The following is a 144,179-nucleotide window of genomic DNA, read 5'->3' on the forward strand; positions in this document are numbered from 1 at the left end:
ATCGGGAACCCTTCATTGATTTGGAATGTTTCATTAAGTGAAGGACTGACACAATGTTGCTCCATTAACATGTGAGAGTCCTGCTTGGCACAGACTGAAACGCCCAATGCCTTCCACTTTCTCATTATACTCAAAGAGTAATTTATTTAAAAAGAAAAATGTACAAAACAGAGCTTTGAAAGCAGGATCAAGAAATATATACATACATCAATGATGCATCAGAGTGGAGAATAGCCAGACTGCTGCTGCCTTGGTGGTCTGGCCAATGCGTTTCTAATGGAAAAACAAAGGAATTAAAATCAAATGCAGAACGTGTTTTTGCAACAACAACAATGAAAAGGCAGTTAGTGCTCTGTGGAGTTGTGGCCACAATACTGTGCATAACTGTATGCAGTTATTTGGACACTGAACTTCTGATATGGCAGTAATTTCTCTCCAGAAAATCCATAGGAATTCCCTTTTCCTTATGGCAGTCTCTGGCAGTTATCACCTTTCAGACGTTGCCAGCACTATGCAAACAGTGTTGTTAAACCTAAGTGCTTCTGTGATTGGCTTTATGCTAACAATTCAGTCATTTCTTCACACGTTGCACTGAATTCATTCTGTTTTTATTACGTGTGGTTAAAGGCATGTAACTTAATCTATGAAGAAAGGAACAACTTTTTCCTGTCTGAAATAATATATTCCAAGGGAGGATCTTTCAGAGGAATGATGGAGCAGAAGACGTGTTCTACTTAAAGTCATTTTGGTGTTTGGTGTGGGTTTCCTTTCTTTTCTCTCCCACCCCTGGTATGGGATTTTATAGTTGTCTATACTGCAGCAGCATGTATTTTTCCTGAAAGAATCACAAAGATAATGTTCCAGTTGTGGGTAAAGTAGGTCAGACTTGCTCCCTCTGGAGCAAAAGAAAACCCAGTTGTGCGTCTGTCTTCTACTACTGCATTCAGATAAGTGGGCTGAGAGATCCATCTTATCCACAGTGAGAAGAGACGGGCTGCTTTCCCTCTTTGCCAAGTGTGTGGACGAGAGAAGACTAAACACTGGCAAAGAGGTTTAGAACGGAATGGTGGTGGAGACTTTTCTTCTGCCAGGTACTCTCGTAGCAATCCCAGACCTCGAATGTTTGTTCTGAACTCCAGCAACGCATTCCTCAGGAAATATGCAGAGCAGTGCTGACTTGCAGTGTTTTTCTTGATGCAGCTATCACTTCCAGCCATGCTGTGGCTGTGTGTGTTTTAGTGGTGAATAGTTTTCCCAACTTACTGAGTTAGTCGGGTGGAGAGGCAGCCTGACACTTGGCACTGCCGTCCTGGAGTGACTGCCAGAGGGGAAAATTCCAGTTACAGTGGTGTATCACAGAACTTGTCTCACTGCCTTAGGCAAAAGGTTTACTAACATCAACAATGACAGCAGACTGCACGCCGTGTACCGGACCTATCTTGTGTTGTTCTCAACCAGCAACTGAGAATTCCTGTAAAGAACTGATGTGTCACAGCCCTGCAGATCCCTGGGTCAGATTCCTTACACTTCATAGCTCTCCAGCATAGTGTTCTCAAACATAAGCCAATTCACATTAATAGAACACTTTCATGTGATCCAGGGAGAAAGGGGATCCATACACCGGCTAGGAGAGAAGGAGTGCAGAAGGTTATAAAAATCAGTGGTAAACTGAATGGTGTATTTTCATTTTTAGTCTAGAGGAAAACTGGTAAGTAATATTTTATTAGTTCTTTAAAGTTAAAAATGTCTAGACTCAAAGCAGTTTGCTAATTATGCTTTAGACATTACTAAAAGGTGAAAGGAGTGTCTTATGAGTAAAAGAAACATTTCTGCTTACCAGAAAAAACACAGTAGTTCCTTTGAGGTTCTATAGTTTCATGATCTCTCGTATAACTTGTTTTACAATCCACATAACCTATAATGTAGACGACAGGATGATGACTATTTAATAGTATCTTTCTAAGACCAACAGACTGATATTAGCATGCATGTCCTAAAACAGCTATTTTAAAAACATGCTGCAACATTACAGACTGTAATAGCTATTTGCAAATGCTGGAGTTTTTTTAATATGGCACTCTTCCACGGTTCCTTTTTTTTTTCAGAAATAGTTCTAAGGATTTGTTTCAGAAAGGATTGCTTGTTGATTTTACGTTGCCATGTAACGACAAGAATGTGTTTCATATGCAGAATTTCAGAGATAAAATTAGCTGGCTATTCTCTAGAAAGATTATGCAGATGTTTAACCATGTTCCTAAGTGAGAGCTGACCATCATCCACACCTACAGGTGGAAAATTACCTCTGGTGACCCAGACCTCCTTCTTATAGATCTTCAGGTATCTAAAGACACATCTAGCCTTTCCTGCTAATAGGACTAAGATTAAAATAGTACTTCATTAGTTTGAGACTAACAAGGATTTTATCACTGTGTTATTATATTGAAATATGTTGCTAACACATGAGGGCAGAGGGACTTCAATTAATTCTGTATTTTTCTAATAAACAGGGTTTATATTGCCATTCTGTTTTGGTAGAAGGGCTGGTAGTTGGCCAGAGGGTTCAGATGGGCTCATGGACAGAAAAGCTAAGCCTTGTTGTCTTAGTTTCCCTTACCCTGCCTTCCACATCTGCATCTCAATCTATATCTACATCTACATGCATGCATTTTTCCATCTTTGAAACAGAGATCTATGACGACAGGTTTGGGCGCACAGCTCTTTGGACCAGTAGTCAGTTTGCACGTGCTCCCAAATCAGCTAGTTAGCATTTTTCATCAAGCAAACATTTAGACAGTCCCAAAGCAGACTGTGGCAAGAAATTTAAGTCAACCTCATTCAGGAAAAAGGCCTTAGCTGGTCCATGTTATCTGATAGCTTGGTCATTTACCAGTAAAGCAAGTTGTCAGTGACTGGCTGAACTTGAATTGTCACCTAGGCACTGGTTTGTGGGACAGGTTAAGAGCACACCTGTCCAAAGGCAGCTTGTCAGCCTACAAAAAGAAAAGAAAAGAAAAAAAGTGACACAACTGTCTCCAGATCCAGCAGTGTACTTCACACTTACAGAATGTGCCTGCAGACCATCTCTCCCTTATAAAAAAATCAACTTATTTTATAAATTGATGGTTAGTTTGTATTGCATGATGTAGAGTGAGCGGAACAGGAATAGAAAGAGAAGCAATCGTTTGGAGATCTTACAGATGATGGGGATGGCAGAGGGAGCAAGAGACATCTCTGTGGAAGTTCAGACCGTAGAACAACCTCCAGATCGAGGTGGGCTCCCTACATTCATTTCCAGCTTCCATTCATCTGGAGGGTAGGAAGGAGGATGGCATTTGTGAAGAATATCAACGATATTCCTTTTGTCACTTGAGGCTTTCTTTAAAATCCTCTTACACCTCTCATCTTCTGTGGCAGTATTAGAGAATGACTGCCCTGTAGTTCTGGGCAGCTTTTAATCAGTGTTGTGCTGCTGCTTCTCATGAGGAAGGTGAAAGCAAGCTTTCCTACTGACAGCTGACCATTCTCAGGAGAGGTGGGGAGGTGGAGTCACCTCAGAAAACTGTCAGATCAGCTTTTATGTTTTGTAATGCCAGTGGAATAAACATATAGAAGCCCCTCGACTCCAGAACTGAAGAGAGTGAACTTTTGTCCCGTGTCTCTTATCTAAGCTTAAACCCAACTAAAGAGCTTAAATTCAATTGATTCTACATTCAACCACCACAATTAATGACAGAAGAGTTGCACTGCTGACAGCCAGTGTCAGAGTAAAGACTTCACAGATTGTAGTTTTTCTTGACACAATCCTTTTTAACTATGGGCTTCTAAAGATCACAGGGTGAAATAAAAGTTAGACTTAATTTGTGTTGTTTTCTATTAGACACTCTTGCACATGGGATGCTGTGAAAATACGTCAGCCATCAAGACAGATACAGAATGCATAAGGCTCAGCAAGTCTGACACAATACTGCACTATACATTCTTGCCAAAATAAATTTGTCATAAAATGCTAGTTAGGACTTGACAGACTCATTTAGTTCTCTGGTTTCACAGTAAGCATATGATCCAGCTAGCACCCGTGGTGCTTGGGCAAACCAAGGCTCAGCCAGCTCTGAGTCCTTGCAAATGGATCAGGCTGTGTTTGTTTGCTTCATATTCAGAGCAGCAGTGTGCTGGGGGGAATTGTACAGAACTCCTAGCAGTAAAGTCTGTCTGCATGGGTGAAAGGTAAGAATGATTTAATTTATCTAATTGAAATCTGCTTTTCTGAATGTAAGTAATCAGAGAAGATTCTCTTGATTCATGCAGACTGGGTGTATAGCATAAAAACTTTTTCTAGCTATCCAACCACAATGAGATAGGTGTCATGCTAATAATTCTTTTGGCTGTGAGCAATTGCTGTATTTGCAACAGAAGAGTTTTAGAAGGAAACAAAACCAGTATAAATGTGATTAAGAAAGCAAGATGATCTCGTTAGTGATAATGAAGGAAAACAGGAATCTTTAGGAAGGAGGCAATGCAATAGCAGTGTGTGCAGAATAGATCTGACTGAAGTGCTCAAATTAGACCAAGTGGCAAGGATTTGCTAAGTAGATCTTCAGGAAAAATAGCTTAAGGACATTTTCTTCCATTCCCAAAATATGTTTCCTCTATAAAACCTGGAAGAAAAAAAAAAAACAACCAACAACTGCGGGGAGATATACACATCCTTAGCCCTATTTTCTGTGACTCTGTTGAGCTGTCAGTCAAATAGCACCACTTCATGCTCTTAAGGTTCAATGTCAGCTTTTCTCTCACCCTCTCAAAGAGGCAGAGATATGTGTAGGTCTCCTGCAGCAGTGATCTTTAGTACAATCAAACTCTTGCATTATGAGCACCTTCTTGCAGCAGCCAGAAGCAGACTGCTGCAGAAGGAGAAGAAAAGTACAAAGCAGCAGCTCCCAAGTATCAAAATCCTAATTGTTAAAGCACAGCTTAATAAATCTGCAGTTCTAGACCTTGCACGCCTAGATTTTAATGAGCTCCATTTTGGTTTTGCTTGGTACAGATCATGAATTCTCTAACACTATATGTGATGTATTATACATAGCTGTCTTTCACTTTTGTTATTATTATCCTAGGATAGTGTGAGCTGTTGTCCTATTTTTCATCCTCATAGAAAAAGCTTTTGATTAGACTATCATGATTTGAGGCTTTTTTTTATATTTCTTTGTGTGTACTACATATGCAGCATATTGAACTGAAACTACATTAATTGCTACTAGCTGTTGGAGTAAGCTCCATGCCTACTTGTTGCATTGTCTATTACTCACAGTTTCCATGCCACTTCCAACTGTAAACTGAAAATTACACTTAACCACTTTCTTTATGAGAAAAAGCTGCTTTTAGCCACAGATTTGGAGCACTGCACAATTTTATGGAACACATATGAAAATCTCTGCACGATGCAGTGAGATGGGGGGCGTATAAATTCATGAGCTACCTCAAGTCTTTTTTCAGTTTCTGTGATGGCTTTCTCATTCAGTGCTCTCATCAGAGGTGATGTGCATCAAGAGCACAGAGCATTGGCATATTTTTACTCAAGATGACATTCTTGCACTGTAATAAACAAGCCTTAACATTTCTTTGTTGTTATGCACATTATATTTAGGCCCAGCATTATTTCAGTGTTTCAGGAGTTTTGGAAATGGTGCTTATGCCTTTTGCTTTAATGAATTCTACAGTCTCATAATAACTTTCCATGGCAAGTTCTGTTCTTATGTAGCTGAAGGTTGAAGAGGTTTGGGTCAATCTACACGCTCTTGCACTTATCAGAAATAATGCTATTCCTTCACCATACTGGGTGAATTCCAGTATATGTATGTTTGATCACACCAGAAAAGAATAATCACATCTGGATACAAGAAGAGACAATCTCAGTTCAGTTTATCCCAGTAGCTACAGAGGGTGCATATCCTCCAACCTTATATGACCTTTAAACTGGACAAACAGCTGTGAGCCTTATTTTGTGCTCACTACATTAACTTAAAATACGGTTACTATCCACTCTTTGGGTACAAGAGATGATCATGGTTTCATGCTAGGACTAGAGTTGTTATTTTTTCATTTAGTGGTATCCCCACGTGCTTTGTGATTCATTAAAAACAGCTGTTGTGAATGGGAGAATTATCATTTTCACTTTGGAGTCCACATCCAAATATGACTCCAGTCACTGGACTGAAGTGACAGAGCTGGTTACATACATCGTTGTTGCAGTTGGAAGAAAGCTGGACCAATGTTACTTATTTCCATTCTCTTTATTACCTTTTTTAATTTTCCCAGAGCTGAAAGAACAGCTCAATGACAAATAGATAAATAGCAGATAAATAGAAACCAACTGTGGAATCAAGTTTCATCTGTTCATCTGTCAAGTTCCATCTGTCATAATGACCAAAACCAAAATAACTACAGCTGATGTTCGAAATGCGTAATTAGATTTTGGTGTTAAAATCTTACTGAGATTAAATGGGGAATTGACATCTTGAACTAGACTGTTTCCAGACTCAGGAAGCCAATATTGCAGATGATTTCTGAAGATTTTCTTCCCAATTTTACATTCAGTATTACAATCTTTGCTTAAAAATGTAAAATGTAAATTCAGCACCTAGTTATACGTAATAACAGTTACATTTTGAGCCTGGTCTCCAGGAAACCCCCCCCAAATCAAAAGCAAGACTGAGGTAAAATCCCGCAAAGCCTGGGCCCTGAGTATTTGCTAACGATGGGGAGACACTGATGCAGAAAATACAGCTGTAAATGAAGGGCGGAATTCTGAAACTGGATATTGTTTGTATTATTGGAAAATGATAACACGAGTATAAATAGTGTAAGCCCAGCTGGACAAGGCAATATGTTATATGAGTTTAAATCTGTCGTTAGGAGAAGCTGATTAGGTTTATGTCTGTCAAAAGGATGAAGAGTTGTGCCATCTGTAACAACAGCGAGCGGCTTAGTTAACTTTATCTCCACCAACACCCCAGGATTGCTAGGACAGCTTCCCACCATTAGATCATCTCTTAAAAAAGACACAACCACAGGAGCAAACATCAAGAGCTCCAGTTTAGAGTAAATGCGTCTTTGGCACCCATCACTGTCACCAGATCATCATCATCATCACAGAGAATTTGGACACTGTCTCTAACTGACCTCATTGTCTTGTTTTGCATGCCTGCTTAGTTGAGTCAACAGAGTCAAGGGGAAAAATGGGTATATAATTGACATTCACCTTAAGCATTCATTCATTACATTCATTTTAAAAACGTTATAAAGATGATGGAAGAGTTGTAATGCCAACAGGGAAGCACTCATTATTATGCTGTTATTATCTTTAGCATGTCAAATGGATTTCAGCTTTACTGCTTTATATGTTTATTTGTTTGTGATGTCTTTAATGATACCTCTGTGACACTGCTGTGCAGAAAAACGTTCTTGGCTGGCACTTACAAATGAGCCTACAGGAAGTATTTAGGTCCTGTAGCCTTGAAATGCAATGGGGTCTTTCAGTGCAAGGTTAAATCAATGTAGCATCATTGAGAAAAGTCCCTTAAGCAGTCCATGCACATTGCTTTGAGTGCTGAACACTAGCCCTGGTTTCAAGCCTAGTACAGGATTACACAACATATTGATGCCTTGATTACTCAACCCCTCTGTGCCTCAGTTTCCCCTTTGGAAAGTGTTGTCATTGTCACCCTGCTTTATAAATCAGTAAAGGACTTCCATCACCAATCCTACCTACCTGCAAGCATTGTGCCTATGTAACATAACAGTTTTCATAGAACAGAAGGTTGGTGTTACTCCACAAGTTTCATTACAAAGTAAATATATTTTTTTTTCAGTTGCCTTCAGCCTATTTGTAAACAATGACACATGGCTTTCCCAACACTATCTTGAGTGCAAGATTGTTTCAGAGGCCAATGACTCAGTTCCCAGCATTAGCCCTGCTGTGACCTGGTGCACTTGCTTGGACGAGAGTCTGAAACCAAGCCCAGGACGTGCTATTAACAAATTATCTTGACATACCAGTCTCCCAAGAGACTTGTTTTCATAGCTTGTTCTCATGACTGATAAACCACAGCACATCTTGAATGAGAATAATGTGGATTTTTGTCTCTGAGCTGTGTACCACCACTCCAGCTCTGTGCTTGGGCCCTGCAGCAGGACAACCATCTGTCAGTGCTTCCAAATATGCGCCCTTCGCTCCAGAGGTGCCAACACTCCTTCCAGAACTCACCCCCAGTCAGAGGAATGTTTCTCTGCCTCATCTTTGAGCTTTAGGAGCACGCATCCTTCCCTTTGAGTCAACGACTGTGCATTAGAGTGCAAAAAACAAACGTGCGCTCTGCCAAGTTGGCTATGGACCTGGGTTATACAGTCATGAGTGTCTTGTGATTAAATATAGGTGAGGTATTTGTCATCAATCATAATTGGCTGTTTACAAAAGGCAGGCAGTAATAACAAGGAAATCACATGCAGCCCTGTGTGATGATAGGCACAGACCAGCAGGTGAAATGTGAGGAAGCCTTGTTCACTGCCTTGTGGCATTGTGGCATTGGGAACCTACCTGAGAAGTCCTTGTCCTCATCTCTGTGCCCAGAACTGGCTGTGGACAGTTGGAAAGTCAGTGCTACAGTGCAGGGCTGCATTTCCCCAACTCCAACAGCCTTCCCACTGCCTTCAGTTCTGTGCATGGAACCTGGTAAAAAACAAAACTGCTGCTGTAAGTGTGGTTTGGAGAGAGAAGTGCTCCAATATTCAGACTAAATTTTTTTGGACTCTCAAATTGCGCCAAATACTTTTAGTTAAGAGCTGAAATGAAAGGCTTATTTTCAGCATGAAAGAAATATTCTTGGGTAGAACGTAAATAAAATTAATGATCATCTCCATGCTGCTTAGGGAGGGGTGCTATGCCTAATGACAGCTTCCCAGTGACACTTTATAAAACTGTCACTGCCAACTTAACACTGCTTCACAGCCCTGAGCATGAATTAAACTTTTCGATACCTTGAATCCCATCAGAAACATTTTGGATCACAATATCTTTTGAAGCTTTCACACCATAACAAAATCCTTTCCCTCCCTCTCTGCAGCCTGACCGCTGCTTGTGCCCAGGCAGATCCCTGCTGCACTGAACCCATGGCGTGGGAATGTCCTGAAGTACTTCTAATTAGAAATAATTCTGCTTAAAAGTACTGCTAATCTGGACAGCCTGATGGGAAGCCATGGTGGAGTGCCATAGATCAGATTTATTCCATGCCAGGTTCTTACACTGCTGGCAATTAGCTAGAAATAGGAAGAATAGTTTTGAACTTCCTTAATTTGTTTATAAAACAATAAAATCATAGCAGGTGCTCAGAGTCCCCCCTGTTCCTCCTCCTGCACTCCTGCATACCACGCACTGCCCGGCAGCCCAGGCTGCACTGCAGAGCTGGACCCACAGAGTCACCTTCTACCTGAGCATGCAGGCCAGTGAGTGAGTTCTGATTCTTTTTGGGAGGTGAGCAGCAAAACACCGTTTCACAAGTCTCACGAAAGGCCAGCTCAGCTTTTTTTTGTTGTTGCCAAGCAGCAGCACGATTTTACAGTGGATCCAGCTGCTGATGTTGCTAAGCAGAGCCAAGTTGTGCACTTTTCAATCATTACGTGTTCACCAGCTGTCATGATCGGATTATGATTTCCCTCCCACATCTTGATGGTTGCACTTCTAGAATTGGGCAGAAGGGCGTCAGTCAGTCTCAGAAGTCTCTACAGTTTTATTCTGATACGCAGAAAATACAAATTATTTTATAGCAGTGATATCAAGATCGGAGAAGAGTAAAATACTGAGCACTCCCCTTTTCTTTCCTCCTACCTGCAAGAACAGCTGGTGCATGACTTCATGCTCAGTGCTCCAGCAGTCTTTTATTGCTTGGTGTGTCACGTCTGTCATGTACAAATGAGAAACATTAAAATGTTCTGTGTTGTTTGGTAGCACTTCTGCCATCAAGCAAACTGAACTCATACTGAATTGTCCCATATAAATACTTTAGGTAGCATTTACTCTATGTATAAAACTGAGGTATCTGAGTAGTGTGTGGTTGGTAATTATGCCAAATATTGTATGTAGTAGGATTAAATAGAATAATGCATGCCAAGCTATTTGGATCTTAATGAAGTGCTTAATTCATTAACCAGATACATACCTCACCTTTCAGAATGAGCTGTGCTTTCCCCTACTCGGAGTCCTCCAATCCTCCTGGGTTAGATCCTCTTTTGACCAAGAAAGATTTGGAGTTCCCTACAGGAAGAAGTGTGGATGAGGGATCACAGGAAAGCAGCCCAGTGTGAGTACTTCTTCATCTTCATCTGTCGTGGAATCAAAAAGAATAAACTGAGACATCAGAGAATGAAGAATGCTCTCACAAGTCATGTTTTATGCAAACTGATTTGACTTCTCTTACCGGTACAGAGCAGATGAGCAGCATCTGCATAGGTTGGAACTACTAGCAGTGAGTAGAGGCTGCTTGGCATAGTTGGGACAGGGCCTGAGACACCAGAGTGGGTCAGAAAACCGACGAAGCTCTGTCAAAGGCCAAAATGTAATGTCAGTGTTGTCTGACAGAGCTGTTCTGGGCCCGGAGCTCGGAGCAGTTGCTGCTCATAGTGCGTCTGTCGCTCCCTCGTGACTCATTGCTGGCAGCAGAGCAGCTGTCTGCGTGGCTCTGCAAACTTATACAAGGTTCACCCATCAGAGAGAGGGCTACTCCCTTGCACACATGTTGATCAAAAAGACAAATATATAACCAGAAATCATGAGTGTCTACCAAAAGGTTGGCTTCCCCGACATGTTGCCAGATGGTTGTTTTGCAGGGCAGCTGCCTCGCTCTCACCTCGTGGCATTCTCTCGCCTTAGCTTTGGAAATGGAATAGCACCAAATATGAGCTCAGTTTCTGCATGAGGAAATAATCCAACTAGCAGAAGTGAGGATATATTGCCAGGCTTGTGCTTCCCTGAGCTCCCACAGGATCCTTGTTCTTAAATTCATGGCAGAGAGCCTAAACAAAAACATTTCATTATGTATTGTCTATAAGCAATGAATATCACCGTGGCTCTATTTTGTTTTCTAAGGCAGCACGTACTAAAACCTTAATTTGATGAACTTCAATTTTCTGGGTCATGAAAAAGGATGGGGAGAACAGAACAAAGGTGATCTGACAGCTGCTTTCATGTATTTTAGTTCCAGAGCTTCACTATAGACTGTGACTTTTTCATTTTGAGCTCTCTGAGATGTAGCACAGATTTATGTGACACTTTGTCTTAGCCCCATGCCACTAAACCTCCCCACATGTATACCTTAGCATGAAACCTGAAAAAGCTCAGGAAATACAAATAATTTGTTTCTGACCTGCAGAATTCTGACCAGTAGCTGTGGATTAAGGTGCTATCATGGTGCTGCGGGCTTCACTGACTTCATTAAGAAACACAAGCTTGTAAAAGCACAGCACTCTGGCAGCTGTTCATTCCAGCCCTTCACATACCTCATGCTCTCAGCCCAGATGTTTGTACACCAAGGCAGAGAATGACCACAGGAACGCCAGACCCAGCACATAGATGCCACATGAAATTCCTGCCTCTTATTCATGTCAGGTAGGAACTGAGTGTGCTGGACTCAGTAATGCTGCTGTGCAGCTCTTCCAGGTACAGGAACCCAACAGTTTGCTATTCCTTTGCTGTGTGTACTATCAAATACCACTGGTGAGGGCAGAAACACGTTAATCCCTTGGAGTTACCACTGATGAAACACTGCTGCACTGCCTTCTCTTATCAGCTGTCTTTCTGAGAACCCCTCAATGAAGCTGTGCTTGAACAGACAATGCACATCAACAACAGCAATTAGCTTGTCCATGAACCAGTACTTCTTGCAACATCACATTTCAAAGGGTTTCTGTCACATCTCCTCCCTTCCGGACAATTGTATTGGAAATGATTTCAGCATAACTTGAAAAGGAGCACCTATTAACAGGTATTTCAAAGCATCACAGAATCATTTCAGTTGGAAGGGACATTTAAAAGTCCAACCAATGCCCTGCAATGAGCAGGGAAGCCCACAGCTCCATCAGATGCTCAGATCCCTATCCCCTGACCTTGGGTGTCTGCAGGGAAGGGGCATCACTGTCTTTTTGGGCAGCCTGTGCCACTGCTCCATGGCCCTTATCATAAAAGACTTCTTCCTTATATCCAATCTAAATCTCCCCTGTTCTAATTTGAAACCAATTTCCCTTGTCCTGTCAAGAAGAGCTTTCAACAGTAGTGAGATAAAATGAAGGGCAGTGTGAAATAGACAAACAAAATGCAGAGCAGATATTCCCCCCAGTACTAATTTTCCCTTGGCAACACGTGCATAACTGCAGTGCAAGAAGCACCTCTCCTACCATAGACCAAGGGACACCAGCGGTGAAATATGCTTTGACCAAAGGCTGCTTTCTCCAGGCTGACATATTTGAAAACCATTAGCAGAGGATTTATGGAAGGCAGAGCCACAGCGGCCCGGTGGAGCAGGGGGAGGCCGGGCGGAGGAGGAATAACTCGTTTGCTTTTTGCCTGGGGTGGAGGCAGGCTGGTTGTAGAGCAGGTTATGAAGGTGGGTCCCTGAAAGAAAGCCTACATTTGGTGTTGGGCCGAGGAGAGGCAGGAGGAAAATAAGGCGAAAACGCACGAGGTAAAGATGGGAGAAAGGGTTTGAAGACATGCTCTGAAAGCGTCACTGCACCCAGCACTGCCCGGTTGTGCCAGAACGTAAGTGCAAAGCTAAATGGTCTCCCTCTCATTTTCTGGGAAGCGGTTTTTCTGCTGTATAGATACAGAAGTCCCTGTAGGCTAATGTCCAAGTTGGTACCAGTGAGCCATTTTTGAGATACGTGGTGCTGACAGAATTTTAATAATGACATGTAAATTGCAAAAGATAGAGCAGGAAGATGAGAAAGATTATCTTTCGGTGAACCCATGTTTATTTTATGAATGGATTTTTAGCATGTTTATAACGTTGATTTGAAATTACATACATATGATAAAGCTCACGTATTTTACAATGAAAGCAATGCCTGTGCATTGAGAAATGATTTTAAAAACAATGTATGTAAAAAAGATTGTAATTTGAAGAAATATCTTTGTTACTGTGCAGTTCTCTCACTTATCATTCTCACATCTCATTGAGGGTTGGACTGGAAGATCCTGGAGGTCTTTTCCAACCTTAATGATTCTATGATTCTGTGATTAGTGGAGAATATATGCATTATTCCTTATTGATCACTTTTTTCTTTATTATTGAGAGAATCTTAATGTGCAGTTATATGACCGTTCTGAAACTTCATACTCTAAGCAGAGAAAAAAGTAGGTAAACACAACGTGATACATTGGTGGAAATTTTCAACAGCTAAACTTCGAGCCACGTTTTTTGTAATTTTATATTCAGTGCCTGAACATTTTAATAAAAAACAATAAATAAAGTATTTTTGCTTTCAAGTGAGAATGACAAATTCAACTTCTATTTGTTGTTGCTGTTATTAACAGTCAATATCGTGGCATTGGTGCAGAAGCCTTGAAATCATATTATGCACTGGGGTGAATTTAAAATAAATAGAGCAACACTATATCATATGCTGCCTAATCCACTGAAGAACTTGACAAATGCTGAAAAACTGTAGAATTTGCATTTTCCATCAGTGTATATGATCCTATTGCACACTGAGGTACACATGAGGACTTGGAGAGCTGCGTTCTTTCCCCAGCTTCTGTTCTCGCTGTGAGTGCTCATAGGAGGAATGCTGTGAGAGCTTTTGGTTTCCACACGATGTCTGTGGGAGCAGGAAAGGATCAGGGAAAAGAAAAGCTGGTGGGTCAGTGGGTGGAAATGCCAGTCTGTTCTCTCCTAGGGAAGCGTGTGGCTGCTGGGGGAAGCTCGTTGTAGCTCGTTGTTTCCCTCCTGTGCATTGTAACCTCAGTTAACTGCTCAGTGGATGAGAATGCTGTCATAACAACACACATTTAAAATATTATAATCTTAACCTGTTGTCCTGGAGCGTTTTGCTGAGCTGCACCTGAAAAGCTTTGCACATTCACGCTCTGTGATGGAGCACTGTGTGCTTGGAGAACAGCGACGGGGAAAATATCGCCTATGGTCTTCCGTGTACTTCCAGGACTACTTTAAAACAGCAGAGGATTTGGCAGTAGTCATAGCAGATAAAAGCTAGGGCTGCTAATTAATCACTAAAAGTGCAATCCTGGTCCCAGGGATTTCAACAGGAGCAAGTTCAAGCACCGGTATATCCCCTGCAGACACTCAAGTTTAAACAGAGCATAGCTTATAAGCACAGCGCTCAACTCCTCTCCCTCCAAGCCTCCTGTGAAGAAGAATAATCTTTCAAGTTTAAAAAAAGTGTGCTGCAGTAATAAGTAATAACATTCCTTAAAAACTTGTATGGTTTTCTTGGCTAACAATGTGCAATCTTTCTCTGTCAGCCTGGCTTTAATGGAGGTTTTCTTGACATGTGCCACGGACCAATCTCACGTTCTTTAGAAAAATAAAAATAAAAATTGAAGAGAGAATGTGTGTAATATTCACCTGATGATACAATTACAGCAAATTTAAATGCCTGAGCTCCAAAATGAAATGTCTACAACAAGAAGTAAATGTCTGCAGCTCTGTTGTGCGCACTCTTTCTGAGCAGCCTTTAAAATGCAGCGAAAGCATGGAGCCTGGGGAGGCACTGCCTGCAGAGCTGCTGCTGACTGTTCTGGAAATTAGGTAATTAGAGTTGAACCAGTGTAAAACCAATAGTAATTAAAGCGAGCAGATCCTGTCAAGTGTAAAGAAAATGCGTTTTAGGTCATAAAACTGTGAGTAGAATATTACCTTGGAAAAGCATGGTACGACTTCAGCAATAAGGATTAAAAAAAATACATTTTTTCTTTTTTAAAATTGAGGGCATGCGTGGGAAATTGTTTCTGTTACAGGAACAGCCAGGTATAATGTTGTGGTTCTAGGCAGAGTGAGCCTGAGGCTCAGTCCAGAGTCTCCAGGATAGAAAAGTGGTTTGAATACAGTTAACATAATAAAGTTTTCATATGGGCTGTCCATCCAAAGAAGGTTTGGCAAGGAAAATGCCTTTCTGCTCAAATGACATGGGATAATCCAGAAGCAGAGCAACAAAGCTGAGTTTCAGGGAGTGTCCGTCAGCATAAGCAGAGCCAGTGTGGGAAAGGCAGCAGGGAGAGATTGCAAAAGAGCTCTCGTCCCTAATCTGTGATTTAAAATCATTGTAAAACTGAAGGTCAGGAGGGGCAGCAGACAAGGTGACTGAGATGATGCTCCTCCAAAATGTATAGCTTTTAGCTTTTTTGTTTTGTTTGTTTAACAGAAGACTAAGAGCTTTTTCTTTTCTTCCAGTGGTCTCTTTAATTGCTCTGTGATACTGGACGTCAGCATCAGAATGGGCAATGAGAACAGTAGTGCAGAAAATCAGGTGAGTGTGGCAGCATGATTGCCTTTCCTTCCCTACTGCCAGAGAGCAAACCTTGCAGAAATCTGTTTCACCAACCATTTGCCTCGTGCTTATCTCCTGCTCCCAGTTACACTCGTATTTAATTGCAGTCAGTGATAATCGAGGGCAACTTTTTGTTTGTTTGCTTTTCAATTTGCTGATGATAATGCTCCATCACATCTCAGCACTGTGCAGGTGGCTGCTGCCTGCAGGTCAGGAGCTGTTGGGATCCCATGGAGCGCTCAGGGCTGTCCTCAGCGCCAGGAGCAGGGCAGCGGGGACAGCCCCAGGCATGGGCCCTTCCAGGGGATGGGGATGGGCCAAGATGGGTGCTGGCTGTCAGCCCATGGCTGCGCAGGTTTGATGTGGAGCAGCTGTGCTGGCCCGGAGCAGGCCCTGGGGCCATGGGCAGGGTGAGGGGAGGCTCTAGGGGCCAGCAGTGCCTCCAAGTGCCCCCAGGGCTCTGACACACAGTAGTTCTTGTCAACAAGTGACCTTGGTGTGCTGATTCAGGAGTTCATATCTACATGAGAAGAAGGGCGCTTTGTTAATGTGTGTTGCTGTTTGGTCATCTCTCCTTGAATTGCTGGGCTGAAGGGAAGCCATGTGCTGTGGTTGGCCGTGTATGATTGTATCAGAAGATATTATGTTGCTGTGCGTTTGAATAAAAGTTGTGATTTGTTAATTTCAGCAGTTAAGATACCAGAACGTTTCATCCTCTCTTTGTCCAGATCTTACGGTAGATGGCAAAATGCATTTGGGTTCATTGTGCTTCCTCTTGAGGTCTGAGTAAAGCCACTGTACCTTGTGCATGGCAAAGTGAGTCCTCTTCAACAATCTGTGTTAAAAGTTAGCCAAATTTTGTCATAAAGAGGCATTTGAAATAGAGTTCTGCTGTAGCTGTTGGCTGTTCTGGCCAAGTGGTATTGTTATGGCAGAGCTTGGTCACAACATTTTTTAAGAGTCAGGGACAGGAAGATGTATTCATTCAAGACAACACAAGTAATTTCACTTGCATGCATTGGTGATAGGAGGATGGTTGGACTGGATGACCTTAGAGGTTTTTTCCAACCCTGGTGATTCTATGATTTCTATGATTTACATAAATAATTGGAATTTCTTCTCCTTCACTTAGGATGTTTTTGAAACTCAGAAAGTAATAACATCTGAAAAACTACTGAATCTGCTGAACGTTCATTGACAAAATATCCCTTAAAATTAGTCAAAATTGTTATAGTGACTGGAATTTTAAAATGCATTTATTTTTAGTCAGAAGTTCCCAATGCAGATCGAGTCATCCTTATGCCGCCAAGCCAAGGAACACAGCAGGTAGTGTGTGATGAAACTGGTTTGCATGGTTTGCATTTCAGAATGTTAGCATCAGGCTTGGCTGTTCTTTTTCTCATGCGTCTGCTTTTGGCTTTTGTTTTTTGACACTAACTGCAAATTTGCTGGGCAGTGACATTTAAGTTTTCAGCAAGTTGTAAAAAGAAAAAATCTGGTTTCTTTTAACTTTTTTCTTTGGTAGCAATCTATGCTTAAGAACAGCAGCCTGTACTTGACCCTCTTTGCATGTTGGCTTCCCTTTCCACTCTCCCACAATTGAAGTAGAGCAGTGGATGTTGTTATAGGCAGTGCCATTTGACATGAGTTGTTGTTTCTGTTTATGTATTTATCAGAGAACACCATTCCCCAGCTCTAGCTCTCAGCTGAGCCCCTTGGAAGCCATACACATGGTTTGCATTAAAGTTGAGAGAATCTGTGCTAAGTTTAGAACTTATTTAATAAGAGGGAAGATCTGCAGGATAAATATGCTACTATGAGGAACATAGTAGGCACTTACAGGAAAATAAATACCCAATCTGTCTTTTAAAGACTGTATTCCAAGGAAAATATAATGTAAATTTAATAGAAATGAGCAAAGATAATAAACAGATACAGTGAGGCTGGGGCCAGCAGTATATTTAACAAAGTGACTTTACATACACTAACCATGCTCTGTTTTCCTCCAGCAGTGCACAGAGTCTGAACTGCTGAGAGATTCTAGGCTTGTGCTCTGCCCTATTAGCATGACACATCTTGCTTCTGAACAAGGACCTGTCAGTGGCAAAGCATGTTGGGCTTATGCTGAATTAAACCTGCTTTGTAGGATGCATTCTCCTTGAAAACAAAACTCCATGTGAAGACAAATATGTTTAAACTGCAAAAGAAGGAAGCCAGAAGAACAGAGATTCCCTGATTTAGCAGAGGAATTGTATAGGAAAGAAAGGAAGTATTCTTCAGTGGGAAGCTCTCAGAAGTACTACAGTTTCTGGGACCCTTCAAGACCCCAGCAGTTGTGTTGCCCATCAGACACATCTCTCTTCAGCCAATCATTGGTACTGAGGAATGGCAAGGCCAGTTCTTGGGTTTTACCCAAATTTTCTGGAAAGCCATGTATTCAAAAATCACCTACACAGCCAGAGCTAGGCTCCTATAGTTTCATAGAGATTGATGTATTACTGCTGCCCTAGATGTTTGGATGGGCTCAGGTGCCATCTTCTAAGCACCACTTATAAGGGAAGGCAAGCTTACTACAACAAAACTAACCAGTAGCTGGGCACCACAAACCTTTCTAGAGCTACAACAGGGCAGATTTTCTAACATGCAGTGATGGTAGCCAAGGCTTTTAGCTCTTGCTACTCAGAGTTCTGAGGAGGAGAGCCATCATCATCATTCACAGCCCCTCCCATGACTCCAGAAAAGCCCAAGTCACCCAGCACTTGTAAAGCCCTTTGAAGGTGCTGCTGAAATGAGCTCCTGGCAGCCAGCACTCTGCCCCACAGTGGGAGAGGGAATTTCAAAGTCAGTTACCACAGAAATCATTTCTATCTATTTTGCTTTATCCTTTCTTCTCCTCATTTTCCGAGTAAGTAGCGAGCCAGACAAAGCTGGCTGTTACTCATCTATGTTGTTGTTCATTTCATTTTACTCATAAATCCTAATGTGTGGTTATCTTTTTTGTGTGCTCTTGTTTGCTTTCTGCTGCAAGATGTGTGAGACGGGTAACACATGCATACTTGCTGGAGGGGCCGTAACTTCTGAAGGGTTTATTTGTTTGTCTTGAGCGTCGTGCTGTGATCCTGCTAGAGTCTTTCCATTTAGTTGTTACAAACGAATCTGACTGCTGCCCAGTTCTGCAGTTAGTATGCCTCATTATAACTTTTCCCATATTTCAACTTACTTAAGCCAGTGGATCTAGTTAATTGGCACGGTTCTTCTTGCACATCCCACTATTATGGGATTAGCACAGAATGCAGCGAGTCCTCTAGCAGCTTCCCTGCCCTCAGTCTCCATTCCCATGGATAACTAGGCAAATTCCTCTGGGCTGTGGTACTCATGCTGTGTGTTTACATACTTCTCGAATAGTGCAATAACATCTGTATACATTCCATTGCTTATTTTCAATTGGCAACAAACACGCATTCCCAATTTTCCACACAATTTTGTGCCTATAGCATTTTAATGAGGTACACAATCACCCTACATGGGATACACTTATTCTACTCTACAAGCTATCATTTTCTTTCACTCCTTCCATTTCACCCACTGCACATCAAGAGTGCACAAAACAGCAGGTCTGCTCCACATCTTTTTAGTCAGCACTTGTCTTCTACAGAGTGGCAGTGGCAATGTGCCCATTGCTGGTACTTATATAGCTCCAGTTTATATGCTGTCATTCATTAATGCTTACATCCAATAACTACTACTGCTCTAATGTTCTCGGTGAGTAACACCAAGCATTTGTTCCAATTCACACAAAAAGAACACAGTCTGTTTTCTGAGAATTAAGCATCCATATGTACAAGTGCAGCAAATTCTGGGGCACTTCTCACAATAATGAATGATTGTACTTGTTCTCATCTTCTCTTTAAATGAATGAGGGGAGATGAAAGAAGAATAAAGATTCAGAGTTGCAGAAGGGTTCTTCATTTGAAGGCATTGTGAAAAGGAAGTTGGGAATCTATTCCTTCCCTTCTGAAATAATGGTTAGAGCTGTCTGCACATCTGTAAAGCCACAACCATTTCTAATGGGAAATGTATATTTATGGTATAGATGGAAAGGAAAAATATTACGCAACTATAAAGAAGTTGTATAATTATTCCCTACATTTCACTACTTAGAAATAGCAAGAAAATGGCAGACCAACGTTTTCCACTACTGTGGGTTATATGGTAACTGTTGAGTCGTGGCCTGAACCACTGACTGAGCACCTGGGGAAAGGACCTGGTCAGCCCTGGGAGCACAGGTGAGGGCGATTCAGCTGTGTGACCAGAAGGGGTGAAGCCTGGCTGCACCTCTCTTAGACCCCATTTAAGGGCTGACTACAATTAAGAAAGATCTCTTCCTGGGGGTTCCTCCTTGGTGAAGCTTTCCCCTGTGAGTCTGGAATTTTCTGATACAGATGAGCAATCTTCTTCCCTTCCTTTGTTGCACATTTCTGTCATGTTGGTCCTTTTGTCATCATGCCTCTGTTGTAGCCCCTTTCCCATTGTTTTGATCTGTCCATTGTTTCAGGGTATTTAGATAGCACTAGGCCAGCAAATGCTGCCAGCTGGTGAACAGAGCAGAGGACAGATCTCATTGTGGAGAGGATTTTCTTAATAGTACTTCACATAAACCAATCTGCATCTTCTCAAAATTGTACCAGTTCTTAGTAACTTAGAAATAATTTTAACTAAAACAACTTTGAATTACAAATGTTGAGATAAATTTTCTTTTCCAAGTTCGTCAACTTGATCCCCTCTCTTTCTTGGCGTGTCTTGTACACATGGTGTCCATAAGGAGATAATCTAGGTATTCATTCAACCCTCAGCAGAGGGACAAAAGAAGATAAAAAAGCTGTGGGGAAGCAAATGGACTTACAAGGAGAGCTACAGATTCTCCTTTGTCTGCTAAACTTCAGTGACATAAATGGGAAGATGAGGTGAAGAAGAACCATGAAGCGAGCTGTGTAGCATGTTCCATTGAGCTCTGTGCAGGCCTGTGCTATGAATGTGTCTTAAACACAAGAGCAGGACATTGAGAAGACATTTACACTGATGTTAGAAGGACCTGAAGATAAGCTGTTAATGTCCTCAGTGGGTTGGAAAGGTTACAGTGTGAGCTGTGAAGCCTGAAGGCCTTGCTGTAGCCCAGAGGAAGTGGTGTATTCTGCAAAGCATGCCAAACCAAGGATAATATGGTGACATATATATGAACATGTGTATGTAAATATAGGCATGAAAAAGCTTATGCTTGCAACTAAAGTGTTTAGGTTTGGATTTCTAAAGAAGAAAGCAGCTCTTTTTCTCTAGGAAAAGCTCAGGTGCCTATAATATTAGAAATTTCAAATGCTGCTGTTACCATATTGTACTTCTCACACATGTTTTGTTTGTAGGAAGCAGATTAAATGAGACTTCCACCAAAAAACAGTATTTTTTATTCCTGGCACTTTGAGGATTTTAATTAGAAAAGGCATGAGCATAAAATACTGCTCCTGGGAGGGACAAATTAACCAAGCTAGAAGCAACAGCAAATTACACCATTACTGATGAAGTAAAAAATCTACTCCAGTTGCAAAATTCTCTATGGATAAAATCTCCCAGAAAGAGATTTCCTGTCGTGTAGTGCTTACATCCAACTAACCAAATAGTTGTGATGCTTGGCATACTGTCAGTTTGAAGACAAACACCAAGAGATGGTCACTAACAGCTGCTCTCAGCAATGGGCAGGTGCTGAGCCACGCAGGTTGCTGCACAGGTTGTTCATTAAAATCAGAACTTAGCTCTATCACCTTGTGACAAAACCAAGTTTTAGTGTAATTCTTCATATCTCAAATGGAGTCCTGGTTTGGCCTGATGCATCAGTTACCAGTCAGCTCCTGTCCTATGAGTTGTACTTAGAATCATAGAATCATAGAATCACCAAGGTTGGAAAAGACCTTCAAGATCATCCAGTCCAACCGTTCACCTATTCCCAGTAGCTCCCACTAAACCATGTCCCTCAACACTTCTGCTGGTTTCACTGAAGTTCTGATTCTAAAAGCAGTGTGCATTCATTATCTAATTTGGTACCATTTCTCCAGACCATTAAGGACATAAACACTGAAAAATCTAATTCAGTACTTGGTAACTGTACTGGAACCAAAAGGGAGCTCCCAAAGACTGCTTTCAAAATTGCAACAGCCTGTCCTGATGGGGATGCTTGGAGCTGATGAACCAGTGTTTGCCACAGCCTCACCTTTAAAAATAAACTTTAAAAAGCATGTAGAGGAAGATGTGGATTAGTGTAGGCTCTGGTTTATCAATTGAGATTAGTTATGGCTTGTTTCAGCTTCTCCTCCTCTCATAAACACAGGGAGCTGCTGAGAGTGGAAACTTCATGTAATTTTACCATGATAGCTTTCAGGTGCAGCCAGAGCTGGGCATGCTTATGCCTGCCATAAGGGCAGCATGCAGCAAGGGATGCCGTGCTGGGAAGCTGGGAAAGGGGCTGCTGCTGTGCTAGAGGAGAGAGGGAGGCAGCAGGGTGGTCACTTGCTTGGAGTGTGACTTCAGATGTAAGCTGTGTAGCGCTCCTGTTTGTGCATTTTCTGTGACAAACACAGCTTAGTTATTTTTTTAAACTAAGCTAGATGCAAAACTACTGAGAGCCCACGGATTCTGATTTTTAACATAATTGTTTCATTAAGTCTTTCAATTACTTTTTTCATAATGAGAATCCTTTAGAATAGGAGCACGCTACATTTCAACTGACTGCAGGGTGGATTTAGCTGCCATCTTCTGCAGTAAATCACTTCAGAGACTGCATGCATTGAAACATCAAAAATAATTCATTTGGCATCAGCTTTCTGATGATCCTTCTGAACAAAAACATGCTCTTGTTAATTGTTTCCACAGATGTTCATTTAAAAACTAAAGAAATATGCTCTGTAAAGCAAGTTCAGCTCCTGATTTGCATAACTCTTAAATTAAAAAAGCTTGATAGAAAAATGGAATTGTTTTCCCATTGGCTGGCACAGATTCACAGAGCCTATGCTTTTGTGATTAATTAATTAGTAAGCTGAATGTAGAAGGCCAGTAAGTTTTTGTAACACATTACTGTTAAAATCCTCTCTTGAGAGCATCATTTCCTGGCTAAGCATGCTGCTGGGTGACAAGACAACAGCTTTGTTTTTTGGTTGTTCCTGCTTGGGCAGAGAGCAGCTGTCAGTGGTTGAACCCCTTGCTGCTCTAACAGGAGCCACGTTGCAGAGATTGTGTTGATTATCTGTTAAATTTGGTCATGTTGGGGACTTGAACGAGGCTTGGGTTTTTCAGTGACTGGTTGCAGTTGTTTAAGGATGGGTGAGAGGTGGATGATAAGTTATTAATTAAACAGGAGATCCTTGGAAGCACAAAACTGTCAAGATAATAGAAATAAAATAATTTTTAAACAGCCCATTGCCTTGACAATCCACGAGAAGTGTTGATGTAGTCTTCAACATAGCGCACTTAATTACCTCTTGAACTGAGATTTGTTGCAGTTGTTCTCATCTTCTCAATCTGCCTCTCCCTTTGTGTTTTTCTTTTAATGTTAGGACTTGGCAGAACAGCAGATAAAAGTCATGGCATGTAGGTGCTGTCTAACAGGGATACACCCTCGTTGTGATGAGGAGGTGGCTGATTTCATGTAAAAGCAGTCACTGGGAAGCACTGCGTAGTACTGAGAGCCTAGTGTTCTTCAGCTGAAGGAAATACAGGTGCTGATGGTAGAAGGGCAGAAAAAACATACTTGGTTCCAGCATGGCTGTGTATGGCCCCAGAAATACTATTTCCACCATTTGTTGTTTTCCTTGATTGAAGGGAGTGTATAAACAGGAGGGCGAATGGCTGTTTACAAGGGTGGATAGTGATAGGACAAGAGGGAATGGTTTTCAACTGAGACAGGGGAGGTTTAGGTTGGATATTACAAAGTTTTTCACTCAGAGGGTGGTGAGGCACTGGCACAGGTTGCCCAAGGAGGCTGTGGATGCCCCATCCCTGCAGGCATTCAAGGCCAGGTTGGATGTGGCTCTGGGCAGCCTGGTCTGCTGGTTGGTGACCTGCACACAGCAGGGGGTTGGAACCAGATGACCATTGTGGTCCTTTTCAACCCAGGCCATTCTGAGTATCCATATGATAAATAATGCATTTTTGTCAGCTTGTTCTCTCTGCACACATCTATGCATGCTGAAACGAATTCTCTGCAAACTTTCTCATGCAAACAATAGCAAATCTTCCTAAAACAATGTTGCAAGTTCAAAACAAAAGCCTGTATGCTAACTAAACTCTTTTTTTTCCTTCTGGCTGGGAAAACCAAATTTACTTGAGTGTACAAGAAGTTTTTTGCTATATGCTGTGGTTTTGGGGCCAATGTATATACTTAAATAAATACTCCAAATGCCAGATGTCAGCACATGCTGGGTAAGTGCTTGACAATCATGAAACCCGGAGCCCTTGGACTGTCCAAACGGAAAGCACTGTGATAAAGGGGACTTCTGCAAACAGAGCAGTAGTGAGGGGGTTCCTCTGGGGGAAGGCAGAGGATATGAGAGTTAATCAAATTTGCCTTAAATCTGAAGAGAGTATTTTCATACTGAGTGCCCTGACCTTTTCAGTTGCTCATTACATGGGCTTTCCTTGTCCACTCAGTGTCTAGCATTCCTGGGTCTCATCAAGAGAAGCCTTTGGTTGTGTGAGGACATGCCATGCTTACAGAGAAACATAATTTTGGAAACAATGGCTTTCCACCATGGGAAATCTACTGACTGTATCAAGAACAAAATAAACTTCTCTTCACCTTTCAAAGATGCTTCTGCAAGACATAAATAAAATACCCATAAGTTGTCTGCTATGAGCAGGCCCTGTGGTAGCACCCTGTGGGCACTGCTTACCCCTGCAGGGCTCTTCTCCTCCCGAGAATGAAACCAGCAGTTTGCATTAGTGTTGTGGATTTGTATGTTTTATCTATGGGTGATGACCCTACGTAAACTGCTGTCTTCCAAAGCCTGAAAGGTGCCTACAGCAGAGCGGGGTTGGTCTCTTCTCACTGGTGACAGGATGAGGGGAGATGGCCTCAAGCTGCACCAGGGTAAGTTTAGGTTGGATATCAGGAAAAACTTCTTTACAGGAAGGGCTGCATGGGGAGGTGGTTGAGTCACCATCCCTGGATGTGTTTAAAAACCATTTGGATGTGGTGCTCAGGGATGTGATTTAGCAGAGGGTTGTTGGAGTAGTGTGGTTAGGTCATGGTTGGACTCAATAATCTTTAAGGCCTTTTCCAACCTGAGCGATTCAGTGATTCTAAATGCTTACCTTTGAGAAGAGGGTTAGCTTCACCGGATTTATGTAATTCATTTCCACAGCCACACAGCAGAAATGACAGTTTGTTATGAGTGCTATCACAGAAATGCAGCATGGCAGTGAATCAAGCTACCTGCCTCACTTCAGAGACATTCTGAGCATTGGTGAACTGGGAGGGGAAATAATTTGGGCTTAGATTTGAGTGTTGGAATGTCTGATATTGGCGTTGTCTCTAAACTGACTCCAAAGATACTGAGCAAGTAATTGCCAGGCTTGGGAAAAGAGCAGTGATAGGCTCCTTGGGTCAGGAAGGCCCTGAGCTGCTTTACAACAATTGCTGCATTCTTCTCTCCCCATTCTGTCCCTTATGTTTAATTTTGGCTTAACCACTTCCTTCCTTATTTCTGCCATTAGAAAAAAATGAAAATAAAAAAGCTTGGCTTTGGAACCTGCAACTTCCATCAAAGCAACAGCATGTGCCACAGAAGCTGTCTGTCAGAAGGCATGGCAAAACTCCACCAGATCCTCCAGGATTTCCTGTGCTCCGAAAGAGCAGTACTGATCTGAATTGTCCTGTTTCATTCCAGAGTGCTCTACAGGACTCAGAATTAAGCCAACCACCAGGTGATGAGCACAGCACAAAGAGGAGCCCCCAGGAAAACAGTGTGGCAAGAGCTGGAGGTCAGCATGTCTCAGATCATCTTCCTGCTGCTGTGCAACCAGATGGGAGTGAATCTCCTCTGACTGCAGGGCCAGCAAGGTAAGAAATAAAGCTTCTTCCTGTTAATATAACCAAAACCCTGCTGATAGCTGGGGCTTGTCTGCTCTTTTTTTTCTGCTATTCAAAATCTATCATCCTGATGGATGGTGGTGATGATGGTCTATCTGACCAGAGCAAGACTGCTTGCTGCTTACCAAAGTGACATTCTCACCTTGCTGCATAGCTGTAAACAAGGCTCTGGTTGTTGGAGAAACCATTGGCCTGAACATTCTACGCCTGTTATTCATGCTGATAAACTCTTACCTGAGACAGAGGAATGTTAACAAGTCTCTTGCACAGTCATATTGCTGTGAAGTAAGGCGTAACTGTAAACAACTGCAAAATGCCACGCTCAGCTCTGTGTAGCTCAAAAGTATTAACCCAGCTGATATTTCTTAGTATCTTTTCTAAATGTCTTCCTTCACCTGATGAAAGCAACAGATTCACTTTCAGAGCTAATGTAACCTTCAGAGTGAATAGGGATGGCAAAAGGCAATGTGATTTGGCTCCAATTAAATAACCCCAAGGGTGAACTTTCTTTGAATCATTAATACGTCAGCACTTGGGTTTCCTCATGCTTCTAAGCTTCTCATCTGCTGTAGTGGAGCCCTTGTCTAATATTGGCTTGATCTTAACATGGGGCTGAATGCTTTCCTAATCATCGGTGCCCCTCGGGATAGAACGATAAATGCATTTTAGAACAGAGAGCTGTAATCTGCTGGTAGATGGGCAGGGCTGTTATGTTGTGGGCACTTCTTTAAGGGTTTTCCCAAGCTTCTGTTTGGATTGGAGATTTCACTGCAGAATGACTAGCTGCATCTCTTTCAAGTGGATGTCACCAGAACACATCAAGAAGTATGACGGTCTTTGTTACTTCATGTTCCTGCTCCCCTATTTGGTTGTTGAGATATAAGGAGTTCAGTCATGCCAAATGAGATATGGAGTGTGAGGTCTTGGCTGGAGAGCTCACTGTGGGCTTCAATACAACAGGGAATGGTCTGTCCTGGTAGGGAAGTCTCCTCTGAGAATGCAGATAGCCATGAATGTGTTGCAAAACTGAGCAGTGAGTTTTGTTCCTTGGTTTGTTTTGCTGATCTTGGCCTTGCTGTGATGGCACTGGGAGAGAGTAGAATTGATTCAGATGAAGTGCCTGTAATCTTCATACTGATGCTTTAGTATCTGACTTCCATGTATGGGACTGTAACAGAAACACAAAGTCACAGCCTGAAGCAGTGATGGAGCACCTGGTGGAAGGCAGGGCCAACCCAGGGGAGCTCAGGTGCATGCAGTGCTGCTGAGTGACTGGAAGAGCTGGGGCCAGGATCCACCCCTCCCCAGACCTCATTTAAGGGTTGGCTGTGGAGGCAACAATATCTTGCTGGAGATCCCTGCCTACTTGAGGCCTTCTGAAGGTGAACAGCTTCTTTCCTTTATCTCTGCATCTGTGGCTGCTGCATTTGGCCTTGCACTCATTTGCTGCAGCCTAGGACTTTGCCACCCCCACTGTTATCACTCTACTTTCCATCACATTATGGTGTTACGGGGACTCTCACAGCAGCAGGTTTTAAAAGTATTTATTTTCTTGCCTATAAGATATCTCTTCTTCCTCCTCCTGTGATGGCAGAGATAATGGGTTGTTAGTCTGACTGAAAGCCCAAATTTTCTCTGCAAGGAAATGAGGCAGAGCCTTCTCTGTGGGTTTCACTGGAGGCACGAGCTCAGACTCCAGCTTTAAGGCTTGAGAGTAGAGAGCATGAATGGACAACTAACAAACATGGAGCGAAAGCTGGGATGGTTTACGTTAGTGTCAGCAGCTTTGAAGGACTGTTATTTGGAGGAGAGAGTGCTCATACAGTGCTGCTGTTTGAAAGCAATGGGCTGAGTGCAGTGCATTAGCACGAGGCTGTGCTGTTACTCCCCAGCGTGGTCAGAACTGGTGTTGGGATGGACAGAATAAGACACAGGCTGTGGGTCTGTCTACTTCTATAAATAAATACATAAAAATAGGTATTTTATACTATTGTGATTCATTTGCACTCTAAAAGAGCATTGCTCACAGAATGGCATAGCTAAATTCCTTTAGGGAATCCTTTCAAAATCTGAATACTTCTAGCTGGCTAGATCAGCTTTATCCATCAACATCCAAAATCCATTCCTGTGAGATGAGCGTTGTGGGTGAGTCACTGAGTCATTCTGAAGAGATCTGTGGGACTGTTGTTTCGGGAAGCATTTACTGGGCAGGAGCTCAGGCGGTCGCTTTCTATTTAGCTGTGCTCCTGAAGCTGCTGGCACACGCCTGGATCTGGGTAGCTGCTGAGATCTGGGCTGCCACAACAGAAATGAAGACAATGAGCGGAAGCAGCTTTGAAGTTTCAGATTCCAGGCCGTATGTTTCAGCTTTCACTCCCCAGTGCTGCTCTGAATGCGTCTTTTCCACCCGGAGCTGAACTGATAGGATCCTCTGACCTATTGTGCTCTGATGGAAGATCTGCTGGCAGGAAACGGCTGTGTGCTTTTTTCCAGTCTTCTGGGTGTCTTCCTTCCATCCTCCACAAGTTCTCAGAATGTTTCCAGCCAGCCTTAAACCCTCATGTTTTAGAATTGAAAATCACAGCACTGTTCAGGCTAGAAAAGCCCTCTTAGATTCCCAAGGCCAACCCCAGCCCATCTCACCATGCCCACTGCCCTCATGTCCCTTGGTGCCACATCCCCATGGTTCTGGAACACACCCTGGAGATGGTGACCCTCCCCTTCCCCCCTTCCTGGGCAGCTGTGCCACTGCACCACTGCTGTTTCTTAGGGTATGTATTTCCTAATATGCAATGTGAATGTCTGTGACTCTACCTAAAACACTTTAGGTCTGTATCTTTAATTTCTAGTCACTAGTGCTGCAGGTTGAAAAACAGCATCATCAGCAGTGAATCTGTTAGTGAGATGCTTATTTCATAGAAGTTCTCTAGCACTGTTAGCAAGCCCCAGGCTTTGAGCTGGAGATGTCGCCGTGCCTCACTGCTGGTGCACGTGTCCAGAGAATCCCAAACTGGACAGCCCAGGAGAAGCACTGCTTCCTGCAATTGAGCAGGCACACACCCAGCAGCAGTGCAGGGGATGAGCAATCTCCGTGGATGGACTGGCTGCATTCCCAGCCCCATTGCTGTGCACACATCCCAGGGGACTCGTGGGGCGCCGAGCCGTGGCTGTCCACATCCTGCTGGCTTTGAGGCAGGGATGGGGCTGAGGCCTGGCCGTGATCCCCTTTCTTCATGTTAGAACAGTCTAATTTGGTCATATCCTAAGAACTGCAGGGCCTGTCTTTCGTTCTGCACATGGGATGGGGAGGTGAAAAGTGACTGGGGGCGAGGGGAGGAGAGGGGACGGTTCCCAGGAGGATTATAGATCATTTTCCTGCTTCACTTTTTCCTGAAATCTTAGATACACAGAGAGGGTGGGGGAATCTGGCTGTGTTAGCAGCTCTTTGGGGATGATGGCTTTCTCATGTGCTTGTTTACAGTGAAAAGTTCACAACGTGTCTTGCTCTGCCTTTAAAGCACTGACTTAATTTCTTATTTCAGTATTTTTTATAAGGGAATGTGGGAATGATTTCTGTGCTCCTCATTCATTTTCAAGATTCTCTAAGTGAAATCCCCCAGCACTTTGTGTCTGTGTGTGTGAACTGGAGATGCAAACCTTCATCTCTGGTGTCTCGGGAGAAACAGAACAGGAACGCCTGAGAAGCAGCCAGACCTGTGCCATGGCCACAGGGTGCTGTGTGCCCATCCCCTTCATGCTCAGATTTTGGGTTGCTGTGATCCTGGGAATGCAGCCATTTGGGCCGTGAGTCACATCAGTTATGGATGGCAACTGTGTGTGACCTCTGGGCTTTGTGGGCTTCAGCATGTGGTGCTTTTCCTTCACAAACTGGGCTGGGCTAGGCAGGCAGAATGTCCTTTTAATGTTTGCAATATATTTTGGAAGGAAAACAAAGAAAGAGGGAAAGAAAATCTTCTCTTATCCGTGATCTTAAGTTGTTAGATCATCTTTTTGGGGAAGGTTTAACCTCTGGGAGCTCCTCACTTCCCCCCACACAGAACAGGGAGCTGCTGCCTTCTTATCCTGTCCCCTCACCTTTGCTGTGGAAGGCAGAAGAATGCAATGGGCTTTGTGATGATGGCTGCTCGACTGGGGCACATCTCCCTGTCCTGATGTATTTATGGGAGTTATGAATTTCTCAGCATCCTTTAGGGTACACATCCCAAAGAGAATCCAGCCAGCCCTGTCCCAATAAACATCCCAATAATTAGCAGTGCTCTTGTGTTGGTCCAGGACTACTCTAACCAGACAAAATGCATTCTGAAGGTGGAAGAAAATAAACTGCAGGTATCAACTGCTAAATTTACTATATGCTTCCAAATAGGCAGCTTGTCAGCAAGTTAGGTAAGACAAACACCTGGGCTGTACGAAGATTTAACTTACTCTAGTTTGTTGTTATAACTGGAAGGGTAGCATTACTAAACATGTAAATCCATTGATGTGTGTTTAACTTCTAAGCCATGTAAGGTTCTGTTGGATGTCTCTTGAGTGCAGTGAGGCATTTGGATATTTCACATTAAATATACAATGCAGCCATACGAAGGCCTAGGTGTATTTTATTTCTTACATATCAATTACATGCAGCAGTTATTACAAGCATTAATTATTCCTTGCAAAAAGGCTTCTTCTGCCCTGAGCTCTGACCAAACTATGAGGAGCTCCAACATTCTTTGATGCTTTCTTGTTTGAATGTTTTAAACTATTTTTTAAAGCAGTTTTTCCATTCAGACTGCCAACAGGAGAGATTGAGAAACCACAAGAGAAAACACATTTTTCCTGTATTTAAAAAGAAAATAACAAGTTTAGTCATAGCTTGATGCTGTTCATACTGAGCTGTCTGAAAATACAGACTCTCTGCAGGTAATTATTGTTAATATATTTTCATTTAGATTGAGTTTCCCTAAGGAGGGAATTATCTTCAGCATTTGGAGTCATTTCCCTGTAGTGTTTATTCTTTTTAGAAACAATGGAAAGTAATGGGGTGAGGTGTGACCTTTGAGGCCATCTATTCCATCCTTCTGCCCTCATGTAGGATAAGTTGTGCTCAAGTCATTCCCAGCAGTGTTTGGATGATCATTGGAGTCCCTGCAACTAGCAAAGCAAGATTACAGAAAATGGGCTAGTAGTAGCATGTCTTCCCTTTATGGTTCTCTGTTACCTATGACAGGAGGAGAAACATCAGTGAAGACATCCAGACAGGTCAATCCAGAAGCCCTTTATTACGACTGGGATCTAAAACCCTTGTATTCAGTGATAGGGCCTTGAGTGAGAATTGTTTTCTCCCTTTGAATCCAGAAGTTGTCAGCTTGCTGCTGTTGAAGAAGTTGCAGTAGGAAATTCATGGATGTGACAAGACTTGTTCAGAAGTATTTCATGTCTGCTAGCTGTAAATACAAGTCTGACATGACAAAGAGGAAAGGCCTTTGAGAAACTTTGGTCATCTGAAATCTGCAAAACACAAATGCATCATGATGTGTGATCTGCAGGATGGACATTAACAGTGTTTTGATCCTGCACTTATTACCATGCTTTCCTAACTCAGCTGGCAGGTGGAGTTACTAGTAGATAAAGAACCACAGATAAGCCATAAGGAGGAGCTGTTGCTGTAGGTGGTGCTTCCTTCCTTCCCCAGCACTCAGCCTCCTGGATATCGGAGAGCTTCTCCTCTAGGAGCAGAGCTTCTGGATTGGAGGATCCTGGCAAGTTAGTAAGAAAACAAAGCTGCAGAGTGAACAAGGAACTGAAATGGCAACTGGCTCCCACTTTTTTTCATCCTGAACCCAACTCCATAAACCCATTTGGCATCCACATCATTTCTATTCCCATTTTTACTCTCATCTGTAGTTGAACAGCTATAGCTTGGGTATACAGAATGCCATGAGGTGACCACACAGGCTGCATGGCTCTGCAGGCTGGGACTTCTTGCCTCACTGGTGACAAGCAGCTCTGCTGGCCAGTGGGAGAAAACAGGGCAGATAGGCCTTCGTCTTCTATTACTCAATACAATTACAGCAGTCCCTGTGGGCTGCATAACCTTTAGCTTCATGTGAAGTAGCCCTCTAGAAAGACTTTTTCCTTACTGCTTGTAAGTGATACTGTTGCTTCCTTTGGTACTTCTGTTGTTCCTTCAGCCTGTTAAGGGGAGCACCTGCCTGGAATTTATGAGAATGGTTAAAGTGCATGTCACAGGCATGATAGCTGGTAGACAAGGACTGAGGTCATGTACTGGTGTAATGAGCCACTGCAATGCGTGCCTGGTCTGTGTCCCTGTAAGCGGATTGCCAGCTCCTCAATGCATGTCCTGCATGGCTTTGAAACCTCAATGGCATGAATTGTTTTCGTTCTTTGCTTCTTTTTATTGATGTGAAACAAATGTTTCCACTGTTGGCAGCATCAGTGATGAAGGCTTCAGTAGCTCCAGCACTGAAGATGTACCCGACCCAAACTCAAGCACGTTGCCTTCCAAGGGGACAGGACAGTGCAGTATCATACAAGGAGATGGAAGAGATACAGGCTCTGATGCCTTACAACAAGCTGCAGAAGCAAGGGAGAGATGTCTGCCTATCCCAGTGCCTGCAGAGGGCTGTTTGGAAGATGTCACAGCAGGCCTTGCAAGCAGCAGTGACGTATTGCCAACCTCAAACTGCAATGAAATAATGAATGACAAAGAGGAGGGAACAGCAAACGATGTTTCTGAAGACAGAGGCCCCGAATGTGACCCTGATGCACCTGCTGCTCTGAGAACTGGTGGGAATGATCCTGGGAAGCCCAGCTCTCCTGCAGAGCCTACAGAGGCACATTTGAGGGAGCTGAGGACCCTGTGGCAGAGTGAGCAGCTGGGGGGCAGGGGGCAGCTGCAGGTCAGCATGTCCTCCCAGGGTGCAGGAGCAGGGGATTATTTTCCTGCCCAGAAGGCTGAACAGGAGCTGGGATTTTGGGAAGTAGGTCAGGCACAAGCTGTAGTGCAGCAAGGTAGACTAAACACAGATGGTGAAGAGGGTCTGCTAATGAGAAAGGAAACCTTAATCTCAAATTACCCAGCAACAGGAGCAGTTGTAAATGCTGAGAGTTCCATAGAGAGATCTGAGACCAGGGAGGTCTACAGCCTGCAGGTGGGGGCTACAGTGACAGGGAATGAGGTAACCCCAACCCAAAGACAAAGAGCATCACCAGCAGCCTGCCCTTCAGTAGTGCCAGAGCTGCCTTTTGACTCCCCAGATCTTCTCCCAGTACCAAAGCTGCAAGAACCTTTCAGGGAATGTATGCCTGCGAACAACTACCAAGATCCAATGAGAAGTGAAGCGGTGGGAACGGCCTCTGAGAAAGATGATCCCGTTTCTCAAAGAGAGCTTCCAAAGGAGGATGAGCTTGTTAGTGCCGAGCCTTTGTCATTTAAACAAGGGGAAGAGCAAAACTCAGCTGTCACAACTGAAAGCCAAAAAGATGAAGCCAGTAGCAATGAAATCAGAAAAGCTGATGTGTCTGGAGAGAGGTCTGTGCTTTCTGAAACAGAGAGTGTTACCAGTCCCACTGAGGACAATTCCCTCGTAGATAACAGATTACTGCTGGAAGAATATGCGTTAAGTGGTTCTCTGAGCAGATCTACAGAACTTAATCAAAAGGGATCTGAATCAGTGAACCTCACAGGAGAGCAAAACAGAACACAAGCAGAGGAGGCACGAGCAGACAGTGGGTTACCTGCGGGGTCAGATGTGGCAGAAAGACAACTGCTGAGCTCCCTTGGCATCCGCAACGAGGATGCAAAAGAAATCCACCTGGGACAAAGCCCTGAAGCACCTGGTCCTTGTACCAAGGCTCCAGCAGGTGAGCTGAAGGAAGGAGCTGTGGGAAAGCTCCTAAATGCAGGGGGTGAATTGGAATCCCATGAAGACCACTCACAGTCCCTTGGCTATAGAGCTGAACAGCAGCTGGGTGGAGGGAAAGCAGCCACCCCAAGTGCCTTGGAGAGCAGGGGCAGCTCTGTGCTGTGCCCGAGGGCACAGTGCCTGCTGGGCTCTGCTTGCTGCCATGCTAAGGACACAACTCCAGGGCAGCCAGGAGGTCATGGGGCTGAGGAGGTTTGTTCAGCTGGTGCACACAGTTCACTGCTCCTCCACCCTGAGAACAATGGCATTATGCTGAGTGGGCAGGGTGAAGCCTGGGAAAAGGCTCTTGCTGGAGAAGCTATGTTAGGGATTGACTGCCAAACAGGCAGTCAAGGAGAGCTGGAGAGCAGCAACGAGGCTGGAGAAAGCATGGAAAAATCCATATCAAACCCTGAACTTCAAGGCTTAAATGAGATGGCAGAGATGGGAGGCAGTGCTGTGGGATACACTGAGGAGCAAGTGGCTGCTGCTGGGCATGGTGAGGAGTGTGGAGAGATGCAGCATGGCTCTGAGGGGAGCACAGAGCTGGCACCAGGCACCGAGTGCCAAGATGCTGTGCTGACGCCAGCTTGGCAGGAGCAAATGGCTGCGGAAAGTCACTGCAATGCACAAATGGCCATTGCAGAAACTTTGCCAGCTGAAGTTGGTACAGCAGAGCCTGTTCCCTGTCTGGCTCGCATGGAAGGAGAGAGTGACAGCAGTGAGGGGAGCAAGCACCCTTCTCAGAGTGACAAGCAGAGCTCTTTGGAGTGCGGTTTGGAAGACCGATCTGAGCATGATGAGCGCAGCCCTTCAGAGACCCTGCAGGGCAGTCCTGGAGACCCGCAAGCAAATGCAGATGTTCTGGCTGCTCTTCCCCAAGTGGAACAGATAGAGAAATTGCTGACTTCAAACACGGAACTTGAACACCAGGTACATCAAAGTGCACTGATGACTACCCCGAGAGTGGATGACCAGGAGCACAAAGATGGGCCTCTAAACCTTGAGCAGCTTTCAGAACTGATGGATCCCAGCAATGCATCAGAAATGCCTCCACACATGAATAAAGGAGCTCTGTTGGGTCCTGCAGCATTCCACTGTGGCTCCAGCACAGCAGGAGGAGGGGAGGAGGATAAGAGCAGTGCTGAGATGTTGGAGGGTGCGTGCAGCAGCAAACACCTGCAAAGCACTTCTGGTGTGACCGTGCTTAATCTGCAAAATTGCACTGAGCAAAACAAAACTGATCTCGGGGCAGAAGAAAGCTGCTGCAGTAAGCAGAACTCCAACAAGCCCAAGCAGGACAATAATTCTTTGATCTCAGCTAGTCAGCATGAGGAAGCATGTCAGAGTGATACGATTTCTAAAGAATCTGACAAGAATGAAGGGCCAGTCGGCGTCTGCAGGATGAAAGGCAGTGCTGGGGAGAACCACTCTGCTGCTGTAGATGCTCTTCCAGGAATGCAGAATTCAGCAAGTGCCACTAACGTACTGCAGGCTTTGCCCAGTAATCCTGAAATAGCTTCTACTTCTGATAGTGCTGGGAGAAGTGATCCTCAAATGGCCAGCACAGGAATTCAAGGGGAAACGTGGTTGGCAAAGAGCTCAGAAGAGATGGAGGGTGTGAGTGCTGCTGGGGACCTCCCCCAAAGGGGTGGGATTACAGAGGTGAGTGTGGAGGATGATGCTGGTGTTGAAGAAATGAGCAAGGTGGAAAGTGCCAGAGGTTTGGGGGCAAAAGGGTGTCCTTCACTGCCCCAGGCACATGGTGAGGTGATTCCTGCTGATAAGTCCCATAAATCCAGCTGCATGCAACAGGCATCGGGGGAGCCTGGTTTGTGTCAAGCCAATTTTACAGCCCCCTCTGCACTGACCTCTGCATTCCATCACCTCACCCAGCAAGCTGGAAGCAATGCAGACAGTGGTACTGAAGGGGAATCATTAAATAAGTTGGAAGCAATAGAGTTCCAGAACACACAAAGTAATACTTGTGGGCAGATTGCTTCAGATCTTCAGGTGTCCTTGCAATCACCTGGAGTAGGCACAGGGAAAGCAGCAAAGGCAGAAAACAGCTCTGCAGGGGGCTTGGGTGGAGATGGAGGAGGGGTTCGAGAGCAGGGAGTTCAAGGGGATGGAGGCACACAGTCTTTAAATGTGGGGCAGAGTGCTGGAAACTTATCACAGTTTAATTCTGAGAAGCTGAAGAAAGAGCTATCTGCAATTAAATCCAAAGAAACAAAAGGTGATGTAAACTTCAAAGAACAGCAGAATGACAGCTCGGCAGAGCTTCTGCTCACAGCCCCTGCTCTGGAAGGGAAGCTGCTGAGCCTTTCATCTGCTGGTAAACAGGGAGGCTGTAATGAGGAAATTGCAACCCGTGTCTGCGCAGATGACAAGTACGGTGAGATCTTAGAGAAAGCTGGGAATGCAGAGCTAGGGGAAGGGGTTTTAAAGGAGAATAAGAACAGAAGGAGGGCAGAGAGCGGTGCTGGCAAGCAGCCTGCGGAGAGCCTTGCAAAGGAGCATGAGGCTGTGCCGTGCCTCTCGCTGGGCTCCAGCCTGCCGGACTTCAGGGAGCACATCAGCCAGATATTCAGGCAAACGGTCTGCAGCACACTGAGCTCCGAGTTACCCCAGCTGCCAGCAGGAAGCCATGCAAGCTGCATGCAGAGCCCAGCGACTGAGGGCACGGTGCAACCATGTGGCACTGGGAACTTCTTGGGGTCTGTCAAGGTGGGCACGGTATCCAAGAGCCCCTTGCAGGCAGAAGGACCAGAGCTGCTTTTAGCTCTGTGCACGGCTCCTGGATCTCTGCAGCAGGACACAGTGGCAGGACTGCAAGCAGAAGAAAGCAGGCAGCCTGGTCTGGGCAGGGTTCCCTGCTTGGAGGGCTCTGCACATGCTGCATGCACGCTGGAGAACCTGCAAAAGGCAAACGCTGAGTATCCAAAGAGCAGTGGGATGGAAGGAGAGGCAGGGCTGTGTGCTGGTGGTGTGGAGCCTGCGTCGCTAATGGGCTTAAAGGAGAAGCATGGACTGGCTGCATCTGATGGGGAAGCAGCAGAGAAATTCCATTTGGAGGAGAAGCAACAGCCCGGCACAGCCAGCATCCCGACAGCAGAGGACTTGGAAGATGCTGCTCCAACAGACAGCTCAATGACAGAGCGCAGCACAGAGCCACCTGAGGAGAGTGCGAGCTGTCACAGTGTGCAGTGCCCAGGTCCTGAGCCAAGAGAAGAGGAGAATGGGTGCAGTGATCCGGACACTGCCATGAGTATCTCTGATGTGGTAACTTCAGCCCTTCTCCCAGGAGGGTCTTACAGCTGTGAAAAACTGCCAGGCAATGTTAGTATGTCACCTGGAGAAATTCAGGAGTCAGGCACCCAGAGCAATTTTATGCATGATGCTGAAGCACAGAGTGACACACAGGTGATGCTGGATGATCCAAGAAACAGGGAATGCATGGGAACATCAGAAGGTCCACAAGAGGAGAGAGGAGCCGTGCTTGAGTTAATGGATTACTTAAAAAATGAAGCCAGCCAGGATGGCTGCATGCACACCAACTCCCAGCTAGGATCCAGTGCTGCAATGGAGGGCGATGTACAAGAGAACAGTGACACAGTGCTGAGCTCAGCAGAGGCAGGCACCAGAAAACCTGGAGCCACTCCTGAGATGGGCACCAAAAAACCTGGGGACGTCCCTGAAGCAGTCACTGAAAGACCTGGGGACAACTCCAAGGTGGGCACAGCAAGGATGCTGGTCACTGCTGAAAGTGGCTCGGCGTTAAGCAGCAGTACTGGGGAGCAGGAGGCAGAGCTGCTGGGAGACTGCTCCCCAGCCAGGATGGAGCAGGGAGAGTGCTCCCCATGTGCAGGCTGTGCTGATGTTCATCTGAGAGGGACAGGCCTGGGGCATGAAGGCTCGCTGCAGGACACCCAAAGGATGCTGTCCCCACTTGCGTTCCTGGAGCCTGAGACGCTCGACCTCAGCACGCTTCAAGACACGGCTGTGGCAGGGCTGCCCACTGACAGGTATTGTATTTTAAATTGCTGCGTGACACGGGTGCCTGGTGCTCAATAGATGAATGTCAGAGGTGGGCTTGCACTGTCCAGGTGGGCAGGGCACTCACTGAGCTCTGAGATTCCATCTGAATCCCTCTAAACGTGGACTCAGCAGAAGAAAACTGCAGTCATGCATTCGGTCTGGGTGTGATGGGTGTCCCGCAGCCTGAGGAGGGCTCTTCCCGTTGTCCCGCTGCTGCCCCTGTTCCCTGCCCTCATCTGCATGGATGTGTTTGTGCTTCCCAGCACTCACATCTCATAGCCTGAAGCCAGGCACCAAACAGCACTTCCCAGCCTGACGAGAGAATGCTTTTGCCTGAGTTTTGGTGACCCAGTTACATGAGACCTGCAGCACTTAAAACAAGCCTGAGTACAGCCCAATTACTCGCAGCTAGCTGTCAGGCCGCCCTCTCATCCTGCTGTATGCTGGAATTTCACTGACAGGGCCTTTGATCACTGCATTATTCAGGGTTTCTAATGATGTAGAGTTGTTTCAGACATGAATTCTTAGTTGGGACTTGTGGAATGCTGTGGAAATGCAACCACCTCCAACCTACCACTTCTTGCCCAGAGAGGTGGTGGTGCCCATCCCTGTGGACACCCAGGATGAGGGAATGGGCAATGAGCAGCTGGTGGGGCTGTGGGTGTCCCTGTGCATTGAAGGGGGGCTGGACCAGATGGCCTTTAAAGGGCCTTTCCAACTCAAACAGTTCTAAAAAACTCAGTGAGGGCTTCCTCCTGTGAGCCAGGGATGCAGACTGAATAGGATTTGGGTTTACAAGCAAAAGGTGCTGTAAAAGAATGTCATCAGTGCTGGAAGTCTGATCTATGCGACTTTGTCTTTAGGCTCTGCCTGTAAAGTGACAATGAAATTAGAGCAGGGCATTTCTCTCTGGTTTCTTTCCTCTCTTTGCATTTCTCTTTATGTGATGGAAGGCTTCCCAGCCCCATAGTGTTGATGTTACCCAACTGCTTGCTGGCACAGCCGGGTTCAGGAGCCTTCCAGGGCTGATACATGCATGTGCCTAAGCATGTGCCTTCCACCAGGGCGGGTGCCATTCTTTAAACAAATACCTGTGGCAGGCAGGGTGGGGCTCTGGAAACAGCTGCTGGCAATTCATGGAGTGGTTGCTTCATACTTGTGTAAGCTCCAGGAATGCATCATCACCTGTTCCTGCAGCGGGAGGGGAGGGTCGGTGCCAGCAGCAGCTGCTGCTCCGGGGCTGCTGCTGTGAGTGGGGCCACGTGAAACACAGGGCATGCTGCAGTTCCTGGGGCTTGGGCACTGGGGACTCACAGGTAGAGGGGAAGCTCTGCTCCTGATCAGGCTTGGCTCTTACAGGAATGTTTATTTACAGTAATGCAGGTGAGAAGCAGAATGCGTTGGTTCAGCTGAGCTTGGTATGCTGACTGCTTTGCTTTCACTCTGAGCTCAAAGTTGGTTTTGAAGAGCTGAAATTAAATCATGCTCTCCAGGCACAATGCTTTTAGACTCAGAGTTTCCAGTTGTTTATTGCCCTCTAATCGTTGATGGGGGTAGACTACTGTAGTCATGCAAAAAAGGAGCGTGTTGCTAGGAGCTGAATGCAGGGATTTGGGCCTGATGAAAGAAGTCCATGGAGAAAGAACACTTCCATCCCACTCAAAAAAACAAATTCAGTTTGAAGACTAGGAATAACATCTTCTCTGACAGAGTGGTGATGCAGTGGCACAGCTGTCCATGGAGTGTTGGGGTCACTGTCCCTGGAGGTGTTCCAGAGCTGTGGAAATGTGGCACTGAGGGATGTGGGGATGGGTCAGGATTGGACTTGGGGATCCTAGAGGTCTTTTCCAACCATAATGATTCTATGATTCTATTAAACAGAATAGTAAGAAGTGCATCACATTTAGGAGAAGGAAATGTTATATCCTGAATTACTTTAAGTCTGCTTCTCCCACCTCTACTGCTTCTGTGCAGCATGGAGCTGCAGGGGTGCACCCTTACAAGACCCCTCATGTTGAAATCGTGCTGAGCTGCTGAGCTGTGCTCTGACTCTTTGATCCTCGTTAGGATTTCTTCCTGTAGGAAAAAGGAATTACTTCTGCTGGCAGTGGCTCTGGGCAGTGTTCTCTCATGAGGATCAGCCCAAAGTGTTCTTGCCCCACCTGCTGAAGCAGTGGGGCAATGGTGAGCAAATAAGAGGCAATAGTATGACACCATTCCTTTCAAATCTTCAGCAAAAAGGAAAATGATTTGTAGAAAGAGGCTGTGACAGGAGCATTGGCCACACTTTCCTTTGGAAGGTTCCTTACTGCTGCTCCCCTTCCTTGTCTGAGTTGTACTTGGGAGAGAACAAGACCTGTTTGTTTAATGTCTGCTTCATGTACTGCTTCATTCCTTCATGGAGAAAGAAAAGAGGTCTGCCTGTGTCCGGAGAGCCTTTATACTTTGTGCCACTAACATGCATCTGCTTGCATTGTATGGGGTATGGCAGATGTTGAGCAGAGCATGAATCCAACCAGTAAACAATAGCAGAATCTTGGAGGTGTTTAGAGATGGTGTGCTGTTTCCTGATGACTTTCTGTAATTCTGCCAGCTGGTACATGCAAAGTGGAAACAGTGCTGAGGGAGTTCTTTGCAGCACTTCTTACTGCAGCAGTCCACGGAGGGTTCTGCTGTGTTGGCTGACTTCTCTAAGCAGAATTCTCATGTGGAAAGTGCATTACAGCAATTGGCATCAGCGAAGCAGACTGGAAAAATGTTCTGTGTTCTGTGCGTGCATCAGATAAGATCTCTAAAGTTGGTCCAGACTTTTGGATTGTCCGTGTGCTTTGTCCTTGCCATCAAAAACTGGTGAGTTCAATAGGTACGAAAGGAATGTGAGCTCCTTAGTAAACACTGACTTGGTCATTTTTGTCTGCGTAACAAATATAGCATTAAATATTTTAACAGCCTTGCTGGATGAGGGAAGAGGAATGTAGAACTGCTTTCCAGATCAATCAGCACTAATGCTTTGTGTCGTTAGCATCTGAACACTCTACAACTTCCTGAAGGGAGGTTGTGGTGCAAAAGGGTCTGGCCTCTTCTCCCAGGCAAATAGTAGGACCCGAGGAAATGGCAAGAAGTTACACCAGAGGAGGTTTAGGTTGGATATTAGGAGAAACTTTTTCTCTCAGAGGATGTTCAGGCACTGGAATGGCTGCCCAGGGAGGTGGTGGAGTCGCCATCCCTGGCAGTGTTCAAGAGGCGCCTGGATGAGGAGCTACGAGAGATGGTTTAGTGGCTTGTGGCACTGATAGGAATGGGAGGGTGGTTGGACTGGATGATCTTGCAGGTCGTTTCCAACCTTGTGATTCTGTGATTCTGTGAAACACAAGATTTTGGAGCTAAAAGGAAACTGTTCTCAAAACAGTGATGGTGTATCCTTCTTCCTTTTCTTCCCTTATTTTTTTTAGCTTCAAAATGATCCTACCTGTGCAGCATCTCCAGATCACAAAACAAAGGGAAAAATAGCTTCAGCAGACAATTTACACATGAATAAAACGCGCAGTTAGTGAGACCCTTCCTCTCTCTCTCTCCTGCCCTTCTTCCTGGCCTATTTGCATCAGAATTCTGTTTTCTTCCCACCTCGCTGTCGTTGCCATCCTCGAGAGTGGTGCACGCACAGAGCTGTGCCTGCAGCCCTCGGCTGGCCGGTGAGTTCTGTGGGCTTTCTGTCTGCATGCAGGTGGTAGGATGGAGCCTATGGTAGGTGATGTGGGGAATTGTCACCTAAAGGAAGAATAACATCATGGTAACTTCACTCTTACCCAATGGGCTTTCTGAGGAATCAAAGGGAGTTTTGCCGCCTACTCTAGCAGATGGTGCTGACCTCGTGGAATGCCACTTCAGGCAATGGGAAAGGCAAAGTATTTATAAAATGTGATTTGACAGTGTGCCCAGTTGTACTCAGAGCACCTTCCAGTGGAAAAGGAGGACAGTGATACCCTGCTGTTGCGTTGGGGTTTAATTAGAGTGCATGCCTCTGCTAAACTGCAGCAGTAAACAATCTCTGGCTCTGCCAAACTGCAGACACTTGTTATTCTTTTGAAAACCTTCTGTAACACTGAGAACCTTTATCACACGTTTGTAAGGTACGTACTGACATGTGTGACAGATGAGCTGTCCTGTTCCAAACATTTCTTCAGAAGTGAAACGTATTCAATCAAACGCAGGCATTTGCTGAACAGATCCAACAAGGATGCGGTGATATTTTGCCCAACGTCTGCACAGGCAGCTGTGTTCATGGTGTTCCTTTTTTGTCTTCTTTTTTCATTAAGTTAAAAATTACTTTTGGATTACCGTTTTATTTTCTGTTTAAGCTTTCCCCAGATGTATTTTTCAACCCTGCTTCTTCCAAGCAAGCTATTTCCCCAAAATCATTTTTGTATCTCCCACATATTTCCACATTTTCTGTATTTCAACTCTTATCTTCTGGCTTCTTGCAAAATTGGGTGCCATGGAGCGAGTCCTCCTGTCCCCATTCCTAATAGAATATGCAAAGTAGGATTAGTTCCAGCTTTGAACCCTGTGGAGGGCAGCTCTGAAAACAGCAATTACAGACATAGGCATATTCTCCGTGACTTGGATGTGGCTTCCTTCCAGGTTTTCTGCATCTTGGCATGCTTGCACAGCTCTACTGCTTCCCAGCAAAGGCTCCACTGGAGCTGTCTGAAGAGACAGAACCCCAGTGCTTCCCATCCTGTATGGTTTTTTTCCTCCATCTTTTTTTTTTCTCCTTACTTGAACTCTGCACATCTTAAGATGTAAGTAGGTAAAAAGATTTTTGAACAGCAGAAGGTCAAGTATACAAAGTGTTGAGACTTACATTTCCAGAATGAATGAGGTAAGCAGCCTTGTGCAGGCTTTGTTTTACCAAATCTGAGTGGCTCCGACAGCCAGTTGTCTGTTGTCATGATGTAGCAAGGATAATACAGTTGGCTTTGGATGATTCCTGCTTTAATATCACCACACCTGTATGTAGACTCAAGACGTAACATTGCAGTAAAATGTGTGAGGATTGGTGAGAGGGGTGCATGGAAAACATGACGTTTCTTGTGGGTCTGTTTGCTCTCTGCTCCTCTGCACACACCTCAACCACTATCCTACAGGTTAATTTTTAAACTAGAGTCCGCTTGACCTTTGGGACGCTCTCCTTGAATGACAGGAAATGTAGAAATTGTAATTGCTCCAATCAAAGGTTCATTGCTCCAGGTTCTGAGATGCTGGGTGGCAAGTTGGGTGTGTTGTCCTTGGTGGGTGACACATTGGATGCATTGTCCTGAGGTGCTGGGTGGCACGTTGGGTGTGCTGCCCTGAAATGCTGGGTAGCACATGGCACAGAGGGCACGGTGTCCTCGGTGGATGGCACGTTGTCCTGGGCCAGCCCTGGTGCACTGTTTGGGTCTGTTCTTTGTGACTTGGCAGTGATGCTTCCATTTAAACCTTGCCCACTTGTTTCCTCCCCCCTCAGTGTATCCTTCCAGACAGCTGTGTGCGAAGAGGCAAAAGCTGCAGCCTGCCCTTAAAGCCACTAAATTTAGGGCCAAATCTCTGCTCCAGTGCAAGGAACTTGGCTCCAAGCCTCTGCCTCAGCTGGTGTGCGGTCAGCTCCTCACCCAGACCCCCTACAAGCAAGGATCCTACTTTGCTGAGGTAACAGGAATGTTAGTTGTTCCGGTTTATAAACCTGAAATGAGGGAAGTAGGTGGGATGCATTCAAGCAGGATTTAAGCAATCTGCTGGCCCATGCTTGCTGCTGTTTTCCAACCTCAAACCCGGCCTCTTGGCCTCTCTGTGTAAATGATGCTCCGACAAACAGAGCACTTGCTTCACGAGACTGAAACCCATCAGGCTGCTTTTTTTCTTTTATTCTTTCAGCATGTTGTTTCACCAGCCAGAGGAGCTATGAAAAAACACAAGCAGTGTAATCAATACGGCGTTTTTTAAAGGCACTCAAGGGCTTATGTAAAATCTTTGGAATTTGTTAGCACGATAACATTGTTAGGCTCTCTTAGCTGATAGAAATATCAAAGCCAGCTAAGAATAACTGCAGCAGGCAGAGAGACTGGATCTGTTCTCTGGAATGAGAACAAAAAATACGTGAGCATTTCTGTTTCTAACAACTAAGGAAAACAAGAAGTGAAAAACTTAAACCCCCTCCTTGACAATGCCATTAAATGAGTCAAAATACAGAGTCTGCTTCTGCTCAATATTGGAAAATGTCTGAGATTTTTTTGACTGCTGTGATGGGATGCAGTGAGAGAAGTTGTGACTCTTTGAGGAATTTTTAAGGAATCAGTTTAACTTCAAAATTTCCAGCATGTCAGTTTCCTGTCACTACAGTCTTCCAAAATGTAATTGTTTAAGATTTGACTTTCCATTTTGTTCAAAGCAGAGGCTTAAGGTGAATGTCTGGACTCTGAAGGGACGGCCAACTCAAAGCCTTGCCAATAATAACTGCTGGCAGTTGCACAGCCTCATTTTCAACCACCACAAATGATGGTGTGGGCAATTTGTATGTGGAAAGCAGTGGAAATATAAATATCAGGTGTTTGTAACAGAAGTGGCTTGGATATCTAAGCCAAGCTGGGCTACAACTAATTGATGCTGTGGTTTTGCAGAGTGCATGGCTGTGAACTCCCGACCGGGAAGCACAGAAGAGAAACTCCTTTTTAATTTTAAACAAATTTAAGTGCATTTTTATTGTTTCCTTTCATGCAAATGGCCTTGAAATTGGGCGCTAAGGAGCAACTGAGAATTCTTCCCAATGCTTTTGCAGCCTCATTGCTCACAACAAATGTATGCATCTTGGCCTGGCACCTCTTGTGTGTTTAACACAAATACTGCAGCTTCTGGTTTTTCTTGTTGACTTCTGATAACCTTAACTTGAGTTTTAAGAGGGGGGCAGAGTGGAGAGCAAAGCATCTTGTCGCTGTGCTTACTGGGAGAGGCTTGTCAATCTGATGTTAGTTCATCCTGTCTGCGTTCTCAAAACTAGAAGGCAAGTTCAGAAGGAAATATGCAGTTATTAAATTTATTTAGTGTAGCAGTCTTTTTTCAAGCCAATTTCATGGGAATTCATGGAGGTTGTGGGTTTTTGGTTTTTTTTTGTTGTTGTTGTTTTTTGCTTGGGGTTTTGTTTTGTTTTTGAGTGCTTACTCACTTCCTCCCACCCCACAGTGCTTTGGTTTGGCAAAAATGATGGTTGATGGGAAAACCCCTCAGGTCGAATTCACAGGGGTGGAGCAGAGCAGGGCATGGCCCCCAGCTGTGTCCCCCTCCTTCCTAGTGCTTCTCCAGGTGCTGGCTCACAGGCTGTAAGGGAAAGGGTTTGGGTACAGCCAGAAGTGGATGAATGAGCAGGGACAGCACGTTGTTTGAGTGGAAGGACTATTCCATTCCAAAAAAAGTGCTCAGTTTGGTTGTGTTAGCAGGAACTTAGCTATTCTGTGTCTGCAGCTCTGTGCCAGACTGAAGTGCTGCTCACCAAGCAAATGAAGGTTTGTTTTAACGACCCTTTCTCTCTGGGGTCTCCTTCCCCTGAAGGCTGCCGTACCTGCAGAACTATTTGCAGAATGGTTTCCAGATGACAACAGAGTTCAGTTCCCCCTCAAATGAGATGGCAGCTGGATGCCTGTACCTGTATCAGAAATCACAGCAACTTGTTTCCATTGCTGCTTTCCTGCAGCGTGGGAGGCAGAGAGCTGCTCACCCCAGAACTTTAACTCTCAGCTTGAACCTAATCTTTGCTGTTGGAGTGGGTGCTCCTGGCTCTCTGGGAGCAATCCATAGCTCCTTGTTCCCTGTGTGGTGTTATCGCCCAATGCACCACAAGCAATGGGGGCATTCTGCAGGTTTATCTGTACTCTCACCCAGTTCACTATCAGCTTTGGTCTCTGTAGTTAACTGGGCACAGTGAGTTTCTTCCACAGGCAGGAGCTGTTCAGAGCTGTAGGGGAGCCCATCTGGGGACAACCCACATCATCTGCTGTCAGCACTGGTGGAAGGAACGTGAAAGTTTTTGCCTTTTTCCACCTGAGGCTCAGCTCTGCATTCATGCTCTTAGGGGCCCAATGCTGTCATTACTGTACCCCCCATTAGCAGGAGCAGCACAGGCCTTTGAGATCTGCCCTGAGCTCTGCAGAGGAAGAGATGCTGGATTTATCACCCACCAGAATTCAGCCTCTGTGGCTCCAGCATTAGATCTAGTCTGGTAAGTATGAACCTATCAGCTGGCTTGCTGTGGGATGACAGATATTATAGACATGCAGTCTGTAGTTATTGTATGACGGGTCATAAGCATGATAATGATCTCCCTGGGTAGACGTGAAATTAATTCCCTGGGTGTGAGTCCCTTGTGCATGCACTGGGGTTCCAGAGCAGCGCATCTCAATGCAAACCCTTAATTACAGATGATGCTGGTCTTTTGTGCAGCCATAAACCCAGAGGAGACCAAAGAGATTCATAAGGGCATGCAGCTAATTAAGTCTGCTCCATTTTTGTCTAGGCAAAACGGTGCAGATTTAGGAGGTGGGATTTTGTAGGATCATAGAATGCATTGGGTTGAAAGGGACCTTAAAGATCATTTGGTTCCAACCCCCTGGAAGAACTGGAGGAGGAATAAAGTAGTTCCATTCAGGTTCCTACTTATAGTTCAACTTCTAGAAGTTGTTAAAGTTTCAGGATGCCCGAGAAAAGTTGAATAAGTTGCCTTTAATTCACCACTTGAGCAGAAGGCTGGGAAAAGTTTGTAAAAGCTGCCCTTCGACTTGCTCTGAACTCCATCCATGAAGCGAGGGCTGCTCGGTTTTAAAACAAGGAAACACCCGACATCGGAGTCTTTGTGCGTTAGACACGTTGCAGCCCAACCTGCCCGCAGCTCTCCCCTTCCCCGGGCCGAGCTGCTGGAGCCTCCTGGGAGGAGCCAGGCCGGCCGGCCCCGCTGCCGCCGCGCTCGGCCCTTTGTGCTCCCGCAGCCCCGGGCGGAGGGGCCGCGGGGGCGATGCGGGGCCGCCTCCCGGCGCTGGGTTCGCTCTGCGGCTGCCCGGGGCCGGCAGTGAGCGCGGGGCGGCGCCGGGGGAGCCGGCGGGGAACCGGGCGGAGCGGAGCCGGGCCGCGGCCGTTCCCGCAGCTGGGGGTGACGGAGAACGGCGGAGGTGGTGCGGGAGTCCCGGCCGCGGTAAGCAGCCGCTTCGGGGGCGTTGGGGGGAGGCGTTTAGCGCGGCTTTTAAAGATTTAAATCTTTGAAAGATGAATCTCTAAAAGAATATACGTTCCTCTGTTTTGCTGTTCTTCTGTCATCCTTTCGACAACTTTCTGAGAAGCGGAGAGTTCGCAGCGCTCTCTGGAGCCGCCGAAAGCCCCGCGCCCATGTGCGAGCCCCCGCTGTGCCCGGGGCGGCTCCAGAGCTGCGGGCGGCGGCGGGGACCCCGGGTTCGAGTCCCGGAGGTGCGGCGGGTCGGGCGGCTGTCAGCTGTCACGGGAATGCGTGTTTCCGTCCCGCGTGGGTCGGGGTTGTGCTTCTGAGAGTTGTAAAGGTTTGTGCGGCCCGTCTCTGAGCTGATGAGGGCAGTGCTGCGAGGTTTTAAGGGCTTTTCGAGTCTTTTAACCTAAAATATTTGTGGGTTTGGTGCAGTAACGTGCCAGGGTTTAATGTGATTGGAGTCTGCTAGAGTGCCTAGGAAAAAAATATATATATTTTTCCGTGTAATGGTTATGACTAATTGTGCCAAGGAGGAAGACAGCTGCTTAGGTTACTGAAAACTTGTGAGCAAGGAGGGCTGGGTGAGGGAAGAAGTCCAAGCCCTCAGGTGATGTGTGGCCAAACGTCACCCTGCCAAGATGATAACGTCACCCTGCCAAGATAACTCCACGTCCTGTCAGCATTTCCACCAGCACTGCCAGAACAGCATGGCTTCCCAGAAGTGCTCCCCTCCTGTCCCAGCAGCCTGGCAGCACTGCCACCCGCCCGGCAGGTACAGGAGTTCCCCTGGGGGCTGCTGAGCCTTGCAACGAGGTGAGGTACTGCCATAGGGAGCCCTTCTGAGAGGTACTGGTGCAGCTGGTTCCTGTTGCTCAGCCATGGTGAAGCCAGCTCCCAGCTGGGATGGGGATAGCTGAGCCACATCGTGCCGGAGGTGTTGGTGGGCACGCAGCATCTGGAGCCACTCTGCTCATTGCCTGGCCCGGAAGAACCACCTGTGGGTGGGAGACACTGCAGTAATTCTCCAGGAGCCAGTTCTCAGATCTCAATGATAGTAATGGCTTTTTTTTTTTCCCCTGTACATCAAAACTGCTTGTTTAATCGCCCCATGGCACCTCATCTCCTGGTTATCTCACTGCACAGCACCTGGCAGAGGGGGGCTCTACTTGAAATCCTACAGAGTGAAGGATGCTCTTCTGAAGAGCTTATGATGTAGTTCCTCTTTCAGAATGCGTAAGAAATCAGAGAGATTTTTCCAAAATATTGGAAAGTATTAGTGGATCTTTGGGTTCACACGAGGCAGTGTATTTCCATGTGCTTGAGCTACTGGCTGGGCCCTTTGATTAGCTGCTCTCACCAACCTGTGGCAGCCTGCAAAGCATCGTGACCCTGCAGTCACTGCTGGTCATTGTGAAGCTGTTCTGGTGGTTGGACTTACCCTGTAGGTCTGGTTGTTCACTAAGGTCATTAGGGATCACAGCTGGGCTTTACGTTTCAGCTTTAGCATCGTACATTTTTCCTAAAATCCTGATAATGTTAGAGCTTCCCTTATCTCAGAAATACTGTTGGGGTGGAAAGAGCAATGGGTTGTTTGGATTTAATCCTGTGCTGGCGATCTGTGCAGTACTCCTAAGCTGTTTCCCATGCAAGATCAGTTTCTCTTTTATATCAGCGAGGTTGATTTTTAATTTAAGAAGTAGCTTCTTACCTCCTAATCTGCTAAATCTATCAACAGGAGTCCCAGTAGTCAGGGATAGGCTTTCAGAGAATGTCAGTGCTAAAGGTACATAGAGTTATTGTAGCACTTCCTTGGAGTTTCTCCATGTGAGGTTCACTTCAGTGAGTGTGGTAATGTAGGAGATAAACTGCAAAATGAAGTAAGGGAAGGTAAAAATTAATTAAACATGGAAGAAGTTTGATAAGGTAGAATGTGTGCATGAGTTGAAACTGATGCAGATGCCGCTAGATTTCTTTTCCTGGGAAATTGCAGTCTAAGAGCATTTCAGAAATAGTAAACCTTCTCTTCATTTTTCTGCAGTCAGTTAGGAGTTTTTTCTTACGCGTGTGTAAACTGAGGCTAAAAGAATTGTCAATGGGCCTGAGTGACTGTAAAGCCAAGTACAAACCCTGGAGGATTTTGTCTATTGGCCTTGTTCTATCCTGTGAGTAACTTCTTGTTTCTTGAGGAAACTGAAATAGTGAGCCATGAGGACGATGAGAGCAGCCTTTCCTTAGGGTGCTTCATGCTCTTTTCCAGAGATTTCTGGAGTAAGAGCAGGACCTATAAATCTTCCTGTTATCTCATTAAAAGCAACCAAATGTCTGGGGCTGGGAGATAGAGGGGCTTGAAATGCTTATTGGTTTCCTTTGCAGTAAACTTGGAGCTGCCATTGTTGACTGTTCAAAGGGAGTCACATCCAGCTCTCCTGATTGGAAAAACATGGATGGGGAGAAAATGCCAAGACCTGCAACTGCCTTCTGTCTCCAGCACCACTGTCAAAAAGTTTTAAAGCTTCAGCTAAAGCTGGGGCTTAAAGGTTTGCCTCTCTGTGCTGTCAGTAGGTGAGCTGTCAGGGCTCACTGTCCTGCCTGTGTCTGCGACCTGGAGCGGAACCTGTTGCTTTGCCTCCATGTGTGTTTAAGGCTGTGCTTTTTTACATATTTCAAGTACACTGCCCGCCTTGTTCCAAAACCTGCTTACATAAACAGAGGCCAGACCTCAAATGTTTAAGCAGAAGAAATTATATAGGCTTACGTGGTTATTTCTCATTCATTCGTTGGCATTTAATGCATGTGAGTGGTATGGGTCAAGCTTTGACCAGAGCTTGCTGTTTGCGTCTTAACAGTGATTTAAAAAAAATCTTTTTGACAATAAGTAGAGTTTAGAGCTGAAACTCCTGTGGATACTCAGTGGTCAGCATCCTTCTTATGTTCAGCTTGGAGCAGGCTGAGCCCCACGCTGTCAGGGCTGAATTCAGTGTGCTCGCTGCAGCTGTTAGCAAGCAACTGCTTGTTAAACTGTGAAGTATTTTCCTTTAAGAAGTATTTCAGTCACGCTTGTCATAAGTCGAATTTGGAAATCATTTTCAGTAGATCCTCCTCCAGAAGTTGGGCATCGGAATGGAAAAAGCTGGCGGTGTTTTGGCAGGGCTGGGATGCTGAAGGGCTCAGCCTGCGGGCTGTGAGGCCTCGGTGCGGGGACAGGCGGGTGCCCGTGAGGGAGGGTGGCTGCCAGGCCCAGCGATGCTGGTGGTGGAACCCGTCAGAGCAGCTTTGGGCTGACTTGGTGGTGTGTCAGCACTGAGCAGCCTGGCCTGCTGGTGGATGGCTGCACCGTCCCCTCCCCAACCCTGAGTTTTGAGTTACAAACCCGAGTTTGTTGTGCAGCCATTGGCTGAGAGCAAAGGCTTCTCACTGGGTTAGGGCGCAGAGCTGGTGCTGGGCACAGTCATCTGTGCTAACACTGACATACCAAGGATCATAAACGTAAAAAGCAAAGCAGAAAGCTGGCTTGACAAATCACTTTTCGCAGATGGATGCTCTACTTGACAGAATTCTTTAGATAAAAGCTGTGGAATGTGAGTATGCTCAGATGGCAGCCTGTAGTCATCACCGGGACAACGCTGACGTTATTACGGAGCGCTTTAACTGCAGGATGATGTTGACATTATTGTAGTGCACTGTGACTCCTTCCTCTGTTCTTTGAACTACAGCGCAGAATCGTACAGAACTGCTGCATTTGTGGTTAGATGAGGGAGTAATCATCCTGTGCTGAAGCTGTTATGTGATTTAGAGTGTTCTGTTTTTGAGCTGAGATTCCAAGTAGTGGGGAACAAGCTTGATACAGGTCTATACACCTCCATTGAAATCCATCCGTGTGCAGTCCTGGCTGTGTACGTACAGGGATGCGTTCACTTGGTAGGACTGGGAACAATATGGACAGGATAGAGCTGAGAAAAGTGGCACCTGAGAGCCACTCGGGAGAACCCGCAGGTGTGAAATTGCAGCCCTGACTGGAGGTCACATTTTGTGCTTTAGAGAAAACTTGGGACTGTTGTGAGCTCCAGGGAAACGCGATACTTCCAGGGCTTTGATCCCTGGGTGGTCACAGGGGAAAGTCAGGTTGAAATAGGTAACAAAAACGCGGCTTTCAGGAGGTTCCTGTGTTTTGGTGCCTTTATTCAAAACAAACAAACAAAAAAAACCCTTCTTCAGCAAGGAACCTTTCTTCATTGATTCCAATGTGGGTTTCTAGATTGCTTCCTTTCCACCTGTGCTCCTGCTGGGGGTTCCCTGCTAGCTCAGCTTTGGGACAAGGCCTGCTCTCCCTGTGCATTGCACATGCCCTAAAATGCTCAGCAAGCTCTGGGGTGGGTGGAAGCTGGGCTCCAGCTCCCTGGTGTTAGATGGCTGTGTCGAGGCAGCCTTGCTGCTTCTCTTGTTCAAGCAGTAGCTTATTTTCTCACTTGCTTTTAAAAATCAGAATCACAATTGGTTTAATTTGCTGCTGGATTGTATTATCTCATTGCTCCTGCAGTTGTAACACAGTCAAAATTCCAGTGACTTCAGTCTTGTGGGAACAATAAAGCTGTACACAACAGCAACTTATATTAAAAATACCAACTTTCCCTGCATTCCCCAGCACACGAGTCAGCACAGGCATGCTGAACAGCAAGGGCTTCAGCCAGCCAAGTGACAGTAACGCTGCTGTAATTCAGACCTCTAAGGCTGCCTTTTTCCATGTCTTTTCTCTCCGCAGCCCTCCTGGGCCAGGTGATGATATACAGTTGGCTTCTGCCCTTGGTCCTCCTGAACAAGCCCAAGCTGTTTCCACGGCTTATGGAAATGTTGAGCCCACGGATGCTGCTGAGCTGACTGCAGCAAGGTATTGTGAGAGCATTATGGTGGGGTGCTGGGAGGGGTGAGGAGGGCCACAGAGCTCAGCAATAGCTGAGAAATTGCCACCTCTCTTGCTGGATGGATATATGTGTGCTATGGCCACTTAGCTGAGGGGTTTGCTGAATCTGTAGCTGGTGAGGTGTTGTATAATCTTTATTGAGACTTAAATTTTTTTGCTCAAGCAAAACCTTCAAAGGAAGATGTTGTTTTCCTTTCTCCAAGAGTGAATCACTTTGGAGCAGAGGGCTGGACTATGTGAAGGTTCAGTACAGGCATTTATTATTTTTAGATGCTTGTACTGTTTTTTCTTAGGTTTGTTTTTTTGGAAGGGGTTAGAATACAGAGTAACTGATCCTTCAGAGCTTTCTGACTCTTAAGAAGTTCCATAACAGCAGGATGCTGATGACCAAGCATTCAATTATCTCATTTCTGTTGGACACAGAGCTTTTTGTCTGCTTTTATTTGAGAAGGAAGTCTGTTGCTTTGTTGTGCTGGTGGCAGTTGGGTTGTCAAGATCCTTGGGTGTGAATTTGCCTTACCTGCCAACAGGGTGTGTTTAACCTTCAGTCACCATGAATTCAGAGGAGTGTAAACATGTCTGGAGTATTTAAGCTAGCATTAAACTGGTTAGCTAAAGTAGTAGTAATACACTATCAAAGGCAGAAAGAACCTTGTGGGGTTTGCACAATCCACCTTAAAAGCCAGGTATCCTTGGCGTGGAGCTGTTGCTCGTCTTCCACCTGTCCCCAAGCTAGTTAGGCTGCTAATGCTGAGTGAATCTGAGAAACAAACTTCTTCCTGCAACCAAGAGACAAGGGGATCTAGAGAAGCTCGCACAGGAAGCTCATGGTGTGGATTTCTTCTAGTCCTTGTAAGTTTTTACTTGAATTGTTGTGCTTTTTTGTGTTTAATAAATTTATTTGGATTAATTTTGTTCCAGGGATTCTGTTTTATTAATGCACTGTCTGTCATAATAGCAAACAATAGAAAAGAGTGAGCAGTGAGTGAGGTGGAGCTGTGAGATACTGAGTGCAGTGGAGTGAAACAAAACAAAAAAAAACCAAACCTACCACCAAAAGTGCCAAGATTTACATAAGATCCCTTGAATACAGTCTAAATTACAAAGCTCTTTTGCCCCTGAGGAGATAGTTTGCTATTTGTAGGCAAAAAGGCATGTCACCTTAGGAAACATTTTAGAAGAGCAGTCTTCACAGTATCTTAATTCACTGCTTCCTGTAAACCTTGTGGATTCACCCTGTTCACGTTCTTGTCTTGATCTGAGCTTTAAGGTTCATTATATTACGCCTTTTATTTTGATCTGCTTTATACATTCTGTCTTAAAGATGGTTTTACATCTTTAAGTGTGCAAGAGTTGGTCTTGGGCAGAGGCCACAGCTGTGACGGGGCACAGCCTACAGCAATCACAGTGCCTGGGACTCGTTTCAGTGCTCTCCTTTCTGTATCCCAGCCATGGTGAAGGTGCAAGGATTTTTGCAAGGGGTCACTGATAAAGGGTGCAAGCCAGGGATATGCAGCCTGCAGGAAGTGATAGCCTTTCAGTTGCTGAAACAGGTAGGTGAGAGAGAAAATGCACAGCGGTCAGCTAGGGTGAATCTGGCTGCAGGTAGTTGTCATCTGTTTGTTGGTTTTGCATTTTAAAAAGCCAAAATCTGTACAGTTGTTATCAGTATAGTTCTTCCTTTATTTTGTACCTGCTTTGACATAAAAGCCTGCCTGTTCTTTCACTTGCCTTTCCTGGTCAGGCTGCCAGCTTTGCTGGCTCCTGTTAGTGCAGGTGGTGTGCACTTGGCAGAAGTGTTCCTTGTAGGTCTGGTGCTAAAATGCACCAGCTCACACGTGATCCCACCTGCAGATGCAGCTGGTAGGCAGGCTGGGTTCATCTTGTGCAGCTGCATCACTTCCACTCCTGCCTGAAACAGGCTTCCAGCTCCCAGCAGTGACCCACAGTGGTTTGTTCAGTCCTGACTGGATGACTGTAATGCTGAAAGCCAGTGAGATCAATACTTCTATGGCACGTGGGGCTGTGCCCACCTTTGGGATCGGTGACAGCAGGACTGAGCTTTTCTTGTCTGAGGGGAATCTGAGTGGTATCTGTTGCTTTGTGTCTTTGCCTTATTCCTCATCTCTTCACCTGTGGCAGGATGCAGGTACTTGCCTATCTTTTTTTTTTTTCTTTTACTGTTTTTGTGTAGATATTCTGTACCACTGCTTTCACTGCGACTGCAGAGAAATTCTCCAGTGCACATGCATGCGATGTCACTGTGTTGATGCTCCCTGCTTACACCTGTGTGTTGTACTTACCAGGGTGGCATAATCCTTTCCAGTCTATCTGCAATAAAATGTGATTACAAAGTGGGTTTTCTTGCAACGTATGTAGTTATCCATTAATAAGTTCCTTTTGTTTCCCCATCAGGAGCATCATATAATGCAGATGGTGGGCACTCTGTCAGGGGAAAATAATGGTGCGTGTAAGGCAGGGGTCAGTTTGTGCCAAATGTCTTCCAGATGGCAGTTCATAATAAGAGATCAGGTTGTTCATCCATCTGTCAGTCAAGAAACTGTATCTTTGTTTTGGTTCTCGGGGACTGCTTCTCCTCCCCTGCTGGTAATGTATTGATCAGAGGCATCAGGGCATCACATCTGCTTAATACTGCATTTTATTTACTGTATATACAGAGCAAGTGCCCTGAAAAGAATTAGGTCAAGAGTTCATTGGCTGCTTGGCCAAGCATTTTTTTGTCAGTGCATGTAGCTCTAGGAGAAATTCTTTTTGGACGTATTCCTGCTTACACTGCAGGTGCAGCACTCCTGTTTCGTGGGAGATGTGTTGGGGAATGGAGGAGCACGCGGAGCATCAGGAGGTGGCTTTTGAGAATTGCTGAAAAATACACAGAGGCAGAGGTGGAAAAGAGTGTTTTCAGATCAGCTCAACTCAGCAGGATCCAGAGTAGCCAATGCATGGTTCATTGTGGGCTTAACACATATTGGTGTTACAGCTTGTCAAAGCAAGGCCTGTGCTTCCCAAGTCCCAGGAAGCAGAGCTCTTCTAAAAATGCCCATTCTGATAGCTTGTTTTGCTTTGCAGAGTGTCAGCAGTGGCATCAGTCAAAGGATATTGCTGAAGATGTTTTCCTTTTATGTGGAAAGGTGTAAAGGGGAGAGCTGAGGGACTGCAAAGGGCAGTGAGATGTGAGTGCTACTGCAAGCAGTTAGCTGAGATGCTTTCTTGTGTACACAATGTAATGTCTGTAACTGTGTGTACATTCAGTATTCTTGCTTTGCTGGGTCCACTTTGTAGTGTTTGTGTTTTGTGATTCTTTGTTTGCTCTCCAAACGTGTGTTCAGCATTTTCTTATTCTTAGCAATCCACTTTTTCCTTGAAAATCTTAACTTTCTCTCATCTCCATGTGACCCTATATAGTCACATAGCGTTTGTATATAGTCGATGCCATTTCTATATTAGGATAAAGACATTTTTAGCAAAGGGAAGAGTCTTCCCTGTGGAAAAAGGAAACAGCTTGCTTTTAAATAAAGGACTTGATGGGACTGGGGAGTCGGGAAGTTTGCGTCGGTGTCAGGACAGGGTGGGAAAGGAAGGAAGGGAGAGAGAAGTGCTCAGAGCAGAGATAATTGGCTGGTTTCTTGGAAGAAATAACATAATAGCTAGCCCATATGGCACAGAGCTACTTCGTGCATGTGAGCTAATTACGTAGACCCCTTTTAAGTGCTCGTGGTCTGTGTGGATAAACACTTTGGGGAATCACTGTCTCCATGCTGATAGGTACTGTGGCTAAAGTTAGAGAGATGTGATTTATGGCTGTCCTTGCTTGTGTGCATGTTTCTAAAGAAAGGAACAATTTGTCCCTGAACCTTACCAGCTCTTATCCAGTAATGCAGTTATTCAAGTGTAACTACTGGGGGCAGGGAGAGGAAATGAAATTTAAAGGATAGAATGACAGAAATGGCCATTAATACTTAGCTTAGGAAGTCTAAAAGCAGCTTCTCACCCCTGGCCTAGTTCCACCAACATTTCCTTGGGTCTGAACTTGCAGAAACAAGTTGGGAAGCTGCCTCAGGGCACTTCTGTCCCCCTGGTGTGTCAGAGCCACCCTTGGGAAGCACTTGGTGGCTGCAATGCTCCTTTGGTTCCTTTTGAAGTCACTTAAACTGAGTGTTTATGATCTGTTGTGAGGAGAAAGGTCTCTGTGAGACCTGTACAGGAGTAATTAGGGATTTCTGTCATTCATCTCCATTGCATGTAGCAGAACAGTCTTGAATTCCTCTGGAAGATCATGCTTGGGTTTGTAAGAGCTGTCAAAGCTTTGCAGTAGTTTGCTGTTCATGTGGTCACCTGAGAATTTAAGTAGGCTTTGTAGGAAGAAGTAATTCATGGGAGGCAGAGGGGAGAGTACCAGTGATGGAACAGTGTGCTCCTGACAGAAGTTGAGATCTACTCAAACTCATCTTTTCAAGAGATTTCACTGCAGGTCCGTGGGCCTTCTTTAAATTTATCAGCTGGTGATTTTTCGTGATTATTTTCCAGCACTTCCAAGCCTGATAGCTGTGAAGAAGCTGGTGGGCTCGTTTCCGGGGATGTGCTGGTGGCTGCAGCCCCTGGTGGTGAAGTAGAGCTGCCTCCTCAGGAAGCTGGAAGTGTCACAGAGGAGATAAAGAGGTAGTGTTCAGTGCTATTTCATGCATTTGAAGTAAATTTCCACATCTATATGTTTTTGTCTTAAAATATTGGGTGTTTTGCCTAAATTGCGTGAACACTTTGTTACTAGATTTTGAAACCAATTGCTAGATGATGAAGACCTGCTTGTTCCACTACATTTCCCCTGGAAGACCAGAAGAGGGAGCTTGCACTACACTGGTTGTTAGTGCACTGATCTTCCTCACTGTTTTTAAATTCTTAAATATTCAGTTGTTTTGTTTTTGGTTGTTTTTTGCTCCTCAGGAGAACCGTTTTGCTCATTCCTCTTCAGATGCTGCATTGTAGTTGACAGTAGTGAAGAAAGAAGTTCAGCTTGGTTTCATTCTTGCTAAAGAAACATCTCCATTTCAAAGCTAATCTTTCTCTCCTTCAGCTTTGCACTGACTGTTAAATGGCCTCAGGGAATTCTGCTGGGAAAACCCCCAGGCTGTGTCCTCCCATCTCAGATATAGACCAGAGGACACATGTCTGTGGGTATTCATGTCACAGCTTTGGGTGGTGCCTGTCTTGTGGGTGATTAACCACTGTGCTGCTGTGGCTTGGCAATAATGGCATGCCCTCACTGTGACATCTATTAATGGGAAAGGTCACAGCACAGTTGAGAATATTAAATGGGAACTCTCTGGAGAGTGTCTTTCTCCACCCCACAGATACAGGTTGGCAGCTTGTGACAAGCATGCTGCAAGATGGGAGACACCATGGGAAATACAGCTGTTCTGCTTAATGTGACATTCAGAAATGTCAGAAGGTGCTGGTGTCAGCAGGAGGATACCCTGAATCACAGATAGGAACGTACACAATGGATGTGTTCTGCTGTGGAACAGAGAATGAATAGCTATCAGCAAACACTGCTCAAAAATCATCTATAGTTTCATACCTAGGAAACGTGTTGGTGAATTTACCTTTATATATTTCTGAGAATTTTGATCAGAAAGTGGTGTCCTAAGCTCTAGTTTAACTTACATGCTTGCTGTGACGTAGGGTTAGTTGTTTGCTCCTTTATGGTACTGTACACACCTGTTCTTTTTAAGTGCATACAGTTGGTAAGGAAAAGAAGTGTCTGAAGGTCTGTTTGGCAGCAGCCTGCAAGTTCTGTCATCTGGAGAGAATTCTCTGAACAGAGGATATTCTGGTCATTCTCTAAAAGCTGCATGAAGAGATGAGAAATCATTTGAGAAGTGTATGGACAGGCAGAGCTGACTGCTGAAAATGTGCGTTTAAGAATCTCTTTGAGGTAAACAACAGAGTAATGAAGTAAACAATTAAGTAATATTAATAGAATTGCTTCATGCAACATCAAAACCCAGCCTGGGCTGTCGCTAACCGAAATGTGCATCTTCATTATCATTGGAGATGAGCAGTCTGATCACCTGCAGCCTTCTCTAAAGCTGAACTTCTCTGATGTGTTTGCTCTTTTTGCACTGTGAACACAAGTTTATCACAGATCATAATGCATGTGGAGGTGGGAATTGGAGAGATCTGTAGGATAAAAAGAGCTCTTCCATTCTCCTCGTATTACTGTCCAAACAGCCCCTTATGTTAATGCCTCTTGAGCCTTCATGCACTTTTCTGTATTTTCTGTTTATCAGGTCAACCCAAACAGGACACAGAAAATAATAGTGTGCAAGCTCGATTATTTTTCGTTTCGTCACATTTCTGGCAGCTGTTTGCACAGTGAGGTGCTAAACTTCTGCAAGTGCTTTGCCTCTGCACAGTTTTCTGCAAAATAGATTCTTGAGGCGTTTCACTCTCCTCTGATTATGATGAGCTGCTTATGAACTGCATCACAGGCACTTAATAATTTGGTAGAAGTGCTGAAATATTGCTAGTGAGTGTAACTTGTCATTTAAGGAACCACTGTGGATAGAGCTAGCAAGAATCTGGAGAGCTGATCCATTCCCAATTGTGTTGTCAGGGAGAGAGATGGATGTGATACATTCTGCATCTGTTTCTAGTTTTTGTTTTTAAATGTACTGCATGAACTGTATTGTAGCATGCTTTCTAGGTTATGTAGACTGTCTGGTGCACAAATGAAGTGATTTTTGTAGAAGAAGCAACAGTGTGAAGATGTTGAAATGAAGTTGCTTAGGTCTCGGAAACTAAAAACCAAGGATTTTTCTTGAGGCTCAATGGTTGATAACCTGCAAAGCATTCACCTCCTGAAGCACAACATAAGTAGATATCTTTCATGTTACCAACCAGTCCTCCAAGAAATGGGCAAAAATGAGCCACTCTGCTCATCCATTCATTTCCTCTGTTTCAGCCTTTTGAACGAGATTGTGTCTCCCAGCCTTTGGCCTGAGGGCTGTGCTCAGCACTGTGCAGTCCTGAGCAGGAGGATGCTTTGTGCTGCTCACTCCTTGCCAGCCTGTCCCATTAAATCCTAAGATGTCTGCTCTGTTTACAGCTCAAAGTATTGTAGACTAAGAGCATTTTCTTGTCACCGCTTACAGGCTTTTATGGTGTGGTCCCCAGACAAGGGACAGCATCCTGCAGGCTTCTCTGGGTGACCCTGTGTGATGGGCAGGGTTCCTGGAGACCCCAAGGTCTGGCAGAGGACGGCTTCCATAAAACAGCATCAATTCAACAAATAGTTTCCACTGATTTGAATTTTAAAAGCCAAATCATGATATGTTAATGGGCACTTAATAGAAATGTGAAATTGTACCAATTTTCTGACCGTATCTTTGTTTAGAATTTGTGCTCCCCGAGGTGCACCCTGCATGCTTATGCTCTAAGAAGGCAATTAGTTGTGTGTTGTAAAGCTGCTGCCTGCATGTGGCTGTGGACAAAAGGGTGATGGTGGCCCTGTGTTTGCTGCTTATTGCTGTGTATTTTACAGGTTCCCTCAGGCGATAGATGATGATTTCCTTGCTGCTAAAACAGGTTCAACAGCATGAAAATGAATATGTCATTACACTAATCCATCCACAAGGAATTTTAGAGTGGCGTTAATCATCTTGCTGTGGCAGTACAAGGGCAGGACAGGCATCATGTCCTGGTGCTGCCAGCAAGGAGGAGGATTTGAGGGATATGGGCGCCTCCTGTGTTAGAGCAGGCAATACAGGGTTAGACTGGGGCCAGGTTTGTGTTTCTCAGCGGTCAATGATGTGGCTGAGTAGGGCCTGTGCTTTTGGGGCAGGAGCTCCACCTACCCCTACTGCTGGGTTTTGGCCCATCCTTTAAAAGGAAAAACCTGAAAAATACTGAAAAGGCTCGAACCAATTTTCTGTGGAGTCTCTCAGATTCAAAATGAAGCTGTAGGTGAGCGTAAGAAGACACCAATTCAAGGCTGCCCTTGAACCTTAACGTAGGTCTTGCAGATCTGTGGGATGAAAAGCCCTCCTTGTTCCTTGGGTGGCATCTCTGCATGGCTGCCATGGAGGCTTCCCTGCTCTCCAAAAGCACATCTCTCTATCTGTACATGGAATCTGTTGTGTTTGGTTCTCACCTTACCCGTCCTAATTCACCACTGGGCCCTGAAAGACTGCAGAGCCCATGGCATCCTGAAGAGAAGCATTTAGAGACCCCTTTTATTGGCTTTGCAGTGGGTTTCTAACACAGGAAATTTCAATAACTAAGCAGGAAATTCAATAACTATTATCCATAACTCTTAATGCCATTGATCTCACTTGCAATTTAGATTAAGCAGTGACCTTAGCAACTCAACACTGATCAATTGTGTGTGTGCACATCTAGGGAGTATTTATTTGTTTCCTTTTTTGGGGGAACGTATTCTAGCATTTGTTTCCTATGAGCTGCACTGTCTATTTTGAGAGCATCATCACAGGTCACCTGTTTTTTTTCTTGACTTGGGAGTTAGAAGCATTTTGTTAATGCGCTCAGGCTTTAAATTCTGAGATACTGTGTTTTTTTCAGGGACTAATAATGGAGCAATGCAAATAAAGCACTCACGTTAATCTAGGTAAGTGGAGGCATTTGATGTAAGATTAAGTTGAACCTCTAAAGATTTACACCTAGTATCAGCTCGTGTTATTTCGTGGCATACCCTTTGATACCATGGCAATGCAGAAAGGGCTGTGTAATGCCCAGCCTTGTGCAAAGGCAATAGAAAGAACTGCTTTTCTTTTTCTTGAAGAATATATTGGAAAAACTCATTTAACAGGGTCCTTGATGATTTTGCTACTTAGGTTTCATTCATGCTCTCCTGGGTGCCCTTCAAGCCCGTGTAAATAAAAGGAACAGCTACAAAATGAATAAACCAAAAAATCAGTAAAAAAACAACAACCAAACAAAAGATCTGCGATGATGGTTTCAATCTGAAGCTCTTTGGTCCTTAATCTAGGATGGAATTTCTGATTTATATGTGCTGGATGAGATCAAATTAGGGATAGCTAAGGATGATGATATGTCCTTACATTGCTGACTATATACTATTATCTCAATAATACTGTGCACATGAACAGAACTAAAAGCCTATTTGTTAGGCACTACTAAAACATAGACATTACAATTTATGTTAGCATTTTTTCTTCCAGTGAGCCAAAAGGGGGTAAATTTGTTGTAGATTTCACATATTTCCTTTGTTCTTTCAATTGTAGCATGGAGTTGCTCCATAAAACTAAGGGAAGAGAGAAATATTTGGTGATGCTGTGGTACAGCATTACATCCTGCCACTGTCCCTGTGCCATGGCAGTGCAGGCAGTGAGCTGGACTGTGGAGCAAACTGTCTGGAGAAATACACACAGAATCAACGTGGTGCTGCATTGATTCCTGCTGGCAGAGCTCCGTGTTTAACATCAGAGTAGCAATAACCAGGTAAAGCAAAGAGCTGTAGTGAAGGGGAGCAAATGGTTTGTGGCAAGTCAGCTGGCAGCCTCAGCAGCTCACTGCTCAAGGAAGCCTTTGAGTGACTCTCAGTTATAAGGTTGAGGGCCTCTTGGTCACGAGAGAGGGAGAGAGGAGTAAGGAACAAAAATCTGGCTACAGGAGGGAGAAGAATAAACCAAGAAAAGGAAATTGTAGCTGCGGCAGGGCTGAAAAGTGTGGTGGTGGGTAAAGAAGTGCAAGAAAATGTATGGCGTGTTTAGAACCGTGCATTATGCATTCTATAATGACCAGTGCTTGAATTCTTAAGCAGCTGTGGGGGGAGGATTTGGAGTGCAGGAGCCCTCAGCCTTGGGGTGCCCTGAAAGGGCTGTGCTTCAAAAGCTGCCAGTGCTTTTATGTGCTGATGTGCTCTCCAGTGTGCAGGCAGCCTCCCCTAGGCACTGGCTGGCCTTGCAACTATACAGAACAGCATTGATTTTCTTGGTGCAATGTGGTCTTTTTAGTCTGTTAGTGAAGGTGATGAGCTTATGACTGATATGTCTTATCAGGCTGATGTTGTGGGTGCCCTATTCACGAGCGCCTTGAAACCAGGCAGCCTACAAATAAAGGAATCCTTGGGATACAAACTGCTTCTCAGGCCGCATTCAAGGCTTTGGGATCCCAAGGTAATATCATCTAAATCTCAGTGTGTATTTTTAGGATCCCATTTAAAAAATAAATCTCTCCTTTGTTAACATTTCCCCCTTTTAAAAATTGCTTTAAAAGAGGCAGTATCGTTCCTCAGGGCTTTGACAGCAGCCTTCAGCATGTCAGAGAAACCCACTTTAGTTACTGGGTTGTTTGCTTTTGCTGTTCTGTGCTGTTGGTTGCACACAGTGCTGGCTTCTGCACAGTACCCCAATCCTGGATTGCAATTGAGATGTTTGGGCTGAGATTTGGGCACCCATCCCAAGGGGGGTGGTAAGATATGAGAGGCAGTGCTTTCTTGCAGAGGGCTCTTTGATGTTTGGTAGTGTGTGTATGTGTGTGGCCACGTTTATGACTAGCCTTAGGGCTTAGCGAGGTCTATGGTGAAGCCAAGAACAAAACATAAGTTTTACTTAATCATAAATCCTATCACAGTCCTGCCCAGCACGGCTTTTTTGATGGAAGCCAAAAATTTCAAATTGGGTGCTGGTGACCCAAGTCTGAATTTATATATAAACACAAAATGGAGTAAGACCAAATATTTAGGGGCTGTAGCAAATATTTCATACAGGCCGAAGTGAATGAAACAAACAGAAGGAAGTGATAAATTTTAAAAGATGGCACTGAATATTTAGATACCCTTTTTGAGCCTTGGAATCACAGTAAGTTATGTGGATGGTGTCTGGAACAACCCTGGGCTGAGATGCCTGGGGCATCTTCAACTCCTTTGAAGCCACAGTGAGATTTTGGTTTTTGAGCCCCAGCTGTGTGTTTTTCAGGTCCCAGGCTAGTTCTTACCAGATGTACTTTTATGGTATCAACACAGTTCTTATATTTTTAAAAGCCAGCACTAAATTTAGTACTAAATTAGCACTTCTGTTGGCAGGCCTAAAGGATGGACTGGGGCCAGGCAGGAGAGGCAAAGCTCCCCTCACACGGAGCTGCAGGGAGAGCCCACGTTGTGGGCTGCTCTGCATCTGTGTTCACTCCTGAGGCTCGGGTCAGTGCTTCTGTATCCATGGAGGAATAAAAGGCCACAGCCAGCTTTTCAAAGTTGCTTTTGCTGTAATTGTATAACGCTTCATTGCATGCACTGAAGTGTGTGTAGTGAAATGATGTGATGCTCTGAGCATTCAGAATAACTTAAAGAAAAGCGTGGCTTCAGGTGAATGTAGCAAGGAGCAAAGTGATAGGCATTTTAAATGCACGCTTTATATTTGTTAGGAAAGTACCACAATATTCCCATTTTCTCCACTGCAGGACAAATGGTGCCTCTGTTCTCCCTGTTGGCTCCCAGAAAACTGCAAGGGCTTCATTTTCTCATTGTGGAGTTTGCCTTTCTTAGAATTATTGTCTTCTTTATTCTGCAATAAATAAAACCCAATAGGGAGCTCTTATGGCAATCAGAAGACCAATCATGTGTAGCTCAGCACAGCTACCACGCATAAAACTGAGCAGTAACCTCAACCTAATAGGTTCCCTAAATGCAGCCCTGTAATTGCAGGCTGGTACCACTTCCTGCACTGGGTTGGTATCTCAGAGTTATTAACCATTGCAAAGCTACTGCCAGGGTATACAGATTACTTTTTTTCCAGGCTCTTCCTCTGAATTCTGTATTTTACTTGGACGAGCTCCTGACAGGTGTATTACCTGAGGTTCTGTTAAAAATGAGCATTCTGAATCATTTTATGTGGCTGTACAGATCTGCTGTCATTAGCAGTGTCGTCCAGCTTACAGCATTTAGTGCTTCTCCGTGTAAATATCTGCAGAAGTGCTTTCTGCTGCTAAAGGGCTTAAAAGCAGCCCATGTGCTCTAGTGCAGGCAGTGGGCAAACACTACTGGATTTTCCTTCTTGCAAGCAGAAACAATAAAAACCAGAAGCTACTGAAGGTGCAAGTCTACTGAGGTCTGCACTGAAATGCTGGGGAGGGTGCTTTGAAGTCAGTGAGTTCTAATATCCCTATTAAATATATTTGAGCCTTCTGACCCCTCTGCCCCAGCATGGATCCAGAAGTGTCACGCAGCCTCAAGCTGTTTGTTTCTCGAGTGTTTAATTCCGAGTATAGGTAGTGATGCAGCTGATACCCTTTTTAGGGTCCTTAGGATGCTGTGGAACACAGCGTGCACATGGAGTGCCTCTGCTGAATGTGGTGTATAAAATTTATACACAGGAGTGGTCGTGCCCAGCCCTTTTGGCTTGTTCCCCCATAGAGGGGGGCCACAAGAAAGAAGGGGACAGTCTCTTTAGTAGGGTCTGTTGTAATAGCATAAGAGGAAATGGGTTCAAACTGGAAGAGGGGACTTTTACACTGGGTTTAAGGAGAAAGGTTTTTACAAGAATGGTGGTGAGGCACTGCACAGGCTGCCCAGAGAGGTGGTGGTGTCCCATCCCTTGAGACACCTGAGGTCAGGGGATGGGCTCTGAGCACCTGATGGAGCTGTGGGCATCCCTGCAGATTGCTGGGGGGTTGGACCAGATGGCCTTTAATGTCCCTTCCAACTGAAATGATTCTATGAATTCTGTTGCCTTACTACCCTCAGAGAGGGATAAGCCTGTTCAGAGGGTTTGGATTGTGGTTTGTTTTTGCTTGTGCTTTGCAGGCTGAAAGATCCCTACCACTGCTCTTGCTTGTGTTCGGTTGTGAGCATCCCCATGGTTCTGTACCTTCTGGCCCTGCCAGGGGGCTGTGTGTGCGGTGGCAAAGCCCCAGTCCCTTTGGATGGAGCGCTGCGGGTGGGGAAAGCTCCCACATTGCCATGTTTACCTTGGCTGCTTGTGATATTCTCCCTCTGTCCCTCATGGACGATTCCATTTCTGCAAGAGGGATGAGCTCATTTGTTTAAATGAAACAAGCGGCCGCTCTGCTTATTAATCCTCTCTGCAGTTGTCCCAGTGTGTCCAACTTGCCTCTTATGGAAAGGAAATGTATGCACAGCATCCCGGGTCCGCCAGCATTTGCATTTCAAATCAGCTGAGTCAACGCAATGCAATGGTCCTGCCTGTAGGTCCTTAGGGAGCCACAGTAGCTGACAATGTGTGCTTAAAGGGAGGGTCTGCTTTTCTTCTTCTTTTTTTTTTTTTTGTATTTTTTTTTCCTGAAGGCAGTTTCCATAGCCAGCAGTGCTGCGTTCGAGACGCTTGCACCGTGGCTGCACGGACCTCTGATGTTCAGCAGATGATTATTAGCCTGTCACAGTGGCCGGGATTTCATTTTATTTTCTAACTAACGTTCATCTGGACGGGAAGGGGAAAAAAAATAAAATAAAAAAATAACTGGCAACTGTTCAAAGAAGAGAGGCTGCTGCTCAAGTGCTCCTGCCTGTGCTGCCACTGATGCAAGCAGCTGTTCCCATCTGCAGTGCAGCACCGCAGGCTCTGCACAGGCACGGCTCGCCGAGGGAGCTGCCCGCACACCTAGCTGCCAGCCCGGGGCACGCTGAGGATGGGAGGCTCGCAGTCCCTGCAGCAGGCACAGGCAGGGAGCCTGGCCCGGGAGCCATCGGAGGCGATGTAAGTCTGTCTGCATTCCCTTCGCTCTCGTCTTTTCTGCCGCGCTGCTGGGCCCGCAGCCTTCCCGCACCTCCGCTCCGCGATGCGGTGGGGGGCTGATTTGTGCGCGTGAGGCCTTTGTTTAATGCCGGCTGCGTTCAGGTGGGGACGTGGTTGTGGTGTTGGTGAATATCACGAGGTGTCTTTCATTGAGCTCCCACCTCGCTCGGGCTGCCCACCTCATCTCGGTGCTGTGGAGCCATGCCTGGTGCCATACGTTTGTCTCTGCGTTTTGGATGCGTAGCGAATCAAGCACAATGACCGTTTACAACGGAACAAAAACCTGCCCCTTCCCCCTCCCAAACCCACCATCGTTGGGTTTTCTGTTTAAAATGCACAGCGTGGAGCTGCTTTCCTCAGAGCTTCTCTCTGCTGTTCTCTGTACAGATGCTGTTTTTCAGGTCACATCACCCCTGTCAGCATCAGTCTTTGGTATTGCACTCTGTGATGAATTGTGAGAGCGAGGTGTCTGCAGCTCTTGCTGAAGGCAGCTCTGAAGGATCGGCTCACTGGAGGGGGAGGAAAGGAAAAAGCAAATGTCACTGAGCAAAAGTGATCACTTTTTCATGTTGCTGCATCATGTATGATAGCGCACAGATACGTACGTGCATGCAGAAATAGCAGAGTCATTTCCCATTTGAAATTAGGATTTGCTGTTTATTGGTTGAGGTTTCAGTGGTGAACAGCCTCTTCTCCTTGACCTCCACCCCAAACTCACTGCTGGAGCATGGGCTTCACCTCAGGGTGGTTTTACAGGAATTGCTTTGTCTCTCATTGGCCTTTCAGTTAGAGATCCCATTTATCTAAGATGTCTGATCACTGAGCTTATTTCTGATCATGCGTTTCAGTTAGTTTTAGGTATATCCACTAGGGCTGATCTATAAAGCAGCCTCACTTAACTCTTTAAAGAAACTGTAATGTAATATGTGCCTATTAAGGTAGATGTGATTAGATTCGAGGCATCATTTGGCTGTTTGAGATAAGTGCTTCTGAGCGAAGGGGAATGGGAGAGCAGTAACTGATCGTTTTGCCTCTGTAATAGGCCTTACAAGTAGGTTCATGCTCCCTATTGTCATATTCCAGTACATCAGTAGATTGCTTTGCTCAATGCTGTCTTGTTAGATTTGTAAGGCATAGGCCTAGCAGCATTTCTGCATCCTTTGTTCCTTTGGTGCACAGCTTCACCCAGTAAGATATAGTTTCATTGCAGGCAGTATTAACATTGCTGCATACAATGTTTTACTGGTACAGTGGAATGAACTGATGCCTCATTACCTTTAAGTACTGTTAATTACGTTTTTGTCTGCTCGAGCTGGGATATATTTTTAACAGTGATCTGAAGACTGGGCAATATAAGTGGCATAGATGAAGCAGTGTTCAGTGTTTTATCTACAATTTTCACAACCTTTGAAGGATTCATTCTGTTTAAGAACATATTGACCAAGGCATAGTTATTTTTTCTTATGGTACATGGGTAATATGCTAGACATGACATTATCATCTCTTTTGATGGCTTTATATGTTAATATTTTTTTGTTAGTTACCTCTGAGGGACTTTAATATGGTCTCTTAAGGTCCAACATAGTCAGCAGAAGTACTTTCAGCACGGACGTCATTCAGTAACTGTTGATATTCTTGGGAAGCGTCAGTGAAAGATATTACTCATCCTAAATACCAAATGCCTGTGCAATTTTTTTCATTCCAACTGTGTGCTCTTTAACGTGAGCCTGGAGGTGTTTTTTTTTTATCCTTGAGAAAGTACAGACCTGTTTTCCCAAACCAAGAGTCTCTTCATTGGATGTCATGGTAATCCATCCTGCTCTGAGATAGTGATACTTTAATGACTGTAACTTTCAGTAACGCTTTTGTGATGAGGTTGTATTCAACCTGTCTTGCGTACACAAACAAATTCCTTTGTGGCTTGAGGCAAAACCATCCAGCTGAGTCCCAGGCAGGTGGTGACCGCCTGCAACGTGGGCCGGTGGGACAGCATGGCAATGACAGGAGATGGCTTCCTAACAAAGGGATGGGCTTGGCTGCCCTCCATTCCTTCATTGGGTTACAGGGGCATCAATCAGCAACCATTGCTGAAATTGATTTAGCATCAAAAAGTACAGAGGGAAACAATTTCCTTTAAGAAGCTGCTTGTTTCAGAGATCCTCAAAAGCATCCTGCAATGGACCTCTTTGCTCAGTATTAGTGAAATTGTGGAAACTGAGGTATAGTTTATGCTGAGAAGGGGTCAAGGTTACAATTTTCAGGTGTGGCTATGATTAATTATACTCTATTTGCATGTAGTTTGAGAAATAAACAAAAAAAACAAACCCACACCTATTTCAATGTAGATTTGTTTCAGGTACAATGAAGAAGTATCTGTAATAAAAACAGTTTTGGTACTGACAGCCTTGAATGTTCTGGCAATCTGGTCACTGTAGTAGGCAATTTGCCTTTTACATAAAAAATAGACATTAAAAAAAGAAAGAAAAAAGGGAAGTCACTTTTGAATGATAAAAAAGGGAAGGCCCAGGGGAAGCCTGTGCCAATGAAAGTTGTCTGCAGATCCAAGTGGCGTGGCTCAGACCCCACTGGTGACATGATGAGCAGTGTCATGTGTTTTGCAAATTGCAGCAGGCACCCTGGTGGCCATGGATTGAGCTAAATTGAGGGTATGTTTCAATCACATAATAGCTGGAATAAAGGAACTGACAGCGTGGTGCTGCTCAGCAGGCCTGGCTCTGCTCAGGTGCACACACACAGCTGGCACATGTGTGTCCTCGCACACTGCCTGTGCAGTGCTGACACACCAGGGTTGTACTGGCTTCCATCTGCCATTCCTTACACATCGGTGGTTTTCTTAGAGTATTTCTAGCTCTAGGTGATGCTATAATAACACTTGGATAAGTATTAGAAAAGCAGAAGTCTTGATAGATTTTTAAACGTTGATGGCTCCTATCTGGCTCTTACCTCTGCGTTGCTTTATCTGTCCTCCTTTCTTCTGAGCACAAAGCACACCTGGCTTTGGTGGAGCACTGTAGCTGCTGTCCATGCAGCTGCTGGACAGGACTGATGTTCAGTGCCTGTTTCTTGGTTGGCTGGAGGGCTGGGGGGTGTGCTATTTCCTCCCATTGAGAGCTCTACGTGCTGCCACTGTAACATTTCCATCCCTTGCCAATCCGAGGGAAAAATGTCTGGAGGCTGAGCCAACTCCTACTGAAGTCAATGCTGAAATGCCCGTTGACTTCAGTGGGAGCTGGATTGGACTCCAAAAAAGAAATTGAATGTCACTGATGGTTGGTAGCCAGCCAAGATGCTGCCCTTGTGCGTTGTTTATCTTCTGAGGTGTGGGCTTTGTTGGTTGTCAGAAGGGCTGAGAAGAATTTAAACTGGGCTGAATCAGCCTTGTGTGTAAGAGATGTGAGCAGCTGTGTGGGTATGTATACGTGTGTGTATGGAGGACAGTTACCTATGTGTATGTGCAAATATGTATGTACAAATAATATAAATAAGTATGTACAAATATGTATGTACAAATATGCAGCCCTTGCTTTGTTGTGCATTTTTCTGTCTCCAAAACCTAAAGGAATCCAGTGTGTGGTTCTTAAAAGTTTGGAAGAAAACAATCTGGTTAAATATTTGCACAATTTTATTTTTATATGCTTATATGTAGGAAATCACCTAAATGAATAAACATATGGAAAAAGGAGAAATACACGTTGAAAGTATTGAGAAGAATTAGAGGTTTTTTGGCAGGAGGGGAGGCTTCTGTTATTGAAATGGCATTTATTATTGAAGGTAAGCCCTTTTTGACAGATAGCCCTGCCTATTGTCAGTGTTGTACATATCTTTTCCTTCTATTTGGCAGTCACCAATCAGCATTCCCAGCAGCACAGAGAGCACTCTCCACCTCCTAGTTTTGTCTGCTAAGTAAGGTGAATTGCTGGAAGCCATGAGGGTGTTTCACTTGAGAGAAAATGGACCAGAAATAACAGGGAAATTCTTCTGTCAAGCTTTCCTGCCTTTTATTCCAGCCTCCCTTATTTGAGCCCAGAGGATCTCATCTCTGAAGTCACTGACAGCGCTTCCTTTGATATGGAAGGGTACTACATCAACCGCTACATCTGTCACGAGAGGGAGGCAGGTCACACTTAGACTTGAAAACAAAATAAAAAGACCCCAGAATCCCTCAACCTTCTATTAGCAGGGCACACCACACATCTGGCAAAGATGTGTGCTTCAGAAAGCTCTCTATATTGAATGGTGTGCCCTATGCCATGCGTAATGGAGCTGCTGTCATCTATTATGTATTATGACATACAAGCAAATTGGAAAATAATAAATGGGAGGCAGTAAAAATATGAATGAAGAGGCATTCCTGCACGTGCATTGTGGCTCTCACACTCAGCACTGCTTCTCTGTCTGCTTATGTTTCTGCTTTGCTCAACGCAGCAGTCAAAGTAACAGCTTGTTAAGTTTGAATCGAAGGTGCTCTTTGAGGGGTAATAGGCTGGGTGCTTTTAGGGCTTTTCCAACATGCTTGTAGTACACAAAAATTAGTTCAGTTCCTTTGTTTTAAGACCTTACACAGGGAGAGAGTTTTTGTGTTTGCCAATATCTTGGATACCGTTCGTTGCCAATAGATACCATTTCCAAGGACTTGGCTTTGTAACAGACTTCACGTGCTGTCCAGGTGAGAGGCTTTGCAGCGGCAGAGTTTTAACCACAGCTAGAATTTCAGTGCAGTTTGCATTTTCTTTGAGGAAGTCTTGGAAAATGGATGTAGGTAAAAAAAAAATAATAATAAAATAAAATAAAAATTGGGGTTCCTCTATGCGAAACAAAACAAAGTGCTATTTTTGCTACAGCAAAACTTGTTAGGAAAAAAAGCAGTGTCATTTCTCATCAGATCCTTAAATGCTTTGAAGCAGCCACCTGAGCTCAGTAGCAGACAATGCATATCGTGCTTTGTACCTGCAGTAGCACAAGAGAGTCAGCTCAGGGGGGAAAAGGTGAGTTAGTTTCAGTTTTTCACCACATCTTTGGGGTCTCAGAGGTTTCTTTTAAGGTACTTTTTGGCATGAGAACCTTCATCAGTAGCAACACTTAGCAAGACAGGAAGATCGATCACTGCTTAGCTCTGGAAAGCAAAGTGAGGGTTGCACTGTAGACCATCTAAAATCTTAACATGTGAAGTGGGCATATTTTGGTTTGAGTAAGTATACATCTCTCTGAAACTGACCTCAGGATGCTTGTAGGGCTCTCCTTTATTTTTTTGGAGCTTCCCCACAGTGTTGCTCCTGTCCTAAGCTCTGAGGTCTGACTGAGGATATAATGAGTGTTTAGGAGCTTCTTGCCTCCCAGAGAAGGAATTGGGGTCATTTCTTCTGGTGAGATGAAAAGTAAACTTTAGAAAAATCAGGTGCTTTGCAATTCTTTGATTTAGATTAAACTGCATCCTTGGAGTTATGCTCAAATCTATAAGTAAGGTTTTTTTCTAAACAAAAGAAGCTTGTTTCTGGGGCTGAACATAGATCAGATGTGAAACCTAGCAGTAGTTGCAGTCAGGCTCCTGCTTTTGCGCTTTGATTTACTTTCAGCACAGAAATGTGGATTTATTGCTCTCGTTAACGGTTGGCTGCTCTCATTAAAGATGAGCCCAGTGTTGTGCTGAGTTTCATTGCTCAAGGAGGGGGAGGATGAGCGAGGAATGCGAATTCCTTTGTTTACTCCTGGAGTCTGAGGCCGCTCCCTTGGATCCAGGAACCCAGGCATGGTTTGTCACCCAGGTGCCACTGCCAGCCATGGATGTCACCTTCCTGGTACCACTGCTCACAGCGTGGCTCAGTGCAGCCCTGTGGCAAAGGACCCGCTGTGTGCCTGTGAGCAGAGATGGCTAAGGGAAAGCCTGGTTGGATTTCCAAGGTAGTTCCAGCAAAGAAAGCCATTTCAAAGGCACGGTTCTGGCTCCCAATGTGTTATTGATTGCTTTCCCTTGGAGCCTTTGCATGGTGCTGTACAGCAGTTAGCACAGGCACCTGGTTTGCTTTCTAGGGATGTAGTTAACGAGATGTTGTTTCCAGATTAAAACCTGAGCACTGACTACTGAAGACAGAGGAAAGGTATTTGTCATGGGCGTTAAATACTTAAACATCAAACCCTTGGCTAAGAGAGTGAATGGCAGTGCAGCACTGATTGGAATCACTATGTATTAACTGATTGTAACTATATTTGTGGAAAACATTTCTCTACCTGGATATCGGAGTATCTTTGTATCTTTACTGTTCTCATCCCTGAAGAGATTTTGGTATTTGAACGTTTTGCAGCCTCTGGTTGTTTAGGGACATGTTAGCGTATGTGCTGGTGTGATGTCTGAGGATGAGTGTCTTTAATTAAATGGTGTTTTCCTCTTGTTCCTCTGAGAATTAAAGCATCTGCCTGCAAGGAGCGTGGAGATTACAGAACGTACAGATCCTTCAGTTCTGAGCCCTGGTTCTGTAAAGTGTTTTCATTCTTCAGACTACAGTCAGTAAGAGGGAGAGGCTGGCCAGAAAGAATGGGGATTCATTTCATTATTCACTTCTATCAGTGGCATTGAAAAACGCTATTAGATCTCAGCAAAAGCCACAAAGACGGAAATTTTAATGTCATTTAAGGCAGTACGGAGAACTACTTGCTAATCAGTTAGAAAAATGAGTTAAGTAGTTTGAAGTGCTGCTGTAAGCGTGCAGTATTATATCCCTCAATCTTCTCTTTCAGATGTGGCTTCCCACAGCTTGAGACGTTCCTTTCTTGTTGCTGCGTGAAGCAGGAAATGGCTTTTGCTGGGGGAGTGTGAATTTGGCTTCTGCACAAAACGCTCTCGAAATCGCTGAATAAACAAACAGTAAAAGCAGGAGAAATGATTCCTTCTCCCCTTATCAGATACAGAAAGAGGATTACTTGTAATGCAATAGGTTAAAAAACAGCAATCAGCATTGTTTTTTAAGTTGATCGTGCCCTTTTAATTCTCCTCTGCTGCAGTTCTAATCCTAATACAATCTAAACATAATCATCCCATGAAGAGAAATCGGCCTTTTAATAGGAAGTGATTAATGCTTATGGGAGGCATATGTTTCCTTTTTCAGAAAACACTTCTCCAAGTTGACCTGTGTGGTTTGGATAACACACAGGCTATTATTTTCCATGGCTGAAGTCCCATGTAATGATCTGAAAACGTAAGCCATAGCTTTTATTCTTCTCACCTCCGTGAAAGAAACACCACCACCAAAACAGGCAGATTCTTGTATCCCAGCTCTGCTGTCTGAGGATGTCTGCAGGCTGGCGTGAAGTGGCTCGGAGAAGTGACACCAGCAGCTGTGCATCACCCAGCAGTGCCTGCTGCTCACACCGATTTCTGCAGGTGTAGCACATCATTACAGCTCTGAGCTGTGCCCAGACAGCAGCAAGCATCCCACGGGCTCACAGCGGGAGGGAGAGGTGAATGCTGCACAAAGGAGGGATGTGGCTCTGGCTGCTGCTCAGCACACTGCCCTTCCTCCCCTGCATCCTTCAGTGAAGCTCTGTGCTTATTGGGGCGCATCACATTTGGGCTGGGAGGTCTCACCTTCAGTGCGAGATCCATTATTTTCCTGGGTTGCCGTGTTTGCCGTGGAGCTTGGAGGGATATTTGTGCTGAAATCATCTTTAAATCCTTCTCTGGAGAGGAGTGCCTGCCCTGCTTTCTGCACACGTCTGTGTCAATATGAGTTCTCATGTAATTGCACTGCATGAAAGTAGGTCTCTGTCATTTCAGTGGAACGGGATTTATTTGATGAAACCTCGTAAAGTAAGAACTGCAAAGAATGCTTCTGTGTTGCAGCTCAAGCCATAGAATGATCATGTGACATTATCCTGGGCTTATGCTCCTCTGTTAGGGAACAACCTGCAGTCAGCTTTGAATAATGTCACTTTGCTGCAGAAACCATGAATATGAAGCATAAATCCTTTTTAAGCCTCCCAACTTTGATTGCAACAAATTCTTTGACAAAAACCTTTCTTGGATGGAGAAAACAAAAACCAAAAGACATTGCTACCATCTTTTTTTTTAGACGTCCTACAATTTAGTTGACATTGGGGTTTTGTTGTATCTGTAAGACAGCTGGATAAAAAAAAAAAAAAAGATGCCAAGGAAATTAACTTAATTAAATGAGGGATATCTTCTATAAAATTATTCTCAATTATTGTGGTTCAAGAAGCTGCTGTTCCTGTTTTTCACTGAAACATACCCAGTTTGAATGTAAAAACAATGATCTACAAGGCAGCAATTGGTGAATTATTTTCCAGCTATGTAGTCTAAGGTGAAATGATGCTGTGGTGAAATCAGTGTTTTGATTATCAGACTTTGCTAGTGAGAAGCCCATGAAACATTCCATCATTGCTGCAAGGCAGGTGAGAAGCTCAAAGCCTAATCTGGTACGTATGTGAGCATGGTGATCCAGTGGGTGCAAGCCAGCAGGGATGTTCCATGTGGGACAGTGGCATCACAACAGGGTGAGCAGGATGGAGGCTGGGGCAATGGCAGTTTGACTGCAGCCTTCCAGCATCCCCTTCTTGAGACGAGTTTCACAGCTCAGCTGCTCACACTGTAGGCTTGTTGGGAATTTAGTTGTAGGTTACATGGTCGTGTCACTGAGTGTCCTTACAACAGTCCATTAATAGTTAATGGTCAGACGTGTCCCAAAAGAAACAGTCTTACAGATGGAGTCTGGTGACATGTAAGTGACACGTTTGAGCCTCCTCCAGTCCCTGACTTGATGTGACAGTCACATCCCACGCTGCCAGCCTTCCCAAGGGGTTGGGGTGGTAAAGGCAGATGGCTTTAAATGATCCCTGTTAAAGTCACTGACCCGTGAGTTTTGATAGGCTTGGCTGAGGTTAATGGTTTTGCTCTTCTCTGTGCAAAATGTTTTCGGTGGTATCAGTACTTTTGAATTGGTTTTGAGACGTTCAGTCATTTTAATGGTATATTTTACTAGAGAGGAAGAAAATATTGTTTTGTGAGGTTTATGCTTGACACCGTATTTGTGCCATTTTTAATACCGCGTGTTTAACAGATCCTTGGACGACAGGTGGAGTATTTCAGTAATCCAGGTACCAAACATGATCATCTAATAGATAAATAACCAGACAAATCTGCTAGTGTATCTTTCACATCTTCTGTACATTCCCGTACAAATGTACTATTAGCATTTACAATCTGTAAAGTTTGATACTCAGCACATGTAGATGTAAAATGCCATAGCTAGCAGTCACCATCATAAGAGACATTATTTATTTAGAGTGCTTTGTTAGCCTTGAGTTGCTGAGTAGGCAATCACCATGCAAAAATGGCAGCACATAGAGCAGAAACGTTTTTGATATTACCCTAACATCACGCTGGCATGAAAAAAGGACCTTTGGCTGTAACCATCCAGAAGTGTTGGTTGCATGAGTGAGGCCTAGGGTCAGGTCCATGGCTTCCATTGGTAACTTGGTCTCCAGGAAAGGAATTACTGCTTGGGCTCTTTTGCTGTGTTTGAAATATGTGTCTTTTCAGACCTGTCAGTCAGTGCAGTGTAAGTGCCCATTTAAGTAACATACAGAAGAGATTGACCTCAGAAACGTACAGCCAGTCCTACAGCCCTGGCTCTGATCTCATCAATAAAGCAGATCTGAATTATTCATGCAGGTTTTATGAGGATCATCTCTGAAAATGATCGATGGCGGTGAGACTGCAGAACTCATTCCTCCTTTTTATATCCAGATCATCTCCCAGTGGGATTACAGGAATGAAAACCAAAATTCATCTTCAACACTAAATTGAGCATTTTAAGAAATTGCTTTTTTTTTGTTGTTGTTCATTTGGATTCTTCACATGCTATGTGATAAATTGTTCAGCAAATACTGAATATCTTCACTTCATGATATTTTAGATGCTTTAGAAGGTTAGGTTAGATCTACTGGAACCTGTGCGTTGCCTTTAGGAATGCAGCTCTAGCCAGTAGCAAAGAATGTGCAGGTGTAAATGTGAGGTAGAAAACAAAATAGAAGACAAAATAGCAATTTCTATCTCCTCCTCCTCAAGTATTTAGGATTGCAGCTGTATCCCAAACAAGTCTTTGGAAGTTTCTGCTGCTTCAAATTGATCAGCCAGATTAGCATTGTGGATATGAGAGGCTGCTTAATGTCTGGAACAGCCCTCCAAACATCCTGCCCATGTCAATTAGAGGGCAATATTTAAATAAGAGCTCTCCAATCAAACTTTGGAATCCTTTATTTTGGCTCATTACTTTCCAAGCACTCCTGTATGGTAATGGAGCACAGTTTGCTTTTGTTGTTCTGTGCATGTCGTAAGATATCCATGACTTTTTTTAATGTGAGCATGCACTTGCACTGTTTATACTGCTGTAACGTAAATGTTGGAAGAACCTGAAACACTGGAAGATTCCCAGTGAGGCAGAAGGCATTGAAACCATTCTGCTGCAAGCTATTTCATTTTGACTCTAGGCTGTGGGCATTAACTGTGGGTGACCACAATTTGATGGCTGTCATGCTTGAAGAGGGCAAGCAGAGGCAGGGGCAGCAAGAAATCCCATTCTTGCTTACTGTGTGCTTGCCAGCCACAGTGACTAAGGGCTATTTTTTGTCCTAAAATAAGGGACGACTTCATAGCATGTGCTTTACAAAAAAAAAAGGTAAGGTCAGTTCTGAGGCTGAGTTTCCTCAAGGAAGGTGGCAAAGAAGTCGAGCAAAGTTACTCCCCTCGTTTCTTCCTGAGGTCAGTGCAGCAGGCTGGCAAGACCTCCAAGCCTCCAGATGAGAACAGGAGAACTCCAGCTCCCCTGGCTGCTGCTTGGCTCTCCCACCTCTCCCTATCTGTACCTGCTGTACACTGTTCACTGTGTTCTATTGACTGCCTTTCTATTTACTGCTTACTGGCTGTCTTCCAAGAGGTGAAAGAGATGGACTACAAGAATATTTCCAGTTATTTTGTACTCTATTGTTATCATCATTTGGTGTCTTCAACAATCTATATCTTTTTTGCCCATTGCATAAAAAAACCCAACAAAAACAACAACAAAAAAACAACCAACAAAAAAGGATGCAGATGTAAAGATACAAAATATACTCTCAAAACAAGCTCCCATTGATTACCTAAGCTGGCCATTGCCTTTTGGGATGTGTGAATGTGTGTTATATCCTATAGCTTTAAATTCCTTCTTTTCTCAGAAACCAATTCTTCAGGCTGCAGTTCTATACTTGCACAACCAAGTCATGCATGCCCCCTAAATGATGAGCTGGGACCAACAGTTCTGCACTGTCTAAGACCCACAAGTCCCTTCTTACCCTGCCTTCTCCTTGTCTGGAGCTCCAGAAGCATGGCATAGAAGATGAAACAGGCACTTCCCTTTGGCACAGCCTGCCCACCAATGGGTCTGTGCCCACCACCACTGGCAGTCTGTTCTATGTTATGAACTTTAAGGCAGTGGGGGTTTTTTTTGTTGTTGTTTTTGTTTTTTTCCTGTATACCCTTTATTTCTGAGAGAAATGACATTATGAATAGAGCTGGCTGAAATATGTAATTTCCTTTTCACAGGAAATCCTGTTGTTCTGGGAAAATCTTTTGGTATGCTTTAAAAGTACAGCTATGGTCTTAAAAATATCCAATGCAAGAGAGACCAAGCAGTATTTTCACAAGGGAAAGCTGAACTGGCTCAACACAGGATCTCATTTTCCTAGGATATGTGATGTAGACCTTGGAGCAATGTCCTCGTGTGTGCTTGCAGGCTTTGTGCTCTCTGCCATACTCCAGGCAGTGGCAAAGAATGTTCTTCTGATATTGAGCTTCCTTTCAGATTTCTTTTTTAAATGCCATATTTTGTTGGTGCAATTGCTTCCCATAACAAACTCAGCAGCATTTGAATTATGGTTAAGGCAGTTCTTTCTGGTTACATTGCTGCTTATGCTGGAGTGCACGTGAATGTTAAATGTATTGGATTGGAGCCTTTCCAAGATTATTAAATACTGGCAAAACAAAGATGTGTGCTGAAGCTCAGGTGATACAGACAAACTCAACAGGTAGGAATTGCCCTTAATTCTGCTGGTTTGGATGATAGCATCTCAGGTTTATTTTTATGACAGGAAATATTTCTCTACAAGGTAAATATCAAATTGCCTTTTCGCTTGATGCTTCAACTTATCAGTTTCCTGAACCATCTCAGTGGCTGTAGGAGAAAATGTTGCTCTGTTGAATGACTATTGTGTAGCTTTGTTTATGGAAGTTCTTTGTTCTCAGCTCTTCTTAAAATATTTCAACTTAGGGCACGATATGTGTCTGAAGGGATGTAATTCACACCACTGCAGCCTGCCTCTTCCCATTCACCCATTCTGTAGCCTGATGTCTGTGCATGGTTTAAGCAGTGACACAGAGAGGTCTTACAGCCATAGAAAGAATTGATACCCAGACAGTTTTGATGAGCAGTTCTCTAGGAAATGGTGCAAGCTTTGGGCAGACAAATTTCCCAAAAGGTGAGAAAACCACCCAAAGCATCTGGTTGCACCAGGGAGAGGGGACGTGATGTTCTGCAGAGTCCCCTCTGTTGCTCAGGCTGGTGGTTGTGGGTTCTTTTCTTACCCAGTTCACAGGAGATTTCCTGCTGTGACAGATTTCAGCAGGCGTAATAGGATGCAAATCCAGCACTTGTACCTCTGCTGACATCGATCTGCTTAAAATAATCATGAGCTTTAATAAAGAGAGCAGAATCTGGCAGCTCTGAGGTATCATTTGACTTCAACAAAGTGAGAGGAGTCCTCGTTGCAGCAGGATGGCTTGTGGGGTGCTTCTGGTTTCACTTCACAGCAGGTTTGGTCCCCGCTGCACTGTCATGCTGAGTGTGGGCAGCCATGGGGACTTCAGTCCAGCCTTGAAAAGAATTGCTAGAAATAGGCAGATCCCTTTTCCTTCAGGAAACTGTCAATTTGAATGATTGACAACACCAGGACTCAGCACATTTTATAGCTTGTCTCACCGTGTGTAACAAACCTGTGTGTTTATCTTTTGAAAAGGGCTATGGGAAAATTCTGCATTTCCAAATACAACTTGTCTCCTCCAAACATGAATCTTCACTCTACTCACTAGTCCTGCCTGCTAAAGGAAACTCACTCTCTCTTGTTTTCCCCAGGAGCTCTGACTCAGAAGAAGCATTTGAGACCCCAGAGTCCACGACACCAGTCAAGGCTCCTCCATCACCTCCACAGCCACCACCCGACACGGAGGTAGCCATCGTAGCAGACATAGCAGAGCAAGAAATAAAGCCTCAGCTGCCCTTGGAAGACACAGGTAACAAGCATGCAGTATGGGACAGGTTGCTGCAGGAGGTGTTTGTGTTAGCAGAGACAAGGAACGGATGCTAACAAAGTGTTTTCTGGAAGATTAATGAGTTTATACTCATCTTCATCCACTACAAGAGGAAAAACCCAGTTGCTTGCTGGAATGAAGTACTAGAGAATCTGCCATAACATTTGACAAATATTCTAGAAAGTCCATCTTTTCTTTATTATTTTTTCCATTCCCTCCTCCCAGTACTTTAGGAGGTTTACTAAGAGAGATGCAGGTGCTGTTAACAGTGACAGCTAACAAAATGTCACTTTCAGCTGTCATCTGAAGCAAAACGGAGAGTAGAACATCTAACAATAGTAATGAGCTCTTTGGTGCAGTACAGAAGTAACAAAGCAGTTCACATGAGTGTGTGTGTAATACAGATACATGAAAATGGTATACACTGACAAAAGAACTTTCAAGAAGAGAATATTGCATTAAAAAAAAAAACACAGAAACTTTTGTCTCTAAGAGAGTGTTCTTTGTTCTCCAAATTGAATAATAGAATTTGAGGGAGTAGAAGCACTGTATTAGCCCAAATTAGCTTTGTTTGGGTTGTCTGATGACAGCTGAGCAATTTAAGATTGAATTCCCCATTATGCTGTCTATTTTCCTATCCAAAAGCCAAGTCATCTTGATTACCTGGCTGAAATGTGAAAAGGTGATTTTACTAAAGCTCACTTGTGTTTCATATGCATAATGGAGGCTTTTGAGCTTTGGTTTCAACCTTAGGGGATATGACAAGCCTTGGAAATATCCTGAGCTATCCTTATCTCTGTCTATCTTGAAAATATTTCTAGGGCTTATTCATGAAGTGCTCTTGAAGATTGTTGTTATGCTAAGAGTTCATAAGAATGTGAAAGGACAAACTGGTCCCATAAAATAGAAATGAAATACTGAGATCTAGTAGTTTTTCCTTTACAGTTCTCTCTTCACTGTATCAAATGTTTCTCCATCTTCTTTCCTTTTTCTAATTTTAATTTCCGTGATTACAAAGTAAGTTAATTGCTGAGAGAACAAAAGAATCCTACGCTAAACAGGTTTGGAGCATGTTTTTAATTACTGCAGTAGATTATCTGCAAGCCCTCGATTATGCATGTGCTTCCCTGTCACGTGTGATTCTTTCCTCCCTGTATCCCACATCTCTCCCTCCTTTCTGTCAGATATTCCTGAAGAAAGATAGGAAGCTGAATATATTTATTCATAGCCAAACGTGAGCTATATTAAAAGCCACTGGATGGCAGAGATGAAAACATTTCATTTGAAAATAAGATTTTGTTCACGGGTGGCAAATTACTACAAATTGACAGAGCTCCAAAGTTATGCAATATGCAGTTATACAACAGGATGATTTATGGCAGAGAAGAAAGATATGTAATGCAGAAGAAGATCAAATGTAGGAGGGCAACACAAAGCATTCATTTGTTTCTGAAATCTTTAGCAGAAGTTAAGAATACGAAGACTCTAATCTAGGTGTTTGCATGCTCCTTTGGTAATGTGACTTTAGTTGAATGTGAATGTGAAATGTGATTTTAGTTGAACATTTTGTACTCCATAAGCCACTGAGGAACAGTTATCCTGCAGTTCTGTTACCTCTGGGTTGTGCACATGGCTGCACACAACAGTGAGCCCCTTTCTGGGGTTTAGGAGCAGCTGAAGGAGCCTTTCTCACTGCACCATACAGCTCACACAATAGCAATAAGGAAGACGGGCAGGCGAGGAGTCTGACATGTGGTGCAAGGCAGCAACGGCTGGCCTCGTGTCTTTGTCTTTTGTGGGAGGGGTGGAAGGAGGGAGCACAGTCAGTGCTCCAAGGATTATTTCATCTGTATCTGACAGTAATTATTGATGCAGACGGTTGCAGTTATCCTGCCTGCTCTCATTAGCGCAACAGCTGGACCCCACTGCTGGAAAGCCAAGAGGAGAGTTTTTAATTAGAACTACTTCAAAGCTTAATATATATGATGGGACCAAAATGCAGCTTGGTTCACCTGGCTTCATTCCAGCTCCCAGCAGTGTAAAACCTGCCTCGTGGCCGAGCCAGAGACCTGCTGGTGAGGGGAGGGGGCCAGGGGGCATGGATGGGCTCAGGGAGCTGCACGCTGCAGTCCTCTGCATTACAACCCACTCATCTCCAATGGGAGACCTATCTCCAGTTCCTTCCTGTTCCAGAGGAATGGAAGTCAGCATTTACAGTACAGAGATGGTGACCCAGGCAAAAGCAAGCTGAATTTTTGATATGGAATTTTTTTTTTTTTTCCCTCTCCAAGCCTGGCACAGGAAAATTGAAAATAAACTTTATATCTAAATTTTCTCCCAGAAAAAATGGCTGGAGTATTTTTACAGTAATCTTAAAAATAGTGCTACCAACTGATTTCTTCAAAGACCTCTCGTAACAAGCAGGAACTTGAAATAAGCAGTGTTTGACTATGTGTAATATTAAGTAATTCCGATTTCTCTATGCTGAAGGCAAAGTATTCTTGTCTGGTGAGTTATTTCTTTATCACAGAGAGTGTGGGTATGTGCTGTATGCATTTTCCAGAGGTTTCCTTTTGTCTCTTTTTCTCAAGGAAGCAGAAATAGAGTTGTATTTCTTCTTGCTTTATTAGATCTGGCCAGGTTTTGTTTCTACATCTTTCAAAGTAGTGTTTTGCTTTGCCTCCAAGTCAGCAGCGTTAAGGCTTTTTATTTTCCAGTCTAAGTCTATTGGATTTCATTCTTATTTTAGAGACACGTCAACAAAGAACAAAACACTCTACTGTCCTAGCATGCAGCACAGCTCTAGCACTGGAACTGAGCATAATTGAAGGGGAAGAATATGTAAAAGCAGCTGGAATTTCTTGATTCTATTTCCTCAATAGATATTCATTGTTCATAAAGAAGCAGTTAAGATTTAGATTCAACAAGCTGGTAGCTGGTGGAGATGCATCATTTCTTTTCTGCTTAAAATATCTTTAAAGCATATTGGAAGATGCATCTGTGGTTTTTTGGAAGCGTTCCTTTGCCTGAGGTAACACTGCCTGTGTTTGGTGCGGATCCCCTCATCCCAAGGGCTCACTGCCTGGCTTCACAAAGCCTCGGCTTTTGTTGGTTTAGGGATTTTTCTTACCCAATCCAGGCAGGGTTCTTCTGCAGTCAGAAAGCTGCCCACATGGAAGGAGCAGTGTGTGGACCTCTTTGTAACGAGATGAAGTGGGAGCTTTCTTTCAGGATTCGCCTGTTTTTTGGGACAAAACAGATTTCCCTGCTTTCACCTGTGCTCCTTAAAATAATCAGTATCTACCAGTGGGCATCTCTTACAGGTATCATTTGGGTATGAGTGTCAGCATCTTGCAGTGGGCCCCTAAAAGTCCTTGTTCAAGACATTATGCTGTTCTCTCTAAGGCAAATCCTGCCTTCTTTTACATAGTGCATTCCTCTGCCACCAAGCTGTATGTTAACGAAATACTGTAATTAGCAAGACTGTTTTGCTTAATCTTGTGATGTAAGAAAGCAAATGGCACTGTGCTCCGGATATGATTTTAACATCAGGAAAGAATGATCTTAACATGTCTTTGTAGCAATGCAATGTTGTGTTGCTCTGCAATATATACTGCTCACCTCTTCCCTCCCACATTCCTGCTGCTACCAGGGTGGAGCTGTGTCACTTGTGGTGCTGGAGGAATCAAGCAGCAGCTCTGCATTTCTGCCAGAAGCCCTGTTTTCTCCATTTCACATATTGTTCCATAGAGAAACAATGGAAACATCACAGCAGTGAGTCGAGCTGCGCTCTGCAGAAATCTGTACTGAGTTTGGTTTGAAGGAAACTGTGAAAAAAGCAATTAAAGGGGTTAAAACTCTGCATTATGTGGACAATGGAGGGTGCTGTACCTCCATTTGCTGCTGTGATCTGTTCCCAACCTCAGCTGTGCTGCGCCTGTCTCCTACATTCCAAGTCCTGCAGAACGCTGATTTTTTTTAATATATATAAAATAAATGTTTGTACTGACTTTAAACAAGAGACCTCAACCCTAGTGAGGCCTTCGGCATGTGCAGGAATGAAAATAACATGTAATTTCAGAAGACTGTGTTTGGATCTCCCTTTTATTTCATGCTGACCTAGATTTGGGCTCTGCTGACTTGTTAGAGCTATGCAAGTGCTTACTGCTCTGTATTCCAGCTAAGTGTCTTCCATTCCATTTTGATGTAAAATGCACAGATTAGTACAGCGTGGGCTTTTATGACACTATGTGAGTCTGACCAGTGTCAGAAGTGAGAGATGTGTGTGTGAAGCTCAGCAAATGGTGTTTAATTAGTGACCGTTCCACCAGACTGAAACCACGGACAACCCGGAGGAGATGAGGGAAATAATAAAGTGTCCTGAAGTACTGCCAAGTTAATGGCATTCATTTCAGAAAAAAAACAAAACAACCACAGTAAAACAATGTTTTTAATTCATGTAACTCAGTAAAATCCAATTCCTCAAAGACAATCCATCTTGCTGTCATTCCTTTGAAAAAGTCTGAATATATTTCGTGCTGCCCTAAGGAAATGTATCTGATTCCCTAAAGTTTCTTCCGTTCTCAGCATCCTTAAACAATAATTTCTATATGGACATAAAATTTCCTCTGAAATAAAGAAAAAATGCTCATCATCTGTTCATCATCCAGTCATGGCTTCTAACTAAAAGTACTTATTGATTCTCTGCCCATATTGCTTTTATGGAAAAGATTAATGAATGGAGCTGGGCAAAATGGGAATTTGTTTTGCAAAACGTGTCAAGATTGAAGTGAAAAAGATGCATAGAAATTTTGCTGAAATCACTTAAGGATGGGCAAAGAACTCATTTGAAGTTGACAATGTGAAAAATGCTATGTTGCTCATTAGAAAAAACTGAAGTGTTTTCTTTCAGTGCTCATCAGCAAGAGCTCAGCTGCCAAGTACAAAGCCAGCTAAGCATATCCTGGGTAGGGAACTGAAGATTTCTGAGCTCTGCACACTTTGGCTGTGATACATGCATATTGGTAGAGGTGGCAGTGAGGTTCAGACACAGAACAGTGCAATGGCAGCAGGAGCAACCCATATTCAGGATCAGTAAGGCATTTTAGTAATGAATTTTCATGAGGTAGAAGGCAGCAATCTTAATCATTATCTTAATCCTCTCTTACTTTTCTATTTTCTGTCCTTTTGATATACACTGTGTGCTTGTCTGTTTTGTCCAATATAATTGTTCAACAGAACTTTTTAGGATTCTGTTCAGCAAGCAAATGCTTAGCTACAGTGAAAAGATGCTCTGTTGGACAGTTCTAGAATATAAGTTTGAATTAGGACTACCCTTTGAGAAATGTTTTGAATAATCAGTGGGGAGCACGTAATGGTCATTCTTATAGAAGATATGCAACTGAGAGTATTTGTAGAGTTGTCTATTTGATTTCTTTTTTAATCTTCAACATGATCTGTTTCATACGGAATTCTCAGTGATTGATGTCCCATTATAAACTTGAAATTATGAGGTCAAAGTGGAACGTATTGACTGCTTAGGGCAGACAGGAGCAGCCTTGATGTCTCGTGGAGAGGAAGCCATGTGCCATTGTTTTTTCCTCTGGGAAATTAGTAAAAATAGAACATGGGAAACAAAACTTAATATGAACATGCAGTTGCTGAAGCACTGGCCAAACTGTAAGGAAATTTATTGTGAAGGGACATTTGAAATTCACTGTTTTCTGTTTGTTTCCACAGGATTACCTCCTGAAACTGCCCCTGTCACTGATGTGTCACACAGTGAGTCAGTTGAAGAAAGCCCTTTCCGTCCCCCTTGCCATTCTTTTTCCACCGTCTTCGATGAGGACAAGCCAATAGCCAGCAGTGGAACTTACAACTTGGACTTTGATAACATTGAGCTGGTTGATTCTCTCCATGCCTTAGGACCGAGCTCTCCAGAATTGAAGAATCGTGACCCCAAAGCGAATGTTCGAAGAAAATCTACCGATTCAGTGCCAGTTTCCAAATCTACATTATCTCGGTCTCTTAGCTTGCAAGCTGGTGATTTTGATGGAGCATCCTACCTTGGCAACAGCGAGACACTAGCGCCGGCAGCAGATGCTTATGGTACTGGTTCAAGCAGTGCTTCCAGTACGCTTAAGCGAACGAAGAAATCCAGGCCCGCTTCCTTAAAAAAGAAGCAGCCAGCAAAAAAATCCCTGGACGCTCCGCTGGTGAAGGAAGCGCCACAAGAGCCTCCTGACCTTGGCCAAGCAGCTTCTGCGGGTGAGGAGAAACCAGCACCCGAAGCAAAAGCTGCCTCAGTAAAACCCGAGTATACTGACCCTTCTAAAACCTCTGCTGAGAAACGGGAGGCCTCTGCTGTGCCTGAGGGATCCTACCCTTTGGATCCAGACAATTTGGAAGGGATTAGTGCTTTTAGCACTGGAGGCAGCAAAGTGCAAAACTCACCCCCTGCCAATAAGAAAACGCTACCTCTTACACCTGCATTGGAGGCTGGGGAGGTGACTCCGTCGGACACTGGGGGACAAGAGGACCCTCCAGCCAAAGGTGTTGCCGTGAGGCTGGAATTTGACTATTCGGAAGAAAAAGGGATCTGTGAAGAGCAGCAGGAGAGCACTCCTCCTCCTAAAAAAGCAGGTAAAAAGCCTGGTGCTAAAATGCCACTACGGAGGCCAAAGACTAAAAAGTCCGTGGAAAAGCTTGACAATGCTCCGACCACACCGACGAAGGCACCCGTTGATCCAAACGAAATCCCGATCACAAAAGGATCTTACACTTTTGATATTGACAAGTGGGATGATCCCAATTTTAATCCGTTCTCCTCCAGTACAAAAATGCAAGAATCTCCCACGCTGCCTCAACAAACGTACAGTTTTGAGCCAGACATGTGCGAGGACTCCATTGACCCTTTCAAGTCTTCTTCTAAGATTGCCAACTCACCCACTAAATCTCCAGCCTCCTTTGAGATACCAGCCAGTGCCAACGAAACAAATGGAACCGATGGAGACAACTTGAATAAACCTGCAAAAAAGAAGAAGACGCCACTAAAGACGTAAGTTAAAGGGCTTGGATGTTTCTGGATTTGAAGCAGCCCACTCCTACCCATAGCATAGTTAGGGTAGTTTTGTCCTTGACAAGAGAAAGGAAGATGCTGTTGAGTGCTGCTTACTGCACAACTGATTCCTGTTGTACATGCTTTCCCTCAGCCTGTTACCTCGGTAGCGTGGCATTTCCAGATCAAAAGGGAGAACCAGCAGTGAATCAGTCCTGATGAAGTCACTGGTCTAGGAATTGAGTTTTTGAATCTCGGGGTCCAGTGTAGCTTTCAATCTGATTAAGTCCCAATGTTATCAATTTTGTGTCAAATTTTTTGGTGACCTCGTTTTGGAATTTGAAGCTGCTTAAGATGATTCACACCAGTAAAGAGTATTTTATGAATCGTAGTTTTTGAGTGAGGAGTGGAACAGTAAGACAAGAATAAATCCTCTATTGTACACAGCAAGTTTTATCCAATGACTTCTAGTATTTTGGTAAAACTGGGCTATTTAAACATTATATGGTTAATGTAAAGCTTGCAAAGAATGTCTTCCCTAAAGGAGTTGGGAGGTTGAAACCAATGTGCAGAAGTCTGACTGCAAGAGAGGAACAACTTGAGTTGTACTTGGGAAAAGAGGAGAATTTTTACATCACCAGACCCCAAAGTCCAATATTTATAGCCAGCCAGGAGCTGGACCCCTGGTATAAGCTTCTTGGGTCCACCCATCTGCTCTGAGTATCGGAACCAATTCCAAAGTTGTTAGTTTTGAGGCGATGTGAATTTAAAAAGAGTCTGTAGATTTTTGTAATCTTTTTTTTCAGAAGGTTAATAAGAATTTTCTGCCCTTGTTTGGAGCTTCTTTCATGGCATTATAATAGATATCTGCTTACTGCAGCCCTATAACCTACTTTTGCAAGTGGTTTCTAACGAAGGGGATCTGCATGTTAATGCACAGCGCTGCCTGCAGCTCTAACGCTTTCTAGAAGAAAATTGGCCTCAAGCTTGCTAGAGGATGCTGTGGGAGGCAGTGGCTATATTTGTCTCTGCCTGTCACTGCTCTCTGTAACAAGGCCCCTTGGTGTGACTCTTCTATGGGATCCAGGGTAGGAGAACCCAGCATGGGCAAAGATACTGCCTGCTGGACCCTCCTTGACGGTGCCTCCTCAATAGGATAGGAGAGAGAAGCCAGTGCAAAACACTGCTCTGAGCTGTTGATAGGTGTTGGAATTAGAAATGATACTGTAATATATCCAAATTAAAGAATTTTGCCAAGCCAGGTTTTCTGTTGTTGTTTGCTTGCTTGTTTTCTGTTGAGAGTTGCAGAAATAAAATTCCATAGGCCAGATTGAGAATGTGTTCATCGTACAGAAAGACTGTTGTTGTTAGATAAGACTTATGAGAGGTGAAAAAGCCAGGCCTGAGCGTAAGTCATTGCTAAGTGTGCACCACTATGTGCTGTACACATGGAAACACGAGCTTTCTAGAATGGATGTCAGCTTGATGCAAATCACTCTCTGTTCACGTGCTGAAGTGCTGAGCTGTTTCGTGATGGATCATCTTGCTCAGATGAAAGTGAACAAAGAGCAGCTGATGCCTCCTGAGTCCCTGCTCAATGCTGTATCCAGATAGGTGGTTTGTGTCGACATGCCTCCCGAAGGAGCTGGGTGGTTGGAGGCTGTCTTTTGGAAATGCAGCATGCCAGCTTCAGGATCCTCACACGTGACGAATGGAGTAGGAGCTGCCAAGCTGAGTAGTAGTGCTTTCCTTAAGCTTAATTGCCGTTCAAGACAGTCTGACATCCCTTATCCCTAACAAGCAGTAGTGTGCTTTGAGGAGAAAGCAGGTGGCTGCCATCAGGGAAGGCAAGAATGGTTCATTTGTTGATGAGAATTTAGTTCAGTGTCTTCAGCTTTGACAAAGGCTTTGTAAGATGAATGCATGTCTGAAGTATAAGGTTGAATTTAAAAAGAGTGGAAAACTTAAGTATTAATATTTTTTCTTCTGAAACCATTGCTCAGTAAAAAATAGAGGTTCTGCAGGTAGAAGATATGCACGATCAGATTGCCGTAACACATTAACAGTATTTGTAGGTTTATCTTTTTTGTCAGTTCCTTCTGTCTGTCTCTCTTTTCTTTGTCTTATTTGTCTTAGGATGGTAGAAGATGTGATGTCTGTATGTTCTCTGTTGTAAGTAATTCTAAGCTAACATTTCAATTTTCTTCTTTGATTTATGGGCTTTTTAATTTTACTCGTTTATTTTGCAGCATGATCAGTTATTATTCAGCATGAAGCTCTTGTGTTAACTGTGTCACTTCACTGGCACATATGAAAGCTTGTTTAAGGAAAGCGCCCATCTGTGAATGAGTTAGAGGAGTCTAATGCCTCATTATCTGTTTGCCTGTCAAAGAAGATCCTCTTTTAAAAACTGCAGAATTCCCATCCCAGAGATAATACAGCAGTTTTATTCCTACCGTCACACAAAAACATTGTACAATCCATCTTTCTTAAATACTGCATGATTTATTTCTCCTTAAGGGAATAACTTGTCCTAATTATTTCTAGCATCCTACCTAGATGATTAGTAGCACCAAACACCCTAATATTCAGCTGCCCAATTAATTTTTCCCTATAGAAGTGGTATGGATTTACCCTCTTCCAATTGATAGCCACCATTACAATTCACAGTGCTGACCTTGCTCCTCACTGACAGGAATGAGCTGATGGGCAGTAACTTTTGCCACTGCCGCCCCTCAAGTTCTTACATTAAATCTCTATCAACGAGTTGGATGTTTTCTGCCTCTTCTAGTCAGTAGCAAAAACGTGTTTGAACAGCTGTGGCAACATGCATGAAGATGGTAGATAATTGGTTGATGTTCTTGTTAGAAAAGGCTTTAAACCAATTGTGAAGGAAGATAAAGCCAACATTTATAGTTATACACTTCCATATAACATAAATTCTTCGTTCTCTTTGCCTGATTTAAATCTGTGTGATTTTTGGAGGGCTACAGTGTCTGCACTCCTGGTTTGCTTTGTGAGCTGTTGGGCAGTGGAAGCAGCATTGCCATATTTGATGCTATATTTATTTCAATCATAGAATGGCCAGGGTTGGAAGGGACCTCAAGGATCATCAAGCTCCAATTCTCCTGCCACACGCAGGGCCACCAACCTCCACATTTCATACCAGCCCAGGCTGCCCAGGGCCCCATCCAACCTGGCCTTGAACACCTCCAGGGATGGACGGGGCATCCACAGCCTCTCTGGGCAGCTGTTCCAGCACCTCACCACTCTCATAGGAAAGAACTTCCCCCTGACATCTGACCTAAATCTTCCCTCCCTCAACTTAAACCATTTCCCCTTGTCCTGCTGTTATCTACCCTTTTAAAGAGTTGACTCCCCTCCTGTTTGTAGCCTCCCTGTAGGTACTGGAAGGCTGCAGCAAGGAGGGACATCTCAAAGGGAGACATTTATTGTGTCTGTTGGTAAGGATGGAACTTTGTGCTGCAATTTCAGCAACGGCATCCTCCGCAGCTTTTTTTATGTCCTTCGCCCAAATCATACCCATTTCTTTCTCATCTCCATGCCCTGTGGGGTGGTTGGAGCTTACTGACTGAGTCTGTCAGGTTTAACTCCCAGGTCATTCCTGTAAAGATATGTTTAGGGCTTTATTCTCAGATGGGAAACTGGAGCAGACAGAAGTTAAATAATTTGCTTAAGGCCACTGAAGATGTCTGTGTTGGAGCAGAGATTTGAATTGCAGTGGAGCAGCAACTCTGTTCTGTAAATAACATTCTGTCAGTAGTTAGCTGGAAAAAAACCCACATTTTTTCTGTGAATTTAGAAATATGGCAATCCTGCTTTTCTCAGCTTTTTGGGTATCAAGGTCTGTTCCAAATGCATGACAAAAGTATGTACCTCCAGCATGTTTCTCTGTGGTGCTGCTGCCTAATGGATGGGATTTAAAAGCAGAAGGGCTTACAGAGAATGCACTTTCTGTAGCTGTCTCTCGCTAAGTGTGAAATGACCCATTTCTTTCTGCTATTACCATGCTAACTGTCTTAACTTTGTTTTTAGTGATACATTTAGGGTGAAAAAATCACCAAAAAGATCTCCACTATCTGATCCTCCTTCTCAGGTAAAGTACTGCATCGTTGTGATACATATATTCTTGCAGGGGTGAAGAAGAGACATTTTGATTTACAGTTGTACATTTAATAACGGAAGAACTTTGGTAAAGAATGTAAGCATACTTTTGTCCAAATAGAATGTGTGGGGCTGTAATCATGAGGTATTAAGCTTTTGGCATCTATGCAGTATATATTGCTCTGGGAATCCCAATTAGGCTATTATCAAGTATGCTTTGGAGTGGCATACATTAAAAGAAAAATTAAGCAAGCATCCACCTTGCAGTTTTTGTATTCAGAAGTAAGAAGCTAGACACACCGGGCTGAGAGGAAAACAGAAGTAAAACAAGAGGGCTGGTCTAGCAGGAGCACGTGCTTGGAAGGCTCTGCTCCTTGCTGTAAACAGCCAGCAGGTGGTTCCCTTAGAAGGGAGGTAACAGAAGCCCTCTGTGTGTAAGAGCCCAACTGCTTTGATGCAGCACTGCTCCTCCCACACTGCTGCCTGCCTTCTTCTCCCCCATCTTGCCTTCCATTGATGCATGTTGATGGCATAGAAGTGCAGAAAGGGCTTGTGACCTCACAGTCCTACACAAACTTGCTCCTGCAAGGGAAGCCTAAAAAGTCAGCTTTGCTCCTCTAGGTCTTCAGTCCTGACAGTGGGTGCAACTTCTGTCAAGTGTTTAAAGGGTTTAAACGGCTCCAGATTTTCTTTCTGCCTTGTTATCAAGGCAGCTTTGCATTGTGAGTGTTTACCATCAAAGAGCTCAGTAACAGGAGGAAGGTTTGTTGCTAGGGCAGTTCTAAATGCAGCACTTTATTTTTCGGTAAGCATTTGAGACAGGGCTGCAGTGAAGAGCATGGAATTAAAAGGATGACTGCAGTCAGGTGGAGGAATTCAGAGCTGACCATACAACTTCTTGATGAAAGATAACAGGATTAATCAGCCCTGTTTTCTACAGGATCCCACCCCGCTGCCTACCCCAGAAACGCCTCCTGTCATATCTGCAGTGGTTCATGCAACAGATGAGGAGAAACTGGCAGTGACCAGCCAGAAATGGACCTGCATGACTGTGGACCTGAGCACGGACAAGCAGGATTACCCACAGCCCTCTGATCTGTCCACATTTGTCAATGAGACCAAGTTCAGCTCTCCTACAGAGGGTATGCTGTATACTGGGCTGTCTGCATCCAGCTGGTGTTATTTTGGGGAACTCTAAAATGGTGCTCTTTGGATCAGGTTGAGGCGCTTGGCAGTTATGGGAGGGCTGAATAAATGACCCCAGTAATCACATCCTGAGTTTTCAAGTGAGGGTAGAGAGGCAGCTTAAATGAAAGAGCCCGTTGGAGAACACTGACTTTTGCTTTCCTTTTATTATTGATTATAGAGTTGCCATGTGCTTTGGGTGCTGCCTGTGTCTTCACAGGGCTGAACTGCTCTCTGCCAGCGCTCTTAGATCTGCAGCAAGGATTTTGCCCAAGCCTGTGTCTATAATGTGAATGGGAGAAAACGTGGTTACGACTCTGCTCAAAGTTTGTACATTAGGGCCCTTAACTTACTCCTCCCTTCAGGCTGCTGGGATCCAGGTTTCTATATGCACAGAAATACCCAGGATATCCTTTGGGGAAGATAGTTATTCAGGTGCCAAGTCAAATCACCTGAAGTGTCAGCCTAATATCTTTTTTCTGGTACCTCATTATAAGCAATTGTGAGACAAAGCTGGAGGCTTCTGTGATTGAGGGTTGTCATTCCAGGTCTGTGAAATGTGGAAGAGAGAATTTAGCCACTTGGAAATCTGTGTGTGGCCTTCGCTGGGGTTAGCAGAGGAAGCACTGCTCTGCAACATCTGCTCAGAGGGCAGATTTTTGGCTTTGAGGGTGGGAGGAATGCATGAGTTTACCTTGGCTTCAACTTTTTCCTCTCAATCAGATTTCCTTATTTTTCCTAACCTTTTAACCTGAGTCCCAAGCTAACACTAAAGCTGTTCTATACCATTTGAAGAGTTTTTGCTTGATTAAGAACTGCTAAGCTTTTAGGTCAAATGTGTTTGATATTAAAAGGCATGAATGATAAAGCTGCTTGTAGTGGGGCTGCACATGTTCATACACACGTGCTTATGTATTTGCACAGCCTGGATTTCATGGAAATCTGGTGAGTCTGCTGTTCAGATAAGGATGTCAATCTGGATTAATACATTTCATTTTATGATCAAGTGAGAAATTCTGTAAAAAAATTTTTAAAGCCAAGGAATATTTTTTTAATAATAACCTCCCAAATATTGGAAAATGGAGGTTGTATGAAAGGAAATGGAACAAAAGGATAGCGAGAGACTGTAAAGCAATCACTTGAGCTATCAAAGTGGAAGAAGAAAGTGTGCAAAGCTCCTAATTAAATGCTAATTGTCTCATCTCGTGTGCTGCATGGTACAGTTGGAGTTTCAGATTACATGCTAATTATAATCAACAACGCTTCCGCTTTTCAGATCTCTTAAAAATAATCATTTTCTTCCCTTGGCAGGCTTACTACTGCTGCTCTGAGGAATGTTTGAGCAGTTTCAGGGCTGTTTCTCAGCGCTGTTTCCCTTTCACCCCTCCCAGACAGTGGTGTGACTGTTACCCTGTAACCTAACACTGCTTTTGTACCAATACAGCCCAACCACAGAGTGAGCCCGCACATCCAGCACTCGTCTGTTGCACTCTGCTTATAGCTGCTGCCTTTTATTTTTTTGGCCATTTCACAGACCAGAAATAAGCAGTAATTATTAGCAGAAAGTTGTGATGTAACCGTGCAGCTATTTGTAGGAGGAGTTGAAGAGCATCGCTTAGTAAGTCTGCCGTATGCATTTGTAAAAGATAATTATCTTACCTCGTATGATATCCTGGGCATTTGTAGATTTTGAATGCATGGAGATAACTGGAGCGTGAGATTCTGGAGGGGAGATGGTATCTTAGAGGTGATACCTGGGAGAGGAGATGCTATCTAACTGTGAGTCTAATGAGACGAAGCTACACCGTGTTTAGCAAGCCATGTTCTTCCTTTTGTTCCTTGTTGAGGTGCTTCCATCTGCATCCTGCTTCCTTAATCAGCAAAACTGTGCTATCCCAGAAGCAGGCTGGGGCTGGAGGCAGCTGCAGGCTGACAGCCCCCCATAGCAGCAGAGGATGGCGGTGGCACAGCGATGCTGCACAGTCTGCTTCTGGGCTCCCTTGGGGTTGGTTGGGCTGTGAAACTGCCCCACAAATACTGTGCTGCTCCTTGCTGGGCTATAGGAAGTAAATGAAACGTTTCTTCATTTCTCCTGCAGTGCAATGTCCAGCAGGTTGTTATCAGCTCCTTGTTTCAGTTTTGGCTTTGCTTTCGCTAGGAAGAAATTCGTGTCTGATACCTGGAGGTTGTCTGCCTCACCTGGCTTCTTATTACCATTAAAACACATGGTGCCAGGAATTTAAACCAGCCAGGAGCCTATCATAGCATTCTCTTAGGTATTTTAGTATTAATATCTCCCAGATGTCATTTTCTGTGAGTTTGTGGTTGTTTTACAAAATACATAGGTTGTGGAATTGCACTTCTTGTACTCTCTGATGCTTTTTACTTAAAAAAAAAATCTAAGAATGTAAGAGATTGTTTTTAGGGTTGGTTTTGCTTGTAAAGCATAAATGTTCTAATGATGGCTTTCATCTTCCTGATACAAGCCCTGCTTTTCAAAAGCTGCCCAAATCTGTAGGAACTTTTGTACATGCTTTTATCTCAATGCAAATGCATTCACTAGGACCTGTCTGTAATGGAAATGTGGTACGTGGTTTATTGGGTTAGGCTCGTGGCACCAGGGTAAAATATGGAATTTTGGCAAATAATAATGGTTTTAATTTTTAAGTTATGGTGTAACTGGACAAAATCTTTGTTTTTGATTGGGTCCAGGAAGATATGCTCTCCTTTCCTGTAGAGGTAATGGCTTTTACATGGGTGGACAGTGATAGGACAAGGGGAATGGTTTTAAACTGAGACAGGGGAGGTTTAGGTTGGATTTTAGGAGGAAGTTTTTCACCCAGAGGGTGGTGAGGCACTGGAACAGGTTGCCCAAGGAGGCTGTGGATGCTCCATCCCTGGAGGCATTCAAGGCCAGGCTGGATGTGGCTCTGGGCAGCCTGGGCTGCTGGTTGGTGACCTGCACACAGCAGGGGGTTGAACCAGATGAGCACTGTGGTTCTTTTCAACCCAGGTCATTCTATGATTCTATGATTATGATTCTGTGATTCCATCTGGCTGTGTCTTACCAGTCCTCCTCTCTCATCTCACCCCTGGAAGACGATGGATTGGAAAGAAATCTGGTTATTCCCAGCAGTCTAATTAGGAGATGAGAAGTAGAGCAGCAGCAAAGATTTGCATTTTTTTAAGGTCTAGATTTAGGGCTCTTTGTAAACCAAGCTTCCCACCTTGGGTTTCTCCTCCATGACTAAATGTGACAACAGCCAAGCAAGCTGGGCTGTGGTCTCAGCCCTGTTCAGTGAGTGTGCAGGTATTTGATGCATCTTTCTTATCTCAAGTGATACCACAGTTGTTGTTCTTAATTTTGAACTATGTGATATACATTAGGAAACGTATTATTTCATTTCATAACAGCTTGCTGCACCTTTTTGCATACCTTAAAGGCACATGGTATCAACATTACCAATAATTGAAAAGTGTGTTTTCTGTGATAAGACAGAGGAAAGTTACCTGCTCTGAAGGTGCTCTGGAACTGTGCTAATATGCTGGGTGCTGAGGCAGAGTGCTGGGTAAGCTGATAAAGCAGACTTTTTTCTGGCAAATACGTTTGCTTGAAATGTGTCACAGGTTCACTGCTGAAAATCAATGAAAGTACATCTTCTGCTTTCTCTCTGTATATTCTATTTTTAATATCTCATAGGAAAGTATTCAGAGTGGAAGCAGGCCTTGCAAATGAGAACGTATCTCATCTACTTATGTAAAAATCATTTAATGGCATCTATCTAATGGCTCTTTTTTTTGCTTCTGTTGCAGAATTGGAATATGGCAACTCATATGAAATAGAATATATGGAGAAAATAGGCTCCTCTGTGCCTGTAAGTTCTCACCTCGTTTTCATTCATTTGCATTCCCCTGTTGTAATGCACTGTCCTGATAATGCCATCAACCTCACTACCCCTTAAATTAATTATGAAGTGCCTCCAGCAGATTTGCAAATCCAGTTTCTTTTAAATTGGCATAACTGGGGTAAATTGCATGTGCTGTGTTGTCCTATATCCTGTAGAGCTTGTTCCATTTTATTTTATTTTAAGCTAGGATCATAGCAGTTCTTTCTGGAGACTAAAAGGAACTCAGCAGTTCCAGCAGTGTAGAACACAGAGCTGTCTACACCAGCTACTGAACTATTTTAGGAAATGGAGAGCAGAACTTTAAAGAAGATGGAGAGAATCCTGGGAGAATACAGAATGAATGTCAAGTATGGAATGCAGCACTATACATTGTCATCAGCTTTCCATTCAATTCATGGATTCGGTAGCTTGACCAGATCCAGTGGGGACTTAGAAAAGCCAGGGGTTTATGTCAAGTACATAAACTAATGTGAGTAACGTTGTGTTCAATGAATATTTTGGTAACTTTCAGTCAACAGATGCCTCCAGCCTGACAGGACCAGAAATCTGATTAACCCCAAAGAAGGAGAGAAAGAACCATTACAAAGAGTGAACCACTTAGGTTATGTTCTTCATCGATTTCTTCCTGCAAGGGATCATTTTTTATCAGTATCACTAAGCACAGGGAGGATTACAGTCCTGTATTGTTAGCTGTTTGCCAAGTCATTCGGTCACTTAAGGCAGTGAATTAGCTTCAATGGAGAACAGCTGAATTGCTTAATGAGTCTTTCTCTTCCTGTTGCCAGCAGGATGATAGCACCCCGAAGAAACAATCTTTGTACCTAATGTTTGATGCACAGCAAGAGAGCCCAGTCAAATCGCCTCCCGTCAGACTGTCCGATTCCACCACGCCATGCTCAGGGTATGTCACTGCAAGGAAAGCAGCAGTGGAAAGGGATGCCAGGCAAATAGGTTGCCATCCCAACAAGCAGGCAGGCAGTTATTCCTCTTTTCTGCTTCTCTGTTGCAGGGTTGTTTGTTTATAAATAGATTCCCATCTGCGTACACATATGACAGAGAACAGAGGGCAAAGGTACAGAAGTTGTGCAATGGGAAGGAATAAGCACATGTATTTCTCCTTTATGTTCTTACTGAATGGAGTCAGTCATAGTGGCAGCAGTTTCACAAGGCTGTGGCTTCCTGCTTAGGTTTTTATTCTTGGATACTGAGGTCGTTTTCATGTCAATCTAGAAACTATTTAATTGCAACTTCTCTTTTGGCCTTTCCTAGCTATATTTTCTAGAAAGTGAGTCTTGTTCATAAGAACAGCATGTGTGGGTTGTGTTTACTTTCCAAAAATTTTGCTCTTTAAGGACATCTGTTCTTCTTAGGAACATTTGTTTGCTGGGAGAGATGTAGGTCATGGTGAGAAAGGGGTAAAAGGCAAGGGAGAAATATTTGAGGAATGTTCTTAACCTTTCTGATGGAACTGGGCTTATTTAGATGACTCCAGCGTGCAGCTTTGAAAGGATATTGCAAAGTGTTATGAGATAGAACGATAGAAAGATGAGCTGAAGCAGTGTTTATATTTATACACGTGGAAATAATGAAGAGGACATACTTTGGTGTTACCAGAAGCAGAACGATGAAGGTCTTGTGCTCCACCCTGAAAGTGTGCATACAATCCTTTCTCAGGTCAAGTTTTGAAGACCCTGAAGCCCAGCAATCCTCTGGAATGAAAATACAACATCCAGCTTCTCGAGTCCTTGCTGCCAGCCAAGAGGCACACTTACAGTCACCAGACAAGTCCAAACAGAAGGACTTAGAGCCCATGACACTAGGAACAACCCCAGAGGCTATTGAAATAGTAAGTAATTTATGTTAAAAGTTTGGGAACCATTTTGTTGTAGAAAATTCACATCTTATAAAACTCAGAACAGGTGGATCTTACAAGCAGAGCAAGAACTTGGCCTCGTACTCTTAGTAGCAGCATGTGGTAGGACCCAAATGAAAGTTTGATGGAATTCAGAAGAATTTTACTGTACTTTAAAATGCTCTTGTGATCACGTATTCCAAGCCGACATTTTGAAGTGCTTTCTCCTTACACAGAGTTGTTTACACTTCAACTCAATTTTTGTGGAGGTATTTTAGTCATAAATTAGGTTTTCTATAAAAACGTAGGACTGTGGTTTGCTCTGCTGTATGTGGTGTAAGATTTCAAATTTCTGTTGGTAAAAAGAGGTGCACATTCAGGTTTTCTTAAAAACTGTTAACTCTGTTGTTGTCATCTGATGCTGATAATGTAAAAACCACTTTTCTGATCATTAGAACTCAGCCCAGCTTCCAGTGGCATCACTTTTTTTCAGTGGCTTCTCTGGTATTGAATGGTGAGCCCTTTCTTACTTCAGGCCTGCAGTGCTTACTGACTTCAAAGCGTTGGTTCTCAAATACATGAAGGTTCCTTTAAGCTCACCTTAATACTGTGCTACATTTATAATCTTTAATGATGCTGTTGATACCATCTTGCAAGGAATTAGCTTGATGAGTTTTCAAGCTAAGTTTTCAATGCATTGCGGGTGCTCAAGTGCCTGAAGTCTATTTTTCTCATTGTACTTCTGTCCAGCTTCATATTATGTATTTATCCTGAGCATGTTACAATTGTGAACGCATCTTAGTTTATCTCCAATGAGCAGCACAAGATTTGGAAGAAGAGTCTTGCTCGTTTTCCCCCTCAGTTTTGGTCATCTTCAGAGCTTTTGGATTCATTTAGAGATATCAGAACAGAACAAAAGCTATTGTTTGAACAAAGCACGTGATAGTAGATGTACTGAGAGTATGCTGTGGTCCATGGCTTGGGAGCCATGATTTTAGAGGTCTTAATGCCGCTAAATTTCATATTAGTCTTAAAAAATTTACTCAGTTTATAAATTGGGAATAATTATTCTTGATGTTTGTCTGTTATAGCTATGAGCTGTGTATTCCAAAGGATTTTTCTATGGAGAATGAAATTATGAGAAATCAGGGATTTGCAGACACGTTGCTTTTAGCTTAAATTGCTTGGGCAATCTCTGTTGATTATTCTACGCTCTTCTTATCCTTCAGACATCTCCTGAAGACTCCTTTGTCTCTGCTGATGCTCTTCTCAACAGGATATCTAAGAAAACATCAATATGTGATCAACCTGAATATCTAGATCCTGACTTAGCTGAAAAGAACCCCCCAGTATTCGCTCAGAAACTTCAGGTTTGTAGCAGAAATATGAATTTCTCTTCTCCTTTGTCTATGCTCTGTATAGAATGCTTTACCTTGAGTGAAAGGAGTGGGAAATGGCTTGGATTGGAGGGTGGGAAAGAAAGAAAGCAATGAAACTAAGGAAGAGAAATATTTTAATTTAATTTATGCAATACATAAAATTGAGCTTAAAGTTCCTTAACAGTTTCCTCTATCCAGTAGCTCTGATGTTTATATTTTGAAGTCTTTATAAAGACAACTCCAGTCCTATAAAGCCCTAACCCTATAAGGCTTGAACACAGGACTCCATGTGTGGAGTGTGACCTTGACACCTGACCTTAGTAGGTCTGTATCTGTAGGTCCGTTTTTGGAGATGAAGATCCTAATTCTGCTGAAATGGAAATTAGGATTTACTCTAATAATCCATCTGATGCACAGTTTGGTGTGGCTTCTTCTAGGAAAAGCAAATCCATCTGCAGAGCAGTTCTGTGTGTCAGGTCCTATTTTCCAGAATATTCACAGTGAAACTTCAAAGCAGCAAAGGTTGAATTGGGGGTGGCAGCTGGCATAAATTCACATAAAATGAGAATGGAAGCAGAGAAGCCTGGAAAAATGGCTTCAACTGCAGAAAACATATATATTTTTTTTACAAACACTTTATCCAAACTTACTTTCTAATAAAAATTGCCTGGATAGCCATCTCAGAACTACCCACAAAGTGACATTTTGCACCAAAGCTCAAAACAAAGGTAATACGGGATGTTTGTCACCCAGGGATTGCCAGAATTGCACATCAATTGCAATCAATAACATTCAGTTTTTTCACGCGTTAAAGATTTTTGCTGTGCTCTTAACACATTTTTTTCTGTGGATCACTGATGACCAAACACTTAACAGGAGGAGTTAGAGTTTGCTGCAATGAGGATAGAAGCACTGAAGTTAGCCAGGCAGATTGCCCTGTCTTCTTTCCGCTCCTTAGATGCCGAGGTATCTGTTTTGTGCCTGCCATGTGTGTGAGTGTGCACAGAGACTAAGAAACAGTGCTGCTTTTTCTTTAACAAGGTGACTAAGGTGCTCAGAGTGCAGTGGAAAACTAAAACAAGCACCAGAGTGTGGCACAGAAGAGCATGCTGAAAGCAGCGCTGCACACAGAAATGCTGTCCACCAATGGAAAGATTAACATAAGTTTGTAGGCAAGAAACAGGCATACGCTTATCACAGGAGAAAGAATTCTGCAACCAGATGGCTTTCTTTAATGTTTACCCCAAGGTTTGTCCTAAAATATTTGGTAGCAAAACAATATCAAACCTAATCCTTATAAGAATGCTGTAGATTTTGGCTGTTGGTCCCTACAGCTTGAAACAGACACCCAAATACACAAGTGAGAAGTTCAGTCAACCCTACCATCAGGCTTCAGAAGAAAGGGACTGCAGCAGACCTGCAAGGGCTGTAGAGCTGCTGAGGGAAAGGGGCTCCCTCACACAGTGGGCCTTCACTCCTGAAGATCTAAGCTTTCCTTTAATTGTCTTTTCTCAAGCACGCTGCCTACTGCCTCCTCGGAGTGATGCATTGCATGGCTTTAGAGACACGTGCGGTCCTTACTGCAGGATGGAAAAGCTTGCTGTGATGCACTGTGTTTGGTGATTAGCCAGTTGTGCAGCTAGTTTGTGTTGTCCTTTGTGGTGCTTTGAACAAAAAAGTCAAGCCAAAAACCTTAATGGCTTTCTTGGGAGGTGCTGTCAGCTGAGGAGGATGCTGACGGAATGGCAGCATCCTGCTGCAATGAGTCATTTTATTCCAAACGAGGGGCATGTGCTGTGGCACATCCTTCTCCAGTGACCTTTCTTATGTTACAGTGGCCATTAATAAGTCAGGAAGCTTTTGGCTTAGTCCTGCATCATCTTAATATTAGAGTACATTGCATCATAACAACATTTGAGCTGATGACAAGGTGTAGTTTCTTGGTGAAATTTATGAACTCCTTGGAACTTAGAAATGGGGGACAGGCTTCATGTGAATTTAATCTCCATAACAAAGATAGCAAAAATGACAACCAGAGATGAGGAGGGAAAAATAAGCAAAACTCCACCCTCTGGCACAGAATTGGAAGCATCTGGACATTCACAAGGTCCTGTCTCTGTCCAGCCACAGGAGCATTCTTGGCTGAACAACTTGGGTGCCATGCTAGGCTGGGAAGGCCTTTTGTCCCTGGATAACTTTACTGTTTAGGTGGGAGATTGCTGATAGTAAATTAGCCTGTGGTGGCAACCCTTGTGACCTGCAGTGACTGGTGGCCTGGATTAACTATAATAGGATCCACCAGATGACTGCAGTGACTTAAATTCAGACACTATCTGGCAGGATTCCCTTCTGGTTGGCTGCCCACAGTTCTTCCCTTCGTGTTTTATAACTAAGGTTAGCATTTGCTGAACCATTACAGGTGTGATAACAAGCACAAGCATTCCACATTACCATCTCCTATCATCATTTTTCTATAAAGTTGCAGGCATAAATTAGGCTTGTTATGCTTCCATCGACCTGTGTGCACGCATCAATTAGTTACAAGACAAGATCGTTTGATATGCACTTAGCTTACCCTTTGCCAGCACTCATACTAATTTTCAGCAAGGCTAAATACATATATTCCCCTAAACAGTATGCTAAAAGTGATGTATCATTTTCACTGCAGAGCCTCACTTTTCTTCCACTCTGACCTTCTTGAAGTGAGATCACCACAGCTGGTTAATCAATATGCATTTACTCTCTGTCTGATCAGATATCTGGTTTCTGTGCAAGGTGCTGGGAAGTGCAGGGGAAGTGCATTGGGCTCTCAAATATTTGCACTAAGATCACAGTGACCTACATCTCGTAGTAATTCCCCTGCGGGCTCTAATCTTTCTGTGTGAGGTTCAGTGACTTATAAATCCCTATGCTTATTATTATCCCAATTAACTGTTTACTTTTTTGGCAGTTAGGCACTGAATTTAAAGCATAGGCGAAATATTACTTGAGGTGATATTGTCATGCTATTGGGCTATTTGTTTTCAGATGATAGGAATATTTGAAGGCAGAAAATAACAGATAGGAAATGGGCCATCAGTTTGTAAAACTGGCTCTTAGATAAAACCAATAAGACCAGTGCTGGAGACTGTGGCAGAGAGGGTTGGTTATGCTCCTGCCAAAGAAAGAAGCCAGCCAACCCAGCTGGGGTTTGCATGCCCTGCTTCCAGAGTCAGGACAGTGCTGGTTGGGCTAGTAGACACCGGTGTTTCTGTGAGCTGGTTCAGTTCCAAGAGCTTTTACGGTAGTTATTTGGGGGGAAATATTAAGCTTTTATTATACGTCATTAGTAATTCTTTTGTAAAATTCACTCAACTGCAGGAGAGAATGAGAAAAACCATCTTAGTAAGGTGTTGGTGGGGCACTGGAACAGGTCACCAAGGAGGCTGTGGATGCCCCATCCCTGCAGGCATTCAAGGCCAGGCTGGATGTGGCTCTGGGCAGCCTGGGCTGCTGGTTGGTGATCCTGTGCATAGCAGGGGGTTGAAATCAGATGAGCACTGTAATTCTTTTCAACCCAGGCCATTCTATGCTTCCATGATATACAAAAATCCCTAAATATGTATTAAATTCTTGAAATGTGCTTTTTTTTTCCCCTTCAAAATCTTCACATATTGACAATGACTTCCAAAAGTTTTTACAGGAGTTTAAGGAAATGTGTGTTTCCATTGCCACGATTAATATTTCCCAGCAGTTTCCTCACGAGACCCAGCAGCTCACACAGCAGAAGGCTTTTGAAATAAGATATGTGTGGTTCAACAGATTGAGCTGCAGGATGGCCTTTCTTCTGAGGGCAGCTTTGATGCTCTAATAGCCCTTTGTCGTCTCTCAGTTTTCCTCTTTGGGTTTGAGTAGGAAATAAAGTGCATTTTTTGAAGGTGGAATACTGAATTTCAGCAGCAGAGGTCTGGTTTCTTGCCTGTTCTACTGAGGTTTGTGGGCAGCACCGTGTGTTTTTATATATATATGCGTACACAGAGATGACTCGTGCCCAAGATGTGCTTTTTCCTGCATTGTCACTGTATATCAGGAGAAATCTGAAGAATACAAGCTGTGTAATTTGGGTAGATCCTGTGCTGCCTTTTGCTGCACTGTGCAAAGCCACCAGGTTGGAGGTTGTGCCTCCGTGTTGTTGGAACTGATCAATAGTTGGTGCATGTGGTAAAATGTGACAAAAAGAGAGAGGAATGGCCTGCAGCTGAAAGCACAGAGTCAGATGATTCCTGTGTTTAAAAATGAACAAAAGATAGAGAGCAAATTGACACGTCTCCTATATAAACAGCATGGTGTTTTGAAGTGCTGTTGAGCTTGTTATTGCTCTAATTAAATTTCCTTGTCTCGTCTTTTAGTGTTGCTGGCACGGTTTCAGCACATTGCTCACAGATGTGGGTGGAATGCATAACATCTATTCCTGTGTTTTCCTAATGTGAGCATTCTGTGTCCTTAGGACAGCTTGTTCAATAAGGTGTGCTGTGGGAGCTCAGAAAGGGCTGCACAGGAGGAACTGTGGCTTTGGATCCTTTCTGTTATTCTGGGATGTGTGAGAAGGGCTGTGAGCGAGTGAACCATTCGTGGGACAAATCTGAGAGTCTGCAATGAGGGCAGTGCTGGAGGGGAGGAGGTGCAGCATTTTGTTTGGGGCAGAGCAGCATGAGAGCATTCCTATCCAGGCCATCAGCAGTCTGGATGTGGTATTTCAAGATGTGGGTGTTTATAAACTTGTTTTTTTTAATGCACTGTGATGTGAGTTGTTTACATCTAGAGTGTTTGCAGGGTCAGGCATTTCAATTTCACTTGGCTCTATTGGGCTCTTTTCCTTATTCTGTATCCTTCTGACCCAGTTTTGACCACCGGCATGAACAAGATTGGCAGCTGCTAACAAAACCTCGTTTAACATATTAATTGCATGCTAAATAACCAGCGGGGCAGCAATGGCAGCTGCATATTCACACTTCTTACAAAATATTGTTTGTGACAGAATATATCAGCATGTGAGAACTAGTAAGATAAACACCTCCTCATTTCTGTTTTTTTTTTTAATCTCATCTATTTTTATGGAAGCAGAATTCCCCTTAATGAGCTTTCTGCCTCCCATTCTAATTTCCTCTGCTGACACGTGTTTCTTGTGGATGCTTTCATGACATTTCTGTATCAGGAGGTAGTAAAATAAGCTCCTAAAATATTGTGGATGATGCACTATCTTTATTTTCTCTCTGTAAGGCTAATTTGGTTCTCCTGATGCTCGCTATGAATTTTAGATGTGTATTGAAATGCTCCTGTCAATGTTACAGCTGTTGTAGTTTAGTAGTGCACTGGCTGTCAGTCCTAGCTCAGGACCCTGGTGCCTAGCACACAGAAAACGTCAGCTCAACATGTATTTAATGGCTCATTTCTTTGTATTTAAAAAAAAACCCAAACACACAGAGAGAACCTGCTATCCCAGCAGATGTTTCCATCTCTAAAAGTGTGCTGTACTCACGGATCGGCGCTTCGGATGCAGAAGGCACCACGAGTCTTCTCTACCCCCAGCAAGACTTGGATGCTGCACTACGACTTGCCAGAGCAGAGGTAATTTTTTAGAATTGGGAATAGGGAATAGGTGGCACTTGTGGACTCCTTCTTTTCTGTTTTCTCCCAAACTCTTTATATTATTATTATGTTTACCATGCTTGAGACTGTTCTCAGCAATTCTAAACCCACGCTGGAGGCTACCAAAGCCAAAGGTGCTACTCTGTAAGTGCTGCTTGTTGTGGATGTAAATACTGGCTGGAAGAGGCCTATGAAAATCATTGAGTTCAGCTGTCAGGCTACTTCAGGACTGACCCAAAGTAAAAAAACGTAATTAAGAGCAGTATCTAAAAGTCACTTTAAAGTGGACAGGCACAAGACATCAGCCACCTCTAGAAACCCATTCCAGTGTCTAACCATTGCAGTGCGAGTGAAAGGAGCACAAAGGAACACAGTCCTTCAAATATAAAATCTCATGGATAGTCAGCCCTACATATGGACGCAGAAGCAATAAGAGCCCCCTTAGAGGACAAACCGTGGGACTGTGTTCCAAAGCCAAAATTATTTCAGTCTTGGCTCCAAATCAGGCATTGTATGAAGCGTTTTTAAATGATCATGATCTCACATCTGAACTTCTTAAAATTGCACCTTACAGTCTGTAAATCAACGGGCATGCTTGTATTTGAACCCATTGTGCCTTTGGAAACTGTACCTGTATCAATCAGAATTTGATATCCATACTGTACACTTATTTTGTTTCCTCCTCAGTGGATCACTTCTTCTCACTTTTCTTTTTCCTTGTTTCAGATTGTGGCCAAGGAAAGAGAAGTGTCTGAGTGGAAAGAGAAATATGAAGAAAGCAGAAGGGAAGTGATGGAAATGAGGTGGGTCATCAGTGTAGTCTTACTTCAGGCTGTGGACAGCACAGAGTGCCATGACTGTACAGATCTTTGGCTCACTGAAGTTGTTGGTTATATTTAACTGCAGGCTTCAAACTGATCCTAAACCTGTTGAAGGTAATCATTGTGAACTTCTACATTGCTGTTACTGAGATAAAGGGTCTTAGTCCAGGCTAATATAAGGAGTTTTCTCCAGTTTGTGCTGCTCCCCTCACTTGTGAATTCTCACATGGGTTGCATTGTGGTGTTTCTGTTGCCTGACTGAATGACTGTGCCTGCAGTGTTGGTAGAGGTGTCTGTCTGCTAATTTAAAGTTGTCTTTCCACGAGGAGTTTTGCCAGCAGAAAAAAAGCATGTGAAGGTTTGAATACAGGTATGAGCAGCAGAGGCTCCCTTCAGGAGGTTATTATTAAAAGATTCTTTAACATCAAAAGCCCCATTGCTGGTAGGAAAGCATTTCTTGCAAAGGAGCCACTCTTGCCTTTGAGAGTTGACTTTCAAGGAGTTTCAACTTCCTTCTCTTTGAACAGAATTTTTAATTATAGCACACACACTAAATTTGATTTCAGCTAACCAGTGTTTATCTTGGATTTTGCTACCCAATTTGAGAGCTGACAAGAAGCACTCTGAACTTTTCAGTTCTTTCTAGTTGTATCTGCTGATCTATTGTACTCCATTTCTTCTTGCAAGCCTGTCTGTATTACATTAAATAACAGTAAACTGATAATAACTGTTTTGGCCTTTTCTTCCCAGCCAAGGTCTCTGCCATTTGCAAAAATGATAAAGTCACTATAGTGGATAAAGTTGCTCAGAGCATCACTTTTGCTTGCCATCTAGTCAGCTGAGGGTTTCAGCCATTCTTTTTCTGTACAGTGGTAATGCCATAAGAACAACATGCAGAGAAGTTTGACCCATTCATTGACCTGGATCTGAGAAAGTCATCAGTTTTAAAAGAGTCTCTCTAGGAGTATTCTATGGAATTTTTAAAGCCTATTACTTTCTGCCTTCAAACAGACAGGCCCTCTCCCTACCTCTGTCCTTCACTCATAAATAAAAGAGATCAGACAGATTATTTTAGCATCTATCTTTCAAATTATAATTTCCATGATGCCTTTTGAGACTGAGTTTTCTGTTCTAGCACCTGCTTCTTCCCAGAGTTAAAGACCTAGGTAGCTTAAAGCAGAAGCCAGTCAGCTGTATTGAGAAGTGATCTGCACCTGCAGTTTCTGCTGGCATCCGGGAAACTTGTGCTGATGGAACAGGGGCAAAAGAACACTGTGCTGCACAAATCAGAAGCACTGGCAAAGGTGCCAAGTGTCACACGTGGCAGATTTGAATCGAGGAGCACAGGGCTCTGAGCCAATGCATCTGAAGAGAGGCGTCTGCAGGAGGCGAGGGCAGCGCCTTTGTGCCTTGGAGAGGAACCATCTCCCAGCGCCCGCTGAGTTCTCTCACCTCTCTTGCTCTCCGCCTGGGAAAGGAACCAAAACCCTGGCATAGCTCTCTCAGTGCATAATGAGGCAAAATGGAAAGGAACTGCTGCATGCATGCATCCAAAAAACGAAACGTGGAATGAAGAAAACCTAGGAATTATGTAAAGAATGACTCAGAGTTCATTGCACACACTCCAGTGCAGTACTTTGTCTATTTTCTGGAGGCTGCCAGGGTACATACGCCTGCTGGCTGCAAACAGGCACTGGCAGGGGTTGCTTATTCCTTAATGAAAGGAGAGCAGAGAGACAGAGCATCTGACACACTGTAGGATCTGTTCCTTTCTGTACCTCGCATTAATTTGCTTCTGTGTCTATGTCCTCAATAAGATTTGATTTTGAAGAAAAAAAAAAGAAAAAGCCTTATGCAAGCCAAATTTCAACAGGCAAATGGGGAAAAGGTCATTTTGTCTCAAAATGATGAAAGGTGCATGTGTGCACCAGGATTTCATTGGGAAGATCACATGTTGAAACAGTTCATGTGTGATAAATTAGAGATGCAGAAATTAGACGTGACATAATTGTAAGAAAGGAATGAAGGGAAAGGCTGGGATTATCGAGTTGCAAGCATAGTAACTTTTTTTTGCAGGAGGAGAAGCAATGCTTCTTTATGCAAATACTCCTTGTTCTACCTCCTGAGTTTAGCCAAGTTTCCAGCAAAACGTCAGCGTGAAGGAGATTCCACTCTGGAGGAGAGGAGCTGAATGAGAAGTTACAATAAGGATATAGTAGGATTCAAACAGATAGCCAGTGATGGGCTGTGCCATAGCCCAAGAGTAGAGCCAGAGTCAGGCTGGATGTGTTTAAACATGGTTTGTTGGAGGTGTGATTGATCGTACCTCTGTGTGGGATGCCAAGCAGAAGACCTTTCGAGAGGTAGCCTGGGATTTCTATGTTTTCATGACTTATAAAACTGTGGAAAGTCAATACGCAGACCAGAGGTCTGAAATAGAAGAGCTTAGGCCTATGTAGCATCAACTTTGAGTTGAGATGCTCCATCACGGAGAGGAATGACATGGTCAGCATCCTTGGGTTCCCCACCTGCAATGCCTTTTCTTTAGTCTGCTTGAGAGAAAGAGAGCTTTGTGATGAATATGAAGCAAGCCTTGAGATCTTCACTTTCCAAATCAAATAGTGTTAAAATCACTGTGGCATTGTAGTGTCCACGTTTACTGATGAAAGTAAGGCTGGGAAGCTGTATGGTGTTCTAACAACATTTAATGTTGTGTTCATTGTCATTGGTCCTTGGCTTCATTTTCTAAGATGATCAAACTTCCTGAAGGTGGCTGGTATCACAAGGACATGACATGGCTTTGAAATCCCTGCTGCTTACCTCTTATGTGAGAATGATCCCACTGTCTGGGGTCTGTATGTGATCCAGACTTGACACATGCAGTGCTGCTGTTACTGCGCTGGGTTTGGGGGATCTCCACAGCTTTCTCCTTTCCTTGCTGACTTCTGTCCCAGGATTTCCCCTTATCCTTACTGCAACCTCTCTGTCTGCAGCTAAAATGGAGCAAATCAAAGCGAGCAAAGACTTCAAAAAATATGTATTCAAATACCAGTGGGCTATTTGGAATATTCACTTCAGATGAAGCGTACAGTGATTTTGTTTTTCATAGGCAATCCTATGTGGCTCACAAATCAAAGCACAGATCAAGCTAGTCCCATTTCATTAGCTTTATTTGGCTCTGGAAAGGGATGGATCATCTTTCTAAATCACATTTAATCTGCTTATTTTGGCTAACCTCTTTTCAAGAAGGAAACTCAAAGCCTGCTGCGAGTCTGTGAAATAAAATAGTCTTGAAAGTAACATTTTCCCCCCTCTGTTTTTCAAAAGATGTGTGAAATTGGACGCGGTGAGCTTTGTGCTCCATTGCTGAGTGTTTTGGCTGTGTTGTTTTAAGTGCTGATGGGTCACTTCTTCACGTTTGGAGAGTGGAAGAGTGGATGCGTTTTGGATGGGGGCCAGCTGTACTGCTGTTGGATTTACTTGCCTACCAATTATAGCTGTTGTTAATGTTCACATTAAAAACAAGCGGACACGGAGGATGAAGAGGGGCTGGAAGAAGGCAATAGGAAAAGGAGACTTGATGCAACTCTTCAGTTAGGTTGATGCAATTATGTTGATGTTTAAACTGAGATAGGTAATGTACTTCGGGTGTGATGCAAAGTAATTCCTTTTCCCTCCCCGTGGAGGAGCAACGTTTAAGCTGTCAGTTTTATTTGTTGCATAGGAATAAAGAGCATATAGAAGCATGGAGCAGGATCTGTGTCCTGCTTTTATACCATAGTTCAGTTATTAAGTAGCATTATTTTCTAATTATTAGCTATTATGATGTTTGCCAAAAGTTTTTCTTTTTTCTTTTTTTTCCTCTTACAGGAAAATAGTTTCAGAATATGAGAAGACGATTGCTCAGATGATAGGTAGGTGTTCCTGCCATGAAAGATGCTATCCTGCACTCTGATTTTCTGAAGAGGGCATAGAAATGGGATTTAAGTCTGTGGGCTTCATTTTGATGCCAGCTCCCCCCGCTGATGCTGCAGGGAATGGGGATGCATCTGAGGGCACACTGTGTGCTTCCAGGTGGTGATGTGAAGCTGGTGCTTCGCTTTACAGAAATAAACCCCAAGGCAGTCCAGGTAATACAGAAAGGTCAGGGCTTTTTCTTCTGTGTCAAAGCAAAGTGTCCCATGGGAAACATGTTCAAACACTGCCCAGCTTCTACAGGTATCTCCAGGAGAGACATAAAATGACCTGAAAACCCTGTAGTCATCCGCTCGCAGCTGTTTAACAGGAGATACCAAACTTAGCTCTTTACAACAGGGATTATCTGTGCTAAGTGCATTGGTTGGACCAAAACCGAGATTAACTTCAATCCCAGCTGAGATTGTGAGTGGCCAATCCACCTCCCAGCTACTGACATAAAGGTCTCCAAGCTATCTGCACAATCTATTGCAGAAGTCAAGAAATCATTCTTCTCACTCCTGTGGGAGAACTGTCATAGAGAGCACTGCATGCCTGCAGCACAAAAGGCATCTGTGCATCTGTGCATCAAGTGTTAGCACTTGATGCTTGAGTTCTCTCTAAATTCTATAGCACAGTTGCTTATTTTTGCCCAAGGAGAGCAGTGGGGGGGCAGTTCAGTGCCTGCTGTTTGCTGCCTTCCTGCATTTCATAGCCCATGGGAGGCACCCCAACCTCCTTTCATGACAAGGAAAAAAAAGGGCCTAGAAATAAGTCTTCATCTGTGTGCTTTGTTCTCTGTACAGTGTTCTGCCTCCATTGCCTTCTGTGTGTAAGCCTGAATGGGTTTGCCTGCTTTCTGACGTAACCTCTGTCATTCTCATCATACAGATGTTAAGGCAGGAGTGGTCAGATTATGCCAAGAATTTGATTCCCTTTATTTTACACTGGGTGTGCTCTGGTGCTGCTTCATGCACGATTATGGACATTACCAAGCGTGGCGAAGAATCAGGGTCACAGTCTCCAAAATGTAATTTTCTTCTTCAAACACTGGGGACATTTTTTCCTATTTTATGTGTCCCACTGCTGTCAAGAGATTCTTTTTTTCTTTTTTAAAGCAGTACAGAGTTTGATCTGAATGCTTACAGCATGTAGGTCCTGTATCACTCTGCAGGGAGTTCTTCAGCTTCAATGGCCATTTGTATGGACAGACACAGGACCTGCCCCATTCTCCCTAAGCTTCTGCATGCAGCCAGCAACAGAACTTTCTTTTGACTGCAGGTTAAACTTGTATGTATAGAAGTTGTAAGTCTGTAGAGCAATGAGAAGGTATGGAACAGAGATTCTAAGGCAACAGCACAGCCATAGCATGCATGGCAAATTCTGCAGTTGCCAGTTCATCTTTAAAGAAATCAAGGATATTAAAGCATCGGGCCTTTGGCCACTGAGGAAATAGGAAGAACTTCAAACTTCTAATTCAAAGTATCAGTCAGAGTCTTCCAGGTGATGTACAGCAAGTTTTTAAGAGCTGTGGCTGTAAATAACGTAATTTGCCATCCGTTTTCAAAAGAACTGAAACAACAGCAGCGACACAGGAAGCATGTGCTAATTAGAGCAATATGCAAATTTTACAGCATGATAAATGTGAGGCTCCTTCTCCCAGCATTTAGTGTAAATTTTCCCTCTAATTATCCCACTTTCTCCTGACATTTGCTGCAAATTATTGTCCCTTCTGACGAAAGAATTTACCCAAATGCCACATTGTGAGGGAAGTGATTGTCTGCATGCTATTTGCATAGACTTGACTGAGCTGTTATCCCACTAACGTCTCCCTGCTGGAGCAAAATATGCATTTTCACAAAGGAAATGCCTCTGCTCTTTCTATTTATGATCTAACCCTTCTGAGCTATTTACAGAGCCCTCTGCCAGGAGGGCATTGCAAGTGAACCGATTTCACAAATCCCTTTTCATGAATATTCAGCGTGGTTGAGCGATCCTGCTCAGCTTTTACAGACTGCCGTGTGCATGCAGAGTGAGCACGGAAAATATTTCGTACTCGTGGAATAAGACTGTGGGTGTGTTTGCATATAAAGTGCTGAAAACATGCCCTGCAAGCTGTCATTGCCATTGATTTCAAGGGCTGTGGTAGATCTCCTACTGCTGTCATGTACAGAGCCCAGTGTTAGCCCACCTCAGCTCATACAATCAGTCCCATGCTGTCCAGGCAGAGCTTGCACGCTGTCAGTGCACAGATCCCTATGAGTGTCTCTGCATCATTTCCTCCTGCTGCTTTATCTGCTCTTCCTCACACTTGGCCCCCTAAGACAGTCTGCTGCCCTTTGAGGGTGGGCACACAAAGGACAGCCATGCTGCTGTGCTGCAGCCTGGGCAGAGCTCACAAAGGCCCCTGCTCACCCTGTGGCACGCACACTCTCCTCAGTCACACTCACCTCCTCCCCCTCCAAAATCCTTGCTGTAGATTTATTTGTATTGTCGGATTTGTGATGTTGGGCTTTTTTTTTTCCTCTTTTTTTCCTGCTAAAAAAATGTATCCGTGTACCTGTAAGCTTAAAGACATAATGAACTTTTCATTATGAAGACAAACAAATGTTATGCTTTGTGCATTACGGGTTGTTGCATTACTTATTTTCTGCTTTCCTAACAATTCCTGATTTTCTATTTTGCTTCCGTTTTCGTTGCTTCTTGCTATTTGCTTGCAAAAACAAACAGGCAAGCCCGGTAAGTAAAGCTTTTCACCAACTTTCACACCACCACTCTGCATTTTTCCTTTCTTTTGCCTTTGTTCTCTGTTTGCTGCATTCCCATTCAGTTATGTGATAACGCTGTGCTGAGCCTCGGGGCGGATGTGCTGCTCCTGTGGTGGTGGCCTCACTCTGTCCATTTGGACATCCTTAGTGCTGAGCATCCTCGTGGTGGTGGTGACCCACAGGCAGTGTGTGGTATGGACATGGAAGCCATTTAATTAAAATATTCTGATCACGTAGCCTTTATAAACTGCCTTAGAAACAATGTAGAGATAAGTGGCTGTCACTGGTGAGCTGAGATTGGAGCTGCCTGCACAGCTCCACTGAGCAGCCTGTTCCTTAAGGCTAAATGATAGCTTCAGAGAGTAGTTGGTGGGTCTGCCCAGCCCCTGCAGCCCATGATGCTGGGAGGCAAAGAGCTCCTAGATGTGAGGTGTGAGGTTGCATCACTAGCAGGAGGAAGTTGCTAAAATACCATAGTAATCTCAGAAGAAGTAAATGGAGATTTATTTATTGATTTAAGTTGTCACTTTGAACACCTTAAAGCGTTTAGTGATGCAGATGGCTCCTTTCTCCTGCATGGAGCTGTGAGTAGAGGTGCTGCCCAACACTTGGCATCATTGCAGTCAGTGCTTGGGGATGAGCTGGGCAGGTTGTATCTCCAGCGTGCTTACAGGAGGCTTCTGCTGGAGCATGGGGTGGCAGCTTCTCAGATCTCAAAGAATTACATAAATAAAGGAAGAGAAATCGATGGGTTTCTCCCTTTATTTGAGTATTACAAATAATCATGGTGTGTCTCCAAGTAGTCAAAAGGGAGAAGTTATCAGAGTGATGGGGCGCCAAGGCTGTGCACTCCTTGGTTCATTCATCCCAAAGGTGTTTGTTTGTCACTGCCTGGGGCTTTGCTGGGCTGGCACAAATGCAGAGGACTACAAAGAGATTGAATACACAAAAGGAAGAGGTGAATTGCTTGGGAATTCACAGCATGAACTTCGACATTTCAGGGTTGACCAACAGGTGAAATACTCTTTGAATCAGATTCATTTTCACTCTTTGAGTGAAAAACTGAACACCCGTCAAAATATTTCAAAACATAGGAGGCTTAAATGAAAAGTTGTGCATTTTAAAACTGCTTTTTAGATGGGAGAACTTTTCCCTTCATTTCAATTTCTGTCGGAGGTGTAAGAAAACGGTAACGTAAAGCTGCTTATTTCTCTGAGCATATCTCATAGCAGCATCGTTCAAAGCAGCCCTTAAAACAGAGACATAAAGATCTTAATTTAGGATCTGCAGCCAGCAGTGTATCACTCAAGTAGGCAATGGCAGGCTTTTTTTTCCTACTGTTATAAGCTATTTTAATTTTTTACTTTGAAAAAAATTGTCTTCCATGTGGATTTGGAATCCTGTTTTACTCTTCCCACCCTCCCTGCTGCCTCACATGTAGTTAAACACTCTTTACGCTTAGGAAATGCCCTCCACAAACCAGCTCTGCCCAAAGTCGGGTTTCCTTCCTGGCATTTGTCTGCAGAGCTCCTAAGAAGGAAAGTTTACAGAGTTTTCTGAGGGGACAGTTTTGAGCTGGGCTAAATGAAATGAAGTGGCAGGTTTGTACAGGGTTAGAAAAGATGGTGGGAGATGACAACATGGGTCAGAAGCAGCAAATAATGTATTGCCTGCTCTTGAAGTACTGCTGCATGTAATCTCCTCCAGCTTGTGCCTCTTCTGGCAAATGAGGAATCCCAGGATCATAGAATGGCCTGGGTTGAAAAGGACCTCAATGCTCAATGCTATGTGCAGGGTCTCCAACCAGCAGACCAGGCTGCCCAGAGCCACATCCAGCCTTGAATGCAGGGATGGGACATCCACATCCTCCTTAGGCAGCCTGTTCCACTGAATCCAGTATCTCCTTTATGGGAGCAGCTGAGTTCCAAGTGAAATAAATCATCTGTAAGAAGATGTTTTCACCTTTTTCCCATAGTATTACAGTAATTAATTATCACTGTATTTAGAAAGCTTTTTCCAGAACATGATATTGTCTTTGAGTAACAGTGACGTTTGGATCTTCTGCAGACTAACATACAGCATAGAGCACAGCGTAGTAGAAGCTATAGATGACAGTGAAATCAGTGTTCATATTGATTTCTTTTTTCTCCCCCATCTTCTTTCTACCAGAGGACGAGCAGAGAGAGAAGTCTGTCTCCCATCACACCGTTCAACAGCTGATCGTGGAGAAGGAGCAAGCGCTGGCGGATCTGAACTCAGTGGAGAAATCCCTGGCAGATCTTTTCAGGAGATATGAAAAAATGAAGGAGGTGTTGGAGGGCTTTCGAAAGGCGAGTCGCTCCTTTCCTGTTCGGAGGAAAGCTGAGAGGGCGCTTGCGTGGTGGTGAACCCATGTTGCTTCACATGGGGCACCTTTTTGTTTCCAGGCATAAGTCTGCTTTGCTGCATGGCCCTGCACTGTGCACAACAGGAATGCCCACTGTGCTTTCTTTCTCTTTGAGAAAGAGTAGCTTGTTCCTGTACCCGACAGTACAGTTGCAATAAATATCACATACCTGCTGGATTTTACCACATGTTGGGGCTGGCTTGCAGGCTGAGGGGTCGGGGAAATCCGTATCTCCACTCAGAGATTATGTCTAAAGTGCATGGTGTGGTGTAATCCTCAAACAGAGGATTTCAGCCCAGTACCAAACACAAATAAAAGCACCATAAAGCTTTTTGCATTGTGCAGAATTGCTTCAGATGAAATCTCTGGGGGCATGTCAGTTGTCAGCATTGGACAGCCTCCTTACAAGTACCTGAATGTGACTTGGATTAAATGTGATGTAATGTTTCCATTTCAGAATGAAGAAGTATTAAAGAAATGTGCGCAAGAGTATTTATCACGAGTAAAGAAAGAAGAACAGAGGTATCAAGCACTCAAAATCCACGCCGAGGAAAAACTGGACAGGTAATTGCTTGTGCACATCTCCATTGAGGAGTTCACACTGCAGGAAGGTCCTGTGGCTGAGCCTTGCGCTCCAAACCTGCTCCTTTCAGATGCTGTGCTTCAGCTCCTGACCATGGCTAAAGAAAGAATTAGTTTCACAGTGAAAAAATCCCCCAGGAGGAGTCCATGTGGAGCACCTTAAAATTCTCCTTATCTTCATGTATTTGACAGGGAAGATTGAGGGAGCTGTTAGCCAGGCTTATGCGGCTACAAAGGGCTGTGCTCAGATATTTGCATTTGTAGCTGATGTTTGTGCCCCAGTGCTTTGCTATTGCCCTGTGCTGTGTTACTGCCCTGACATCAGTCAGCAGAACAGAGTGTGCAGTTCAGAGCAGGTGTCTCTCAGTTAATTCTGGACCCCTGGTTTATGCTGAGTTTGCCCACTTGTGTTGATGGTGATGTGCACTTGCACAAAAGTGCGTGTAAATCCATAAGCCACCATTAAGGTGTGAACATCTGATTGTGCCTTAAGGCAGGCAGGTCAGTTGGGATTGTTGTTGTTGCCATCTTTAATGCTTTCATGGAATAACCAAGTAAGCATTTCTAGAGTCCGCATGCAGTCCTCGAAGCCCAGGAGATGTCTGCAAAACATCGCTAGCATTGATCAGTGCCTAAAGTAAAGCGAGGCTTGGATTTGCTTCCCAGCTGTGAATCTTGTCTGTGAGAACTGGAGATCAGATTGAGAAACTTCCAGAGAACACCTCCTGCTGAGTGGTATCTTTGACCCCTTCTCATATAGACATAGTGAAGAGGCTTTGCTGACTGCTGAGCAAGGGAAAGAGCCACAGAAAGTCTCTAGGGGCGAGGCTCAGGCTGCCTTCAAAGATACACAGAAAGCAGCCCTACCCATCTCTTAACATGTAGTCCATCCTTGGATACCCTCCATCCTCTCCTGGAGACCTCCTGACGTGACAAGAATCTGTGTTTTTCTAGAGCCAATGCTGAAATTGCACAAGTGAGAGGCAAGGCTCAGCAAGAGCAAGCAGCGTATCAGGCCAGCCTTCGTAAAGAGCAGCTGAAGGTGGATGCGTTGGAAAGAACACTGGAACAAAAGGTATGTAGCAGCTCTGCTCTTTAACAAAGTCAGGTTGGATGTTAGGAAAAATGTCCTCTCAGGAAGAGCAGTGAGGCACTGGCACGGGCTGCCCAGGAGCACAGGGCCACTGTCTGTGGAGATGTTCAAGAACCATGGAGGTGGTGCAGGGATATGGTCAGTGGGGACAGGTTGGGTGTTGGAGCAGATGATCTCAGAGGTCTTTTCCAACCTTAATGACTCTGGATCTAAGGCAGTGACATGACCTTGCCTCGGACTGGCTGCCTCCAGCTCTCTTTTGGAGCTTAGACCTAGGTCGAGGTCTGCCCACGGTCCTGTCCTGCTCCTCAAGCACAGCCAGCCAGAATATATCTCATGTTCTCTAGCTCAGCAAAGGAGCTTATTTCCACAAAAATACAGCAGGTCCTTGCTTAGAGCCCCATGAAAACAGAATGAAAGTAATGCTACGGGGAACAGCCTGGAAACAAAAGCACGCTGTGTGTTATTATCATGTGCCAGGAGTGGCTGCTGGTCCTGAATCATCATCTGATTTGGTGCTAAGTTGTATTTACTGCAGTAAGATGAGCTCTGTGTGGGAAGCAGCAAGCAGATTGTTTGAAGGCATTATGCACAACTGCTCTACGTGTGTGTGTATATCCTACATACATCTATTCCCAGTATTGGAGAAAATGCTGGTCTTCCACACTTATTGGGAAAGCTTGATTTTTAAATACACTCAATATAATAATATTTTTCATGGAACTTAATACTGCCTTTTGTTTTCCAGAATAAAGAGATAGAAGAGTTGACAAAGATTTGTGACGAACTGATTGCCAAAATGGGGAAAAGCTAACTTTTAACCAAATTTCTGGACTTCAACACTGAGTGCAATATGACCATTGGCACACTGATGTCCATACATTTATGTGGACGGGTTATATTTTCACCTTTTCGTATGCACTACTGTATTTTCTTTCTAAATAAAGTTGATTTAATTGTATGCAGTACTAAGATGACTATCAGAATTTCTTGCTATTGTTTGCATTTTCATAGTATAATTCATAGCAAGTTGATCTCAAAGTTCCTGTATCAGGGAGATTGTCAAGTTCTCTAAGAAATTACAAATTGCTGATCCTAGCCTTCCCTTTGTACATGAGTTCCCATGTTGGATGTCTTTTGGATTTAATATAAACATGTATTACTTGCATGGGGACTCTTGCCTTAAGGAGTGTAAACTTTATCTGCATTTGCTGATTTGTAAAATAAATGAAAAATGGAAAAAAAAAATCCAGATGCATGTCACTTAAATGAAATTCTCTATTGTAAATAAATTTTTTCGTTGGAAGTTGAAGATGAGTGGCTTTATTTTGTGTATTTTGCTTGCTTACTGCTTTTGCTGTGCCAGGTACAGCGGAGTTTGTTAAGGAACTCCTTGCCCAGTGATGGGATTGGCCACAAAGTCGTACTGCTTGTGTGCACCTGTCTCTATATCCTGCATTCCCTGCAGGTATATATGCTAGATTTAAACTTTCTGTCCTCGAGTTTGAGCTTAATCCTGTGGGAATGACTGATTCTCTCACCCTGGTCCAGAAAAGCACGTAGGGAAGTGAGGCTGTTTGTCTGAGTTGGGTGCTGTGACATGAGGTGGTTTTTAAGCAAATCTGTTGTTGGGTGAACACATTTTGTTCTTCCTGCCAATGGAAGAATTTGCTGCCACATTTGTGGAGATGCAGTGTGTGTGATTAGAAGTACACCCAGAATAAGCTAGATAAGCAGCATTCCCGCACACCTCCTTATCCTCTAAGTCATCCTCTGCGGAGGATTAAGTATGTAAGATCAGCATTAAAGCTTTAATAGCAAACAAACTGCTTTCTTTGTCTAATGGTGCATCTCTTGTATCTCCATGATGCGGACAGTCTGCAGCCTGGTTCTCATCGGCTCCCTTTTTGTCATCAAAAGTAAGTCAGCTCTCTTCTTCCTTTATTCCTTATTTCCTATTTCAGACGTGGCTGAGCTTCTCTGCTGTTCTGGGCTCTCCTCCTGGCTTGGTTGGTTTTCAGAGTGTTTTGTGTGTGGTTAGCAGACGGCGTTTCACTTCTGCTACGGAATAGAAACATGGAGATGTTTGCAAAGAAATGTAAATGCTTTATCTCAGGATGGCAAATGTGCCTTGTGATCTGCACAGCTCACCAAGGACACTGCAAAGAAGCTGCAAGTTCGTGCTTGTCTTTGAAAATTCCGTGTAGTTTCAACCAAAGATAAACTTTGGGAATAAGGAAAATTAGATTATAGCTGTCACGTTTAAACAGATGCAAAAATCGTAAGATGTACTGTTTGGTCTTCCAGTGGAGCTGATACTTCAGAAGACTGAATATGGAGACCATAATATGATTTTAGGTGTTCACAGTGTACTTTCTCATGGCGCTGTGGACCAAAGGCCGCGATGGAGGGGAAAACCATCATGTTCCATCTTGTTCTACAAGTGTTACAAGAAGGTGTGGGTGCAATCACAGAGCATCAGATGTTCACCATCCCTGGAGTGTTCAAGGGACGTTTAGGTGTTGCACTGAAGGATGTGGTTTAGTGGGGAATGTTGTTATAGGCGGACAGTTGGACTGGGTGATTTTGGAGGTCTTTTCCAACCTTGGTGATTCTGTGATATTCTTGAGTTACACTCAGTGCAATTGTAGCAATCATAACACGTGTCTCACTTTTGTTCATCCTTAAAGTCAGTTATCTGGGCCCCTTTAAAAAAGGGAAGTTGATAGGATTTGCAAAATATTTAGGTATTTATAATCTTTTAGCAATTTTTGCGCGTGCTTCAAGCAAAATCATAAAGACTGCATGGATGGTATTTGAAAAGGGTTTGTTTGGTTTTTTGTTTGTTTTGGTTTGGTTTTCTTGCAAACTCTACCACTATCTTTTCTCTCCTAACGACAGGTGAAGCACTGCAGTGTTATACCTGTGTAGGTTCCAGCGATGATGACTGCAACAGACAAGGGGCACAGCAGTGCCCGGGGCATTCCGATGCGTGTGCGGTCATGCGAGGACAAGCAAGTGAGTAACCACGGCCAGCTCCAGCTCAGCACATTGCTAACAGCAGCGGGAAGGTAATCAGTGCTGGAAGGAGAAAAGCGTAGCGCTTTCCCCTCCAAATGAGCACTGTTTACAAATCTTGGTTCTGTTGGCTTAGCAGCAGCTTGATGCCAAATGTGTGACAGCGCGATGGTCCCCACCAGGTGGGCACTGCGCTGGCGGTGGGTGCGTTGCATTGCACTGCACTGCGCTGTGCGCTCACTGTGCTCTGTTCCAGGCGGTGTGATGAAGTCCTGCTCGTTCCGCTCCTTCTGTGAGAAGGCGATGAGGGATGGAGCCAGAGCACCCGGGGTGAGCGTCCACTGCTGCTACTCCAGCCACTGCAATGCCAAGAGCCGCGGCGCGAGGCTCGGCCCCTCCAACGGCTGCTTCGTCCTCCTCCTCTTGTCCCTGTGTTGGCACCCGCTGTTGAAGCTGACATGAGGGGGACCCTGAAACTGCCTTTATAGAAAGGGATGGTTGTAATCACACTTCCTGTACCGCGTTACTCCACATACCGCGTTTCTCAGTAGGAAGAAGCTGTAGGCAGACTTAGCTGCAGGTAGCAGCCTTGTAGTGAAGGTAAGGAGTGATGTGCTCCAGCTGCTGTCTGCTGTTGGCACGCACTCAAAAGCAAGCTCCAATTTTCAGGCACAAAGTGACTGGGAATTCTAGCACGCTCTTGAGTTGTTCAGAGAATATATCCAGTCTGGACAATGGCAAAAAACCTGATGTAAGAATGGTTTAGTATTGATACAAAGTGCTAAGAGAAAGCTATTAAGAGAAAAAAAAAATAATTGGGAAACTTGTATTACATACATTTATAGGGATAAAAGAACTTTCCCAGTCTCCTCTCCTCTGATACTCGAAGATCTTACCACAACACTGGAAGCAGCAGCTAAAAAAGCAGCCTGGGTGCTGTTTTCAGCAGGTGAGCTGCCTACTGGAGACTACCTGTCTCTCCTGCTACTTTGGTCAGTCGCTGTGCTGTAGGCAGCTAATAACACAGGTAACAATGTTTTGGTATACCCAAATTCCTAATGCATTTCAACTGTGTTCTTCAGTGTCCTAAAGAGTGAAGTGGTGCATAGCCCTCCTTGCACTGGTGTCATTAAGAGAGTGTTGTGTGGTGGGTTATCTAATCCTTTTAATTTTGCAAAGTGAAATTACACGGAGATGTCTAGAGAGCTGAAGAACTAAATTATCATGTTTAATAATCCCATTCATTGCAGTTTTACCACGTAGATGACCCAAAGTGGGCCATGGCACTGCGCAGCCATAGCTGTGGGCAGCTGCTAACAGTGGGGGTGCCCAACCTGGGCCATAGTGATGTACCACAACGTGATTGCATTGAGCTGCTGCTGGGTTGGTGATGCTGGCAAGGAGCTGGCAGGGCAGAGGTGGTTCGTAGCACAGTGACACGTAGGCAGGTGGTTGATCTGTGAAGGTGTCAGCATCCAGCTGTACTGACCAGGTCTAATCTCCAGCACACAGCGGCTTTCAGCCCAGCTGGTGTCACCTCAGTAGAGGTGGCCTTCCAGTGAGTTCTGCTTTTTGTTGCCCATTTGGAATTCAAGCACGTTTATGGAACTCATGAACTATGTGACAAAGTAGATTTTCTGCTAGCTCCGTGTTGTGACTTTGTTTCTAAGTATGGTTCTTTGCAAGATCAGCACTAGGCAGCACGTGGTAGGATCCTGCACGTCTTCCAAAATTTGGTCAAGGTTCTTGAGAGCTTCTGCAAAAGAAATCAATGAAAGCTCAGGGCACTCTGCCCTACAGATGCACTGTCTCCTTGTTCTGTTGCGCTCACTCTGGATGGATCCTTCCATCATCTTCTGTAGGCTGTGGGGTCAGACTGGGGCTGTTCCTTTGGGGTTTTGCTGGGAGGGGCTCTCAGACCTGGGGGTTCTGCTCTGTGGTTGTTGTTATCACAAGGCTGATACAGCTGTTAAAAAAGAAATTGCTGGACTGCCTCGCCTTGGCTGAGAATATTAATTTAGGCTTAAATATCTCATGTGTGTAACAAATCACTTGAGCTGATAAGAATTCTTCATTTCATTCTCAGCTTGAATCAGCTCCTTCAATCTCTTCTGCTACGCAAAATACGTATTGATGGTACCTTTATTTTCTGATTGCTCTGTAATGATAAAACTCTACAGAATGCAACCTCTGTGATGCTCCGTGCATTTCCTTAATGACAAATTAAAATATATGCAATCTCTGACAGTGTCTCTGGATAAATGGGAGGAGTGTTGTGATGGCCAGTCTCATCTGTTGGCCTCTGCTCCATCAGGAGATTCTCCACGGGGATCTGTATCTTAAATGTGTTAGATAAAACAGCACATGATTTCTTATGGTGAAGCTTCTCTGCTGAAACCAGGTGAGGCAGTGTGCCCTGCCAAGCACCAGCTGTCACCATGTGCTCCCACCACGTGCCATCCAGCACTCTGATGCTTTTACTGCCTAATTATGAACTTGAAATGTGCACGTGTACTGATCTCTATGAATGATACACTGTGTTTGTTGGTTTATGGAGATATCAGAGGTGTTTTGCAGCAGTTCTCAGCATTAACTTTAAAGGGGAGATGAGCACAGGAACAAAGCAGAATAAAATAGATGGAATATTTTAAAACTGTCATTGCTGTGAGTGTGCAAAGCTATTCCAGGCAGAAAATAATCGTCTTCAGTTCGGCTGCTCTGAAGTCTCAAAGTCTCGTGGCTTCCTTCATGCTGGGAGAGGAGGAGCAGAGCTGGCAGTGAGGTGGGCTCTGCTGTGACTCAGAATGGTGGCATTTCTGTTCTGCCCATTGGATTGGTGTGGTGGGTCAGTTGGGTAAGCACTGCAGTAAAATTTAATATTTATTACTGAAAGAACCTCACTTATAACTAGCTGATAGGATGTAGGGACAGCCAGCCCAAACGAATAGTTTCCATGGGTGCTTTCTGTCCTCTTGCTATTGTCAGTGCAGACAGCGATTCCCTCTTTCCCATTCTTCTCAAACACTTCTTAGGTCTTTTCCAGCCTTCGTGATTCTGCGATAAGGGAGGAGCTGAGTGGAATTGAGGTCAGAGAGAAGAACGTGCTTGTCAGCCTGGCCTGGTGGGAAGTAGGGCTGAGTATAAGCATCTCATTGGAGGTTCTTATTGCAGGTTCCTCACCTCCCACAGCAGATCATCCTTAGCCCCTTTTGCATCTTCTGGAGCCCAGGGGAATGCTCAATGGGCAGCAGCTGTGCAGCCCAGCTGGCTTCTGCAATTGCTGCTGATTGCTTCCTGGCTTCAGCTGTGAAGCTGCAGGAGCTGTGCACACCCAGAAGGTTTTCAGATCTGGCCGTGGTGGGAGGATGTGCACAGATATGGGAGAAAAAAAGAAAAAGAAAATTGTTAGCATCACCCAAGCCCTTAAGAAGCCGTCTTCTATCTGCTCAAATCTCAGGATCTCTACGGAAACTGAAAATAAAACTTTGCTCCTACGTGACCAGACAGCCCTGTGATCTCACCAGCCCTCTCCTTCCCTGTGGCTTACACAAAGCGATTTATGCTTATCCAAACTTTGGCTCTGCAGACACCCAGAGCTATTTGGGGCAAATCCCGGTGAGCTCCTGCAGTTGCTTTGCTCAGGATGAGTGGCAGATTACCGCCCTGGGCCAACAAATGCTCATTGCTCTGTGCTGGGCCGGTGCTGAGTGCTTTCCAGGAGCAAATTCCAGCTCTTAAAATAGTTCTCCCTCTCCTTTCTTTTTTTTTTCTCTACGTTTGCTCAGCAAGTGCAGAAATATCTGCATTTGTATTATAACCAGAACAGCTTTCAGCCCTGCACTGAGGTGGGCGTCTGATGGTAAAACATGGCTCCAACTAGCTTGCTGGAGCTTGAATTGCATTTCTCCATGGAATCACAACCATCACCATTAGCTGGAGGTAACCACCTCGATCAGCACAGACTCCTGAGAGAATGCTGTGAGAAAGCATGCAGAATCTTAATTGCTTATAAAAATAGCAGTGCATAAAAGCCCTGTGTTAACCCCACACACTGATGGCAAATGGACAGCAGTGCCAGCTTCCCACCCACCATTCCCAGTGTCCCACCCCGAGCACTGTGCTATTTGTCCCCAGTGACCAGAGTGCAGACACCTCGTGGAAAGCAGCAACCAGACAGTGAACGGTGCCCTTCTTTGTCTGTGTGTATAATGTGCTTTATTGGATTGATTCAGATGTCTGGTTTGGAAACCTCGTTTTTGCACATCTGGAATAGTGACAGAAGTGACGGAGAGGAATTTTGAATGACTTGACTAAAGTGGGCCTCTAAGCCTGTAAACCATGGCACCCATCCAAGTGTAAGATGCTGAGCAAGTCACCCATCAATTTATGCCTACCTGGAGTGTGATGGTTTCAGACTCTGAACATCTCCTGCACTTTGAGATTTACAAACAGTACGACGGAATTAATTTGAAATTTAGTACGTCTACCAGCAGGGGGTACCCGGGGCTCACAAATGTCCCCGCTCGCTGCTTGCATCCTCTGCTACTTATTTAACCCCCCCAAAAAACAAGAATGCAGCATTGCTTTCCCGTCCTGAGAAGTAGCACATCCTGCCCAACACAGTGCTTTGCCAGTGCTGCTCTGGGGGTGTGCAACTTCATGAAACGGTGCCAGAGGAGGTTCAGGTTGGGTAGCAAGAAACCAATTCCTCTCTGAAAGAGTGGTGATGCATTGGCTCAGCTGCCCAGGGGACGTTGGGATCACTATCCCTGGAGGCATTCCAGAGCCACAGAGATGCGGCACTGATGGATGTGGGCAGTGGGCATGGTGGGGTGGGCTGGGGTTGGGCTTGGGGATCTGAGAGGTCTTTTCCTCAAGGACAGGCCCGAGCGGTCCCACAGCAGTGCCCATGGTGACCCAGAGCAGCAGGGAGCTGATGGGAGCAGGCTCATGAAGGAGCGTCACCCTGACACCCAGATACAGAAATAGCTTGTTTTTCAAAGATAGCTAAATCTTTCCCCACAGATTTATAAACATTCTTCCATGTCTGGAAACACTGTGCTGTAACGCAGCGCACCACGTCTACCAGTGGAGCAAAGCTTTGTAAAACAAACAAACACCATGACGATGGGCACGAAAACACGAAGGCAAAGCTCTCCATGGGATTTCTTGCAGCTGCCCCTCCAGGCAAAGCAGTGCAGGCTGCAGGAAGGCTCGCACCTTCCTGGGGCTCAGCGTGGTTTCACTCTAACAAAACCCCATCTGGCTAATGCTGTCCTAATAAGGGAGAAACTGGGACTTAATGAAAGTTAGAAATAATTGGAGTGCTGTAAGCTGCTCACCCCAAACACTGATGTAGGAAAAATCCTGCTAGGGTCTTGCTTTGAAAATCTGGTCTGAAATATACTTGACAGATGGATGGACAGATGGACGGTGGCAGCCAACCCAATGGTACACCCAGCCCGAGAGCCATCCCTTAATCTGTGTAAACTTTGCATTCTTCAGGAATGTTAAATTAACCTGAAATGAAAGAATAGGATGTGAGACGTGAGTCCCTGCAAGCACAGCACCATTGGAGCTTGTTGTGCCTTGTGTTAAAAGATATCACCATTTAATAAGTTAGGAAGGCCAATACATCTCCAGTAGTTAAGAATCTACATTTGTGCATAGAAATCTATTGTATTTATCAGTTCAAAAGGACGTATTCAGAAGGATCTGGAAACAGGCTTCCAGACTTTAGATGCAAGGCTTTGACCCTTACAAGGCAATAATTAATTAATACTCAGCTGCTGTTTTCTTCCTGCAGGTTGTCTGCTCTCTGTGAGCCCCCCTGGTGGACCTTCCCAGCCCAACCCAAGCACCTGGATGAGCCCAGCCCTACCTTTCTAGAAGGTGAAGGAGTGCACTGCAGTAGGTAGGCATTATCTCCGTCACCTCCTTTTGAAAGACAAATGTTAATTTTGTTCTGCGTTCTCCTACATCAGCAGGAATTAACTCTTAAATAAGAAACTGTTCCAAAGCACAACTTCTTATTTTTTCCTTTAAGTGCTAATTGAGAATCAGACTGATCTGCTTTACGCCTAATAGCAGTTATGGTACAGAAGCACATAATTCACTTGCTGTGAGCAGGAAAGGCCTAATATCCCACGCTGTGCCTTCCTGGAACCCAAATCGTGGTTTTGTGAAAGCTCCTACAGTGGGTAGGAGACATCAGTCAGCTGTAGTCAGATATTACAAAGGATTTTTTAAGGACTCTGTCTAGATGGGGCTTTGGTCAACCTGGTCTAGTGGGAGATGTCCCTGCCTATAGCAGGGGATGGGAACTATGTGACCTTAAAGATCCCTTCCAACTCAAACCATTCTATGATTCATGAGTCGTAGCCTGAAATTAACTGGTCCTCTACATGGCTTTAAGTGAGTGGCATTAACGAAGCATGTAGCTGCTACAAAGCATGAGCTACCTTGCAGCTTAGTGTCACATCATTGTCTTGGTTCTGATTTTGGTTCCTTTAACCAGAGGGTGGGCTCAAGCTGGCCCCAACCATAGCACAGTGCCTTCTGGCCCCTGCCCCATCTCACTCCAGGGGAGGACATGTCAAGGCAAGAGCACACAGCTGCTGACCTTTTGCCCTTTACTTGAACGCTTGTTCCTTTAAAGTGCATTTACTTATGGGGTTTCTTATTTAGTTTTTTTCTACTGCCATCCCCATGAGGCATTCTTTCCTATGAGTCACGCGCACCATAAAGAAATTATTGTTTGGCTCAAAGTTATGCTCCCATGCCTGGGATCGACGTTTTTTCACTGAGAGATAGGAAATGAGATGGATTTCTGGGTGATTCATTATTTACTGTTTTGACCTGAACTGTGTTTTTACCACTAGCTTAAAAAAAAAAAAATAGGAAAAAGAAAAAGAAAATCAGACAAGATCCTTGAAACACAAGGCCAGACCTATACGTGTCCCATGGGACTGAACGTGTTCTTTACAGTTTATTTGCATTGTATATAGCAATAATCCCTTATATCTGTTGATACATTTTACTAGCATCATCAATGCAACTAATTTTATTTCAGAATAATATTTTAGTTTTGTAAAATAACCTTCAAGAACACAAACCTGATGGGGTTCCAGGGGCATCTGGACACAGCTGTCAGACACAGGGTCTGATTTTTGGGTGACTCCGTGTGGAGCCAGGAGCTGGGCTCCATGATCCCTTCCAACTCACAGAATCATAAAATAGTCTGGGTTGAAAAGGACCTCAAAGATCATGTAGTTCCAAGCCCTGCTGTGTGCAGGTCACCAACCAGCAGCCCAGGCTGCCCAGAGCCACATCCAGCCTGGCCTTGAATGCCTGCAGGGATGGGGCATCCACAGCCTCCTTGGGCAACCTGTGCCAGTGCCTCACCACCCTCTGGGTGAAAAACTTCTCCTAATATCCAACCTAAACCTCCCCTGTCTCAGTTTAAGATCATTTCCCCTTTTCCTATCACTATCCACCTTTATAAACAGCTGTTAAAACTCAGGAGGTTCTATGATTCTGAGATTTTCTCGTATGATTCATAAACGTGGCTTTGTTTGTGCTTTTCACTTCAGTATGATACAACATAAAAAGGCATTTTTTTAACACTCTGCATAGAATGAGTGTAAAAATCATATTTATATATATATTTGGAGAAGTCCTGGGCACTGAGGCCCATCCAAGCTTAGAAACCCAGATGTGGAATATAACAGAATTTCAGCAATAAAGGAACAAATCAGAGCAAAATCTGCAACAAAAATCTGAACAAACAGTCAGGCAGGGCCCCAGAAGCAGCTTCTGTGAGGGATGGCTGAAAAGAATGTGGGAAAAAAGCCCCAAAAGGTGAAGAACTGGAGGAACACAGAGGTACCCCTTGGAGGGTATCGACTGCAGGTGGATTACATGAACTGATCCCAAGTGGGGCCAACCATGGGCCTGTGAGCCAGTGCTGCCCACGTAAAGGCCACGAATCAGCTCTTCACTCAAAGGAGTGAAAATAAAATCAGGATCAAGCTGTGAAATCCTCCCTTGAACCCTTTACAAGTCGCTTTCTAAAATTAGAGTTAGACATGTAGGTCATTGCAGAGCAGATGCTGCCACCAAATTTGTTTGGATGAAACTCACTGCAGAGCTTCTGCCAGTAGAAACAAATTAGAAAATGCTGGAAAGCTCACCAAATCCTACTGATTTATTCACTTGGAACTAAAGCAGTTACAGAAAGTTCTTAAGTAGTGCGCTGATTTTAATTTTTACTGCAGGAAATGCAATACATCTGGGACCAAGGCGTCTCTTTTATGGTAGCCATCGCTTCAGGTGGGAGGGGAGGGGAAGGAAGAGGGGAGGAGGAAATGAACTTCCCAGAAGAAGGCCAGAATATGTTTAAATGTATAAATATGTATAAGCTAAAACACTTATCAGAGTGTTTTCTCTTGGTTCAAGTGGCCACCGTAGCATCATTCTCAGCTCAGTTCCTCCAGGATGGCTTTTGGAGTCAAATAGGGTTTTTTAAAGCAGAGATGGCATTTCTACCTAAATTTTGGGTGGTCCTGTTTGGAGCCAAGAGTTGAACGCAATGATCCTTGTGGGCCCCTTCCAACTCAAGATGTACTGTGATATGATGACAGTTTCTGATTTGCCAATATGTTTGCAATCTTGCCTTTCTGTGCTCCTTGCAAGGAAGGAGAAGCCATTGGTGACCTCTCTTCCCATAAAAGCCAACCAAATTCTTGGACAATGTCACCAAGTATTTTTTCACAAGTCCTACGATTTGTGGATAGGAAGAAGAATGCTTTTAGCTGGAAGCAGCTAAATTGGCACGCAGCACCATGCAAACATCTAGAATCACAGAAAGCCCAAGTCAAACAAGCAGAGCCCCTCAAGGATGATTTCCAAACAACAATGAGATTTTGAGCCATCCCATGATTTCTGGAGTCTGATTAATGAGCCTGAACGGTGGTGTGTACAGCTAGCACACAAACAGCATGTAACATTTTCCTATTTTCGCTTGGCTGCGTGTACTTTAAACAATTACTTCAGAAGGGTTTAACATCCAACTGGGTACATGCACTGCCGCTTGTGGCAAGAACAGCGGCCTGTTGACCGTCATTGGACACATCAGGGATGATTATTTAATGACTCTCTTAATTACCAGACATATCGAGGCCACGGTGGCTGCAGAGAAGCCCTGACTTCCCTCCCACCCCTCACCAGGTCAGATCAGGGGAAATGATCACTTTTCCCCATCCAAAGGTGTTGACCTCAGCCCAACCAGTTCACCAACCTTCTCGAGCTGTTGGGTTATTTCACTAATTAAAAGCAGACCCGTTTTCAGTCTTTTTAACCTTGGATGAGTGATCTCGGAAAGATGTAGCAGACATTACAAAACAAGACACTACTCAAACCCCTGGTAGGACTGCAGTGACTGCAGCTTCTGCGAGCTAATTTACAGGAAATGAAATCTCTATGGCATTTCTGCCTCATTTCTGAACAAGCCAACCACGTTCCTCTTCCTTTTCGGAGCAGGAACAATGTGCAGAGCTGTACATACATTAGTACCATAAGCTATGTTTTTGTTCATTGTTAAGGCAGTTGAAAATACAGTGCTTCCCACAGCTTCCTCTGTAAAGCCACCAGCTGACTACCTGCAAGCGTTCTGTAAGCACAGAATGTACAACACAGTGCTATTGGTTATTAGTGATAACACTATTAGCTGTTGCACAGTTAGATCCATAGAAACAATGAGGTGACATGATTAAAACTTCCTATGCAATCTTAATCTCAGACTCATTTGTTTAAAGCACATACTAAAGCTTTATACTAAATATTTAAAGAACCATTTTTGTCATCACATCTCGGAGTAGAAAAGCATCCAAAACATGAGGTCTCTGTATGTTCCCTTTGCTTCTTGTTGCCAGCAGCATCTTGGAATATGCTGTTTAACCATTTCTTTGAAAACATGATAATTAACATCACCATCAGGTTTGCTACAACTATCCCCTCAGTCTTGCTCAGTAGACACTGGATATGTTTATTAATTATGCATTTTTACACCACTTTGAGGTGTGAAGATTGAACTCCTCCAAGTTCCTCCCTTGGGAACAAGGACAGAGTGAAACGAAGCTCAGCGATGTCCACTTTCTGCATTGGGTGGCTGGCTGCAACACAAATCTTTGCAAAGGATTTAGAGCTGTATTGACTTCGATTTACATGACATGCATCTTGAGGTGACTCCTGTTACGGTGAGTTATTGACAGTTCTGAAGCTCTGAATCAGAGGTCTCCAAAAAATAAAGTGTGAGTCACTGGTGACTCCATGGGGAATTGGGATAAGCATCTAGTTTATCTCAACCAGGGGGCCAGGTTTTACAGGCAACCCACTCTTTTCCTAAACAAGTCTGGTTCATGCCCACAACAGGTCCATGCAACACAGTGAAGCAGGCAGGCGTCCTGTAGGAAAAAGTGGTGTCATGGAATTGCGGGTTCATGGTGCTGCCTTACTTGAGATTAATTTAACACTGAACAAGTGCCCTAAATTTAATTTAATTTCTTGATTTAATTTCATGTTTTAATGCACTTCTATAGACAAGAGAAGCTATGGGGTCTCCTCCTTGGAGATGTCCAAACCCATGTGGACGTGGCCCTGGGCACCTTGCTCTGGAAGGGGCTGGGACAGGGGGACCAGAGAGACCCAGAAGTGCTTCCAGCCTCAGCCATCTATGGGAACCTCCTTTACATCTAGCTGTGATGGCAGCACGAGGACAGCTGATGTTACATTGGGGCTGGGAAGTCCTTAGCATGTGGCCCACATCACGCTCCGGTAGGCAGAGGAGAGGCTCACCACATGGAGCTGCATCTTGCGGGGATGGAGTGGGTTTGTGTCTGAACACGAGACCTGGAGTGAGAGGTAGTCCTGTGTTTTGGAGGCGCTGTTTGGGGAAAAAAAATTAAAAAAATGAAAAAAAAAAAAAAAAAAAAAGGAGAAATGGGACCTGGGACTTTTCCAGCCATGCAGTTGCTGTAGCAACACTAGAAAAGGCCATGGCGTAAAAATCTGTTTGCTGGATGCTTGTCCAGGTTTTCAGCACAGCTCACTGGATGAGCCCTCATAATGTAAATAATTTGTGCCTTGAACTTCGTGCTGAGGAATCTGCTTTTCAGAACATTGCAGGGCCTTTCTTGCTTCTTTTAGGCTGGTATTTTCCACATCTTCCAGATGCGGTGCATTATTTGTGTCAGACCTGAGCTGGGACTCAACAAAAGCCAGCCAAGCCATGGGCACAGCACCTCAAAGAGAAGAGCAGCTATGGAGCACCAAGGCTTATTTACCCTGGAAAGGAGGAGCTCCAACATGGGGTTTTTTTCCAGTTAGCACAAACTTGCTGTTTAACTCTTTTCTCACCAAAGGCTGCCAAGCTCCCAGGCATAGCACGGCTAAGACAAATGGCCATAACCTCTTCAGAAAATGAAGTTGCATTCAATTTTTTTTTTTTCTTTTTGGGTGGAAAAACAGTATTTAGGATCCTTTAACACTTGTTGAGGTGAGATATAATAACATTTTCCCTGTTTATTGCGAGAGTTGGACTAGATGACCTGTAAGGGCCCTTCAAGTGAAAATGATTCGACAATTCTATGACATAGAATCATAGAATGGCCAGGGTTGAAAAGGACCACAGTGACCACCTAGTTCCAACCCCCTGCCATGTGCAGGGTCACCAACCAGCAGACCAGGCTGCCCAGAGCCTCATCCAGCCTGGCCTTGAATGCCTGCAGGGATGGGGCATCCACAGCCTCCTTGGGCAGCCTGTTCCAGTGCTTCACATGGACACTGCCAACCAAGACCTGGCATTGTCCATTGGATGAAAGTGAAGGAATTGCAGCTCTTTGGCAATTTGCAACAATCCCTTTGCAAAGCCATGCCCTGCCTCAATACAGACAGGGCTTGTGGGTGCAGGCTGCTCGGAGAGGCAAATAACTCACACTTCTCTTTCATTTCCTTTAGAATCTGCACGGCAGCGTTCAGCCAAGTGGTGTGTGCATACTGTTTGCAACCAGCCATTTAGATGGCTTGAAAATACATCAGCAAAAGGCAGCATATGGAAAATTCTGATTGGAAACATATGGGATGTTACATCAGAAACAGACTTCTCCTCTGTGGATGATAATTTGCTCCACTAACAAATGTTTGGGGATACAGCGGGGAAAATAAATTTCCTTTTTAGCAGAACCCCATCTCAGCTCTGTGGATCAGTAACTTCAGTAGGACTGTGATCTCTACCACTGGCAGCACACGACCACATTTTGCCACCTGTGACTTACTTATCTTGAATCACTTATTTCCTATTACTAATTACTCAGTGAAGTGGTTAGTTATGTATTCGGCACAGCTCTCTTTTTTCAAGTCCTTGACACCACCTGCATATCACCAGCTCTGAATCAGCGTTCACAGCCCTCAGCCAGGTTAGGTTGTCACTAGGTGTAAAATGGGACTGTTACAGTAAAACAATTTCTGATATTTTCCTTCCTAAAGCTAATTGTTTGAATCATTTCCCACTTCATGTCCTACCAGTAACTGGCTGCATCTGCTTGCCCTGTCTGTGATTGTGTTTGTTTGCTACTGCCAAGGACACAGAGGGAAGCCACTGCTGCAAGAGGGAAACGAATGCTATGTTACATTCCATTCCAGCTCGCATGGCCCTACTGGGGGCTGTCTGGATCTGTGACAACCTGCCAGAAGCAGGATGTCCAGCACTGTGTTGGGAACACCTGTGTCAGATGTTAGTCCTTCCAGCACAACCGAAAGTGCAGCAGAAACCACTGAGTCCTATTTTCAGTGACAGACTGGCGACTGGATGTCCTTATCCTGGCCAGATTACCACCCTAAAGAAGGTGCAGTTCTCAGGTATGAAAGAAGCATTTGGCTTCCCCAGAACCTTGCATCCAGAACAGTGAAGTGCTTTCAATTTTAGAGAGTCCTCAAATGCACTTTTTAGTCTTTGATGGTCCTTCCAGATTGTATACGCTTAGAGCTGACAACGGTACAAATAATTTCTGGCCTTAAAATTAAAGGTTTAGGAAAGACAGAGACGGGCGGGATGAATAAAGTTTTGCAAACTTTCCAGACCATTTGTCAGATGGCTTTTTTCCTGCAGCGGGAGCCTGGCAGCAGTGACCTGTGCTGGGAAATGCTCAGTGCATCAGCATGGCCTTGGTGTTTGTAGGCTAATTTTTGTTTTGAGTATAACTCTTGACTCACGGAAAAATAATCTAAGTAATCCGAGCTGGCCCCAGACTTGATCTTCCTTGAATTTAATGGCTGTTTCAAAATAAGCCTGGAGAAGCTTTTATGATAATGTTTTTATCCTCTTACCTGCTCCTTGAGAAGCAGAAGCCATCTCAAGTGCGTTCTCAGCAGCTGTTTACTACACAGGGCCATTGCCAGAGAGAAGTCCACCAAGCGGCTCTACCAGCCATGCCCCGCTGCTGCTTTCACCCACAGAGGGAAGTCTCATGGTAAAGGCAGCTCTGAGGCACGGCACACAGCCAGCCCATTGTAGCTGGAGAGCCCTGAGCTGCAGCAGGCAAACATCCCCATAAAGTCAGTGCGTTGGGAGGCACACACACCAAACAGAATCCGAGCGGCTAAATTTAGTCCGGATAGGAAATTAGCTTGAGGTTAAGTAAAGTTTTCAGCTACTTTGTTTTGTTTTTAGATTACCCAAGAGATGTTCCTTCCTGGAAAGGGAAATAGGACAGAGATACATAGCTGTTTTTCAATCCCTTCATCTACATGGCATTATTTCAAGTACAATTTATCGTGTGTTTGTAATCTAAACCTTACCGGCTCCTTTCAGCAGAAGGGTTTGGCGTGCCAGTACCAGGTCAGTGTGCAGCACAGCTCCTGTGTGGGGCTTTCTTCTGAATGCTCACCCATGTGTGGACAAAGTAAATGTTTCTTTGAAAACATTTATTCTCATCCAGTCATTAGAATGAGTATTTATCGCAGAAAGACACTGCAGAATGGACTGAAAATGATGGGCTCTGCTATGAAGCGCCCAAGTTAGAATTGCTCAGAACCCAGCAGTGCCAGCCGAAGAGAAGTCAACCCTAAGCCACACAGCTTCTGGATTCACATTTTAGCATCCGCCCTAACATTTTCACTTTGGCATCGTTTTGCTTTTGCTTAGCGTGATGCTACTGAGCCTGAATCCTGGAGCTAAGCACTTGCAAATGATGGGCTGTTTGCATACAACAAACCAAATCTAAAATCTCTGATCTTTTTCATTAAAGATGTCAATTTAGGTACTGTGGCTCAGTGTATGCATGTCGTCTTTCTACTAGTTTTGTTTCATTTTGCAATAGGCAGGGTAGAAGTGAAACATACAGCAAAACATACTGCTACAAGTTTATCTACTAATCCAGGACATAAATCTGGCTGCTTAAGCAAAACCAAACTGTTCAAAAAGTTGTTTAAGCAAACATGAAGCATGAAGTATACCATCAAGGATTCTAAACATGCTCTGAAAGTTGGGGTCTTGGATTATTTTGTTTAAGCAGGCTCTGCCATCTCTTCTTGTGATGTGCACGCATGGGCTGACAAGGGCAGCTCTTCCCCAGCTCCCTCAGCACCATAAGATGGGTTGGACTCAGAAAACATCCAACTCTATACTTTGAAACCGAGTTAGTGCTTTTTGTATGATGGCCTCAGGAAGCAGCTCGAAGGGCTGGATGAGTTTGGGTTGTGATACATCAGAAGTTGTACAGAGGGCTGTCAGGAACAAGCTCTGAACTGAAAAGCTTGTACTTCCCTGCTGCAGGTGTGAAATAGCTCCGGCGACACACCTTGGGATGTTAGGAGCCCTGTCAGTAATGTAAACGAGGACAGAATGAAATGTATTTTCAGCCTAGAGAATCGCCTGCTCTTATCCTTGCGTGCATTTTATAAATCATTTTTGTTTCACTTTCTGGAAGTTTCCAAAGAGTGCATTATTCAAAACACCCAACTATTCCTTCTGGGACTGAGTCACGCTCTGACAGTCACTGTATTTAATTATTGATATTTTTTCAAGTTCCTTTGAGTTTGTTCCTCTCTGTGCGACGTGTGCAGCTGCACCTCTTGCAACAACAAGGGGGAAGCTGGAGCCGTTCTGCCCAGGAGAGCTGCCCATCAAACTGCTGCCCCACACCTCGCTGTGATGGGCTGCTTCCGTCAGCCGTGCTTCACCCCACAGCTGGGGCACAGGTGTTGGAACAGGTGCACACAGCAGAGAAGCACAAGCGATGTTTAGGAGTTGTAAGTGTTAATGTGTTGTCTTGGGAATGCCAATATGTTACAAATGCAATGCGCGGATTTCTGGAAAATCATGAATCACGTTCTTTTTCCCGTCAAAGTTACAGCTGTTTTCTAGGATGTCAAATCTGGAACCCCTTCCAAATAGCAAAACAAATTAAGTATGACTAGCCAGGCTGGCAAGGAGGGTATTTTTAAGAATGGCAAGTAGAGCAGATTGCATTCCACTTGGTAGCCTACCTGTGGCAGGTGAAAGACAGACAAGTGCTGTGTGGATAAGACAGTCCATGCAGGGGACAAGTGAATTCTGATGGTGACTGAAAGGGGGTTTTACAAAACGTATGAGTTTCTTTAATACATAATACAACTAACACACCTTCCTGATGACCTTCCCTACGTGTGTTGGATTCATCCTGCAGCAGATGAAGTGCCTACAGCAAACCAGGTGAAAGAGCTGGGTCAGTTCAGCCCCAAACTGGCAACAACCTTCCAACAAAAACCCGGCATCCCCCAAGCATGAAGGAGCTACATGTGAACAGTCCCAAGCAGAGCCTTGTACAGAGAGGAAAAAACTCAGATACATTTGAGAAAAAGCCCTCATGGTTTTTGCAGCATTTTTTGCAGCATTTCAATAATATCTCCCTTGCTAGTACCTTTGTGTCTAAATGTGCTTGTATTTGGGATCTAAAATACCATAAGGAAGTAATTTCCACTTATGAACTCTTCTTTCAGGTGAAAGAAGTTGCACTCGAAGCTTCATTACACCTCTTTGATGCTGAAGGTAGAATTCCCACAACCAAAACGGTCCTTTCTGCTGTTTGTGAAATTACCTTCATGTGGAGGAGTACCTTCATTTGGATGTCGAGAAGGAAAGCAAACAATTACCACAACCTCGTCCTGCAGTGCAAGCATTTTCATGCTTTGACTGCAAAGACAATATTTACATATGCATACAAATATATCACGTATTTAACTAACACTAGAACTGCAACAACTGAAACCGCAGTGATATTAGGTTGGCATTTTAAAACCTTGATCATAGAATCGTAGAATGGCTTTTGTTGGAAGGGACCTTAAAGATCACCAAGCTCCAACCCCTCTGCCATGGGCTGGCTGCCCCCCACCAGCTGAGGCTGCCCAGGACCCCATCCAACACGGCCTTGGGCACCTCCAGGCAGGGGTACCCACAATGTGATCAGCATACACCAAGATATTCAGAAAACAGATGGAACTCAGATGTTTTGTAGGGCCAGTCTTCAGATGGTTGAAGTGTGAGGATCCCTTACTAATGAAGCTCCATATCATCCAACAGTGCCTTACAGAATGGGTGCATCCTGGTACCCAATTGTTTTCTAATTCTTGTCTTCTGAGGAGCACAAAATGTTCTGGGAATGTGAAGAGGAGCATTAAAAGTCCCTTTACCTCCAGCTGAAAGTTGCACGTTGAGATGCCAGTTGAGAAGGTTATCATCGTGCACATGTTGTTGCCATTTAATTACTCCCTTTCCTGTAAAGAGTCTGGCTTTAATTAAATGGCAAAACAACGTGTGGACTTTTCTCCAAGCCATCTTAAAGCGCTCACTTCCTCCTGTGTGTTCTGTGGTTTATTAGATTTGAATGAGTAATGGGGTGGTTTCATTTGTTTAGCTAAATTGAAGTGGCCAGCAACAATTTCCTGCCTGAGCAAACCGTGGGCTGATTAATAATATTGGTGATGGTGGTAACATGGGTTTCCTGCACCGTGCAGGTTCTGCTGCCAGCCTGATGCTGGGGCTTTCCAGCACACCAGTGGCCTACTCCTCACAATCAAAATGTTCACCAAGGTGCACTGTGTGCCCTCAGAGCCAGAAAGGTGCCTTCAGAGCAGAGTTTCAGCACAAAGGAGACACATTTTCAACCAAAAGTGCATAAGTGATCTGCCTGTGCTGCAATTTGCTCTCTGCATATCCTGCAAGGTCCCATGACTGTGAGTGAAAACTCCAGAGCATCCCATTAACTTGGAAAAACAGCCAAAAAGGTAGGAAAATCAGATGTGTTCATGGATGCCTTGGCATGGAATACAGTGTTCTTCCTGCTGCCATGGAGAACTTCATTAACAAGGTCACCCACTACTTACGCAGTGCCCACAGAATGCTTTCTCCTCTAACAGAACTGAAGGCCATTTTTGGCACAAATTAGAGGCACTGTGGCAGTTGGTTTTCCCATACACATTACAGAATTTTGAGTGAATTTTATTCAATGCCTCTTCAAAAAGTCAGACCCACAGACACAGTACTGAATAGCTCACACAAAACTGGAGCGATGCGATTCCCTTGCAAAAGCCAGGTAGGCATTTGGAAAAGCATCAACTCCACCGCAGTTATTCTTGCTATGTCTGAGCACTGATGCGGTACTTGCGGCAAGCAAATGTTTACTGTAACAAAAGAGCTTGGACTCCAAGACAAAGAAAAATAATTTTAAAAAGGCAAAGTCCATGAGTTTTCAAATGTGGTTGCAAAGAAAGATTACCAGAGAAAAGTCCAGTGTGTTGCAACACCTACTGAATCAATGACAAAAAGCTGGCTTTGATTACTGTTGTTCAGTGTTGATGACAAACGCAATTACAGGCAGATATGAGGGCCTGTCAGCACAGAACACTGTAAATGTCCACATCAACTTCTAGCAGTTTGCTAAAAGATTCCAACAGCTGCTGATGGGCCTTTTGCTCAACTTACTTCTTCAGCACACTTATCCCTCCATCTACACACAGCCACATCTTACTTGACTCATAGGAGCAGCAGTGTTTCAAGAGTGACAGTTAGCTAGATGGCTGATAAGCATAGATTCTGTAAATGCAACACTCCGTGCATGAGTGCTTTATGCAATTGCTGCCCGAGATGGATTCCTCTACTGGAATCGTTCCTCTCAAAGAGTGGAAATGGAAATTGATGATAAAAATGGATGCTTAGCGCCCTGAAGAAAACGCTGGTGGCGCATGGAATCAAACCTTCATGGAAAATACTGATGAGTTATCTCAGCAAAGCTGCTCACTGAAGCACGTTTTTCAGATGTTTCAGCATTAGAAAACGTTTATAAAGAAGCATATTTCTTTCCCTAATCGTGCTTCCTAGTGCAGATAACACCAAACCTTTGTGCAGAAAGGAAGTCAGAGAGATGATGCTATTACGCATGAAGAAGCAGGTTGCGTGGGAGGAACTGAAATCAGAAATTACACCAAGAATAATGTCTCTCATCCAACAAAGCCAAAGTGCTCTGCAAAGTGCCTTCAGCTGAGCAGCAGAGATAGATGAATACTTAAAATGTTAGTGCTGATGGTGCAGAGGTCTTATCTGAGGTCAGAAAGGAGGCTAACAAAGAGCAGGCACGGGACCCCTGCGTTGGGACTTGTAGAGCTGTGGTTTAACCACCAGGCAAGAAAGAGCTTATTAAAATTTAGCACTTAGTGTTCAGAAGAGGCTGTGCTCCTCAGCAAAATGCCAGCTTCTTGTGAAAACCTTTGAATAGGTTGCGTGGCTGCTGCAAAAGGTTATTTAAGAGACACTGTCTGCGTGCACCTTAGAACTTCTGAGGAGTTACTCAGAAGTCAGACTGTTTCTTTTTACTTTGTCTGCAAAACTCAGATTTCAGGTGCAGATTACACACTGTCTGCCTCATGGCAGGAAAGCAAAGGGCCCAGGCTTACCTCTCCGTCATTGGAAAAGTTCAAAGAAAAGAGATTGAAGCTGTTCTGCTAACCCAAGTCCTTAGCCAGAAGACCTATTAGAATTTTAAATCAGTAATAAATTAAAACAGTTCCTGCAATATGGATTCTCATTTGATTTGGGGTACAGGAGCTGAAGCATGGACACCATCCCTCCATTCCAGTCTGTATGACACATGCTCATCCTGTACTACCTTCTTGAGTAAATAAGGACTGCTATTTCCTCACTTGAGAACTGATTTTAGCACCTGATAGGACTGGCGAAGCCCCATAATCATTTTGTCACAGCGAAAACAAACAACTGCAGCCTCTCCTCATGTCATGCTCATTTGAAGGTTAAATTTGACCAGCAGCCTGTTTCCATTACCCACAGGTTCTTGCTGAAAATTGGCAGTTTCCTCTGTATTAGGCATGGGCTCGGATGACAAAACCTGGCTCTAGGTTATGGGAAAAGAAAGTTTGGAGGCGTTCACATCTCAGATTTCCCACAGTTCCACATATATTATCTAATTTCTTTTTAATTGAATGATATTTTCCAAGCGAGATGGCTTTATAAAAGCCATGAATGAGCCTCATCTAGATAACTTGTGGAACTGGTTCTGCAAATTGCTGCAGGTTTACATGCTGCTCGGTGCCCTTGCTGACCTCCATCCCATATCCCCTCCTCCTCCCCTGCTTCTGCAGTTTGAATTTTGGTCCACAGCTTTTGGCCACCCCTGTCACTGCAGTATGAACTCTTCATGCCATTGGATCCACGTTCTGGGCCTACACTGATCAACCATGGCCATCTCTTCTTCTTCAGCAATCTACTTTTATACAGCAGAGATGTGATTCGGGACATTTTACGCTGCCATAAAGGTGCAGATTATTTTTTTCACCAGATGTCCTTTCTAGAAGGGCAAATCCTCTGAGCAAGCATGTCCCAGCATATGGGATGCACGTCTGGATGTGCCAGAGCTACGTTGGACCCTGCCTAAAACCAGAGTGGCTTTTGCTCTGGATGGGGCAAAGCTTGTTTGAACGTGGCTCAGGTGTACTAAGAAGAGGATTTAGGCCCAGCTGCAGCTTCCCATGTCCCTCCATGCTCCCACTGTGCTCCCCAGCCCTCTCTCACCCAAAGGGCATAGGGCAATGGTAACAGATGGAAAAGAGTTTGTCTCCAGGCCACCTGGGAATAGGGTCACTTAGCTATGGGAAAAACATGTGGCCAAGAGGGCTTGCCTTGACATTAGTACACACATTCTGCTCGTTATAAACCATCTTTTTATATAACTTGACATAATGACCTCTGCAAAATTATTGCTGCTTTGAAGCTATGGATAGGACACTGTTTTTTTTCTGATTAAACCCGATTCACCTATCATTGCAGTTGGACTTCTATTCCTGTAAATACGTTGCTGTCAACATTAAAATACACGTTTCACGGTAATTCTGGGGTCAAGAGAACACCGTGCCAAATACCACATGCTCATTTCAGCGTAAGATTTATTTTTTGCTCGTGAACAAAAAGGCAGCGTGCTTGCACTAAATCACTACTCCAAGAGGGAATTAAAGCAAGCATTTCTGCCAACATTTTAGCAGATAACAGGTGGCTGAGTATGTAAGTCTAAACTGTTCCTAATAAAACCTCTCTTTGGTTATTTGTGTAATTACAACACCGGTGTAGTTCAGGAAATGTAAAACATTTGGGGATGCCTTCTAGCAGATAACTCCTATAGGCAGAACGCTCCCCAGTTCACATGCAGGATTGCCCAGAAAGGTGAGGATGCCCCATGCCTGGAGGTGCCCAAGGCCACGGATGGGCCCTGTGCACCCTGCTGGGGGACAGCCAGCCTAGCACAGGGCTTGGATGATCTCTTAGGTCCTTTCCAACCTAAGCTGTCCTATGATTCTTCATTCTCATAACCCAAGGTTAAAGAAGAACTAAGGCTGCTTTGGGTGCTGTGATGCTGAGCATCCACATCTCTTCTCCAGCCAGGCTGGGCTCCTTTTGGCCTGAGAACAGAGGTGAAACAAGAGGTGCCTCTTCCCTGCACAGCTGCACTTCGTTCTGGTTATGATTTCATCTGTATTTGTAGAAATCTAGACATTTCCAGAAATATCCTACGTGTCATCTCTTCATTCCTCTTCAACCTTCTCAAATTGTTTGTTCAAACTAGCAAAACATGATGTCACAGCTAAGACAGCTTTCATCAGATGCGATTTTGCCCTTCTGTTTTGTTAGGTGAGCTAAGCTGGACAGTGTTTGACGAGCACCAGCTCAGTAACCGTCCTGTAAAGGGCAGCGTGCAGTGTGGGAACTTGCAGAGAACATGATGTAGCTGCGAGGAGAATGCAGACAGATGTGGGAGACACAGTTCTGTTTGTAAACAAACAGCTGAGCAGTCTAGTGGAAAATAGCAGTGTCACGGCCTCTGTCCAAGGAAGCAAAACAGCAGAGCAGCAGCACTCGGCTCCCTGCTTTTGGCTGTGCCAGGCTGGGTTTGCCAAGCTGTGAGCTACACAATCACCATAGGTACCAATAACAGATTTTGTTTCACCACTGCCATCGGAAAGAGGTCAACTTAGTCTGCTTTCTCCCTATAATCTCCCCTGATGTTATGTCTATTCCATAATTCCCTTTTCTTAAAACTCCTCTAACATTCATTCCCATTCTCTTCTTTGCTCCTCTATCCTCTTATTCTCATTTACTTGTCTTCTGCCAGCCAACCTCTTTGGCTCCCCACATTTCTATGCCTTAAAACAGTCTTTAGCACACTGTTGTCATTTGCACAGACATTTGTCCAACCAAAGTTGAGCTTTCTACACCACTCCTCACTCACTGAGCCACATTTCCTAGCTGTGAGCAGGCCACAGCCTACTGCAAACATAAGAAAATATATATAGACACATACATACTTACACATACATATATATATATACTTATATACACACATATATATATACTTACACACATATATATATATACTTACACATACATATATACCTACACACACACATACACATATATATATATATACATGTGTTTATACATCTACGTATCTATGTATAAACTTGCTTTCCTTGGGGCTGAATTAATTTACTAGCCACAATAACTCAATTGCTCACATCTGTCTAGCCATGACTTTTGCTCTGCTGAAGAACAGTCCCACTGTGCACAGCTCCACTTTTGCAAGGGGCAAACTTTCAGTGCCACATGGATTTGCCCTCTTTTTTGCGGCACTGAAAGAAATGAGCATTTATTATATCACGTGTAACAGTTTGATTCTGGATGCCTTGTTTTGTTCTAAGTGATGGAGGTGAGCTTTAGGAGTGAACTATTTTCAGACTTTGCAAGCAGAAATCACTTTGGCACATCTGACCTTCTGCCCACCTGGATTTTTGGCACAGCTTTAACCAAGGCGGTGTGTTTGCCAACACACAGCGGCTAGGGCATCCACGTGTACCTCCTCCACATGCCTAAAGGTGACTGGGAATGGTGTTGCAGCACTTCCAGGATGTGTTCCCATGGCCTCAACCCCCCCTCGCCAACAATTCATCCCCTCTTCCTTGCCGTGACTCATTGCCATCCACAGAAAAAACCTCAGAGCAGCTCTGAATCACCATTCAGCACCTCCTGCTGCCCCCGCTTCCAGCCTGCAACACAAACATGGCTGCACACCAAAGGGGAGGTGGGAAGGTGAAGTTTTCTGTAAGCAAGGAGCCTGGCAAGGAGGACGTGCTCGAGCACTACTTGCCCCGGCGTGCCCGTGCGTGCTGCAATGCTGGGGCTGCATGGGAAGCCGCTGCCTTGAAACCTCCAATGCTAAGGATGCGTGACCCCAAATCACTCCTTTAGGGAGAAAAATACCACCACGTTGCTTCTTTGGGCTAGAAACCAGCCATGGAAGGGGGACTCTAATGAGCGCCTACAGGGGTTTTATGGGAGCCATAGGCACCACGTGCTATGCTCTTCTCTCAAGTTCAGCCCTTGCCGCTAAAAAAAAACCTTTGGGGAATTTGGAGGGTATTTTTGTGTTTACTTAGCTTGCGGGAGTTTAATGTTTAATCATTGCGGGGGTGTTGGTTAGTCATATAATCGTTAGCCATCATTATTTTCTGCCTTTCTTTCCTTTTGTCCTTTGTTCTTCCTTATCTCAGCTCTTTCATTTTGTGGAATTGGCTTCCTATCACAGCCTTGATTTCTCAGTAAGTGGGCAGTTCTACAGTGCTGAGGCTCTCAATTCCAGCAGCTCGGGGGCAGCTGGTGCCTGTCTTTCCCCTGGGCAGGAGCCGGCACTCTGGGGTTCCCCAGAAGCTACCAGCACCACACTTAGTTTCTTTAAACAAAACTGAGAATTGCTTTTAACAAAACCTTAACTAACCTCTATTAAAATGGGAGATGTGCATCTTCATTGCCATCAAATATTTATCTTTTTTTCCCAGCATCATCCTATCTTGCTCCCTTCTAACCTTAATTCATCCCAGCGTGCAGTTGTTCCTCACACATTATTTAACATCTGAGGATGTATTTTCATTGTACTGAGGTCGTGCACATGGCCCACGCCATTACAGTTGCTTTCGGACGTTTCTAAGAGTACGATGATCCTACCAAATAATTCAAAGAACTAAATCACTCCTGTTATCTTTTCCCTGGGACAGAGTAGGACTGACAGAACCAGCCACATTTTCATTATTAATATCAGAATTGCACGCAGGCGGAAAGCAAAAAGGACTGAAGAATTTCATAGCCCAACTACCTACAGAATAACAATAATAAAATCCCAGAGCGTTACAGTATAGCCCAATGCACCTTTTGGAAATGCTGCCATCCCAGATAGCAGGGGAAACAAAAATCCAGCCAAATTACCATGGAAATATACACTATGCCTCCAAAACGCAAAGCTACCTGGCTGACTCAGAGAACTTCTTGCTGGAGATGAGCATGGTATGGAGATGAGCCCAATGGCAAACAGCTGTCAACATCTGTCACCTCTGCGATGACAGACTGCATGGAAAGCAGACGCCAGCACCACCATCAGCTTGGTGAGCTGGAGGTGACCCAGCAATCCTTTTCTTACACAACCCATCAAAGCTACTCCTACAACCAGTGGAGCTGGTTTTAGCAAGAGTGGAAGATCTGTGGAGGGAAAAGAAATGCTCAGAAGTCAGACAATCTAGAGCAGCATCTGGAATGGTGCTGCGTGTATTTTCACTTAAATGACTCTCAATGCAATGTTCAACAAGGGTGTATTTGTTGATGGGACCGAGGCTTAGGAAAATGGTATTGGAGAGAAATCATCTCTTTGAGCATCCTGTGGTGCCGAGCAGGATAAGCCCCAACTGCCTCATGCTTCAAAGTGGGCACTGCTGTGCCTACCGGGAACAGGGCAGCCATCTGAGTGCCAAACCCATCCCCACCTCCCACGAGCTGGATCCCAGCCTGAACCTTGGTAACAGTTACATGGTCAGGGCTCCTGTGCTCAGAAACCAACACGAGACATTACAAAAGGATTTTATCTGAAGATGTAAAACAGCACCCAGGGAACAACTCAGGAAGGAGGCATCAAGAGCTAAAATGCTGGAATTTGGGAAAGTCTCCAAAACCTCAGAATTTCGTATATACTTGATATGGTAAATGTAGCAGCAAATTTAAATCTCATTATCTGCTGCTGCTAAGACACGAGAATGTAACTGAAGGTTTTGGGCAATTCCAGCATCTATCATCAGTACTCAGGCGTAGGCCTGATTTCTCTAGGACTTTGAAGTAATTTAATACTGTGGATTTTATAAAGTATACTTATCCTTTAATAAATCCGTAATAACTGCTTTCTTCATTGCATATTATGAATTTCCAAGTTACACTGTCAGCTGTTAAGCAGAGTCTCTCACTCTTTAGTGCTCGTGCATTTTTTAATGGCCACCAATATCAGCTATTTTCCAGCCCTACAAATTCCTCCTCTCACAGAATCACAGAATCATTAAGGTTGGAAAAGTCCTCTAGGATCACCAAGCCCACTGTGCCCAGTGCCCCCATCCCTCAGTGCCACATCCTCACAGCTCTGGAGCACCTCCAGGGACAGTGACCCAACCTCTGCCCTGCGCAGCCTGTGCCAATACCTCACCACTCTTTCTGAGAAGAGATTTTTCCTAATATCCAACCTGTCTATACAGAAAGCAAGAAAGCTTCCAGCAAGAAAGTGTCACAGAGATGAGGCTCTTATGGGCTCCACTGAACCACAGACTGGTTGAGGTAGGCAGGGACCGGAGGGACTTCCCCACTCCAGCTCCACTCAGAGCAAGGTGTCCAGGGCCGTATCCAGGTGGATTTGGAGATTTCCAAGGAGAAGAACCCACAGCCTCTCTGGATAGTTGTGTCAGGAGCCCTTACATTATAGGATCTGCAGAGAAACCGCACTAAGGTAGTAGGTACCAGCAATGGGACTGCAGCTGCCTTGCTCTGCTGCTTCCCACAGACAGATGGAAACACCCAGAGTGCCATCATCGAGGGAT

General features: G+C 44.2%; 1 protein-coding gene across 8 annotated transcripts; it reads left to right on the plus strand.

Annotated features, from left to right (window-relative positions):
• Positions 1-1,582: 1,582 nt before the first annotated feature.
• TACC2 (transforming acidic coiled-coil containing protein 2) lies at positions 1,583-116,985 on the plus strand. Of its 8 annotated transcripts, none has more exons than XM_048945089.1 (25): positions 1,583-1,708; positions 10,227-10,355; positions 15,459-15,534; positions 16,822-16,881; positions 25,485-25,657; positions 32,139-37,640; positions 51,654-51,779; positions 56,358-56,489; positions 78,754-78,911; positions 84,669-85,986; positions 88,123-88,158; positions 90,043-90,103; positions 91,052-91,253; positions 95,110-95,171; positions 95,993-96,105; positions 96,879-97,050; positions 98,286-98,426; positions 99,312-99,401; positions 103,899-104,042; positions 104,790-104,866; positions 108,755-108,798; positions 113,776-113,936; positions 114,450-114,556; positions 115,529-115,649; positions 116,416-116,985. In XM_048945089.1, the coding sequence occupies exons 2-25, from the start codon at positions 10,228-10,230 to the stop codon at positions 116,479-116,481; spliced, it is 9,270 nt and encodes a 3,089-aa protein (XP_048801046.1). In that variant the 5' UTR covers positions 1,583-1,708; position 10,227; the 3' UTR covers positions 116,482-116,985. The 8 variants fall into 8 exon arrangements, with proteins under 8 accessions (XP_048801046.1, XP_048801045.1, XP_048801048.1 ...); XM_048945088.1 differs by having other exon boundaries at positions 1,584-1,708; positions 95,990-96,105; XM_048945091.1 differs by lacking the exon at positions 88,123-88,158 and having other exon boundaries at positions 1,584-1,708; positions 90,055-90,103; positions 95,990-96,105.
• Positions 116,986-144,179: the final 27,194 nt, after the last annotated feature.

Source organism: Lagopus muta, chromosome 5 (assembly GCF_023343835.1).
Source record: "Lagopus muta isolate bLagMut1 chromosome 5, bLagMut1 primary, whole genome shotgun sequence".
Lineage (NCBI taxonomy): Eukaryota > Metazoa > Chordata > Aves > Galliformes > Phasianidae > Lagopus > Lagopus muta.

What these genes read in the sequence shown, in the direction of transcription:
- TACC2 (XM_048945088.1), top strand. Translation starts at nt 10,228, where the DNA reads ATGAGCTGTGCTTTCCCCTACTCGGAGTCCTCCAATCCTCCTGGGTTA. An exon ending in TCCGCTCCTTAGATGCCGAG is followed by an intron (nt 99,402 to 103,898) that starts GTATCTGTTTTG and finishes CCAAACACACAG; the next exon opens with AGAGAACCTGCTATCCCAGC. An exon ending in TACGACTTGCCAGAGCAGAG is followed by an intron (nt 104,043 to 104,789) that starts GTAATTTTTTAG and finishes TCCTTGTTTCAG; the next exon opens with ATTGTGGCCAAGGAAAGAGA.